We start from the raw sequence: 144,179 nt of genomic DNA, 5'->3' as shown, positions 1-144,179 counted from the left end.
TTGATCCTTGTCTTCTGATGCATCTTCAATAGTTCTCACTAAGCTATCCTTGGGTGCAATACGATGACTAGAAATATTATGACCTAAATAATCTACAGAATCTCTTTCAAACCTACATTTCTCTTTAGGTATTGTCAAACCGCTATTCACAAGAATGGTTAACATTTTTACCAAAGTTTCTGCATGCTTTTGTTTTGATTTTCCCACACCAAAATAACGTCTTAAAAGTACATAACATTATTAATATCTTTAAACAATTTGTGCATAATGCGTTGGAATACAGCTGATGCCACATTTAGACCAAACAGCATTCTCTATTTGCAAAAAGCACCCCCTGAAGTTATGAACGATGTATAAGGCTTGCTGAAGTTATGAACGATGTATAAGGCTTACTGAAGTTATGAACGATGTATAAGGCTTACTACCATCATGCAAAGCAATTATCTAGAGTTGTGAACACTGTAGCACCCTTTAGCTTTGCAAAAATGTCTCCAATATTGGGCAGAAATGGCGATCTACCCACACACAGTTGTTTAAATCCCTCAAAGTCACACATAATCTAATGTTCCCACTATATTTGTGTACAACGAAAACTGGAGACAACCAATCTTAGGACTCCATTTCTTCTATATCTAAATTACATAATCTTTCCAATTCTTTCTTCAGAGCTTTTTGCATTCATATGGGCACGTTTCAAACTTTATGAAATTTCGTTTCAGCACCCTCTTAAAGAATTATCATGTGAATTAAATCTTTCAATAATCCTAAATCGGTTAAAAATACCCTAGGGAACTGTTAGACGGGGACCCGGAGGGTCGGCCGAGTACAGGGGGAGAGGCCTCCGGTGGGGGCCCTCTCCGGGAATCGTACAGACAAGTAACTTCCCCCCCACAGATAGACACCACACAGAGATGAGTTCTGCACACTTTTATATATCTCTTTTAGGCAAGGTGACTGACGATACAGCAGGACCAGGATACGAGGGTCCTGTCAATTCTAGTCTCTTTGGGGAAAAGGGTAGCGGGACAGTCTGAGTACCGGTCCGGTACAGGGGCAGCAGAGGGAGAGCTCACAATCCTCGAGCTGTATGGTTCGCAAGGAGGGCCCGGCAGCGCCAGCAGGCCTTGAAGATGGTTTACGACGAGAAGGGCCGCGGCAGCGCCAGCAGGCCTTGAAGATGGTTCACGACGAGGAAGGCCGCGGCAGCGCCAGCTGGCCTTGAAGATAGTTTACGACGAGAAGGGCCGCGGCAGCGCCAGCAGGCCTTGAAGATGGTTCACGATGAGGAAGGCCGCGGCAGCGCCAGCAGGCCTTGAAGATGGTTTACGACGAGGAAGGCCGCGGCAGCGCCAGCAGGCCTTGAAGATGGTTTACGACGAGGAGGGCCGCGGCAGCGCCAGCAGGCCTTGAAGATGAGTTCGTCTCGGTGTCTCTCGACTCCAGGATACAACTGCCTTCCTGCTCTGGAGCTGCCCCAGTTATAGGTCTGGCGCCCTTTGATGTCCGGACCCTCGCACTTGGAGGTCGGAAGGTCCGGGATGAGGGAGTCCAGACACCCAGCAGGGGGGTGGAGCCAGCGCCCGGGGAGGCTGGGGGCGATCGACACCTGGTAGAGGGAAGCCATCGACACTCCTTCTCCCATTGACCTGCCAAGTGGTCTCTTCACCCCCTGGGTGGATGGTGGTGCCTCGATGTCGGGGCCTGGCTGGGCCCGAGGCCGGGGTCGACCCGAGGCCACGAGGCCTGGTCGTGTAGTGTCAAAAATGGCGGTTGGGCCGGAGACCGGGGTTCTGGAAGGGACCCGGGCCAGCCGATGCGGTGGTGTTCAGGAGACAGGGGTCCGTCGGGGAAGGGCCGGGGGTTGCCCCGGCGGGTTGCAGGGGTGGTTCTTGTCCGGGGAACAGGAGGAGCAGGGGTCCGTGCCCCGCCATGCGGGGAGGGGACGGGCCGGCCATGAGGCCTGTCCAACACGCGTCCCCCCCAGCTGAAGGCAGGGAGAGTCACCCATCCTCTTGGGTACTCTCCTCGCCGAGGCGGAAGAAGCGGGACAGGCCATCTGCGTTGGCGTGGTCTTGGCCGGGGCGATGCTCCACAGTAAAATCCATCCCCTGCAGGGAGATGGACCAGCGCAACAGCTTCGGGTTTTCGCCCCGCATCTGCATCAGCCATTGCAGGGGTTGGTGATCTGTTTGCACCCGGAAGTGGGTGCCAAAGAGATAGGGCCGGAGCTTCTTGAGGGCCCACACTACGGCGAAGGCCTCCCGCTCGATGGTGCTCCAGCGCTGTTCTCGGGCCAGCAGGCGTCGGCTGATGAAGGCCACGGGCTGATCGACTCCTTGGGTATTGAGTTGGGAGAGGACGGCCCCCACGCCATGATCTGAGGCGTCCGTCTGTACAATGAATTCCCGGCTGTCATCAGGGGCCTGGAGCACGGGGGCGGTGCACATGGCGGACTTCAGCTTCTCAAAGGCCGCCTGACATTCGGGAGTCCAGTTGACTTCTTTGTTTTTTTTTTGGGACATTAGTTCTGTGAGGGGCCCCACGATGCTGCCATAGTCTTTTACGAAGCGCCGGTAGTACCCGGTGAGCCCCAGGAATGCTCGGACCTCTGTGTGGGTGACCGGGGGCTCCCAGGCCTGGATGGCGGCAATCTTGAGCTGGAGGGGGGCCACCAGGCCACTTCCCACCTGGTGTCCCAGGTAGGTCACGGACCCTTGGCCGATCTGGCACTTGCTGGCCTTGACGGTTAGCCCGGCCTGCCGGAGAGCGTTCAGGACCTCCCGGAGGTGGTGGAGGTGTTCTGGCCAGTGGCGGCTGTACACAGCAATATCGTCCAGGTAGGCGGCGCTGAACTCTTCGAGCCCCGCCAGCACCTTGTTCACGAGTCTCTGGAAGGTGGCGGGTGCGTTTTTCATGCCAAATGGCATCACCTTGAAGTGGTAGTGGCCATCCGGGGTAGAGAAGGCGGATCGCTCCTGGGCACCTGGGGTGAGGCCGATCTGCCAATAGCCCGCCGTCAAATCGAAGATGCTCAGGTAGCGGGCGGCCCCCATGCGGTCGATCAGTTCATCCGCCCGGGGGATGGGATGAGCGTCGGTCCTGGTGACGACATTCAGACCTCGATAGTCTACACAGAACCTGAGCTCGGGGGCGACGCCCGGGGCGGCGGCCTTGGGGACCAGCACGACCGGGCTGGCCCAGGGGCTGTCGGACGGCTCGATCACTCCCAGAGCTGGCATCTTGGAGACTTCCGACTGGATGCAGGCGCGTACTCGATCAGGCACCCTGTACGCCCTGTTTCTGATAGGGGGGCTATCCCCGGTGTCAACGTAGTGGAGGCACCATGGGGTGACTCCAGGGATGAGGGAGAATAGGTCGGCAAATTGTGCTAGCAGTTCTTGGCAGTCTTGGCGTTGTGCTGGGGACAGAGCATCGGAGAGGTGGACTCCCTCCACGGAGCCGTCTTTCTCGAGCGTTTTCAGGAGATGGGGGAGGGGCTCGGAGTCTTCTTCAGCCCCACTGTCGGTAGCCATCAGGAGGCTAAGTTCCGAGCGCACAAAGTGGGGCTTGAGTCTGTTGGCGTGGAGGACACGTAGGGGGTTTCGGGGTGACTCCATGTCTACCAGGTAGGTGACGGGGCCCTTGCGCTCCACCACTTTGAAGGGTCCCGTCCATTTGTCCTGGAGGGCGCAAGGTTCAACTGGGGACATCACCCAGACCTGTTGTCCCGGCTCGAACTCGATGGACGAGGCATTTTGATCGTACCAGCGCTTCATGTCTTCTTGGCTGGCTTCGAGGTTGGCCTTGGCAAGTTCCCTGAACCGCCGGGTCTGGTTACGGAGGGTCAGGAGGTACTTGTATACATCAGGGGGAGTCTTCTGAGGGGCCACCTACCACCCTTCTTTGACCAGGCTGAGGGGGCCCCGGACGGGGTGTCCATACAAGAGTTCGAACGGACTGAAGCCCAGGGATTTCTGGGGGCCTCCCTGTAAGCGAACAGGAGGCACGGGAGCAGCACGTCCCATTGGCGGTGTAGGGGCTCGTCCAGGCCCATGATCATCCCCTTGAGGGTGCGGTTAAATCGTTCCACTAGTCCGTTCCCTTGCGGGTGATAGGGGGTCGAGAATTTGTAGGTGACCCCGCACTGTTGCCATAGGGACTTCATGTACCTGGAGATAAAGTTTGTGCCTCTGTCACTGACAACTTCTCGGGGGAAGCCCACCCGCGAGAAGATCCCCAACAGGGCTCGGCCCACCACGGGCGCCGTCACGGTCCGGAGTGGGATGGCTTCGGGATAGCGGGTGGCATGGTCCACCAGGACGAGGATGAACTGGTGTCCCTGCGCTGTCCGGGGCTCCAGGGGCCCCACAATGTCTATTCCCACCCGCTCAAAGGGAGTGGTGATGATGGGAAAGGGTTGCAGGGGGACTTTCAGTTTTCGGCCGCTTTTCCCGCTGGCCTGGCAGGTGGGGCAGGCCCGGCAATGGTTCGCTACATCGTTCCGCATCTTTGGCCAATAGAAGTGGGTCACCAGGCGGCTGTACGTTTTGTCCTGCCCCAGGTGCCCGGCAAGAGGCACATCGTGGGCCAGGTTCAATAGGAAGTCTCTGAAGCGGAGGGGGACCACCAGCACCCGGCTGGCCCCCAGCTCGGTAATCTTCTGTTCACTGTAGAGCAGCTCGTTATCCCAGTAGATCCAGTGGGCCCCCGAAGCATCCCCTGCGCTCTGGGCTAGGGCCTGTTGTCGGAGTCCCTCAAGGGAGGGACACGCTCTTTGCTCCTGGCGGAACTGCTCCTGAGTGGGGCCACCTTCCTGGCGCCAAGGGGCCAGCTCCGGGAGTTCTTGGAGTTGATCCTGTTCTTCGTTGCCGGCCCCCCGAGGGCCATGCTGGGGGGGGGCTTCTTCTGTGACGATCGGCGGAGGAGGTTCGGGCCACTCCTGTTCTTCTGGGCTGGGGATGGCGCGGGCGGCCATGGATCGGGTCGTTACACAGACCCACTCAGGGAGACCAAGCATCCCCAGGTGCTCCCTCCGTTCAACGGCGGCCCAGGGGGAGCTTTCGAGGTTGTTCCCCAGAAGGCAGTCTACCGGGGCATCGTCGCGGACAGTTACTTTCAGCATGCCGGACACCCCTCCCCACTCGAAGGGGACGCGTGCCATCTGGCACAGGCTTTCGGAGTTGTCTGCCGACCGTACTGGACAAAGTACATTGGGTAGGATCTGGTCAGGGGTCACCAGATGGCAGCGGACTGCGGTCACACTGGCCCCTGTGTCACGGAGGGCTTCAGCCCGGCGTCCATTGATGGTGACCCACTGGCTGTATTTCTGCGTGTTGGCGGGGATGGGCGCCCGCGGGACCATGTCCCTCTCCCCTAGACAGACCAGGGTCATGGCGGCAGGTTCCCACTCGGGCTGGTACTGCTCGTACTCTTCGGCGTCTTCTTGGCCCAGCTCTTCTCCCAGGGCGGCGGCGGTGATCTGGCGGTTCATGGGGCTCTGATTTTTCGGACAGTTCGGGTCATTGGCGTAGTGGCCGGGTCGCTGGCATTTGTGGCAGGTAACGTTGGAGCGGAACCCTGGTCGCGTTGGAGGGCTTCCTCTTCCGGCCGGGGTCGGGGGTTTGTTCGTGGAGGGCACCGTGACGGTGTCCCGGCCCCAACCATGGCCTCCTCCTCCCCCCCGTGGGCGGTGGAGCCCTTGGGAGGTTCTGTTCTGTTCGCTGGGCCAGCTCCGAGGGACTCGGGTGCTCTCCCATCGGTCTGCCTCGATGGCGAGTTTCCGAGGTTCGGTCAGCTTACTATCAAGGAGGTGCTGTCTTAATTCGACGAAGCAATTATTGGAGAGGTGCTCCCATACCATGAGGTCGAATAATTGCTCGTAGGTGGTGACCTGGCTGCCCTTGATCCACCCCTCGAAGGCTCTGCTGAAAAAGTTCACGTACTCCACCCAGGTTGTACCAGGGATTTGTTTGCAGTCTCGAAATCTCTGCCGGTACATTTCGGGCGTGAGCCCATAGCGAGTGAGGAGGGCGGCCTTCATGTGATCGTAGGATGTCATCTGGTGGTCGGGGAGTTGCAGCAGGGCGTCTCTTCCTTCGTTGACGAATTTTCCCCATAACCCGGCTCCCCAGTCGCTCCGCGGGATTCGGTGGGAGGTCATTGCTACCTCGTAGGCTTTAAACCATTGCTGGATATCATCGTTCCGGTAGTATTCCCTGACGACGTCCTTGGGGATGTGGACCTTAGAGTCGGCAGGGGCAGTGGGGTTCTGGGGCCCGGAGACGCCGAGGTCCTTGTTCTGTCATCGAATTTCTAGCTCCTTTAAGTTGCGCTCATGTTCGTATGCTAGTTTCTTTTCTTCCAGCTCCCTCTGGCTCTTTTTCTCCTCTCGCTCTTCCCTGAGCCGCAAGTGTTCGAGGGATATTTTTTGTTCGGCCAATTTGAGTTCTCCATCTAAGCGGAGTCGGGCCAGCTCCAGTTCGTGGAGCCGGCTTTTCTCTCGTTCTCGGGCCTCCTCGGACGAGAGGCCCGCTCTTTTTTCGTCCACAGGGGTGGTACTGGTTTCGGTGGTCTCGAGGCTTTCATTTTGGGGTGGGGATGTCTCCGTCTCTACCCAAGATTCTAAGGCGTGCTTGAGGTCATCTTTCGTGCTCAGTCCCGTAGTAGCAATGCCCAGTTCTATGCAGAATTGCTTTAGTTCTTTGTGGCTGTACTCTTCCAGCTTCTCTATCAGAAATTTTTCTGTTGCTCCACTCTCCTTTGTCGTCATGGTGGCTGTGTGTCGTGGGGTGAGCTACTCTCTGTACGATTATGCGTCGGCTCGGATCGCGCCGCTGGCCACCAATGTTAGACGGGGACCCGGAGGGTCGGCCGAGTACAAGGGGAGAGGCCTCCGGTGGGGGCCCTCTCCGGGAATCGTACAGACAAGTAACTTCCCCCCCACAGATCGACACCACACAGAGATGAGTTCTGCACACTTTTATATATCTCTTTTAGGCAAGGTGACTGACGATACAGCAGGACCAGGATACGAGGGTCCTGTCAATTCTAGTCTCTTTGGGGAAAAGGGTAGCGGGACAGTCTGAGTACCAGTCCGGTACAGGGGCAGCAGAGGGAGAGCTCACAATCCTCGAGCTGTATGGTTCGCAAGGAGGGCCGCGGCAGCTCCAGCAGGCCTTGAAGATGGTTTACGACGAGAAGGGCCGCGGCAGCGCCAGCAGGCCTTGAAAATGGTTCACGACGAGGAAGGCCGCGGCAGCGCCAGCAGGCCTTGAAGATGGTTTACGACGAGAAGGGCCGCGGCAGCGGAAGCAGGCCTTGAAGATGGTTCACGACGAGGAAGGCCGCGGCAGCGCCAGCAGGCCTTGAAGATGGTTTACGACGAGGAAGGCCGCGGCAGCGCCAGCAGGCCTTGAAGATGGTTTACGACGAGGAGGGCCGCGGCAGCACCAGCAGGCCTTGAAGATTAGTTCGTCTCGGTGTCTCTCGACTCCAGGATACAACTGCCTTCCTGCTCTGGAGCTGCCCCAGTTATAGGTCTGGCGCCCTTTGATGTCCGGACCCTCCCACTTGGAGGTCGGAAGGTCCGGGATGAGGGAGTCCAGACACCCAGCAGGGGGGTGGAGCCAGCGCCCGGGGAGGCTGGGGGCGATCGACACCTGGTGGAGGGAAGCCATCGACACTCCTTCTCCCATTGACCTGCCAAGTGGTCTCTTCACCCCCTGGGTGGATGGTGGTGCCTCGATGTCGGGGCCTGGCTGGGCCCGAGGCCGGGGTCGACCCGAGGCCACGAGGCCTGGTCGTGTAGTGTCAAAAATGGCGGTTGGGCCGGAGACCGGGGTTCTGGAAGGGACCCGGGCCAGCCGATGCGGTGGTGTTCAGGAGCCAGGGGTCCGTCGGGGAAGGCCCGGGGGTTGCCCCGGCGGGTTGCAGGGGTGGTTCTTATCCGGGGAACAGGAGGAGCAGGGGTCCGTGCCCCGCCATGCGGGGAGGGGACGGGCCGGCCATGAGGCCTGTCCAACAGGAACATATTTTCTAAGCCCTTGGCACTATCCTCCTTCACCTGAGCAATCAAATCTTCATACCCTAATAATTGCTCATGATTGTTGTCATCAAGCTTAAACATTAAATCCCTTTGTTGTGGCCACCCCAATAAACATGAACCTTCTTTGGCAACAAATATCTTAGCATCACTTGTTTCCCTTTGTAAGCTAAAGAAAACACTCAATCACATCAACCGGGTTTATTCCCTTAACCCACCAATAAAATATCTGGTGGAGACATATGTACATCAAGAAAACTGCGTAATACATCATCTCCAATAAAAGTATGTTCTCCTACTTCTGCCACACAAAATGGTGCATCCTTATTATTCTCTATCACTCCTTACACACCTAGTATATCTTCCTCCAAATTAGGCTCTTCATCTTGTCTAACCTCTCTAATCTGACATTGTTTACTGGCTCCACCATTAACATTGTGAATTCTATTTTTGCAAACCTTAGCAAAATGACCTTTAACTTTGCAGTTTCTACAAAAGTGTCCAATAGCCGGACATGTTCTGTCATTAGCATAATGGCCCACTTCACCACATTTAAAACATTCAATACACCTCATCTCCTCAGCCATATCATTACTTTCGATAATCTTGGGTTTTGTTTCCCCACTCTTGCTAGATTTGAATATCTTTATGAGGTAATTCTTTCATACCAATTTCATCTGGTGTTTAGACAAAATATCGAGATGCAATAATCGACAGGCAAGAATATCAAGTTTCAAATATCTTGACATGGAAATATCGGCGTCAAGAATATCAATGTTAAAAATAGCGATATGAACGTAAGTAATGTCAATTTTTTAAATATAGAAGTCATTTATCGTTTGCAATAATATAGTTGCTTAAAACATCGTTATTTAATCAGTGTTATGTATTTTAGTATTTATTTAAATGTATGTGATGTAACTTTTTTGTAATTGTTGTTTATGTTTTTTAATGTATGTGTTACATTTTTAGTAGTTATTACATTTAATTTAAATACATTTTGTGTTTTTTAGTTCTGTAGTGTATTTATGAATTTGATATTTAACTGTTAATTGTGATTTAAATTTTTTGGGGGTAAATTTTATGTGTGGGTTGTAGGGTTTATAGGGTGGAAAGTAATATAGTTTTAATCAATTAATAATTAGTTATTAATTAATATTAATTAATTAATTGATCATTAATTCTGGTAATTGCGTAATTGTTTTGGTCCGCGTTGTGGGGATATAATGGTAAAAGTGTGGGAAGTAATTCATTTGTATTTAATAATTAGTTGATAAAAAATATTAATTAATAATTATGTTAATTGTGTACAGACACCCGGTGTGGCCCTCTCTGAAGTGACACATTCACCTCACACAGGAGACGATGAGGTGAGTCACTGCAGACACCTGGTGTGACCCTCTGTACCGAGGCACACTCACCTCACATAGTAAGATGGTGAAGCGTGTCAGCACAGAACCCAGTTTGACCCTTTGTGCAATGACACATTCCACTCACAGAGGAAGATGGTCAAGAGAGTCAGTGCAGACACCTGGTGTGACCCTCTGCACCGTGGCACATTCACTTCTAACAGGAGATGGTGAGGCGAGTCAGCGCAGCCACCAGGTGTGTCTGTGCAGTGACTCATTCATCTCGCACAGGAAGTTGGTGAAGTGATTCAGTGCAGACACCTGGTGCGACCCTCTCTGAAGTGACACATTCACCTCACACAGGAGATGGTAAGGCGAGTCAGCTCAGACACCTGGTGTGATCCTCTGTAGCGTGGCACATTCACCTCACACAGGAGATGGTGAGGCGAGTCAGTGCAGACACCTGGTGTGACCCTCTGTACTGTGACACATTCACCTCACACAGGAGATGGTGAGGCGAGCCAGTGCAGACACCCGGTGTGTCTCTCTGTTCCGTTGCACATTCACCTCACACAGGAGATGGTGAGGCGAGTCAGAGCAGACACCCGGTGTGACCCTCTGTACCGTGACACATTCACCTCACACAGGAGATGGTGAGGCGAGTCAGTGCAGACACCCGGTGTGACCCTCTGTACCGTGACACATTCATTTCACACAGGAGACGGTGAGGTGTGTCAGTGCAGACACCCGGTGTGACCCTCTGTACCGTGACACATTCACCTCACACAGGAGACGGTGAGGCGAGTCAGAGCAGACACCTGGTGTGATCCTCTGTACCGTGGCACATTCACCTCACACAGGAGATGGTGAGGCGAGTCAGTGCAGACACCCAGTGTGACCCTCTGTACCGTGACACATTCACCTCACACAGGAGATGGTGAGGTGAGTCAGCTCAGACACCTGGTGTGATCCTCTGTACCGTGGCACATTCACCTCACACAGGAGATGGTGAGGCGAGTCAGTGCAGACACCCAGTGTGACCCTCTGTACCGTGACACATTCACCTCACACAGGAGATTTATTTATTTATTTAAACACTTGTTAAGCGCAACGAAGGCCCATGGGCATCTCGGCGCTAAGTATTTGCTGAAATCTGCCCTAGAGGAGGATGTGATTATTGGTCAAATAGCCACGTTTTAAGATGCTTTCGGAAGGACCACAGAGAAGGGCTGCTCTTTATAGATAGTGGCAAAGTATTCCAGAGCTTGGGTGCTGAAACGAGAAATCTTCTGTCGCCCCATGAAACCAGTTTGGTACGGGGTATTTCCAGCTGGAGGAGGTCAGAAGACCGCAGGGATCTAGTGGGCCGGTAGGGAACAAGTTGTTGCGTAAGAAAGGCTGGTCCCTGGTTGTGCAACGCCTTATAGACAATGCACAAAGCTTTGAATTTAGTTCTGTTCCTGATGGAAAGACAGTGAAGTTCTCTGATGGTTCCTGAGACTGATTGAAACTTGGGGATATCACCCAGCAGTCTGGCAGCCGCATTTTGAATGGTTTGCAGCTTATTGAGAACTTTTTCTTGGGAATTCAAGAATAGGGCATTACAGTAGTCCAAGGTGGACAGGACCAAGGACGTGATCAGGGTTTTACCAGCTGAGGCAGGAAGGAAAGGGAGAATTTTTTTAATGATTCGTAGCTTATAAAAAGCGGAGGAGGCAATCTGATTTGCATGGGGGAAAAAAGTGAGACGGTCGTCAAACATGACACCTAGATTCCTCACTTTGCTGACAGGAGTGGGGGGAGGACCCATAGACTGTGGCCACCAGCGGGAGGACCATTCTGGAGTTAAGCTTCCAAAGATGACCACCTCGGACTTATCCGAGTTCAATTTAAGGCAATTGGATGCCATCCAATTCCCTATGGCCTGCATCCCCAGATTGAAATTATCGGCGATTTTTTGGCCGTCATTTCTGATGGCCAAAACCAACTGAGTGTCGTCGGCGTAAGATGTAAGGCTCATCCCATGAGCACGAATGGTTTTGGCAAGGTCCGACACATATATGTTAAAGAGTGTCGGACTCAGGGATGAGCCTTGAGGTACACCGCACGGCAAGGACAGGGTGGTGGACTGAAAGGGCCCTATGGTGACCACCTGAGTTCTTTCCGCAAGGAAGGAAGCCAGGAGAGTCCTAGCCTTGTGTCTAATCCCCAGTGCTTCGACACGGTCGATCAAGATGGCATGATCGACCGTGTCGAATGCCGCTGACAGGTCCAGCAGTATCAAGACTGCTGTACCACCCGCGTCGCGAATGGTTCTGATGTCCTCTGTAGCCTTAATCAGGGCCTTCTCTGTCCCATGATTTAGGCGGAAACCAAACTGGGAGTCATCCAGTAGATTATGGGTTTCTATAAAGGCTGATAGTTGAGTGTTTAGGGCCTTCTCGACAACTTTAGCCAAAATAGGCAGATTGGCAATCGGTCGGTAATTTTTAAGCTCGTTCCTATCTAGGTTTTGTTTTTTCAGTAGCGGCTTTAGTAGCGTCTTTTTTAGATCAGAGGGGTAAACACCTGTGTTAATCATGGTGTTACAGATGGTAGTGATGGCTGGAAGCAGTACTTCTGAGACTGGGAGCAGTACTTTAAAAGGGCAGGGATCAAGGGCAGAGCCTGATTTGATAGATGCCAAAATGTCCCTGACCTGATTAATAGTGACCTCTTTAAACTGGGAAAGAGATGGGCCAGCCATGGAGGAGCTCACCATCTCAGGAGCAGTGTTTTGTTGTATTTCTACACAATTGGCAAAGACAGCATAAATATCATTGACTTTGTTGTAAAAATAGTTAGCCAATGCATCACAAAATGATTGGGAAGAGGGGGGTTGTAGGTTAGGCAAGCATCCGGCCAGCTGTTTAGTGGTCTCAAACAAAGCCTTGTTTGAGTTTTTAGAGAGTTCAATTTTCTCCGAAAAGAAGTTCTTCTTAGCATCTAAGAGCATGTTTTTATATATAATGACCGAGTGCTTGTATGTTGTTTTGACCTCTTCGGAATAGTGTCTGCGCCAGTTCCTTTCATTCCTCCGGCACAGCTGCTTTTGTGTCCTTAAAGTTTCCGAGTACCAGGGGGCAGACGGGGATGATCTGTTTCGGGAGCTTTGTTTTGACTGAACCAATAGAGTGGTCGCGGAAGCAACCCACTCATTGTATTGGGTAATTGCAGTTTTGGCATCATATGACAGAGAAGGACTAGTTTTAATCAAAAGTGATTGTAAGCTATTGCTGTCAATATTTTTCCAATCCAGGAAGGTCTGACGATGGTTGCCATTTTCCATAGCTGTTCCTGGGGCATAGTTGATTAGGGTGGCCATTATAACAAAATGATCTGACCAAATGATGGGGAAGATGGCTGAGATCTGTAGGTCATTTAGATTAGTAAAGATGCCATCCAATGTATGGCCTCCTTCATGGGTAGGGGCTTTCACTAGCTAGGAGAATCCGAATGTTGTTAGGCATGCCTGAAGGGCGGCTGTATCATTGTCTTCAATTTTGTCAAAATTAAAGTTAAAATCGCCTAATATAGTAAATGAACCATCCAGGGCAGCTATTTCCAGAATATGACCAATATCGGAGATAAATGCTGACCTTTGCCCTGGAGGACGGTAAAGAAGGATGCCTTTGAAATTTACCGAGGGAGTGAGTCTGATGGAGAATTGGAGAGCCTCACAAGAGAGAAGCGGCATCTCGTTAGTTCTGACTGCATAGATCTCCCGAGCAATTATGGCTATCCCTCCCCCTCTCTTGCGTTGTCTATCCAGTCTATGGATTGAAAACCCATGTGGAACAGCAATAACTAAATCCGGATCGGAAGCATTGTCCAACCAGGTCTCTGTTAAAAACAATAAATCTAGTTGTTTATCTTCCATAAGCTCTGCTATTTCATGACGATGCTTACCTAATGAGCGAACATTGATAAGGGCCATAGAGCAGGTACAGGGAGTTTTGATTGGCTTCCTGCGAGGGAGGTCATGGCCATTAGATATTATGGCGCCACAATTCGGGCAACATTGGCGGGCATTTCCCTCAAGGTGAAGTTGATCAAATATGGAACATAGAGGGTCTCGTGGGGGACGGCAGTTCCTGAGTTGGCTGGAAGTGTACGTCCCTCGTGGAGGTAGTGGAAAAAGGCCAGGGATCATGGCCCTGGGCCCGGTTCCGGCGCGGACGGGCGCAGACGGGCTTGCCTTTGGCGCGCCGCCGGCGCGCCCGCTGCGCGGACGGGAAGGTTGCTTGTTTATATCCATCCAGACGGGTGGAAGGAGGGCAGAGGGGCGGAGATCTGTCCCGCGATCCTTCCCCAGGCCAAGATGGCGCCTGAAGATTCTCGAATAGTGCCTGGCGCCTGGCAACAGTGGCGCTGCCGGACACGAGAGGGGGCCCTGGGGCGATGTGAGTCTCGCTCCAGGTGGGGGCTACTAAAAAAGCTCCTTTTTAAAATATATACAGTTTTTAAGATGGTGAGGCGAGTCAGTGCAGACACCTGGTGTGACCCTCTGTATCGTGACACATGCACCTCACACAGGAGATGGTGAGGCGAGTCATTGCAGACACCAGGTGTGACCCTCTGTATCGTGACACATTCACCTCACACAGGAGATGGTGAGGCGAGTCAGCTCAGACACCTGGTGTGATCCTCTGTACCGTGAGTCCGTGACACATTCACCTCACACAGGAGATGGTGAGGCGAGTCAGTGCAGACACCTGGTGTGACCCTCTGTATCGTGACACATTCACCTCACACAGGAGATGGTGCGGCGTGTCAGTGCAGATACCTGGTGTGACCCTCTGTACCGTGATACATTTACCTCACACAGGAGATGGTGAGGCGAGTCAGTGAAGACACCTGGTGTGACCCTCTGTACCGTGACACATTCACCTCACACAGGAGATGGTGAGGCGAGTCAGTGAAGATACCTGGTGTGACCCTCTGTACCGTGACACATTCACCTCACACAGGAGATGGTAAGGCAAGTCAGCTCAGACACCTGGTGTGACCCTCTGTACCGTGACACATTCACCTCACACAGGAGATGGTGAGGCGAGTCAGTGAAGATACCTGGTGTGACCCTCTGTACCATGACACATTCACCACAGACAGGAGATGGTAAGGCAAGTCAGCTCAGACACCTGGTGTGACCCTCTGTACCGTGACACATTCACTTCACACAGGGGATGGTGAGGCGAGTCAGCTCAGACACCTGGTGTGATCCTCTGTACCATGACACATTCACCTCACACAGGAGATGGTGAGGCGAGTCAGTGCAGACACCCAGTGTGACCCTCTGTACCGTGACACATTCACCTCACACAGGAGATGGTGAGGCGAGTCAGTGCAGACACCTGGTGTGACCCTCTGTACCGTGATACATTCACCTCACACAGGAGATGGTGAGGCGAGTCAGTGCAGACACCTGGTAGGACCCTCTGTACCGTGACACATTCACCTCACACAGGAGATGGTGAGGCGAGTCAGTGCAGACACCCAGTGTGACCCTCTGTACAGTGACACATTCACCTCACACAGGAGATGGTGAGGCGAGTCAGTGCAGACACCTGGTGTGACCCTCTGTATCGTGACACATTCACCTCACAAAGGAGATGACGAGGCGAGTCAGTGCAGATACCTGATGTGACCCTCTGTATCGTGACACATTCACCTCACACAGGAGATGGTGAGACGAGTCAGTGCAGACACCTGGTGTTACCCTCTGTATCGTGACACATTCACCTCACACAGGAGATGGTGAGGCGTGTCAGTGCAGACACCTGGTGTGACCCTCTGTACCATGACATATTCACTTCACACAGGGGATGGTGAGGCGAGTCAGTGCAGACACCTGGTGTGACCCTCTGTACCATGGCACATTCACCTCACACAGGAGATAGTGAGGCGAGTCAGTGCAGACACCTGGTGTGACCCTTTGTACCGTGGCACATTCACCTCACACAGGAGATGGTGAGGCGAGTCAGTGCAGACACCTGGTGTGACCCTCTGTACCATGACACATTCACCTCACACAGGAGATGGTGAGGCGAGTCAGAGCAGACACCTGGTGTGACCCTCTGTACTGTGGCACATTCACCTCACACAGGAAGATTAATGCAAACTCCCACCGACCCATAGCAGCAGTCACCAGCCGAATGAAGTCCATCAGTGAGACACGTTGGCGCCCTAGAGAGACACACAGCGGTGGAGGTCGGAGTCAAGGAGGTGGGGCGGGGCGGGGCGGGGGGTGCAGTGGAGGTGGGGGGGAGGGGTGGCTACTCCCTCACCAGTGCCGGACGGTCATGGCCCCCTCTCCCAGGGGTATCCTCTCTCTATGTCAGCAAATAGAAGCTGCTTCAAGGCGCTAGAGTGCAGAGCGCCTGGACACCACGGTGGTGAGGCTGGAGTGAAGCAGAGGGGGGGGGCTCTGCTCACCCACGAGGGCTGGGGGGGCCTCTGCTTTCAGCCGTTGAGGGGCCCGAACAGGTGCGGACCCTGAAACGGCCAATCAGAGAGCGGGGGAGTGAGTGTGGTATAACCCCCATGTTCCTCCCCAGCATATCCTCTCTAGACTGCATTAAACACAACCACACACTGAGCACAGCCACACACACTCGTGCACTACACACAACAACACGGAGCACAGCCACACACACTCATGCACTACACACAACCACACACTGAGCACAGCCACCACACACTCGTGCACTACACACAACCACACACTGAGCACTGCCACACACACCCATGCACTACACACAACCACACACTATTCACAGCCACACACACTCATGCACTACACACAACCACATACTGAGCACAGCCACACACACTCATGCACTACACACAACCACACACTGAACACAGCCACACACACTCGTGCACTACACACAACCACACTGAGCACAGCCACACACACTCATGCACTACACACAACCGCACACTGAGCACAGCCACCACACACTCGTGCACTACACACAACCACACACTGAGCACTGCCACACACACCCATGCACTACACACAACCACACACTAATCACAGCCACACACACTCATGCACTACACACAACCACACACTGAGCACAGCCACACACACTCATGCACTACACACAACCACACACTGAGCACCGCCACACACACTCGTGCACTACACACAACCACAGCCACACACACTCATGCACTACACACAACCGCACACTGAGCACAGCCACCACACACTTGTGCACTACACACAACCACACACTGAGCACTGCCACACACACCCATGCACTACACACAACCACACACTAATCACAGCCACACACACTCATGCACTACACACAACCACACACTGAGCACAGCCACACACACTCATGCACTACACACAACCACACACTGAACACAGCCACACACACTCGTGCACTACACACTACCACACACTGAGCACAGCCACACACACACTCGTGCACTACACACAACCACACTAAGCACATCCACACACACTCATGCACTACACACAACCACACTGAGCACAGCCACACACACTCGTGCACTACACACAGCCACAAACTGAACACAGCACCACACACTGAGCTAGATGTGGTGAAAGAGAGAAAGCTTGGCATTGGTGTGTGTTCCTTTGTGTGGTTTGAAAGGTGGGTGTAAGCTTGTATTTTGTGATGGTAAGTATTATGAGGTGTTGTGCTTGGAAGATCTTGCTGTGTTGGTGTGCGTGATAGGTTTTGTTTTTGAGGAGTAGTGAAAAGAGTTTCTGGTGTATTTGCTTCATGCAATGGATTTGTTTGTAGAGTATTGTTTGTGAGAGGAGATTGTAAGGTAGAGGGGGTGATCATGTGTTTATGAATAGAGTGTATGTTGTGTGTAGGAGGGAATGAAGTAAAGGTAAGAGTGTTTGTCTTAGACTGGTTTGTTGCAAGAGTTTAAAAGTGTGGTGCTGTGCAGTGTATGTGTTGTGTGTTTGTGTTAATATGGTAGAAGGAAGAGGAGGGTGTTGGTTAGATAAATGATGGATGGCTGATTATATGTTTTTTAGGGATGAAAAGTGGTCTGTTAGGAGTAATTAGAGCAAGGAGTGCATGTCTGAATGGGATGTAGTTAAGTATGGTGTGGAATGGGGTTGTGTTAGTGATGAGTGGATTGGTTGGTGATTTAGGATAGAGTTGTGTATTGTTTGTAGAAGATAGTGGAAATGTGTGGTAGCTGGGATAGAAGTGTGTATAGGTGTGGTTTGTGTGGATTTGTAGTGAGTGCTGAGACATGGATTTGTGCATAGTGTTGGTTTGTAGTAAGTGTGTGGTGTATATTTGGTGTGGTGAGTGTGTTGCTCTGTTTGTGAATGTGAATGGTGTAGGCTGGGTATTACTGAATGGAAAAATGGCCAGCATTTCTGGCCCTAGGCTCGACTAGTGGGCTCAAACATTCTTGACCAGGCTCAAACAAGCAATTGCCCTTGTCCTCTCTGCCTTTAGCCTCGACGCCCAGGCTGATATACCCTAAGCTTTACCTTTTATCACCCAATTAATCAGCTGACCCCCTTGAGTCAAAGGGAACCCTACCCCTAACACTATCCAATCACAACACTAGCCCTAAAATCTAAAACCAATAGGAGACCAGGACCTTACAGCCAATCGTAGCCCTAGTCCAAGCACCCAATAAGTTCAAAAATCCTGATCTCTACGTCCAATAGAGGCCCTAGCCATACCAATAGTCTCAACCCAAGCCCAAGCAAGCAATGGCACAGGAAGCCCTTGTCCCTACTTCCTATAAAAAGCCTAACTCTACTCTTAGTCCCATACCTAGCCCAGCAACCAATCACACCAGAAGCCCTAATCGCTACTTCCAATTAAAGCCCTAGCCCCAACCCTAGTCCCACCCTAGTCCCAACAACCAATCACACTTGAAGCCCTAGTCCCTACTTCCAATAGAAATCCTCACCCTAGCCATAGCCCTAGTACCAACAATACATTGATTGAGTCACAAACCCAGAACCCAAACAGAACCCTCAAATACCCAACCAATGAAGACACTAACCCTAATCCAATAGCAACACCAGATACAATCACCAATCAGTGCACACATGTACCAACCAATAGCAGACTATATAAGGTCGCAGCGACCTCAGACAAGGTTTGCTGGCCAGGGAGTTGGAAGCTGGTCCAAATATTCAGAAATCTCCTAGGAGACAAACAGGCTCAATCCAAACTTTGGACTTCTGCAGGTAAGGGCCTAACAAACTTGTCCTCTAACAATACTGTTTGTATAAAATTGTACTCCCTTTTCCTGGCCAAAAACGAAGTGCACAGTCCCTAATAAACACAGCTTAAACAGAGGATTACTGTTGTCTTAGAGCACCCTCTGAACTCTCTCTGATGTAGAAATATCCCAATTGCTTGGGGGGATGGCTGGTTTCACTCACTTGCTAACACAAAATGGGAGCTGGGGTGGACTGCTTCACATACAGGTCTTAGCACAGAGCAAGGGAAAGAAACAGATGAAGTCTGCCTCCCTACCACTTCCGGACTCTGCTGAGTCACTGCAATCTGGGGCACAGGTAGACTGCAACTCCCCAACATGGTGGCAAATGTTATCACAAACAATGCTTTTTTTAAAGTTGACTCAAAGTATAAACCTTGCTGTATGGCACACTGCCAATGTGACAAAGCAAGAAACACCTCTCTCTCCAATGTTCATAATTCACACATCAGGATATATTACTCCCAACATCAAAACACTTACTCAACATCCCCACTGATGTCAACTTTGGGTCAATAATTTTATCAGGTCATACTCCAATATCACTGGTATTTCACAACACTTCTGTCCCTGTATACAACTCCAGTTGACAGTTTTACAAATAATTGCTGAATAATCCAGATAAAGTAAATCTTTTCAGAAAATTCCTTAATGAATTCTCTAATATTAATGACACAGACAATTTAAAAAAAGACGATTGTGCTGTGCCCACAAAGCATGTCTTGGTAGAGAAAATATAGCGCAAGCCACCAAAACAAATCTAGAGACTACCAAAGGCTCTGTAGCCCTACGAAAGAGAAGTAAAACAAAACCTAGAAAATGTGTACATTAACAAGAAATGTACATATGTTGAAGACAACACCCTCCGCAGCATTACATTGTGATGAAATATTGGTGGAAATGGAGAAGGGAAACTCCTGGCCACCTACAGCAAAGTTAAGAAATAAAAAAGCTAAATAATATCACTTAAAAGATAAACCAGGGACTCAGGTCAAAAGATAAAAATATGATTATACTCTTAAATGATTTAGAAGTTTCTTTCACCTATCAGGAATCAACAACAAGAAGTCTAAGATAAAAGACTTCAGACCAGCTGGACTTGTCCCTCTCTGCAAGGTCACCACCAAACTTTTTGCTTTCACTGCTCCTGTGTTTTTTAACCAGTTTTAGATGGCTTTTAGGACTATGTTCACTGTGCCACTGCTAACCAAAGCAAACGTGCTTGGGCTACTCTTTTAAACAATGAAGTTGGCATGCATTCAACTGCCACATTTAATTTACTTGTTAGTCTCCAGTAATGTGGTACTATACATACCCAGGGACTGTAAATTAAATGCTATAAGTGGGCATGCAGCATCCATTATGCCAAGCACTAAAGTAGCCTTTTAAAACATGTCTTAGGCCTGCCACTGCAGCTGGGAACTGCAGCCTAAAACTTCCATTTCGACCTGGTAAAATGAACATTTTGTTAGACCCATACCGTCTTTTCAAAAACATATGTCGCCTCTAGGGTAGGCCCTAAACAACCCACAGGACAGGGTGCACTGTATGTAAAAGGTAGGACATGTGTTTTTAAATATTACATGTCTTGGTAGTGAAAAACCCCTACATTCGTTTTCACTACTTGAAGGCCCATCTTTCCTATTGGATAACATTGGGATGCATCATTACATTTTATAAGTGATACGTTTTGACTAGGAGCAGGTAGAAATAATGTGTTTACACTCTAATTAATTCAAGCACAGGTGCTGCCTCTCTTCACCCTGCACTGTATTTGCCCTCACAGTTTCACCACTGTCTTCAGTCCAGGGCACAAGCTTTCTCCTTCCTGGCTCTCTTTTGTTGAAGGATTGACACCTGTTGCCTACAGGCATCAACCAGCCTCAAAGGCCCTTTAAGATTGACACCGGTTGTCTACAGGCATCAACCAGCCTCACAGGCCCTTAAGGATTGACACTGGATGTCTACAGGTATCAACCAGCCTCACAGGCCCTTTAGGATTGACACCGGTTGTCTACAGGCATCAACCAGCCTCACAGGCCCTTAAGGATTGACACTGGTTGTCTACAGGCATCAACCAGCCTCACAGGCCCTTTAAGATTGACACCGGTTGTCTACAGGCATCAACCAGCCTCACAGGCCCTTAAGGATTGACACTGCTTACCTACAGGCATCAACCAGCCTCACAGGCCTTTTAAGATTGACACCGGTTGTGGGATGCTTAATTGCAAATCCCTGGTGAAACATTATCAGGAGGTGTCCGACGTGTTAGAAAACATGGATATGGACGTCCTCTTTTTAACAGAACCGTGGACTCGTACTGAGTCGTTGGTACAAATGAGCTTTGCTTGCCCGGATGGATATAAAAAGTTTCACAAACCAAGGACTGTTGGGAGAGGAGGAGGGGTTGGGGTGATTTTCAAGGAAAAATTGAACTTCTCACCTTTACAAGTAGACGATGTTACTGGGATTGAACGGTTGGGCTTCTCATTTCAAGAGGCTAAAGGTAGGCTACTCACAGGAGTGGTCTGTTACAGACCCCCGGGTGCAGACACCCAGTTTCAAGATCTGTTCAACTCCATCGCTGACCTGAGCCTCACCCATTCGAGAACGATCGTACCAGGGGATTTTAACTTATGGGATAACGGCAGCCTAGATAACCATTTGAGAGACTTAAGGTACACTTGTGAGAACGTTAATTTACATCAAATGGTCCTACCACCGACTCATCTAGGAGGACATGTCTTAGATCTCCTGTTTGCGAACCAGGCCGAGCCTGAGGTGGTTGATGGGCTGCCTCAAAGCTGGACCGACCATTCTTTAATTAATTTCCGTATCATGACACCCAGTTCAGAAGATAATAATAACCAGTCATCGACCTATCGAAAAGGAAGAGAATGGGTCAAGCTGGTGAAAAATAGAGCACTGCCGATCTTTCAGGATCAGAATCTCTTTACTCCCTCGGCCCCTGTAGGTGAAAATTATCAGACGTACTGTAATTATATTGCAGGAACCCTGGATTTAATAGCTCCAGTAAAACGTATCAAAAACAGGAAAAAATCTCTGCTTCCTGGTATAATGATGAATTAAAACAGCTACGGGTACATGCAAAAAGGCCGAGAGGAAATGGAGGAGGGCCTACCTAGAATCAGATAAGAAAGCCTTGAAATCGGTACAGGCCCAGTACAAGGAATCTATTGTCAGGGCCAAAGCAGACTTTTATGCTAAATCGGTTCTGCAAGCTCCAAATAGCACAAAAGTGCTTTTTAATATTTTTAGGGATTTATCTAGTCCTGCTTGCACGAGCAATGAGGTGGTCGCATCGCAGAAACTCTTCGATGAGATTGCCATTTTCTTCGAGGAAAAAATAACAAAAATTGTTGGAGAACTAAATCCTGATGGTCCGGATGATTTAGCCTGGACGTTAGATGCAGAATCTCAGATAGAAACCTCTTTGAATATCTTTCATGCCCCCACAGAGGATTCTTTTAACCAGCTGGCTCAAAGTATATCCTCTGGCTCCCCGTTAGATCCTCTTCCAAATAAAATCTGTAAAATGTTTGGTCAAGAAACCTTTCCCTGGCTATGGAAGATCCGTTGTCAGTCGCTGGAGGGGGAGGTACCAGAGGTATAGAAGCAGGCAGTAGTAACTCCTTTGCTTAAAAAAACATCCCTGTACCCTTCTAATCCAGCAAATTTTAGGCCAATCTCTCTACTGCCATATCCTGTTAAAATGTTAGAGAAGGTAGTTAGTAAAAGTCTATTGTGCTACCTTGAAGACAATCTCCTGCTGGACAGGGACCAATATGGCTTCTGCCCGGAACACGGTACCGAGACTGTTTTGGCAACCGTAATGAACAATCTACGAATGGGTGCTGACAATGGGAATTCCTCTCTCCTAGTGTTACTAGACATGTCAGCTACATTCGATACAGTGAGCCATACCGTGTTAGCGGAGAGACTGAAAGGTACAGGGGTTTTTTCCCTGTAGGGGAAACAAGCAGTATCTATGGACACCTTCCAGGAGTGTACGCGCCAGACTGCTGGTTGGCGTAGGAAAAATTCTCTACAGTTTAAAGGGGGGAAAACAGAGGTGGTGTACTGTCCTGCCACTAGAATGTCTTGTCATCGATCGGTGGAGTTTAAACTCATCCCCCGAGGATGAACCCCCGATTCCGGCTAAAGTGGTGGATGAAAATCTTCAAATGGACTCACAAGCCAAATAAACGGCCAGTGTTTGCTTCACCCTGCTACGCATGCTACGGAAGGTTCTTCCGCTACCTCCAAAAGACACTTTTAAATCTCTCTGCATTATATACAGGGCAGTACTTGGTCAGGGTCCTGTCCCCCTGCAGGAGATGTTTACCTGGTATAACCCTGGGAGGCAGCTCCGCTCTTCGAATGTAAATCTGATAACAACTGCCGGATTTAAGAGGTCGCGGATGGGGGCAGAGCCTGTGGTGTGACGGCCTCACGTGTATGGAATGAGTTACCTCTGGACCTTAGACAGGCCAGTTCCCTGACATGCTTTAGGAAGAGCCTGAAAACCACGCTATTTCCAAAGGGTGATCTTTAGATCCTCTCACTGACAACTGATTCTGCTTTGTGGTGTCTATTCGACAATCCAAGCGCCAGGATACCCGTAGGGCGGCAGTTTTGCGCTATATAAGTGTATATTTAATTCATTCATTCATACATGCATCAACCAGCCTCACAGGCCCTTAAGGATGGACACTGGTTCCCTACAGGCATCAACCAGCCTCACAGGCCCTGGAGGGTGGACACTGCTTGCCTGCTTGAGGGTGGGCACAGCCAGAGGAGCCCCCACAGCAGTGCCTCCTCAGAGGAGCCCCCCTTGCAGAGCCTGTTCAGAGGCGCCCCCCCTTGCAGTGCCTGCTCAGAGGAGCCCCCCCAGCAGTGCCTGCTCAGAGGAGCCCCTCCCCCGGCTGTGCCTGCTCAGAGGAGCCCCCCTTGCAGTGCCTGCTCAGAGGAGCCCCCCCTTGCAGTGCCTGCTCAGAGGAGCCCCCCCTTGCAGTGCCTGCTCAGAGGAGCCCCCCTGAAGGAGCCCCCCTTGCAGTGCCTGCTCAGAGGAGCCCCCCCTTGTAGTGGCTGCTCAGAGGAGCCCCTCCCCCGGCAGTGCCTGCTCAGAGGAGCCCCCCTTGCAGTGCCTGCTCAGAGGAGCCCCCCTTGCCGTCCCTGCTCCCCCCTTGCAGTGCCTGCTCAGAGGAGCCCCCCTTGCAGTTCCTGCTCAGAGGAGCCCCCCCTTGCTGTGCCTGCTCAGAGGAGCCCCCCTTGCAGTGCCTGCTCAGAGGAGCCCCCCTTGCAGTCCCTGCTCCCCCCTTGCAGTGCCTGCTCAGAGGAGCCCCCCCTTGCTGTGCCTGCTCAGAGGAGCCCCGCCCTTGCTGTGCCTGCTCAGAGGAGCCCCCCTTGCAGTGCCTGCTCAGAGGAGCCCCCTTGCTGTGCCTGCTCAGAGGAGCCCCCCCCTTGCTGTGCCTGCTCAGAGGAGCCCCCCTTGCAGTGCCTGCTCAGAGGAGCCGCCCCTTGCAGTGCCTGCTCAGAGGAGCCGCCCCTTGCAGTGCCTGCTCAGAGGAGCCCCCCCTTATAGTGGCTGCTCAGAGGAGCCCCCCCTGCAGTGCCTGCTCAGAGGAGCCCCCCCCAGCAGTGCCTGCTCAGAGGAGCCCCTCCCCCGGCTGTGCCTGCTCAGAGGAGCCCCCCTTGCAGTGCCTGCTCAGAGGAGCCCCCCCCTTGCAGTGCCTGCTCAGAGGAGCCCCCCTGGAGGAGCCCCCCTTGCAGTGCCTGCTCAGAGGAGCTCCCCTTGTATTGTCTGCTCAGAGGAGCCCCGCTTACAGTGCCTGCTCAGAGGAGCCCCCTTGCAGTCCCTGCTCCCCCCTTGCAGTGCCTGCTCAGAGGAGCCCCCCTTGCAGTGCCTGCTCAGAGGAGCCCCTCCTGGCTGTGCCTGCTCAGAGGAGACCCTTGCAGTGCCTGCTCAGAGGAGCGCACCCCTGGCTGTGCCTGCTCAGAGGAGCCCCCCCCCCACCCCCCCCTGGCTGTGCCTGCTCAGATTGCCCGGTTGTCCTCGTGCTCATGACTGTGCCCCCACCAGGCACTGGAGTCGGTCACACTGAGCCCTAAACACCCCCCAAGGCTGCTGCAGCCTCCGCCCAGGTTAATGGGATCAGAGTATCAGCAAAACCGACCCCCAGCGGGGCTGCGCCATAGACCCCTCAGGCCAGTGCAACCTGACTCCCAAAGACTAGCGCTTAGAGACCAAGCGCTCGACGGAGAGCGCTGCACAGGAGCTGAAGTCCTCAGTCACTCACTCACCCGTGCTCTGCGCCCTCTGCTGGACGGTCGGTCCCCGTCTCCAGGGGGCACCCTCTGTGCCACCCCTGGGTGCAGGTCGGTGCTCTGCGCCCTCTGCTGGACGGTCAGCCCCCCTCTCCAGGGGGGCTACCCCTGGGTGTAGGACGGCCGGCGGCAGCAGCTTCAAGGCGCTAGAGTGCAGTGCGCCTGGACGGGCAGGCTGGAGTGAGTGTGAGTGTGCGTTCTCTGCTCACTCCGCAGGATCCAGGGAGGGCTGAGGGGCCGGTCTCTGAAAGGGCCAATCATAGAGCGGGGGCCACACCCTGCCCTGCACAGCCTCCCCTCCTGTGCTGCTCGTGCACTCACACTTATTGATTGATTTATATTATCATAATCTGATGCGTTTTTATCTCGCGCGGACTTTACCCGAAGGCGTCAGAGGCTTCACAACAGGAACAGCAAAGAGACAAGAGCAGAAGAAGACAAGAGAACACGTTACAACAGCAGAGGACGAGTTACAGGAGGCAAAAGGGACAATTGTGAGCAAACAAAATACAAGAGGAGCAAACGGAGTGTTACTCACAGCCCCCCCCCTCCCCGCCCCCCACACGTCCTCGTGCAGGTGCTGCACCCTAATAAACTTCACCCAGTCTCACAAATAAGCTTCACACACGGGCTCTGATTGGCCAGGGGGCATCGGACATGGCACTGCCTGTGCACCCCAAACAAGGCTGCCTGTGCACCCCATAAAGGCTGCCTGTGCACCCCATACAAGACTGCCTGTCCACCCCATACAAGGCTGCCTGTGCACCCCATACAAGGCTCCCTGTGCACCCCATACAAGACTGCCTGTCCACCCCATACAAGGCTGCCTGTGCACCCCATACAAGGCTCCCTGTGCACCCCATACAAGGCTGCCTGTGCACCCCATACAAGGCTGCCAAGGCTGCCTGTGCACCCCATACAAGGCAGCCAAGTCTGCCTGTGCACCCCATACAAGGCTGCCTGTGCACCCCATAAAGGCTGCCTGTGCACCCCATACAAGGCTGCCTGTGCACCCCATAAAGGCTGCCTGTCCACCCCATACAAGGCTGCCTGTGCACCCCATACAAGACTGCCTGTCCACCCCATACAAGGCTGCCTGTGCACCCCATACAAGGCTCCCTGTGCACCCCATACAAGGCTGCCTGTGCACCCCATACAAGGCTGCCAAGGCTGCCTGTGCACCCCATACAAGGCAGCCAAGTCTGCCTGTGCACCCCATACAAGGCTGCCTGTGCACCCCATAAAGGCTGCCTGTGCACCCCATACAAGGCTGCCTGTGCACCCCATAAAGGCTGCCTGTGCACCTCATACAAGGCTGCCTGTGCACCCCATAAAGGCTGCCTGTGCACCCCATACAAGGCTGCCTGTGCACCCCATACAAGGCTGCCTGTGCACCCCATAAAGGCTGCCTGTGCAACCCATGCAAGGCTGCCTGTGCACCTCACATAAGGCTGCCAAGGCTGCCTGGGCACCCCATAAAGGCTGCCTGTGCACCCCATACAAGGCTACCTGTGCGCCCCATACAAGGCTGCCTGTGCACCCCATAAAGGCTGCCTGTCCACCCCATACAAGGCTGCCTGTGCACCCCACACAAGGCTGCCAAGGCTGCCTGTGCACCCCATAAAGGCTGCCTGTCCATCCCATACAAGGCTACCTGTGCGCCCCATACAAGGCTGCCTGTGCACCCCATAAAGGCTGCCTGTCCACCCCATACAAGGCTGCCTGTGCCCCCCATACAAGGCTGACTGTGCACCCCACACAAGGCTGCCTGTGCACCCCATAAAGGCTGCCTGTCCACCCCATACAAGGCTGCCTGTGCCCCCCATACAAGGCTGCCAAGGCTGCCTGTGCACCCCATAAAGGCTGCCTGTGCACCCCATACAAGGCTGCCTGTGCACCCCATACAGGCTGCCAAGGCTGCCTGTGCACCCCATAAAGGCTGCCTGTCCACCCCATACAAGGCTGCCTGTGCACCCCATACAAGGCTGCCTGTGCACCCCACACAAGGCTGCCAAGGCTGCCTGTGAACCCCATAAAGGCTGCCTGTCCACCCCATACAAGGCTGCCTGTGCACCCCATACAAGGCTGCCAAGGCTGCCTGTGCACCCCATAAAGGCTGCCTGTGCACCCCATACAAGGCTGCCTGTGCACCCCATACAAGGCTGCCTGTGCACCCCATAAAGGCTGCCTGTGCACCTCATACAAGGCTGCCTGTGCACCCCATAAAGGCTGCCTGTGCACCCCATACAAGGCTGCCTGTGCACCCCATACAAGGCTGCCTGTGCACCCCATAAAGGCTGCCTGTGCAACCCATACAAGGCTGCCTGTGCACCTCACACAAGGCTGCCAAGGCTGCCTGTGCACCCCATAAAGGCTGCCTGTCCACCCCATACAAGGCTACCTGTGCGCCCCATACAAGGCTGCCTGTGCACCTCACACAAGGCTGCCAAGGCTGCCTGTGCACCCCATAAAGGCTGCCTGTCCACCCCATACAAGGCTGCCTGTGCCCCCCATACAAGGCTGACTGTGCACCTCACACAAGGCTGCCTGTGCACCCCATAAAGGCTGCCTGTCCACCCCATACAAGGCTGCCTGTGCCCCCCATACAAAGCTGCCAAGGCTGCCTGTGCACCCCATAAAGGCTGCCTGTGCACCCCATACAAGGCTGCCTGTGCACCCCATACAGGCTGCCAAGGCTGCCTGTGCACCCCATAAAGCCTGCCTGTCCACCCCATACAAGGCTGCCTGTGCACCCCATACAAGGCTGCCTGTGCACCCCACACAAGGCTGCCAAGGCTGCCTGTGAACCCCATAAAGGCTGCCTGTCCACCCCATACAAGGCTGCCTGTGCACCCCATACAAGGCTGCCTGTGCACCTCATGCAAGGCTGCCAAGGCTGCCTGTGCACCCCATAAAGGCTGCCTGTCCACCCCATACAAGGCTGCCTGTACCCCCCATACAAGGCTGCCTGTGCACCCCATAAAGGCTGCCAAGGCTGCCTGTGCACCCCATAAAGGCTGCCAAGGCTGCCTGTGCCCCCCATACAAGGCTGCATGTGCACCCCATACAAGGCTGCCTGTGCACCCCATAAAGGCTGCCTGTGCACCCCATAAAGGCTGCCAAGGCTGCCTGTGCAGCCCATAAAGGCTGCCAAGGCTGCCTGTGAGGTTCCGTTTTAATCATTACGAAGGTTTGGGCATCACCGAATATGGACAAGTTTGGTGTCTATGAACCGTAAATGACGAGTTTAGTGGGTGTACGCGTTTTCGCTACGCTACTTAGAAGGGTTCGCCTTATTTACGGGTTTCTTCACCTGAACCCTCGGGTTCCATTTTAGATACGGCATCCATTTTGTATCTTGCCCTCACGTAGTCAGCGAGCAGGCAACTGCCCGCCTCATGACCCTTTAGTTCCTAAGCCTTATGGAGGACGCATATTCCTTTTGTGCATCCTTTATGACCAGGGGGATGACACTAAGCATGGGCGGATCTAGCGGATCTCGCGTACGCGAAATTGCGGATTTACGGATTCGCAATCCGCGAAGATACGCGAACTCTCGCAGATTTGCGGATTTTCCCGTTTTTTGTGTTGGCGCGCGTTTGCGACGATTTTGGGACAATTTTGCAATTGCGAACTTACTTTTCGGCACGCAACGGCCGCGACTATGTTGTTTCTACGTCTGGTTTATCATCACAGGTTCACAGCACCCTCTGCTTCACCACTGCCACCCTCTGGGACACCCATGCCACCCTCTGGTACATCCTCACTGCCACCCATTAGGTTTTTTTTATCACTGTAGTTTATGGGGGGTGAAAAAAGCAAGCACACCTCCCCTACTTCAACTGCCATGAATTAATTGGGGGTTGATTAATGTGTCAGTTATTTAGAAAGTTCCAGTCTGGCTGGCACCTGCTTCCTTCCTTATCTGTAATTTGCTTTCTGTTGCAGTGAAATTTTTTTTCACAGGACCTTTATGGTCTACTTGTAGCTATTCTATGAGCCTGCTGTTTGGGTCATAGCAGGGTCATAGAATAGTTGCAAACTCTGGAGGGGCCCCTCAGGAAGCACTACAGTGAATGTTACAAATGTTAAGTTTGAACTTTTGCACCTGCTCATTGCTTTCAGTTTAGCAAAAACCGTTTTTTCTGCAATTTCGCGCGTTTTTTGGGGCGCGAATCCGTGCGAGATCGATTTCGGGAGCCGCGAATGCTTGCGAATACACTTTTTTTTTGCGACATGTATGTTCGCGGGCTTTTGCGCGTGTTCGCGAGGCGCTTGTAGCTATACGTTTGCCAAGTTACCCTAGCGGTCGTATACGGGCGCGGCCATCTTGTTTGCGTGACGTAATTCCGTTTCCGGCCGCTATGTGTAATCTCGCAAACTGTGCTGCTCGCTAGTACAATTTCGCGCGTGCTCGCGAGGAAAATCTCGCGCGAACTTACCCACACGGTTGTGAACGGGCGCGGCCATCTTGTTTCTCATTCATTGCTATGGTTCTGGGCATGCTTTCTGTATCCTCTCTGAATCTCTGCCATCCTTTGCTTGTTTGAAGTTTATTTAATCTATTTTACTTATTATCTATCCCTCTATTTTTCTAGCTGTATATTTTTGTGTTTTCTGCTACTTTTAGTTACTTTTAAACTACTTTTTTAAACTCTTTTCTTTTCTTCTTCACTATTCCATTTCTTCTTTATCATTTAAGTTTATTTCTGCCCAGACCATGGTAAAGGGAGCCGGGAAGCACCCTGAGAAGGGGAAGGGTCCCGCACCCCGTGCCCGCGTTTGAGAGGGAGCAAGTGGTGCCGCGGGAGATCTTCAGCGCGGAGGAAGTGGCGGCACTCATCTTCCACGTCCAGCGCCGCCTCCCCAAGACGATCCTGGGAGGCGGCAAGATCGCGACTGGCTATGGCATCCGGGAGCGCCGGAAGCGGTGGGAGAAGGTGTGCCGGGCCATGTATAAGCTCTCTGGGGTCCGGCGCACATATAACCAGGCCACCCACCGCTGGACCGATGTCATGGACCGGGAACGGGACTTGCTGGACGCGCTCGGCGTAGAGGTCCCCGGGCTTGGTGAGTAGTAGTAGCTATTCATCACTACTCTGTTTTATCCGGCTCTGTTATTTGCAAATCTTTGTTCTTTACCAAGAGCAATAATGCTGCCGATTACATTGTAGGTAAATTATATTTCAAAATCTTCTATGCATTTCAGGTGCACTGCTCTCCTTCTCAGTAGCCTTGCTTGCTACTATGCATATTTGTTTTGTACATTGTGTTCATTTCATTGGCCTGAGAAATTATGTATGAGTGTAGTGTAAAGATAAGAACTGCGTAATGCTAGACACTAAGGGTCATATTTTCAATTACCGGCGCATCCCTGCAAAGTAGCAGGGATGCGGCAGTAATTGTGTGCCATGCCACCACCACCACCCATTGGCCACCACCCATTGGCCCAAAACGTCACAGAAGCCTTACGCATCTGTGCCGTAAAGGCGGCGCATTGCTGGAGTTGCGTGCCAACGATGGCGCAGCTCCAGCAATGCTCTGGGGTACCCTATCTCCCCAATGCTGCATCAAGCCGTACGTCGGCTTCAAGCGCGCAGGGTTTGACTCATGCATCATTGTCTTAAAAGTGACTGATTGACATCTTGTAGATTTCCCTCAGCCACTTTTAGGATTCGTCCCTGCGCAGGTACGCCCTCCCTTGCGCCGGAACGCCCCCTGATGGCGCAGGGCTTTACAACGTGATGCATCGCCCATAATTTCTTTTTTTTTAATATATACGCCGCACCAACACCATGGCGAGTCTTTTGTTCTGACGCAGCGTCACAAAAGTCACGCAACAATGGAGGAAAATGAGCCGCAAGGGACTTCTAAATCAGCCCCAACAGACTGAAGTCCACTCCTTCCTTTAGACACATGGCTATAAGAAGAAATAGTGGTGGTGGTGGGTGGATTGATAGTTTGAGTATTCACTGATCTGCAAGCAGGATGGACTTTGTCTGTCACTTCGCGTGCTGCGGACTGCTGCCTGCAGTGCCAGGCCTAGGCAAACCTCTTTAGTAGTCTGTTTATTGAGTTACATAGGAACTTTCTAAGTCAACGTTCCGCAAATCAGGCAATACGAATAACGTAGTATACCACATGAGATAGATCCCGTGGAATAGTTGTCTATCTATTTGCTATTTCTCCAAAAAATGTTGTTATTGTTCTTTTGAAATGGTTGATTTGGTTGACAAATCTCATCCATGTTTTCTGGTCTTTCTTTCTTTCATGTTGTACATCAGCTCCCCCCAAGGGCAAGAGGACACAGGAGGAGGAGGGTGCTCAGGATGCAGGCCAGGATCGGGCAGGCGAGGGCTCCTTTGCTGGCCCCAGTAAGTTTTAATTGTAATAAAGAGTACCTATTTTTTCCTAGCGTTCCTCATTCGATTTTTTCTAAATCGTCTTTGATCTTCTTGTAGACTGGATATAAATTCTTATCCTGGCTCTAATATGACTCCCTGTGGTATTACTAGATTATTCTTATTAGTCTGTCTGTGTAGCTAACTAAGATTGGACATTTGGCAATTCCATTGGACTCCCATTCTATTCAGCAATAGCTCTATGCACTGTCTCCTTACTGACTAGATAGTGTGGCAGAGTCATTCAGCTCCCGAAGTCACCGATTATTGATCCCCAATGATCTCTAGATTATCGTACGCAGGACAAGAGAGTACGGAGTCACAGCACAGTCAAGAAGTGTCAGAGGCACTCATGCTTGCAAAAATTCAAAAACCTTTAGCTCATCCACTCTAGTCCGGAGGACCAAAAACCACAGAGTCTATTTAAGTTTAAAAGCTTTATTAAAAGTAAACACATTTATTAAAATCTACTTTGTCATAAAACTATTTAACTGAAAACGGAAAAGTGGTTAGTGCTGACGATTAATTGGACACATTTCTTGTGGTCGAGCCGAGCTCTCACCTGGTTTGAACTTGATCCTGGTCGTGTTCTTAGGAGTCAAGCTTCTGTCTGTTAGGAGAAAAAGTGGTGCGTGTTAAAAATAAAAAGCAAGCATTCATCAGTTGTGCATAAAAGTGCAGCAAGACAACAGCCTTCCCTGGAAAAAGGGACATTTTTACTTTGGAGTAGACAGTCACAAATTATTACATTGTATTCAGTTATTTTTAACATTTCTCCTAGACCAAATATTATATAGTAGTGAGTGGTGTATTCTAACATTCTTAAATCTACTTTGTAGGTGTAACATCTGGTGACGGGGCCAGCGCGGAGGTGGCTGTGTTGGGCGAGGACTCGGAGGACTCTGGGGAGGAGGCGGTGCAAGAGCCGGCGGACAGTCCTGTGGGGGTTCAAACGGTGGTGGCGGAAACAGGTAAGCTATATATTCCTTACTTATTGAGATTGAAGACTGCATAGTGTGCTTTCTGCACGGGTGTATTACAAATCAACCAGGTAGTAGCCTCCTCGAAATGTACTTCGACTTAGCTGTGAAGTTTTTGGTGAGAAGAATCCCAATAAGTTCTTAGACGAACGTGATGGATGGGATGAACGAAAAGCGAAAGAAGGTTGTAAGTAAGTGGGACACGAAATTGTATGATGGCTGGCAAAGAAGAACGATATGTGTTTGCTTGGCCCCCGAGGTGGCTTGGAAGGAAAGAATATGGTATGGTGCATGGCTGGGTCAATGATGAAGCAAGGATGGGTGGAAGGACAGCAGCCTGGGTGGGTGAAACAGAAACTGTATGTGTGCGTATACTTTGACTGAATGGATGCCTGGAGCATGGTATTCTCTGACTCTTAGATAGCACATGTGTATCTAGAGAGAGTAGATGGTCGCCAGATGAACTAAGTGTTACCTTGAAGAGCATGTACCACCGCACCCGCACGTCCGTTCCAGTGCAGGGAAGGCAAGGAAAAGAAATTGTAAATGTGTCCAATACTACCATGAATAGTAGCAGTACTTTGTATTGCGTCTGCAATCACAGCATATATCTGGTTATTACGGTGGACACTCCGTACCTCTCTTAATAACTTTAGTTTGCTTGTAGTACGTCATTCATGTGTGGGTGTATCACTGTTCACTCAATATTAAGCAAAGCACCTAAAGTCATCCCATATGTCATCAAATACGTCCCATGTGAAGTGATAGATAATCAAATTAGTTAGCTTCTTCATTTTCCTTTTCTAGTACTCATTTGCACTGTAGGGTGAAAGGTAAATTAATTAGGCAGTAGCCCTTGTAACAGAGTATTCTCAGTGCCACCCGTAATAGAAAAGTAATAGCTTCACTACCTGCATGTACTGGACCGGTACAGTAACGCAAGTCTGTCTCACTCATCATGGTGTGCAACTTTTTTTCTCGGGTGCAAGTTCACTGTGCTGTCCATGTCATTCTGCCGGCTTGCATAAGATAACGTACCAATTTTCCTAAACAAGAGAGAAGAAGAAGAATAAGACTGGTGTACTGTCATAGTCGACTGTAATGGAAGTCCATAGTGGTCGTAGAATTTGTTCATTAAACTACCACTAATGTTAGAGCAAGGATGCAGAAGTGGGAGGTTACATAGATACTGTCCTCAATAGTTATGTACTGTGCTTTCAATTTGCTACTTGTACTGTGACCCAACTTTCGGCTCAATCACTTTGTGTTATTAATGCTAAGGAGCATTGGTTACAGACTATGTCTTTCTTTCTTCATATAGTTGCTCCTTCCAAATCAACAACACGGAGGGAGCAGGCTAGAATGGCCCGGCAACGGAGGCTGGAGGCCACTGTCGCCGAATATCGGCGGCTGGTGGCCCTGGAGGAGGAGGAGGACACGCAGTCGAGCGGTGCAACAACAACATCCTCGACTGGGACCGCTGCATCCTCCTCCGTGACCCCACGGGACGCTAGCATGCGCAGTGCTCCAGCGGGACCGAGCCGGGCTAACAAAGACAACCGCCACCGCCAAGCAACAGAAAGACCAGCTGCCCCCCACAGGAGCTGCAAGGAACGCCAACGCCGCCTACGAGTCCGAATGTCCAACCTGGAGCAGGAGGTCCAGAAGTATAAGAACTTGGTGAAGGGCCTCCGCTCCGAGCTTGCCACCCTCCGCAAGGAGTATGATGCCCATGCCGCAAAATGCACCAGCACCAGCACCCTCCAGTAGTGGAGTGTCCCTTGCCCTTTTTTTATAGACTTTTCGGGGGTGGGATTTGGGAGTTGGGATAGTTTTGGGACGTTTCAAAGACAATCGTTGGGGTTAGGGTGGGTCTTGAGGGAGATTATTTTGTTAGGGCTACATAAATATACATTTTTAAACTTTATCTGACCATACCTGTTTTTTACTGCTTTTCAGTCTGGTGGGTGGGGGGTGTAACAGTAACTTTGTTTTCCTGAACAGTCGTAGGACTTTAGTAGTACAACCGTCAATCTCTTGTCTACTCCGAAATAATACTCCATTATACTACCTCCCACCAAACGCTTATCTTACCTGTAATTTGTGTTAGAAATTAGGGCTAGGCCCAGGGCTGGCTCCACGTGAAATGGGGATTAACGTTGTCAATCCTGGGCGGGTGACATTTCCTCATTGCGGTGGTACTAGTGGTGTGACACAGTGGCAGTTGCATGCCTATGGAAAAAAAGAAAACTAAACCTTGTTTGTCCTTACTGTAGCATTACAACGGTTACGGTACGATCGAGAATATAGCAGGTGACAGTACACTAGAACAGTGCCATAATGTAGCCTAACAAATGGTAAAGTATTTGCTTGCAAGTATAACTAGTACTTGCGTTGAATTTATTTGACATTGGCTACTACTACTAGAAGATATAGTACTGAAGCTGAGTAAGTCTAGAAGATATCCTCGTATTCCTTCACCAGCCTGTTGCTATGACCTTATCCTCCCCAGCAAGTGTGTGGAATTATTGATGTCATTTTAGTCAGACATCAAGCAAAACAACACAGCCCGGGGGAAGAGGGTTAGGGTTTGTAAAATGGATGGGAATGGGGGTTTCTTTTTGGGTAGGTTTTGTTGAGAGAAGAAAAAAAAAGCAGAGCATGGACAAACAATAATTGAAGATAAAGACAATCTTTGGTTACAAACTAAAGCTAAGCACATGCAGTCACACTCATAGAATAAAACAATGGATACTGTATCTGTATTGCGTATGTTGTTGGAGTTGTCCTGTTGAATTTGGTAAGTAAGTTGCATGCAGCAAACAATTCCTCTTATTGGCGGCACTCCTCCATTCCAGCTGACGCTTTGTCCATCAATGTTGGTGACCACTGACAGAAGACACCCTGTCCACTGCCTGCCTGGCGGATGTTGACTGAAACCCGGCCTGTAATTATTGAACGGAAAACAGGAAGTGCTATTACAATACCACTGATAAATAAATAAAAGGTATGTACGCTGTGTGGTTCAAAAAGTGACACTTTGATTTCCCTAATAGACAGTACAATATTTTTGAAATTGCGTGCTCTGTCTGAGTCACCTTTTTAAGGATAAATAAGTATGGCCAAAATATTATAGCGGATCTTTCCCCTCAAGGTAGGTGTACTGTAAACTGTGTTTTAGAACACAATTTGACCTTCCCAGCAATGCTCCCACCAAGACCCTTACTAAAGCCAGTCGTAAAAATGTAGAAAAAACCCAATCAGATCTCCAAAAACGATGCCTAGCAGAAAAATGGTTACAAAACGTACTTTGAAAGTAACAGTAGGCCCAAATACAGACCGTGGATTGAATTCAAACCACTTGCAAGCAAGCAAAAGTATTCATAGCCAGCATCGCTCCAACAGTGCTCTACAACACCAGAACTGCGTTGCAATAGAACCCCCCGAAACACATGCAATCCTGCTGCTAGGGCTAACCCTAACGAACCCTAACTTACAAAAAGTGCCAAAACTGGTGTTTCCTTAAGGATTTTGTCCAAAACACTTCTAGCCGGTATTAGACCTTCCCAGGAATGCCCCAGGCAAGACCTGCCAACCCACCCGGAAAAAAACACCCGACAACACCCCCAAACAGCGAAAAAGCTAAATCTCTCGGCCTTCGGTCCAAACGCGGCGCTGTGCAGCTAGGTCATCATCATCAATCATCATAACTCCTGTTTTCCACCACGGATTTCCTGAAAAGCAAATGCAATCAAGATTAGATTGTCGCAGCAGTGCTTCGACAGAGACCCCGGCCGCAACCCACCCACGAACAGCAGGAAGCCCCCCAAAACGCTACATTGAGCAAGATGACAGAAGAAATAGCAAAAAAAAGGCTGTTCCTTAAGGATTTTGTCCAAAACACTTCTATCCGGTATTAGACCTTTCCAGGAATGCCCCAGGCAAGACCCGCCAACCCACCCGGAAAAAAACACCCGACAACACCCCCAAACAGCGAAAAAGCTAAATCTCATACTTACAATATCTCTCGGCCTTCGGTCCAAACGCGGCGCTGTGCAGCTAGGTCATCATCATCAATCATCATAACTCCTGTTTTCCACCACAGATTTCCTGAAAAGCAAATGCAATCAAGATTAGATTGTCGCAGCAGTGCTTCGACAGAGACCCCGGCCGCAACCCACCCACGAACAGCAGGAAGCCCCCCAAAACGCTACATTGAGCAAGATGACAGAAGAAATAGCAAAAAAAAGGCTGTTCCTTAAGGATTTTGTCCAAAACACTTCTATCCGGTATTAGATCTTCCCAGGAATGCCCCAGGCAAGACCCGCCAACCCACCCGGAAAAAACCACCCAACAACACCCCCAAACTTCGAAAAAGCTAAATCTCATTCTTACAATATCTCTCGGCCTTCGGTCCAAACGCGGCGCTGTGCAGCTAGGTCATCATCATCAATCATCATAACTCCTGTTTTCCACCACGGATTTCCTGAAAAGCAAATGCAATCAAGATTAGATTGTCGCAGCAGTGCTTCGACAGAGACCCCGGCCGCAACCCACCCACGAACAGCAGGAAGCCCCCCAAAACGCTACATTGAGCAAGATGACAGAAGAAATAGCAAAAAAAGGCTGTTCCTTAAGGATTTTGTCCAAAACACTTCTATCCGGTATTAGACCTTCCCAGGAATGCCCCAGGCAAGACCCGCCAACCCACCCGGAAAAAACCACCCGACAACACCCCCAAACAGTGAAAAAGCTAAATCTCATACTTACAATATCTCTCGGCCTTCGGTCCAAACGCGGCGCTGTGCAGCTAGGTCATCATCATCAATCATCATAACTCCTGTTTTCCACCACGGATTTCCTGAAAAGCAAATGCAATCAAGATTAGACTGTCGCAGCAGTGCTCCCAGACACCAAAAATCACCCACAAACACCCGGAACCCCGCCAAAGAACACCCCAAAGGCAAGCAAGTCAGCAAAAACGGCAAGAAATTTCCACCTCATATTTGGTCCAAAACACTTTTGTCCATTATTAGATCTTCACAGCAATGGGCCCAAATCCGTCAACTCACCCGCAAAGAAGTACAACACCCCCACAAGTGCTGAGTCTTTCTTCATTGGGCGTAATCCAGCACTCTGCTTTGAGGGAAATCGCAGTCTGGAGGAGGAGGATAGAGGAGCATGTTCTTCAGAACTTGTGAACCTGAGGAATGTAGACTGCGGCACCTTCAAATCAATAAGCAAACAAGTGAAGACAGTTCTGATGATGGTCTTGTTTTTGGGATTAGGTGATTAAAGTTTGAATTAAATTAACTGTGCAAAACAAAGAAAGAGAGACACAAAGCACACAGGAATAAAAGTGAATAAGGACGAAAAAGAAAGTTTTTGATTGATTGTCTCATTTTCAGGGCTCGGTGTCAGGGAATAAGAACAAGATTTCGTCATCGTACTCTGCGAATTCAGGCTGGATGAGGTCAGTGCCACCGAACAGAGAACAAATCCCCTCATCTACGTTGCCGTCCTCCTCGTCTTCATGCGGCGTGCTTTCTCGTACTTTGTAATCTGGTGGTATGAGGTGCTGATTCATCTTGATCATTGTCAGCCGCTCCACATTTTTGGGCGAGAGGCGGCTCCGTTTGGGAGTTACAATGCCACCAGCAGCACTGAAAACACGTTCAGAAGACACACTTGCGAGTGGGCAAGACAAATAGTTTATAGCTAGGTTGGAGAGCTGTGGCCACAATTGTTTTTTGCCATGCCAATACTGCAATGGCTCATCATTAAGAAAGACCTCTGTTGAGTCATTCAGATAGTCCTGCACCATCGACTCAAGGTCATCAACGGTTCCTCCACTTTGCTTACTTTTTGCTGTGCCTGTGACATTTTTTCGAGAACCATACCCAAGCAAACTTACCAATCCTCTACAGCAGCCACTGTTACTGTTGTGTGTGGTGCAGATGATCCAGTTGCCGGTGTCTTTAACGGCTGAGAGGTCACTTGTGCCCCAGCCACAGGTGCAGAAGTGGATTCTTGTGACTGGGGATGGCCTGCTGATGCTGATGCTGATGTACTGTCTTCTCCTTCAATAACCTGCCGTTCTTTTTCAAACCTCTTGGCTGACCAGGCTAACCAATGTTTGTACTTTTGAACATCTGCATCAGCAAAAGGAAAGAATGCTTCGTCTGCCAGCGCCTTTTTGTAGCGTGGATCCAGAATAGTAGCACAAATGTAATGCTGTTCTGACTTGATTTTTTGAAGACGTTCATCACCACGTAGGCGCTCTAATAATTTCTCAGACAAAATAAAATGGTCTTTTTTTTTTCATCTTTTTCAAACTCAGAAGACACCGCCATCAGTTGGTGCTCCAGCATGCACAACAATGGGATAGCTTTTCCCAAATTACAGTCCTCCTGGCTGACTGCACGCGTGAAGAACTCAAAAGGACGAAGCATGTCTGTCAGGCTTTTAACTATGTCCCATTGCGCCGCACCCAACCGCATGTCCTCCTTCTGAGATGTACCCTCTGTGAAGAAATAGTGATCGAGCACCGTATACTGCTCATACAGACGCTCAAGCATGTAGAAGGTTGAGTTCCAACGTGTTGCCACCTCCTGGATGAGTGCTTTCACTGGCATTTGACGTTCAAGTAGCAGTCTCCTCAGATGCTTCCGGGCCTTAAAAGAATGGCTGAAATGGTTGCACATTTTGCGGCAGGTGGCCATTACCTCGAACGCTGGACTGTGTTTATCACTCAAGAATTTTTGAACTACCAGGTTGATACAGTGCGCCAAACACGGCACTCTAAAATAGTGACCCTGCCACATGGCCTTAATTACATTGGCGCCATTATCCGTGGAAACATAACCAATCTTGCGTTTTTTGGGGGATAGCATTTTCAAGACCTTTGTGTCAAACTCTTCCAAAAGGTTTTCTGCTGTGTGACTTTTCTCCAAGCCAAACATGGCTAGTGTTGCATGTTTCCGAGCAGCTTTGAAAACTTTGTCCGGGTCAACACCTGCGTTTAGCTTTGCTTTAACACCTGAAAAAGAGACCCAGTGTGCAGTGATGCACATGTAATCAGCGCCTGCGCCACTGGTCCACATGTCTGTTGTCAGATGTATTGTGTGAACAGCACTCTTCTGCAAAGCTGCCCCAATCGCCTCCAGCACATCTTCATGTAGTGCTGGAACCGCAACTCTGGCAAAATAGAACCGGCTAGGAACCTTCCATTTAGGGCAGAGCGTTGCCACTAATTCTAGAAAACCTACCGCTTCTACAAAAGAAAAAGGGAGAAGGTCCACAGCTAGCATTTTAGCCAGCTTAGTGTTATACAGACGCGTCAGTGGGTGGTTGCGTTCATATGGCACGTCTGAAGTAAGCATTGTTCTAATGTTGGCCTGGACCAAGCATTTACGGGCTGATAATGACTTCGTTGACCCAATTTTGCTCGCTGGTGAACTTTTGTGCGTTGGTGTCTCACTCGCTCCAGCACTCTTAGTGTGCCTCACATTGGGTGTGCTGCTGACAGGGGTACTGAGTGTAAGGGAAGTGTTTGACACGTCTTCTTCCTCCTCGTCATCATCAGATGAAACATCAACGTTTCCTTGAATTTGGCCTTTCTTGATCTCATCTAGGTGCGCAAACCATTTGACAGTGTGCTGTCTCCTAAGATGACCTCTCTGGCCTCCGGTACCATAGTTGGTACCTGGCTTACCACGACTAACTGCAACCTTACAAAGGGTACAAATGGCAAACTTTGGATTTTTTTGACAAACAGTAAAGAAGTCCCAAACTGGGGACTTGAAGTGTCTGTGGGACCTGGAGGAGGCGGCGATACTGGTGGTGGTGGTCATGAAGCTAATGCCAGATGAAGTGGAGGATCTGGATTGCCCAACTTTTGTACGTTTTGCACTTTCACCGCCACTAATTAAGGTCGAGGTTGACGGAGGTCTCTTCTTGCCAGAAAGAAATATGGAAGCGGGACGAGTTGGTGTACTACTTAACTCCAATGATTGTGGTGTTTCCACTGCCTCCTCATCGACAACATCATCATCATCATCACGCTCAGCAGCTCTTCGGGCTAGGGTCAAAATGTCTGTTTGCTGCATGCCCGCTGGGGCTGCAGTGACCTTTATGATGACTGGGTCGTCGTTGGCAGAGTCTTCATCAGCAGCAGTATCCGCCACTTCTTGTTGAGCCTCATCACACTCCATAACTCTGAGACTTTGGACGAGCTTCCTTTTACGCTTAACTACCTTTGTTGGATCATGGTGTGCCTCACTCTCAGACGGCTGTGGTGCTGGTTCCCAAATTTTATCCGTATCATCAGAAGGAGGTGTGCTTGAAGCGGATGTAGACACCACCCTTGATCTCTTCCTTGCTAGGGGTGTGGAAGACAATGAAGGATCATCAGGAGGAGTGGCTTCCTCAAATGATACCTCGCCTTGATTGTCGATTTCCTGATGTGCCCCTACTTCGGGAGGAACAACTATTGTGGGCACTTGTGACCCTCCATGCACCTCTGCTTGCGCATCTCCTTGCGCTGCCTCTCCTTCCACATGTACTTGGGCTTGTACTTGCACATGTGATTGTTGTTGCGGCTGTGGTTGTTCAACACTCGTCAGATGAGCTACAACAACCTGTGTTGATTGAGGGACATTGCTGCTGCTTTCTTACGATGAGCCAACATCACTGGTCGATGGTGATTGAAGAACTATACTGGCTTCCTCTGCAGCACTCAAGGGCTTGGACTTAAGTTGGCGTGGTGGTGGTGGTGGCACTGAGCCCAATGGAGCGGGGGTGCTGCTGCCAGCTTGGTCCCCAGCAGATCCCGCTGCTGCAGGCACACTTTTTTTTTACTCCCAAAAAAAGGGGCGGGCGGCACACCAGTGTCCTTGGTAACTTGCTTCTTCTGCTCCTTACTGGCACCTTTCTTGCTAGAGGAGCTACGGGTTACTTTTTTTGGGGCCATCTTCTTCAGAGCAGGTCAGCAGGCAGCAGTTGCACGAGTTGCAGAGGGTTCTGTGTCCAGACGTGACTTCGCGTGACGTTATGCTGCACACACACACCGCTGCAGGACTTCTTCCTGGCACTGGTGGTTCTCTTGAGTCTTCTTGTGCACCTAAAAGCAATGGAAGACAGAGGAACATCAGTTCAGTTATACACCCCAAAAAATCGACAAAACACAGAAAAATGAGCACAATCCCATGCCATCCATGATGTTTACATTGAAGACACCCCACAGAAAGACTAGGGACATGCAAGTATGCAACACTCACTACCCCTGGGCATAATGGATGAAAAGTAGGCAAAATAAGTGCATGCCTCAGACACTGCCTCTCTTCAAAATGGCCCCTTACACCCCAAGCACATGTTGCCTGTACCAGCCATCACTCAAGATGGCCACCACCACCACCCACATGGCCAGTCCACGTCAACAGTACACCCCCAAAAAACAGAAAAACAGCCAGAAATCACCACAATCCAATGCAATCCATGATGTTTACATTAAAGAGAGTGAGACCAGACCACACCACAGGCACACTCAGTCCATGCACCACCACCCCTGGGCAAAAGGCCACACCAGCAGCCCCCAAAAAACGACAAAAAACAATAAAATAAGCACAATCCCAGCCCATCCATGGCCTCAATAATGTTTAAATTCAAGAAGACACCCCACAGAAAGACTAGGCCCATGCAACACTCACCACCCCTGGGCAAAGGGCCCCACCAGCAGGCCCAAAAAAACGACAAAAAACAATCAAATCAGCACAATCCCAGCCCATCCATGGCCTCAATGGTGTTTAAATTCAAGAAGACACCCCTCAGAAACACTAGGCCCATGCAACACTCACTACCCATGGGCATAATGGATGAAAAGTAGGCAAAATAAGTGCAGGCCTCAGACACTGCCTCTCCTCAAAATGGCCCCTTACACCCCAAGCACATGTTGCCTGTACCAGCCAGCACTCAAGATGGCCACCACCACCACCACCCACATGGCCAGTCCACATCAACAGTACACCCCCAAAAAACAGAAAAACAGCCAGAAATCACCACAATCTAATGCCATCCATGATGTTTACATTAAAGAAAGTGAGACCACACCACAGGCACACTCAGTCCATGCACCACCACCCCTGGGCAAAAGGCCACACCAGCAGCCCCCCAAAAACGACAAAAAACAATAAAATAAGCACAATCCCAGCCCATCCATGGCCTCAATTATGTTTAAATTCAAGAAGACACCCCACAGAAAGACTAGGCCCATGCAACACTCACCACCCCTGGGCAAAGGGCCACACCAGCAGGCCCAAAAAAAGAACAAAAATCAGCACAATCCCAGCCCATCCATGGCCTCAATGGTGTTTAAATTCAACAAAACAGTTGTATCATGCACCCCTAACCAACCCTGGTCCTACTGGATACTGTGGCTACCCACAATATAATTTATTTAATGTTCTGAAAAAGTTCCAAAATTTTACTTGCAGCAACTGTAATGCCCCAAACAAACTTACTTGTGAAAGTTGATTTCTAATCCAAAAGTGATCCAAAGACAGTCAAAAAGGCCTCAAATCCAAATATCCATCAGCACCCACAAAAAGTAATCCTTCCAGCTCCAGATCCAAATGAAAGTGACCAGGAGATGGACAAAGCACTGGGAGGAGCCTGCTGGACAGGAACAGGAAGTTGGGGACTGTGGGGCACTTCCTTCCTCCCCCCCCCAAAAATGGACTCCTTGCAAAAAAAAAGGCCATGCAAATGTCAACCTGAGGAGTGATTCTGATAAAAATCATAATTTTCTGAAGGTTTATCCTGTTTGCTGGTGATTTTCTTGTGCAGAATTGCAAAAGCTCTATTTCGCGAGTGCGAGATTGTTCCTTTCCGCCGCAACTACGTGTTCGCAATTGCGAACTCTCGCGAGGTGTGCTGTGCAAGGTGGCAAGCCGCGATTACGTATTCGCGGGCGCCAAACTCCCGCGGGATCACGCAGCAAGATCCAAAATGGCGCGGCACTCGCAAAGAAAAACAACTCGGCAAACGCTAAATGACGGAAAGTGAACGCCGTGCACCACGCCGCGTGCCGCAACCAAGCAAAAAATCCGCCGCGAGCGGATTCACGGATTTTCGACAAATTCGCGAGAGTTTGCGGATTGCGAATTTGCCGAAAATCCGAAAAATCCGCGATCGGAGCGGATTTTACGCCCATGCTTAGATGACACTGCAAAGGCAGCTGCCTCCGCTCGAGGGTGATCTTAACGTGCCGGTCTATTGTTTCAGCCTTGCACGTGCTGGGATCAAGCCCTTTGATCCTACGCTCACGCATCCGATATTACCCTCACACTTCTTTTCTCTATTACCGTCTGTCTTCCTTGCAGCTGTTCTTATCTCTTTCTCTTGCTCGTTTACAACTAGAGTGGAATGTGCCCAGCAGTGAGAAGATGTGCTTTTACAGTTGGGAACCGGCGATGTTACTGTAATTATGTTCCGGGGTTCTCAAAACATGAAAGCGATCCTTTTTGTAGTTTACTGTGGGAACTGAACTATAACCTTTTGTTCACATGTTGTGCAATGACCAAATCGTGTATAAAAGAGAGCGACTCACATATGCAATTTGAAGCAGACTCTCGGAACCTACACTCGGTTGTACTTCCCATGACTTTTGCATCCCTGCAGTAATAAACGCTGATCTTTGACGCCGAAGGAAGTGTCCCGTGTCTCTGTCACTTGTGCGAAGAACAGGTATCCCATGAAGGTTTCAGGTGTTGTTCCCTGGCACCGCTGGTTCTGAAAAAGTCCAGTCCTTCAGTTGGCGCCCAACGTGGGGCGACATCAGCGGTACCGGTCCAAAGCCTGACGATTGCGGGGAACTTCGTTTGAAATCTCCGAGGAAAAGGTGCACCCCGCTTCATCGATCCTGTTGTCGAAATAAGTGGTCCGAAGACTTTTCCCGTGAAGATTCCCGCCTCCTGACGGCTGCGAAGGACCAATATCCTGACTGTCGACCTGTTTTGGTGCCTGGCGTAGTCCTTTGTATGGCGAGACGATAGACGGGCCTTCCTGGTGACGCCATCGAGTTCTCAGTTAAGTATTTGTGGGTCGCTCCCAGTCCTTAGTTGATGGTGCTAAGTTGTTTCTTGGTGCTTAGTTGTTTGCATGGTTCCATTGCATTTGTGGTGCTTAGTTGTTGGTCCTTAGTTGTTATTTGACAGTTGCAATTGCCAAAAACCGAGGGTTTTGTCTTGCACGGAGATTTAGTACTTCGGTAACCCTTGAAGTTTGATACTTGGTTAGTGTGCACGATGCCTAGCCGTAGTGGTTTCCTTGGTTTCTTTAAATGTTGCAACAAGGATTCCCGGTTGGAGGACTCGTGTCCGATACCTCCAGTTGGAACTCCGATATATGAGCTCTATAGTCGACATGGTGTGGGTCCTATCATATATAATGACTGCTGGATCCGTTACACGAGAAAGGATGGTGCCCTTAGTTGGCCACCCCATGGAAGTTTTGATACTGGGATTTTAGATAATCTCGAAGTAAAATTGTTTAAAAAGAAAGCTAGGCCAGCTATGTTTGATTCTCTTCGGCTTTGGCGCAAAGAGGCCAAGCAGAGGGAAATCAGACAGTTTAAGAAAAATAAAAGAGAAGGTATCCTTACAATGATGCATGGCGCAGAACAGTATCAGCGAGATAAGGCAGAAAAAGAAAGTGAAGCTTCTATTAGACTGCATCACATGAAGGTGGAGAAATGTTATCCGGTCTTATCGAGTATGGATAAACAGGAAGAAGACCCGAAAGAAGATCCGTTATTAGCATATTTAATGAAATCACCACCTCCTTATGCACAGGATACTATGGCTCCTATAGTTCCCCATGCAGTTCCTCCCGTAGTTCCCCCTGTTGTTCCAGCGGCTGCTGCTCAACCTGTTGCTGGTCCTGTGTTTGTCCCTCCAACTACTTCTATTCCTACTGCTCCTTTACCTATACCCACTCAGCCTCTGATTTCCGCCACCCCGACTATTGTTACTGCTCCCGCTGTTCCTACGTTCACTTCTAATATTGTTGCTCCTGTTCTTTTTCCTTCTTCTCCTTCCGTTCGCACCCGTATTCCTAATACTGTTGCTACGCTCTATTCCCCACTTTCTGGATCGATACTACCATCCAGTGTTTCCGACACTCCCCAGAGACGAAGTCAAATCCCTGGTGGAAGGGAGAGTGCAACATTAGCGAATATGGCTCGTAGGTGGATAAGACACCCTGCTAACTACCCTCCACGCATGGTGGTCGACACATTTTCTCAGTTTAATGAGCCTACGCAGAGATTCGTGTTCGAAGAAATGTGTAACTTTTTGAGAGAACAATGGTATAATGACAATTTAGATAATGTACCGCCCGATATGATTGAACTTCAGAGTCAATTTTCGAACGGTATGATCGTGGGTGAAAAGGTACGACGTGCCTTAGAGCGATTGTTAGCCCATAGATCCACAGTGCCTCCTCAAGTATCGTATGATGACGACTCCGAAAATTGGAAAGCGATTCCTGGTCAGTATCCTATGAGAGAGGTACCGCCAGTATGGATGCCAGGTGATCCTACAGCTAACCCTGCGATTCTGCCACACTTCCAAAGAGTTTGGATCCATCTCCCATGGAAACGATCAGAGGTCTTACAGGTAAAGCAATCTTTGCCTAACCCACGCAAGAATCCGGCAGGTTACTATAAGGAGTTGTCTCAGTTAGTAGATGCTACTATTATGAACCTTGCCGACATCGACATGTTGTTCGGCAATGTTGTACCACAACCAATTTGGGCAAAAATACGCCAGCAGAATCATGCGAATGAGCTAGGCGGTGATTGGGCTGCAATAATAGCGGCTGATGGCCGACAAGTTGGTGGGGCTAAGCCTGAGCAGGTTATTTCGGATCTGCCCCAGAGAATAATTACGTTCATGAAAACACTTATGCCAGCGATGAAGGTAAACTGGGATAAATTAGCAGCCTGTAAGCAAAAGAAGGACGAGAGTGTCTCCGATTTCTTTACGAGATTCGAAGAAGCATTTGTCGACCATAGTGGTCAGGATATGGGTACCGAGGGAGGCCAACGGTAATTTGTTGATAAATTTGTAGTGAATTTGTTGCCTGAGCTATGCAACAAATTGAAGAATTCAGAAAGTGCCTGTGCTGTTTCAACTACTGCTCAAATATTAGCGACAGCTCAATATTATGAAAATAGGGAGAAAGAAGAAAGCGATCGTTCAGACAAGAAAACGAAGGAACTTAAAACTAAAGTTCTGTTGCAGCAAGCGTATCCTCCACGTTCAAATCAAAAAGATTCGCAACAGCAATATAGGCCGCAATCGCAATCCTCCAGAATGCAGTCACGTTCTGACTCCTCTGACTATAGATCTATGCTTGGGTACAATCAGTGCGCCTATTGTAGAAAAGAGGGACATATAAAATATGATTGTCCGGCTTTGCGTGACCGACTCAATGGTGTGTCGGCACGAGGGGGTCGTGGTGGTCCCCAACAAGCATCTCGAGGTAGAGGCCGCGGTACCCCTCAAAATCAGATTGAGCGCCCTAATACATCATCAGACGCGAATAATTATTTTGACAAACGAAATGTGAGGTCCGCACAGTATTATGCGGACGATTATTAAGTTGAACCTGAGATTGTTGCAAACGACCCTTACTAGGACAGCCACCGACAAAGAGAGGGAGTAGTGTCAGTTTCGGTTGATCAGAGTGGGCCTTACGTCACAGTTGCTACATCTGGCGTAGTTGAGCCTTTTCTGTTGGACACTGGTGCGACGAAAAGTTCTATCATGCATTCAAAACTCCCTGGCGCCCCTTTGTCCGGCGTAACAAATTTTTCCATTGGATTCTCTGGCGCCCCTGTTAGTAATCCTGTCTCTAGCCCTTTGTCCCTTGAAATTGGTCCTCGTAAGCTAGAGGCCCCATTGATTCTATCTACTGGTTGTGGTGAGAATCTTTTGGGCTTGGATTTGTTAAAAAGGTTATATGCGACTTTGTACTGCTCTCCTGAAGGTGTGGAACTTACGTTAGGTCAAAGAGTAATATCTCCCATGTATTTGTCGATTGATAAGCTCCCGCCCGAATTGAGTTCCCTTCCTGCGTCGTTATGGGCCACAGGTCCCAATGATGTAGGATTGCTGGACATTCCACCTTATGTGGTTCAGTTGAAATCAAATGTGCGATTACCACGTATACCTCAGTATCGTATCTCTCTTGAAAGTGAGCGAGCGCTGTTGGCGATCGTTCATGATCTGATCGAGAAGGGTGTCATTCAAGAAACTCATGGGAATGTGTGTAATAGTCCTGTGTTGCCTATTCTGAAACGAACTGACGCATCTAAACCTCCTGTGTATCGTTTTGTAATTGATTTAAGAGAAGTCAATAAAATTGTGATTCCCCAGTTTCCTGTGGTACCTGACATCACGGCCTTGTTGACTCTGATCCCAGCTTCCGCCTCTTGGTTCACAGTGATCGATCTAAAGAACGCTTTCTTTAGTATCCTGATCGCAGAGGAAAGCAGAGACCTATTCGGATTTTCATTAAGTGGTCGCAGTTTTAGATTTTATAGCGCACCACAGGGCTATTGTGAGAGTCCGTCGATCTATAGCCAAGCCCTTAAAAGTCAACTTGACGCCTTTGTGTTACCGACAGGCGCAGCCCTAATTCAATACGTTGACGACCTATTGGTGGCTGCTGATACGGAAGTTATTTGCAGAACCGCTACAGTATCATTGTTGCAATACCTATACGAATTACATCACAAGGTGTCACCTTCTAAACTGCAATATTGTTGTCAAGAAGTAACCTACTTAGGTCACTTATTCTCAAAGGATGGGAGAAGGTTGACCCCAGAAAGAATTGCGGCGATTGCTCGGATGACTGTGCCAAAAACTCAGAGAGATGTACATGCCTTTCTAGGTATTACGTCATACTGCAGACAATGGATTCCAAATTTTTCACTATTGGCAAAACCATTGATAGCCCTCACGTGCAAGGATGTTTCAACTCCTTTGCCATGGACTGAAGAGTGTTAGAAAGGTTTTTCTGAATTACGTGATGCGTTGTGTTCGGCTCCTGTGTTAGGCACTCCTGACTAAAGTAAGCCGTTTACACTATACGTTCACGAGAGGGATGGTTGTGCATTGAGCGTCTTGACGCGACAATTTGGCGACAAACAACGTCCATGTGCATATTTTTCTTCAACTTTAGACCCAGTAGCTAGAGCATTACTGAGTTGTTTAAGAGCAACAGCGGCAGCTGCGGCGTCCATTCGACAGTCCGCAGGTTTGGTCATGGATAATATGCTTACGGTGATGGTCCCTCATGCAGTTGACACTCTCGTGAACCGAACGAAAACTCAACATCTGACGAGCGCAAGGTTGTCCGGATATGAGTTGACGTTATTGGCGAGTCACATACGAATAAATCGGTGTAATGTGTTGAACCCAGCAACATTGCTGCCGATCGACACGGAATTGGACGATGTAGCATCGCATGATTGCTATTTGAAAACTGAAGAAGAAACGAAGGGTCGTATTGACCTAAAAGATACTCCATTGGTAGATCCCGATGGTACTTTGTCTGTTGATGGTTCCTGTTTTAAGTTACCGAACGGTGATGTGACGACTGCGTATGCGGTAGTGACGTTGAGAACGGTTGTGGAATCTACGAGATTGAGTCAGAATTCGGCCCAAGCAGCTGAGTTGATCGCCTTGACGAGAGCGTGTGTGTTGTCCAGAGGGAAGCGAGTGAATGTGTTTACCGATAGTCAGTATGCATTTGGTGTGGCACATAGTTTTGGGCGATTGTGGAGAGAAAGAGGATTCTTGACGTTGCATGGCACAAAGATTCAGCATGGACAGCTTGTGAATGACCTTTTGGATGCACTTACATTGCCTAAGCAGGTGGCAATAACCAAATGCAGTGCGCATTGGAAGGTGACAGATGATGTTGGTCGCGGAAATGCGTTTGCAGATGAGACTGCTAAAGAGACAGCTAGAGATCTGACAAACCGAATGTATGTTACGAGTTCAGTGAGATGGCCTGCAGAGACTAGTATGTGTGAAGACACAGTCGAGAGTGTGAAGGAAATACAGAATGAGGCCACTGAGATGGAAAGGATTAAGTGGAAAGAAAGCACGGGGAAGTTAGACGAGAATGGATGTTGGGTTGATTTGTCGCAGAAATAGAGATGGATGTTACCGGATGCATATGTGCTTGCTGTTGTTACTATGGCTCACGGCACAGCACATATTAGCGCAAAGGGCATATGCAAGTTGTTGTCGCCTGTATGGAAGAATGATGGGATTACTAAATGTGCGGAGAGAATGGATAAGAATTGTATGATATGCATGATGTACAATCCTGGTAAGGGCACCCCCACTCCACCTGGTCACTTTGCCCCTCCTACATGTCCTTTCGAAGTTATCCAATTGGACTTCATCCACATGGAGAGATGCAATAACTTGAAGTACGTTTTGGTTGTAGTATGCGCGTTCTCCAGATGGATTGAGGCCTATCCCCTTAAGGATAATACTGCCCTATCCACAGCTAAAGTTTTGCTCAAAGAGTATTTTCCCAGGTATGGCATGCCTCGAATTGTATGGTCAGACAACGGAAGTGAGTTCGTGGGGAGTGTGATGAAGAGTGTGTGTCGTGGTGTAGGCATATCCCAGAAGTTTCATAGTGCTAATCATCCTCAGTCAGCGGGTTTGGTGGAAGGATACAATGGCACCCTGAAACTAAAGCTTGCTAAAATCCAGGCAACGACTGGTTTATCATGGCCCAACGCTTTGCCTTTAGCTCTCCTATCGACCAGGGCAACTGTACACTCTCGAGTAGGGCTTAGCCCATATGAGATTGTGTTCGGTCGTCCTGCGAACATTTGGGGAGTTCCGAGGCCTAAAGAATTCAACAGACTTGAATATCCAATGTTGATTGATTATCTGTATGATCTGACTGCTAAATTGAGTTTGATTCATCAACAGGTCTTTGAGGCGCTACCGTCACAAACTGAGGGTCCTGGTCATCGGCTCCAACCAGGGGACTGGGTCCTCACCCGGAACTTCGGACGAAAACGGAATCTTGAGTCGAGGTTCGTGGGACCTTTCCAGGTGTTGTTAGCCACGAGGACTGCAGTTCGACTGGAAGGCAGGAAGCATTGGGTGCATGCCACCCACACCAAGAAGGTTCCGCTTCCTTTGCCAGCAGATACATGGGTGAGAAAAGGATTTGCTTCATCTGAGACCGACGCCCCTCAGCGCTTCATACCGTTTAGCGAAGCTCAGCCCATAAGAAACATTCCAGTTCTATCCGACACCCCTGTTGATTCCTTGCAAACAATATCGCTACCATTGACGTTGGAGAATTCAAGTTCTGAACAATTGCCTGAACAATCAAACACTCTTTTGCAATCCGATCCACTGTTTGAAGAGCAGACTCGCCCTGGAAGAAGCCGATATTTTCTCCGTCCACGCAATAAGGACTAATAAATTATTTTTATTATTTTTGGTTTCACCTTACCCCCTCACATTTGCCACGAATATTATGGACATTGTTATTATGTGTGTTTTTTTCCAGTACAGCTAGGAGACGTACATGAAACTGGTTATCTCAACTGATTAAAAGCTATCATCTGGGTTGGCCGTAGGGCCGCGCGGGTACTTCCTTCTGTTTAGCAGGTCTCTGACACTAGGTCGATTCTTTTGTCGATTTCTGGGAACTCCTGGGAATTGATAATCGCTACTCAGAACGAAGTGCGTCAAGAACGTTGCGGACGGTCGTTAGAGGATGGAGTTCTCTAAGCTGTCGAAAATGGAGAGAAAGGCGGTGCAAAGATCTGAATTGTACAAAACATTCCAAACAAAATGCTTTCTGTTACAGGTATTCATGCTGTTCCTAACTGTGTCTATGCTGCTGGTGGGTGGAATATATTTTGGTTCTCAATTATTGTTGCCTTCTATTTTACCCACTCCTCCTTCGCATGATCTAAATCTCGTTTCTACTGTGTCTCCACATTCTTTTCACCTATTGCCCCAACATGAACAAGTCAGACGTGCGGAATTTAGAAACAATTCCTTCATTCAACTTCTGCATCAGCATCAGTTGGTGGTAAACACTACCAATTGTTGGGTGTGCGGGTTAATGCCACATACCATGGATAGGGGTATTCCATATTTGGTTTTTCCGTACAGCCCCCAAGGGTCAGCTCGAGCGTTTCAGAGTATGTTTCGCAGTGCCTTAGATTCCTACCCCCACCGAGAGCCACGCTCAGCAGGTTTTGGTCCTGGCCCGTACCACAAGTCTTTGGCGATAGCTATTGCGGATCTAGATAGAGACATCTTTGACGTATCGCTTATCCCAGAGGAGGAAGTACGAGCATATAAGGATCTTAGTGAAGCTGAGTATAGTGTATCCGTGGGTGATAGGCAGCTTAAAAGCTCATCTCCAATCTGGATAGTACCTCACCTAGGCCACTTTTGTCTGCAAGGTCGTGGCCGAAATCCGAGAGCTCAGCTTGGGAGGAGTGCTTGTGTTGATACCTACGTTCTACCAATGCTCTCATCCCCTGTCTTTCTAACTGCCAAGGGTACCTATTTTGTATGTTATGATCGAGCATATACGTGGTTACCCCATGACTTCTCGGGTACCTGCTATATCGCGAATCTCTTGCCTCCAACTTTCACTGTTGCCTCAGACTACCACAAAACCAGAGTTGAGAGAGGTGTCATTAGTAAAGAAGATACTGCCGGTCAAGAAGCAGGAGACTTCTTTAAGGGTTTCCTACCGTTTTGGGGCCCTATGGTCAATAGCAGGAGTCTGAGACAGTTAACTCGCGTAGTAGAGTCAACTGCTAACATAACTGCAAGCGCCCTTGGTAATCTGACAGCCGAGCTCCAAGCGGATAGGCTTATGACGTTACAGAACCGTATGGTTCTAGATATTGTTCTAGCAGATAGAGGTGGTGTGTGTAAGGTCATCCATTCGAGCTGCTGCATTTTCATACCTGATAATGCTCCAACGGTTTATCAAGCCATCTCTAAGTTGCATAAAATCTCAGAGTCCATACACGTGGACGAGGGAGATTGGACGCTTCTAGGATGGTTTTGGGGTCTGATATCGACTTGGGGTTGGAAGATTCTGATGATTATAGGAGTTGTTGTGACGTTTCTGTTCACGTGTTGTCTTTGTGTGCAGTGTGGTCCCGCCTTATGTGGCCTATGTGCTACAACGTGTATAAGGAGGCCATCTGTTACCAAAGAGGCATTAATGGATAGAATAATGTTCCAGCAACATCTGACTGATCAGATGAATATCGAGATCGACTCTGACTTCGACTAGTTCTTGCCTACATGAGGGCAAAAGGAGCGTCTGAGGTTCCGTTTTAATCATTATGACGTTTTGGGCATCACCGAATATGGACAAGTTTGGTGTCTATGAACCGTAAATGACGAGTTTAGTGGGTGTACGCGTTTTCGCTACGCTACTTAGAAGGGTTCGCCTTATTTACGGGTTTCTTCACCTGAACCCTCGGGTTCCATTTTAGATACGGCATCCATTTTGTATCTTGCCCTCACGCAGTCAGCGAGCAGGCAACTGCCCGCCTCATGACCCTTTAGTTCCCAAGCCTTATGGAGGACGCATATTCCTTTTGTGCATCCTTTATGACCGGGGGATGACACTGCAAAGGCAGCTGCCTCCGCTCGAGGGTGATCTTAACGTGCCGGTCTATTGTTTCAGCCTTGCACGTGCTAGGATCAAGCCCTTTGATCCTACGCTCACGCATCCGATATTACCCTCACACTTCTTTTCTCTATTACCGTCTGTCTTCCTTGCAGCTGTTCTTGTCTCTTTCTCTTCTACATTTACAACTAGAGTGGAATGTGCCCAGCAGTGAGAAGATGTGCTTTTACAGTTGGGAACCGGCGATGTTACTGTAATTATGTTCCGGGGTTCTGAAAACATGAAAGCGATCCTTTTTGTAGTTTACTGTGGGAACTGAACTATAACCTTTTGTTCACATGTTGTGCAATGACCAAATCGTGTATAAAAGAGAGCGACTCACATATGCAATTTGAAGCAGACTCTCGGAACCTACACTCGGTTGTACTTCCCATGACTTTTGCATCCCTGCAGTAATAAACGCTGATCTTTGACGCCGAAGGAAGTGTCCCGTGTCTCTGTCACTTGTGCGCCGAACAGGTATCCCATGAAGGTTTCAGGTGTCGTTCCCTGGCACCGCTGGTTCTGAAAAAGTCCAGTCCTTCACCTGTGCACCCCATAAAGGCTGCCTGTCCACCCCATACAAGGCTACCTATGCACCCCATACAAGGCTGCCTGTGCACCCCACACAAGGCTGCCTGTGCACCCCATAAAGGCTGCCTGTCCACCCCATACAAGGCTGCCTGTACACCCCATACAAGGCTGCCTGTGCACCCCACACAAGGCTGCCAAGGCTGCCTGTGCACCCCATAAAGGCTGCCTGTCCATCCCATACAAGGCTGCCTGTGCACCCCACACAAGGCTGCCAAGGCTGCCTGTGCACCCCATAAAGGCTGCCTGTCCACCCCATACAAGGCTGACTGTGCACCCCATACAAGGCTGCCTGTGCACCTCACACAAGGCTGCCAAGGCTGCCTGTGCACCCCATAAAGGCTGCCTGTCCACCCCATACAAGGCTGCCTGTGCACCCCATACAAGGCTGCCTGTGCACCCCATACATGGCTGCCAAGGCTGCCTGTGCACCCCATAAAGGCTGCCTGTGCACCCCATACATGGCTGCCAAGGCTGCCTGTGCACCCCATAAAGGCTGCCTGTGCACCCCATAAAGGCTGCCTGGGCACCCCATACAAGGCTGCCTGTGCACCCCACACAAGGCTGCCAAGGCTGCCTGTGCACCCCATAAAGGCTGCCTGTCCACCCCATACAAGGCTGCCTGTGCACCCCATACAAGGCTGCCTGTGCACCTCACACAAGGCTGCCAAGGCTGCCTGTGCACCCCATAAAGGCTGCCTGTCCACCCCATACAAGGCTGCCTGTCCACCCCATACAAGGCTGCCTGTCCACCCCATACAAGGCTGCCTGTCCACCCCATACAAGGCTGCCTGTCCACCCCATACAAGGCTGCCTGTGCACCCCATACAAGGCTGCCAAGGCTGCATGTGCACCCCATAAAGGCTGCCTGTGCACCCCATAAAGGCTGCCTGTGCACCCCATACAAGGCTGCCTGTGCACCCCACACAAGGCTGCCAAGGCTGCCTGTGCACCCCATAAAGGCTGCCTGTCCACCCCATACAAGGCTGCCTGTGCACCCCATACAAGGCTGCCTGTGCACCTCACACAAGGCTGCCAAGGCTGCCTGTGCACCCCATAAAGGCTGCCTGTCCACCCCATACAAGGCTGACTGTGCACCCCATACAAGGCTGCCTGTGCACCTCACACAAGGCTGCCAAGGCTGCCTGTGCACCCCATAAAGGCTGCCTGTCCACCCCATACAAGGCTGCCTGTGCACCCCATCGAAGGCTGCCTGTGCACCCCATAAAGGCTGCCTGTGCACCCCATACAAGGCTGCCTGTGCACCCCATACAAGGCTGCCTGTGCACCCCATACAAGGCTGCCAAGGCTGCCTATGCACCCCATACAAGGCTGCCTGTGCACCCCATACAAGGCTGCCTGTGCACCCCATACAAGGCTGCCTGTGCCCCCCATACAAGGCTGCCTGTGAGTGCGCACCCATAAAGGCTGCCTGTGCACCCCATACAAGGCTGCCTGTGCACCCCATACAAGGCTGCCTGTGCACCCCATACAAGGCTGCCTGTGCACCCCATACAAGGCTGCCTGTGCACCCCATACAAGGCTGCCTGCGCACCCCATAAAGGCTGCCTTTGCACCCCATACAAGGCTGCCTGTGCACCCTTGGCACCCCACACAAGGCTGCCTGTGCACCCCATGCAAGGCTGCCTGTGCACCCCATACAAGGCTGCCTGTGCTCCCCATACAAGGCTGCCAAGGCTGCCTGTGCACCCCATACAAGGCTGCCTGTGCACCCCACACAAGGCTGCCTGTGCACCCCATACAAGGCTGCCTGCGCACCCCATAAAGGCTGCCTTTGCACCCCATACAAGGCTGCCTGTGCACCCTTGGCACCCCACACAAGGCTGCCTGTGCACCCCATACAAGGCTGCCTGTGCACCCCATACAAGGCTGCCTGTGCTCCCCATACAAGGCTGCCAAGGCTGCCTGTGCACCCCATACAAGGCTGCCTGTGCACCCCATACAAGGCTGCCTGTGCACCCCATACAAGCAGTGGTCGAAGTGGGGAATAAAAAGTAGGGGAACTGTGGGTGGAGAATCAGGGGGCGGGAATAACAGAAGATTGGATCAGTGGGCGGAGTCAGGGGTGTGGCTAGAAATCGCAAAACATACCAATTTTTAGTACGTTTAGCTTTTTTTACTGACCAGTTACAGCTTATAACGTTATTTAATTCAAACAATGGATAGAAATGTTTATTTGAGGTTTAATTCAGGAAAAAGCAAATACTCATAGGGAATATAGGTTTATGTAAAGCGTGTGAAATATAAGCAGGAACAATGGCATGGGCGCAAATTCAGGATGGTGAAAAATTCAGGACAAGGAGTCAAAATTCAGCACACAAATTCGGGACAACAGGTATGCTTTGCAGACACATCAGTGAATGTCATGCAATAGTATATAAATAAATAGGCAAGGAACATAAGTACAAGTCACTTCTACCCCGTCACCGCTCCTTCCCTGTCATTTCCCCTGCCCCGTCACCGCTCCTGTCCAGTCAGCACTCCTGCCCCATCACCACTCCTGCCCCATCACTTCTCCTGTCCCATCATTCTCCTGCCACTATCCGTTCACTGCCCCTATCCGTTCACTGCCCTATCTATTCACTGCCCCTATCCATTCACTGCCCTATCCATTCACTGTCCCTATCCGTTCACTGCCCCTATCCATTCACTGCCCCTATCCGCTCACTGCCCTATCTATTCACTGCCCCTATCCATTCACTGCCCTATCCATTCACTGCCCCTATCCGTTCACTGCCACTATCCGTTCACTGCCCCTATCCGTTCACTGCCCTATCTATTCACTGCCCCTATCCATTCACTGCCCTATCCATTCACTGCCCCTATCCGTTCACTGCCCCTATCCATTCACTGCCCCTATCCATTCACTGCCCCTATCCGTTCACTGCCCCTATCCATTCACTGCCCTATCCGTTCACTGCCCCTATCCGTTTACTGCCCCTATCCGTTCACTGCGCCTATCCATTCACTGCCCCTATCCGTTCACTGCCCCTATCCATTCACTGCCCCTATCCATTCACTGCCCCTATCCATTCACTACCCCTATCCATTCACTGCCCCTATCCGTTCACTGCCCCTATCCATTCACCTCCCCTATCCGTTCACTGCCCCTATCCATTCACCTCCCCTATCCGTTCACTGCCCCTATCCATTCACTGCCCCTATCCGTTCACTGCCCCTATCCATTCACTGCCCCTATCCGTTCACTGCCCCTATCTATTCACTGCCTCTATCCATTCACTGCCCTATCCATTCACTGCCCCTATCCATTCACTACCCCTATCCATTCACTGCCCCTATCCGTTCACTGCCCCTATCCGTTCACTGCCCCTATCCGTTCACTGCCCCTATCCATTCACTGCCCCTATCCGTTCACTGCCCCTATCCGTTCACTGCCCCTATCCGTTCACTGCCCCTATCCATTCACTGCCCCTATCAATTCACTGCCCCTATCCGTTCACTGCCGCTATCCATTCACAGCCCCTATCCGTTCACTTTCCCTATCCGTTCACTGCCCCTATCCATTCACTGCCCCTATCCATTCACTGCTCTATCCGTTCGCTGCCCCTATCCGTTTACTGCCCCTATCCATTCACTGCCCCTTTCCATTCACTGCCCCTATCCATTCACTGCCCCTATCCGTTCACTGCCCCTATCCGTTCACTGCCCCTATCCGTTCACTGCCCCTATCCATTCACTGCCCCTATCCATTCACTGCTCTATCCGTTCGCTGCCCCTATCCGTTCACTGCCCCTATCCATTCACTGCCCCTATCCGTTCACTGCCCCTATCCATTCACTGCCCCTTTCCATTCACTGCCCCTATCCATTCACTGCCCCTATCCGTTCACTGCCCCTATCCGTTCACTGCCCCTATCCGTTCACTGCCCCTATCCATTCACTGCCCCTATCCATTCACTGCCCCTATCCGTTCACTGCCCCTATCCGTTCACTGCCCCTATCCATTCACTGCCCCTATCCGTTCACTGCCCCTATCCATTCACTGCCCTATCCATTCACTGCCCCTATCCGTTCACTGCCCCTATCCGTTTACTGCCCCTATCCATTCACTGCCCTATCCGTTCGCTGCCCCTATCCGTTCACTGCCCCTATCCATTCACTGCCCTATCCATTCACTGCCCCTATCCGTTCACTGCCCCTATCCGTTCACTGCCCCAAACTGTTCACTGCCCCTATCCATTCACTGCCCCTATCCATTCACTGCCCCTATCCATTCACTGCCCTATCCGTTCGCTGCCCCTATCCGTTCACTCCCCCTATCCGTTCGCTGCCCCTATCCGTTCACTGCCCCTATCCGTTCACTGCCCCTATCCATTCATTGCCCTATCCATTCACTTCCCCTATCCGTTCACTGCCCCTATCCGTTCACTGCCCCTATCCGTTCACTGCCCCTATCCGTTCGCTGCCCCTATCCATTCACTGCCCTATCCGTTCGCTGCCCCTATCCGTTCACTCCCCCTATCCGTTCGCTGCCCCTATCCGTTCACTGCCCTATCCGTTCGCTGCCCCTATCCGTTCGCTGCCCCTATACGTTCACTCCCCCTATCCGTTCGCTGCCCCTATCCGTTCACTGCCCTATCCGTTCGCTGCCCCTATCCATTCACTGCCCCTATCAATTCACTGCCCCTATCCGTTCACTGCCCCTATCCGTTCACTGCCCCTATCCGTTCACTGCCCTATCCGTTCACTGCCCTATCCGTTCGCTGCCCCTATCCATTCACTGCCCCTATCAATTCACTGACCCTATCCGTTCACTGCCCCTATCCATTCACTGCCCTATCCGTTCGCTGCCCCTATCCGTTCACTGCCCCTATCCGTTCACTGCCCCTATCCATTCATTGCCCTATCCATTCACTTCCCCTATCCGTTCACTGCCCCTATCCGTTCACTGCCCCTATCCGTTCACTGCCCCTATCCGTTCGCTGCCCCTATCCATTCACTGCCCTATCCGTTCGCTGCCCCTATCCGTTCACTCCCCCTATCCGTTCGCTGCCCCTATCCGTTCACTGCCCTATCCGTTCGCTGCCCCTATCCGTTCGCTGCCCCTATACGTTCACTCCCCCTATCCGTTCGCTGCCCCTATCCGTTCACTGCCCTATCCGTTCGCTGCCCCTATCCATTCACTGCCCCTATCAATTCACTGCCCCTATCCGTTCACTGCCCCTATCCGTTCACTGCCCCTATCCGTTCACTGCCCCTATCCGTTCACTGCCCTATCCGTTCGCTGCCCCTATCCATTCACTGCCCCTATCAATTCACTGCCCCTATCCGTTCACTGCCCCTATCCATTCACTGCCCTATCCGTTCGCTGCCCCTATCCGTTCACTCCCCCTATCCGTTCGCTGCCCCTATCCGTTCACTGCCCCTATCCGTTCACTGCCCCTATCCATTCATTGCCCTATCCATTCACTTCCCCTATCCGTTCACTGCCCCTATCCGTTCACTGCCCCTATCCGTTCACTGCCCCTATCCGTTCGCTGCCCCTATCCATTCACTGCCCCTATCCGTTCACTGCCCCTATCCGTTCACTGCCCCTATCCGTTCACTGCCCCTATCCGTTCGCTGCCCCTATCCGTTCACTCCCCCTATCCGTTCGCTGCCCCTATCCGTTCACTGCCCTATCCGTTCGCTGCCCCTATCCGTTCGCTGCCCCTATCCGTTCACTCCCCCTATCCGTTCGCTGCCCCTATCCGTTCACTGCCCTATCCGTTCGCTGCCCCTATCCGTTCACGTCCCTATCCATTCACTGCCCCTATCCGTTCACTGCCCCTATCCGTTCACTGCTCCTGTCTGTTCACCGCTCCTGCCCGGTTACCGCTCCTGCACATGCCTAATTACCGCTCCTGCCCCGTCACTTCTGCTGCCCCATCACTTTTCTTGCCCCGTCACCTCTCCTGCCCCGTCACCTCTCCATCCCCGTTGCCTCTCCTGCCCGGTCACCTCTCCCGCCCCATCACTTCTACTAACGGGACAGCAAGTAAACAACCTTCATGTATGTAAGTAACTTGGTCAGCGCGCAAAGGATTCCCTTAGCACGGGTCTTTACAGGCAGGGGTTTCCACGAAAATTTATGCCTTTAAAGCACATTCACTCAAGAGAACATTCAAGCAAAATCACAATCGCTTCAAACCACCACAACTTGCTGTAAAAAACTGGGAACCTCCGAGATACTCGGTCAAAACGAGCTCTGGTCGCCTTTTCTGGTTCAGAGCAATACATGCCCAGTTCATTACAGACTAGAACATTCCCCAACACCCCAAACAATTTTGTCCTGCAAAATACGGGTATATCCACAAATGCCGCGTTCAGAGCTGTCTGTTAAAAATGACAGGCCCTGAATAAGCAAAAGTACACAAAGCATACAAGTCGATAAGCAAGTATCACGACAAAACACCAAGAGACTAACATCACATTACAGAACAGCCTGGATTGTTAAATTAGCCACAGTGCAGGAAAACCCCGAATTATTGTTCGGAAAAAACTATAGAGTATGCTGAAGCCACGGTGTGGCTGTGAATCTACAGTTTCTGGCCCTGGTTGCTTCATGACATTCGCAGGAATGGACATCGTCAAGGAGCTGGACAAAGGAGTATCAAGTTTAAACTAGATCAGTTGGCACGGACATTAAGGCCTAAAAACACAAGTCACAATTTTTCATGCGTTTGTTTTCCTCACAAACTTCTTACAAAGACATCTTGCCACCTTAACCAAAAAATAATCATGCAGGTTTCGCAGAGTTGGTGGCGAGTTCCCGACAGTACTCTCTGTCTGGGGAAAGCTCCTCTGTAATCACCAACTCAGCATGATATGCTAAAGGCAGAGGGCGGCGCATTGTCATTCGAAAGGATTAATCAGCCTCAATCGGAGTGACGATGGGCCGCCCTCGGTCTGTGTGAGCTCAGGGAGGGGCTGCTGCAGCCTCTCGAGTTCAACAGAGAAGTGCGAGCAGCCCCTGGAAGATGAAAGAATAATCGTTTTGTAAGTTGGACTATTCTTGCCGTCCCAGGACGATTTTTTGAATGACAGAAGTAGGGGAACGGACTGAAAGAATTTTTAAAAGTAGGGGCACGCCGTGCCCTTCCGATCCCGCCCACTTCTACCACTGCATACAAGGCTGCCAAGGCTGCCTGCGCACCCCATAAAGGCTGCCAAGGCTGCCTGCGCACCACATAAAGGCTGCCAAGTCTGCCTGCGCACCCCATACAAGGCTGCCAAGGCTGCCTGCGCACCCCATAAAGGCTGCCTGCAGACATGTCCTGAGCCTGCCCCCAGAGGCAGAGGCTCCTTGCAGGCGCGCCCCCGGCTTCGAGGCGCTGCACATGCTGGGTGAGCGGCCCAGAGGGCCGGGGTGGGGCTGGCAGTTTGTGCCCCTCCCCCCTCATTCGTGTCAGTTCCGATTTCACACTAAACACAAGGGCCACAAGGAACGATTCTGAAAGGAGACCACGCGCTCGGGCCTAATGGTGATCCCCGTCCGACACGACCCCCCGCCTCCTCCTCGGACCCCCCTCTCCTCGGACCCCCCCCCTTTCCTGCTCCTCTAACAGACTCCTGTCCGCGGTGGCGCTGGTGCTGCAGCGCTGCATGGAAACAGTGTGGGTAACGAGGCGCTGTGTGCCGGGTGTACCGCGGCAGGGTGTGTTTACCCAGGGTGCCCCCGCCTCCAGGCACATTGCTGATCACTCTGCCCCCCCTCCTGATGCTCACTCTGGGGCCCCCTCCTGTTCACTCTTTTATTTTATTTATTTATTTTATTTATGCGTTTTTATATAGCGCGGACCTTACCCGAAGGCGTCAGAGCGCTTCATAAAAGGAACAGAACTGATACATGAGGAGAACATTACACATGAACAGATTACAAAAGCAGACTTTAAGTTACAAGAGGTAAAAGTGAAAATTGTGAGCAAACATAATACTTGAGGTAGCAAAAAGTGCACAGGAGGAAAAAGTGACAAGTGTGCAGGTTACAAGAGAAAACAAAGTATAATACTGAAAAATATGCTAGACACTCAGGCACAAGAATAAACGTAACGTAGGCAATGGTGGCACTTGTGCAAGTATCAACAGCAAACAAAATGTGAGCGGTAGCATACTGTGTGTTACAAGAGAAAAGTGGTGTGTGCAAGTTACAAAAAAAGTACCAAACACAGGTGCAAGGATAAAACAGCAGTGAATGTTAAACACTCTGACCACAAGAACACACTGGAAAGACACTTCCATAGTCAAGGAGAATAGAATTTTCAGTAAAGGGAGGTCTTCCTTCAGATAATAGAGAGGGCGTGAATTACTTTTGGAGGTGTCTTTGGAGGAGGAGAACTTTGAGGTCCCTTTTGAAGGCCTGGGAGGAGGCGGTAGTCCGGAGCTCCAGATTGTCACCGCGTTGCCTGAAAAGGATTGTGCCATCGTTCTTTCCTTCTTGAAAGTGGGAGGTTCAAGCAGTAGATTTTCCTCATTACGTGATGGTCTAGAGCCTCCAGAGAGTTTCAGTTTATTCGGCAGGTAGCGACGACAGGAGGAGTGCAAGGCTTTGTGGGTGATGCAGGCAGTCTTGTAGATAGCTCAAGCCCCGATGGGAAGCCAGCGGAGGGTGGATAACATCGGTGTGATGTGGTCGCTTCTTTTGGCCCCATAAATGAAACGAGCTGCTGAATGGAAAACAGATTTAAGGGGGACAGGTGGGATTTGGGAGGCCAGTCAGAAGAGAATTGCAGTAGTCCAGTCAGGAGAGGACCAGCGATTGCACCAGGGTTATAAGGTCCTGCTCCGGGAAGAAGCGACGGATTCCCCAAAGAAGGCGCAGATGGTATCGAGCAGACTTTGCAATGGAATTGATGTGGGGGATTAGATTGAGTTTTTTGTCGAGTATGACACCCAGGGATTTTGCGCTGTCAGCAATGATGGGTTTAGTGTTCAGTAGATTCAACTGATCCATCCATGATTGCACCGGGGGAGGAGAGATTGAAGAGGAGAAGAGGAGGAATTCAGTTTTGGAGGGATTCAGAATCAGTTGATGAGTAAACATCCAGTTTTGAATGGAGTCGAGAGTAGAACTTAGGATAGAGAGATCGTGAGTGGAAGCAACCTTGAGGTAGATTTGAGTGTCGTCTGCATAGAGATGATAGTGGATCCCGGATTTACTTAGGAGATTTCCGAGTGGTTCTAAATAGAGATTGAACAATGTGGGTGCAAGTATAGAGCCTTGAGGAACCCCCTGACCTACCGCCACAGGAGATGAAAGACCCCCCTTTTCCTGCTCTTCTAACGGACTCATGTCCGCGGTGGCGCTGGTGCTGCTATAGGGTGACCAACCGTCCGTAAATTTCACGGACAGTCCGTAATTGGGACCTCATGTCCGTTGTCCGGGTGGATCCCTTTTACGGATGCCTTTTTTTTTATTTCAAAGTATTTTATTGAAGATTATATAGATACATACAGTACAGTAGTAGTGGTGCGTGAGGGTGAGTACAGACGCCTTCGGGGTTACATTAGGCGTAGTGGCTCGTATGGCTTAATTAAGTCAACACTTCTCGAATTGCTGGCCGGTGTAGATTGTTCTCGGTCACAATGTTGTACCCCCACTAAGAGGAAAGAAGAAAGAGAGGAGGTTGGGGGGGGGAGACAGAGCGTTAAGATGTTTGATGGTTCTCCGCGGTGATGATCCAGTGCTCTTTACTGGCTCTTTTTGGCTTCGGTGGGCCTAGTATGGGGGCTTCTATGGGGGTTTGTTTGTCTCCAAGTGTCTATCCAGCGAGGCCCACATTTCGCCCCTTGCTGTGTGGTTGGATGCATGTAGTGCCGTTATGTTGTCCGCCCCTCTGAGGAAGGTGACCCAGTTGACCCAGCCTTTGAAGGTCGCCTTCCCTGTGTCTTTCCAGTTCGCCAGTTTTTTCTTGACTGCTGTGGTGAGGAGAAGGTCTATCAGGTCCCTGTCCTCCTTGGAGTCTAAATCTGTGGCCATGAATGCAGTGGCTAGCCCCGCAAAGCCTGGTTGTATTTCCCTCCCTGCTATCTTAGTGATGAAGTCCCTGACCTTGCTCCAAAAATTCTTTACTTTGGTGCAGTAGAAAATCAGGTGGCTGAGGTCGCCTCTTTCTTTTTGGCAGTTCCAGCAGGTGTCGTTGTCTCTGACTCCGACCTCCGCTAGGCGGGCCGGTGTCCAGTAGACCCTGTGTAGTAGCCAATATTTAGTTTGTGCCACCTGGGGGGAGATCTTGTTCTGGGATGCTGAAAGCCACAGGCGGCACTTTTCCCTCTCGCTCAGTTGTCTCGCGAGCAATGTCTCCCAGAACCCTACTGCCTTGGTGTTGAGGTTCGATGTGGCTCAGGAGTTTGTATATGTGCGAGGTCTGGTGGCCTATCTTGTTCAGGTTGCGCATGTATTGTATAGTGGAGGGGATTTTTTTGTCAAGGTTTGCTTTTGTGATGGCTGCTCTAATTTTGAGAAATTCATAGAACTCAACCGTTGGTAGATTATGGGCTTGTTTTAGGGCTTCGAATGTTAGTGGTGTCTTGTTCACTTCGAGTTGTATTGGGGTTGAGATTCCTTTCCCGTACCAGGTGCTGTTCTCTAGAGTTTTCCCTTTGTATTGGACCTTAGAGTTAAACCAGATGGGTTCGCAGCTAGTGTTCCTGATTGTCTGTTCCATCTTTGTGTCTACTTTTAGTAGGGCGGCCTTTGTGTTCTTGAGGATAATGTTTTTGCTCTCTGGGTGCTTGTTTGCTGTGAGCATGGCTACGGGGTCTAATCCGCCAATGATCGCCCTCTCCAGTGTTAGCCACACCAGTGTGTATTCCTCGTTAGGGATGAGCCAGTGGGCTCGCTGTTTCGCTAAGCATGCTGTTTGGAATATTCTGAAGTTTGTAATGTTTAGCCCCCCTAGGCTTTTGTTCAGCCTTAGCTTCTGCAGGCTTATCCTGGGTCTTTTTTCTTTCCATAAAAATGTGTTTATCATGTTGTCCAGCTGTTTGTGGAACTCATCCGTCAGTGTTAGTGGTAGCATCCCTATCAAGTAGGTAATCAAGGGCGTGATCATCATCTCTTCTCGTACTGCGCGCAAAAAGGCTGTATGACAGACACAATGGCAGAGGCCAACATCATAGTAATACCCAAAGAAGGGAAAGACCCACAGTACCCCCAAAACTACAGGCCGATCTCACTAATCAACGTGGACTGCAAAGTCTACGCAAAAATACTAGCAACCAGACTCAATAACCACCTCCCCCACCTAATCGACAACTCGCAGGTAGGGTACATTAAGAACAGACTGGCCCAAGACAACACAAGGCTTCTTTGCCATCTTATTAACGCCACATCCAACAGTACTGACCGCACAGTCATGATCGCACTCGATGCAGAAAAAGCCTTCAACAGAGTCTCCTACCCTTACTTAGACCTATGTATGCAGAAGTTCGGGCTGGGGAAGAATTATTTTAAAATTACAGGAGTATGGTGATGGCCCTCTACAAGGAACCCAAAGCATGGGTCGTGGTTAACGGTAGCACATCCAAACAACTAACACTAGAGACAGGGGTGTCCGCTCTCCCCAGCCCTGTTCCTAATAGCACTAGAGCCGCTCCAAGGCATGATCAGGAACAATACTGATATCGCATAATACTGACATCTGCATAGGGGGGAATACGATGAAGTTGGCAGCATATGCCGATGATATTCTGATCATAACCAAGAACCCTACCGAATCAATAGCGGCACTAATGAACACCATTGGGATGTATGCGGAGGTCTCGGGGTACAAACTGAACAGGGATAAATCTGAGTGCAAACCCATGAATGTCCACACCACTAGCGCAGTCCTGGGCCTATCAGGGCTAGCATGGCAAAAGAAACACCTAAAATACCTTGGCCTCCACTTCGGTAGGGATCTCAGGGTAACGCTGGATCACAATGAGGAGGTCACCCTAAAAACGGTAAAAGAGAAACTGAACTCATGGTCACCCAAATACATTAGCTGGTGGGGCAGAGTAGAAACAATCAAGATGATGATCACATCCTTGATTAACTATGGACGCCTTTTGTCCGTAATTTTGCCCATCACAGGGAGCAGCGCTGCTCCCCTCTTGATGCTGGCACCTCGCACTCCTCCTGGAGCACAAGAGCAGCCCCACCTGTCCATTGCCATTCTGTATGCCGGCTAATTGCCACATACAGAATGTCAATGGGGCAGTCTGGGGTGTGACAGCATGTGGAGGCCTCCTCGAGCCTCGGTGTACAGCAGGGCAATCTGTTAGAAAATAGGTAAAACGCCAATGCTGCAACATGAAAAAACAGTTTATTTAATGAAGCCGAAAAATAAGTTAAAAAGAACAGGTTATCGTTCTTTCACTGTCTGGTCATTTTAGAACTGAAGTATTTTCAATATAATATTCAACAAAGCCATGGTCGCTGCTATTTTTATTTTAAGGAACTAGCAACCATTGACAAAGCCAATAGTCCTGGCTTGTTGTCGGTGTAATGATACTTGCTGTATTATATATATATATGAATGCAATGACAGAAATAACATAATACCAGTTAGGCGCAACACTATGCTAAGCGCAGATTTGTAGCCTAGGTGTTTTAAACCACACTCTTAATTACATTAAACACCCCCTTTGAAGAGACCCCCCAGTTTTTTTACACCACTTAAAGCCCTGGTAACAACACCATGTCATAGTCACCTCACACCCTGGCACTGTGCATCATGCATGACTCATGACTTCTACGTTTTCAGTCTGCCTATGTGTAGGGGCATAGTGAATTCTCCCCCACCGCAGCCACCCTGTGCTTTAGGAACTACAGCAAGGTGACGTTCTTGATGGGCCTCTTCTATCTGCAACTCTGCAGACAAAGGCTCACTTCCTAATGTGAAAAGGTGGGTGAGTAAATAAGTGAATGTGTGTATGGCTGGATGGATTACTGAAAGGCTGAATGGATGAATGAAAGGGTGAATGGATAGATAATGAAAGAAAGGATGAATGGATGAGTGAGTGGAAGGATGGATGAGAGAAAAGGTAAATAGATGGATGTATGGCTGGAAGGGTAGATGGATGGGTAAAAGGGTGGATGGGTGTGTGAAAGGATGGATGGATGAGTGAAAGGATGGATGGGTGAGTGAAAGGGTAGATGATGGGTGAGTGAATGGGTGGATGGATGAATTGATAAGTGAAAGGGTGAATGGATAGATGAGTGAAAGGGTGGATGTGAGGATTGGTGAGAGAGTGAAAGGGGGTAGATGGACAAAAGGATGGATAGATGAGTGAAGTGAAAGGGTGGATGGATGAGAGAACGGATGGCTGGATGAGTGAAAGGATGGATGAGTAATAGGATCAATGGATGGATTCATGAATGGATGAGTAGATGGATGGGTGGATAAGTGAAAGGGGATGGAGAGAGAAAGGGAGGATGAATGACTGATAGGGTGAATGGGTGGAAGGATAAGTGACTGGGTGGATGGATGAGTAAGTGGATGGGTGGCTGGATGGGTAAAAGGGTAAATGGCTGGATGGGTGAGTGAATAGATGGATGGGTGGAAGAGTGTATGGATGACTGTACGGATGGATGGGTAGGTGGGAAAGGGTGGGTAGATGAATAATGGATTGATGAGTGGAAGGGTGGATGGAGGGATGGATGAGTGAAATGATGGATGGAAGGATATATGGTGGATAGGTTTGAAAATGGTTGAATATGTTTGGATGTAGATGGGTACACAGATGGAAGGACAGAATGAATGGTGAAAGACTGAATGATGGATGAAAGTATGATTACACCTTGTAGCACCCATTATCTTAAGTAACATTTCCTATGCATTGACTTTCATGTTAATATGAATCATTGTCTCTATATAATGTGTGTGTGATGTAACACACTCCGACACCCTGCGCTACATACTTGGGATGAGCAGCACTATAAAAGAAATTAAATACATATGAGAGACCGTCTAAGTGAAGTTGAAGGGCACCATTGGAGGGTGGTAGCAAGGCCGGGCTGGCCGGACCGGGCATCGGATGTTTCCCTGGGAGGCTGGAAAGGGGGTAGAGGGTGGTTTTGTTACTGGGGGATGGCACTGCAAAGTTCCTTGTATATCCAGTAGTTTTCAATCAACAATAAAAGCGGCCTATTCAGGTGTGGTTCACCATTGTCTGGTGACTAATGTACCTGCTGGAGCGAGATGCGAATTTTGAATCGTCTAAGGTAGCAAGCTGCGGCCATACTGAAAAAACGTGAAGTGCATGATTGTCCCAACCTAATATAAACTTATTTAGATATGTACTTAGGTGGTTGTTTATGTACTTACTTATATACTATTGCACGACGACCTCTGACGTGTCTGTTAAACGTACATTTTGCCCCGAACTTTTGTCCTGAATTTTGACCTTTTGTCCTGAATTTTTGTCCTGAATTTAGTTCCTTTGTCCTTAATTTTTACACTCACCGTCCTGAATTTGCACCTATGTCAGTTGGTCACCCTACGCTGCTAGCGCTTCATGGAAAGAGCAAGTGTGGAGAACGAGGCGCTGTGTGCACGGGTGCACCGCTGGGGGGTATTTTCACCCAGGGGGCCCCCACCTCCAAGCACATTGATGCTCACTCTGGGGCCCCCTCCTGTTCACTCTGGGGCCCCCTCCTGTTCACTCTGCCCCCCCCCTAAAGACCCTGCCCTTTCCTGCTCTTCTAACGGACTTATGTCCGCGGTGGCGCTGGTGCTGCTAGCGCTGCATGGAAAGAGCAAGTGAGGGGAACGAGGCGCTGTGTGCCGGGTGCACCACGGCAGGGTGTGTTTACCCAGGGGGCCCCCGCCTCCAGGCACATTGATGCTCACTCTGCCCCCCCCATGCACACTCTGGGTCCCCCCTCCTCGGACCCCCCCATCTCCTCGGACCCCCCCTTTCCTGCTCTTCTAACGGACTCATTTCCCGTGGCGCTGGTGCTGCCAGCGCTGCATGGAAAGAGTGTGAGTAACGAGGCGCTGTGTGCACGGGGGCACCGCGGCAGGGTGTGTTTACCCAGGGTGCCCCCACCTCCAGGCACATTGCTGATCACTCTGGGGCAGGGGCGTAGAAGACACTAAAATTCTGGGGGGGACAGGGATGACCTGCTGGACTTTCCGTTGACCCTATACAAATCACCACCTGGTAAACAAATACAGTTGCATAGATTTGAAGTGAAATATTGAGAAAAGCAGGCATGTAGTCACAGTTTGCATGTTTGCTTTATTGTTATTTACATTCACATAGTAATCAGACCAAATGTTAAAAAAACATGGTCTTGCATCTTCATGCACCAAGCAAGCAAAGGTCGCTGACTTAGGGTGGCCCGTCGTGTTTGTAAGTGATATATTGTTTGAAAAGTAATTTTCAGGCAACAATAAAAATGTGAAGATAACTTCGGTGATTAATGATCTTTATTGAGAGAGATCAGAGGTCTGACTACTGGAAATCTTCATGGTCTGGGACTACCGGCCACCCCCCTCCTTAACATATTGACAGCATTACCTAATTCAACCATTCAACACATGGGTCTTTGGAAGTCAGGGGGTCAGGGCCCCCCCTGGCCGTATTTATTAAAATATAAAAACAAAATTAAAATTTTAATAAAATAAACATTTAGACAATTATTAAATGCACATTTCAGAACATTAGATTTACATCCATTTTTGCCATGGTATGATGGGCTAACCTTAACAAATATCTAGTACAGCGTGTTTCCTAACCGAATCTAACATCCTGAAAATAAAAATGCATTCTAATAATTTAAGTCGTACGGCAAGGTCGCTAGCCGGTGTCAGATCCTTTTACAGCTACGCTCTCACGTTCGAGATGCGCATGCGCAACCCAGGGCACGTTTCGCCCACGTGCGCGCGCAACCCAGGGCACGTTTCACCCATGTGCGCTCCCTGAACTCCATTTAACCATAACAGGAGGGCCCGTACACTCGCGCACCTTGATGACGTCATAGTGTCTGTGAGGGGTGGCTACCAGCCTGAGGAAAGCGTAACTCCCTCCCCCGCATCCTTCTAAGTAATGGATATCATATCCTGCCCCTGAAGTTCTGGGAGAGACCAATGGCCCCTCCCGCTGGGCGGCCCCTTTCGTGAATGGGACCGCCCCCCCCTAAGGACCTTAAATTGCTGCTCACCGATTATGACCTTACCGCCACAGGCCAGCATAGTTGACCGACTATCTGGCCCCCCCCAAACCGCCTACACTGAAAGGTCATATCTTCCTAATCCAACAAACCCTCTACCCCTGCTAGTTTGTTCCCTATCCATAGGGCATACCCTGACTCTGTCCACTGGACCCCCCACCCTGTGAGTAGAGACAACCCCTCTAATAAATGTCAACTCCTCATTATCAGCCGACTGTTAATCTACATGGTCCCTCTCAGATGACCCCCTGTGGGATATTCTGCAATTAAGGTGTATGAAATAATTTCTCAATCCAAGTGTTGATCCTCTTTACCGAGTGATTCTTCACCGAGTGACTCTGCGCACTCCCCAAGCCCACCCCCCCTTTTCCTGCAGTCTGGGAAACAACTGAGCCCCCCTATGGTGCAGTCTGTGTTTTATATTTTGCTAACTAGCTTGCTAGTGCGATTATCCCTTCCACCAGAACCCCTTTTGCCCAATTAAAAACCCCAATCGTTGTTACCCGCGTGTCAGATAATGACTGAGGGTGGGGGCGTGCCTATCGGGTACCTCTCCTTCCCCACTATGGACGGACAGACCCCATCTTTGGTGTCCCTGTAGTTACTGTGACCGGGGGTATCCTGGTACTATCAGTGTACACCTCCCACTGTCGTATCGCGAAGTCTGCTAACCCCCCACACCTGGCCACTCCGCTCCGGGAAATGTTAAGTGTATGTCTACTACTTTACTATGGAAATCCCCACTTCCCGACCAGGGGTGATGAGGCGTTGCATAGGCCTATTTATTCCTGGGGTTGCCAAGACTAGCAATGCACACCCTTGTGCACTGCCCCATCCCTATCGTTGGCCCTACCAATTGGTAACCGTATGCATATACCATGCTGACACTGGTGGCCCTGCGAGCGCAGGCGCCGTTACTGTAGAAAACCAATTTCCTGTTAAGGAAAACACTGCCATTTGTATGTGACGCAACATCCCGCAACATTACTGCGGCCAGCCCAATCCAGGGTTTACACACCAAAAAACAACCAACCCTGTGCTGGCACCTCCTGTGTCTTTGATCGCTCGCCCATCACACTTGCGTTGTTGCTTGCCATCCTCTACCTGACGTCAGCATCCCTTGGGCTGTCCACCTGCTGCAGCTGTTGTGATGTGGAGCACTCCAGGTATCCACCATGGACCCGGTCATACATAAATGGAAAAGATAAACACAAACCATTAGTGTTTCTGGCGATAACTGCTGTACACGTGCTAGTCTTACATTACCATCACTTGCTAAGTTTTAGATAAGATTAGCGCCAGATGACTACTCATTAACACTTCGACAGTAAATGTTAGGCATAGCCTCAGTTTGTGTCCCATGTATTGTGATTGAATTAGTGTTACGGAGAGTGCCCTGTAGAATGACCTTTATTAGAGAATAATATCCCGTGTGCAGTACAGTGACCCAGTGGCAGTGCCACGGCACATTTATGGCTACTAACATTCTGCTGTAGACCAGGACATCACCTCCTATTCCTGGTTTTCCACCCACGTCTTTAGGCCATAAGGTCTAGGTTTGAAAAGGGCAGTCTGTTTGCCGGTGCAGCATCTAGGTCGTTAAGCATAGGATCAGCACCGCCCTAACCATGCTAGGCTGTAAAATTGGCTTCCTATTTTCACATTCATTGTTATTACAAGAAAGTTGTGCTGCAGGCGAGGTCATCGCCTCTTAATCCTGATTTTCTACCCACGTTTTTATGCATAGGATCTATGTGTAAAAACAAGACAGACTACTTAACAGTGCAGCATCAAAGTCTTTAGCTAAAAGGATTAGCACAGCCCTAACTATGCCAGGCTGCAAGCTGGCACAAGAGCCTTTTTCGCTCGCCACTTTGGCTTCTGGTAAATATCATCCTAGCCAACTGGACATGATCACATGCATCCCCAGAACTATGTGATGCCGCAACTAGGCTCTTGGGCACCTTTTAGGTGTGACATCAGGGTGTGTAGGATTATCAGGACCCCAAGTAGTCGGTCGTTAGCGTGGGGAAGTTCCACGCTTGCTGAAACTATCAGATCGGTTGTATTCCCTGAGATGACCTGTGAGATAAAGGCTTTTCCTTCGCGTGGGTCCCCATGTGTCACTACCTTGAGTGCTTCCTGTTGGCCCCCACCGTTCTAAAGGCTGCAAGCCCCGTCAGCATGCCTACCGTGGTCCGTATACCATTTTCTTTATATATAAGGTTTGGTACGCCCCTAGGGCACAACGTATACTGTGCTAAGTTAATGCGTGTTAAAAAATTTACTGACTGTAATTCTTTGCCTCATAGCCTCCTAAAGGGACCAGAGGGATGTGTTTAGAATAAAATACCTATATATACATCCACCTGGTGTGGTTTAACTTTCATTTCCTCACTCGTGAGAATTTGACTGGTAAAACAAGCTGCTTTACCTCCCTACAAGCCTTCGCCTGACGTCTGCTCTCCACAGCTACCACTAGGATAGCTTTCTAATAAGGTTGCCTTTAACCTATCAACAATAAAGGTCGTTTAGAATGGTGCTCCCTGATCTGGCTAGATCAATGTTTAAGGCCTTTTGAACCACCTAAAAATCATCTCCAGGAGAAAGGCGGAACACTACAAACAAGACATAAGCAATGCCGACAACAAGAGTGGCAAACCCCTCGGACTCTCACTCAGGTTTCAATAAAAAATACACTTGAGGACTCCCTTTTTGGTCCCAGTGGCCAAACCCTGGAAGTCATAGTCACCTAAGATTAGCCGCATTCATTAATGCCTAAAGTTCAGAAGAGAAGATTTGTTTCTAAAATCCAACTAAACACACTCCACGGCAGAATGCTATTCCATACTGATGAGAAAGGAAGAGGGGGCCCTAAATGACCGTCCCTAACCCATATATCGAATTCATAGCATATATCTGCCCAACCTCCTTGCACCCGTATGAGAAAGGCGGGGAACTTAACATTTAAATGGTCTCCCTGACTCAATTTAATATAATCACGGTGGTATACCTACTAAAGCGCTACAGGATCTCAATATTTTAGCTTTCTGCCCTGAGTTGCAACAGAACGTAGTTGACGTCTGTGCTCAGCATAGTTGCCGCTGTTTATGGAAAATCTACTTCTCAGTCTCAATTCCCGTACTTTCAAAACAATGGCCTAAGATCAGCCCCCCCTTTTCTTACTTGAATCCCGACTGATGCAATGTGTAGTTATTGTGCTATTGGGTTCCATCCTATGACAGTAAGCACTGAGGACATATGTAATGTGTTAAAAATTGTATTACACGCAGCAAAGCATAGGCAATACAACTGTAATAAAATGTGTGGGTTACACACAGTATGAGATAAGCTTCTACAAAATGTGCAAAAAGGCAGACTACTAAACTTTTTACAGTTTGAGTCCCTAAATAAATTGGTCACCTGTCTGATTTGACTAATCGGGCAACGTCACAGTTGGTTTTCCTGTTATCAGTTAAGGAAACTGCTTTACTGGCACCAATAAGCAAGCGAAGGCCAGGTCATAATGACTTCACTAGTGGGTCTTTGCACCGACAACCCGGAAATTGCTAAAGGTGTGAGTGTGCATACCGCACATTCCACATCCAAACCCTTCTTGGACTAGGTCATGGTGGAATTCATACCTGCTCTTTCTTTCTCCTAACGCTGAACTAAGAAGCAAGATGCTTCGGATATTTACAGGACAGCTGCCTTGACCGTTGTAATCTGAAATATATATTGTGTGACATATCTTTGGTCAAAATTTTAGCCAATCTGCAGACCAGTTTCACTCGTGCAAGGGAAGAGTTTCCGCTTCTCAGTGCAAGCATGGGGTTCCTTACTCACGAGAATAGAGGTAGAGGCCTCGTGTCACCTGCGACACCTTGAGCCACTCCTGGCTTTGTCCCCAACATCAAATTGTATTCTGAGGAAACATTTCCAGCTAACCTGCACAAGCTAAAGGTCTAACAAGACTTATGGCCCACTCAGCACTTCCCAGTCATGCTGCCTATTATATCACCCCCGTGCTGATTGTCATTTACGAAACATGTGCAGACTGGCACCCTTTACAGTTTATTCAAAGAAAAAACTTCGCACAAAGCTGTTCTTGTCGGTATTCTCTGAAATACCCAGCCCTCCTCTGCGACCCACATGTGGACAAATAATCACCAACAAACACTTTGAGCTAAAAGTTAAACCGAGTGTGTCAGTACATTAAATAAGCAGAGGTTAAAAGTATGTAACACACTTCGAAAAAACCATTTTAAAAGTTTTACTCGCCACTGCAGTGGAATAATCGGGCTATTTTGGCAATAACGAGCGATCTGTGATCTCACCAGCCCGCCCCACATCATTAAGCTTCCTAGGGAGGGGAGGTGCCTTCAAATGAATGCAGCCTAATATCCCTATGTCAACCAAACGTGCAGTGCTTTTCCATGATATTTCGGGAGCTTTTCCATGAAAAGTGCATTTACTCTTAAAAACCCGAGCTATCTGCACGCTTCCAAGACTTGTAGATTGTAAACAAAACAGCTTCCTATTCAGAACAGAAAGAACAGTTTACCGCTGCAAATTGCTATTCCACCCTCCCACGGTTTCAATGTAGATAAGTGATGCTTCCTAGGCATAACTAAAGCATTATAGCCCATCACAAAAAGGGTTAATACGGGTCATTACAAGCCCCCTTCCAAGATACCTGCACAATGCCGTGCACACGGCAACAGCAGCAGCAACACAGCGGAGCTGCAGGGGGGAGGGGGGGGGGGAAGACTCGAGGTAAACAGCATAGTAGCCTTCCCTCTATCTTCCTGGCTCCAACCCCGCAAAGCGCCAAATTTATTATGCCAGTTCGAGGGGTTGGAATGACGCTCCCTCCATATGAAGGAAGCAGCCAGGACAAAGAGTAACCCCTATGATATTTTGGCGGGGTAACTATGCCCTGCGGACCGCAGTCACTCCCCACACCCATTTGTATTAACACCACACCACACACACGTGTAATAAACAGTTGTTGAGCTCACACTATGGCAGTAAGGGTTGGAACCCATTCCTGGCATGTGACACGTGTCACTCTGTCATGTGGCATATGCCACAGCTGATGTGACATATGCCAAAGATTTTTACATGGTCTTTTATGATTATCATTTGAGGATTTCCAAATGACTATCTTTCACTCTGCTAAAATAAATACATTCTTTAAAAAAAGAAAAAATATATAAAAATAGACTTTCCCCAGGTGGGGTTTGAACTCTTGTCTAAGTACTCACAGACCATGTAACTGCCCCTGTACCATCTGTTCTGCATACATTATCTCAGCCCAAAGCCTTTGTGTCTTTCAAAAAGGGTGATGTCCTTTTTCTCTTTCCAGGCTGGTTTTCTTACAGCATGCCACAAATGTACACTTGATTTTCGTTATTTATAAACAAAGAGCCCTTCCTACCTCCCATTCTGGCACTTGGCCCATGCATTTAGTTTTCTTACACAACCATTCCCAAAGTCTCATTCCACAAATTAAGGGATTTATTTCATAGCAAACCTGCCTCCCCTTCCACGTGCCAGTGCATGTCACAAATCTCTGACATGCACTGGCTTGACTTAAAAGGACACAAATCTCACAGACACTGCTAGGGGTGATTTACAAAAGGTAATCTTTCATTTGTGGAATTTAGAACATAAATTAAAAAAATAAATAAAAAACAATTTACCCTAGATGTGGATTGAACTCTGGTCTTAAGGCACTCATAGCTACTGTGAAGTTCTAGTGAGCCATCTAACTGGAATTTTCCCCTGTTAAAAGCTTAATTGTCATTGGAAAATGATGTCAGTCCCTTCTCTATTTCTATGGTGTTTGGTTTAGATGCTGGAAATGCACTAGGACTACGGGGGCCATAGTTCTCCAAAAAACTGCTAGGGGGTGATTTACAAAGCCACAGCTTTCATTTGTGGAATTTAGAAAAAAAAAAAAAAATGATTTTCCCCAGCTGGGAATTGTACCCTGGTCTAAAAGCACTCATAGCTACCGTGAAGTTCCAGTGAGCCATCTATGAAGCTACAGTTTCTCCAGTTAAAAGCTTACTTGTCATTGGAAAATGATGTCAGTCCCTTCTCTATTTCTATGGTGTTTGGATTAGATGCTGGAAATGCACTCGGACTACGGGGGCCATAGTTCTCCAAAATACTGCTAGGGGGTGATTTACAAAGCCACAGCTTTCATTTGTGGAATTTAGAAAATAAATAAAAATAAAAATAAAAAAACGATTTTCCCCAGCTGGGGATTTAACTGGTCGAATAGCTGCTGTGAACTGCCAGTGAGCCATCTGTGTTACTGGAATTTCTGTGAGCCAAAGGCCTATTCATCATGGAAAAATTATGGTGATCCCTCCTCTTGAGTTCAATGCTTTATAAACAGATAACCCTCCCTCTGTTTCACTCTGATACCAGCCCATAAATGTATGCTTCTCACAAACTCTTTCTTTATAAATTCTGCCAAAATGTTACTTGTATGTTTTTTTGTGGGTTTTTTTTGGGTGTTCAAACTGCTTTATTGAATAAAATAGACAGTACACTGCTTCGTGTGCCTACAACCCGGAGGCTGGCAGCGTGATGAGCAAGCACTATGATGAAGTTATAACAGGTATGACACAGCTGTGGAACCGGCATCCCGGGGGCCCGGTAGCATAACAGAGCAGCATACAGTGAGTGTCTAACATCCAGTGCAACGAGACATGAGTCTGAGAATGTGGTGCAGCAGAACAAGGTTTTTTTCCCTTTTCTAACAGTTTCCAACTTTAAACAACAATGTGAGGTCTCATGGACACACTCTGGAGTGGAATTCTGGAACAGCAGGGTAGCATTACATATCAAAAAGTCTTTCAATGCTATGCCTTGACACATTAATAATTACGGTGGAGTATAGTCATCTGGAGAAAAAGGGTGAAGTGTGGTGCCATTGTGTAATGACGAGTCTGATGTTAGGGGTGAGTGGATTTGTCAGAGCAGTAGGACGTACAGGACAAACGAGGGTCCGGCAGCAACATCTGCGTATGTAGTGTCAGTGGATAATATGCGAGGGAGGTGACATGCAGGTATATGGCCGACAGGGCAACGTGTAGGGCAGCGTGGTAGAGCGATAAGTGGGGAGTGGTGTAAGCGTTAGTGGGCAGTGGTCTGTGGGAGTAAGTGCTCTAAATGAAGCTAGTCACTAGTAGTTCCCTCCTCTGGAGGTTCGTCGTCATCCGACTGGGCAAGCAAATAGCCTACCAATGGACTCCATATATCATTGGGTCGGCTAGGGATCGGTAACAGATCAGCAAAAGTGGTGTGTTGTTCCTGACAATAAGTAATGTCTGCCAACCAATCCTTGAATTTAGGGGCTCTGCCTCTACCCCAGCGACAAGCTACCCGTCGTTTCGCCAAAAGCAGTGCAATATCTACGAATTTCCTGCAGGATTTAGGAATATGAGGCGTGTGCCCGAGTAGTGCAAGAAGCGGCTCCGCAGCGATGGTTTCCCCAGTCATGGCTGTAAGAGCGTCTGTTACCTGCTGCCAGTATAAATGAACAGGGGGGCATTCCCATGCCAGGTGTAGAAAACCTGCGCGTTCGACGTGGCAGCGCTCACACCTGTCGTTGTCGGCTAGGCGAAATCTGTGTTTTTTTACTGGGGTGTAATACAGTTGGTGCAAGAATTTGTAGTGTATTATTTTGAATCTACTACTGGCTGATATTCGAGCCGTTAAGGCACAGCAGTATTGCCACTGGTCGTCGGTAAGGTCCGCGGCCAGATCAGCATTCCAACAGGCCTGAGCTCTCGCATCCGGCACTGTGGCGACAGATCGGAGCCGGCGATAAAGGCCAGCAACTAGGTGAGCCCCGTCCTGTGAGAATAGCAGAAAGTGGAGTGGAAGAAAAATCTCGGGCTCCTCAGGGAACATAGGTAGGATGTCCCTCATCCCCTGGCGGAGGCGTAAATAGTAAAAAGCATCCAGCGGGGTGCGATCCTGGGAGGCGAAGAACGTCTCTGCAGGTTTGAATTCTCCGTTCGCAAATAGATCGCCCCACGAGGTGATCCGTAGTCGCTCACAGAGCATTCGGAACCATCGCTCCTGTAGTAGCGCGAGGGAAGGGTGAAACGTCAACGGCATTCTGGGGGAGTATGGTAGGCAGCAGGACATCCTCTTGGCTATGCGGCGCCATGCATCCAGCATGCAGGAGACCAAAGTGTTCGGTGTCTGTATTAGTGACGCCGCGCAAAAGAGCAGGCCATTAAGTGGAATGGGGTGCACGATCCAGTCCTCTACCGCCAGCTGAGGCATGAAGGGGGTCGGGACTAGCCAGTGATATGCATAATGCGCCTGTGCGCAGAGATTCCTTCCTCGCTGCCAAAGCATGGAACGTCCTTCCGCTGCACCTCAGACAGACAACATTGCTCCCCATCTTCGCGGAGAAACCTCAAAACCTGGCTCTTCAACAGACCCCCTCCTTGATGGAATGGAACCTGCACCCCCCCCACCCCTAGCGCCTTGAGACCCTTACAGGTGAGTAGTCGAGCTTTAACAAACCCCTGATTGATTGATTGATTGCAAGTAGTCAAATTCAAAGTGAAAATGCAGCTGTGCATGCCCATGCTCTGTTGGAGGTGGGAGAGGTGTGATTTGGAGGCAAGTCATGAAAAAAATTTAACATACAGGCGTCATTAATAAAATAACGGTGCACAATAGCGCTGCTCGATGTTGTGTATTAGGTAGGAGGGGTCTGCTTTTGAGCCAAAGAGCAGTTAAAAACAATGATGCTGGAGCTCAGACAGAGCTTGTCCTGTGTTTGTGGAGGATTGAGCACCATCCAGGTGCTGGTAGCGCGTGCAGCCACCTTGCTTTTAATAAACATCATGATAGTGGCTTACAGTGGAGAGCACACAAAGCGAACAGGGAGGCATTTGTTGCAGGCACACATCCATGACCGCAATCAATAAATAAAAGCGCACAGCAAGCACTGCTCAATGCTGTGTATAAAAAACATGTGGTTCCTGATAATAAATAAATGAAGATGCGTCATGAGCGCTGCTCGATGCTTTGTTGGGGGTTGGTTCTGCTTTTGAAGCAATGCAAGACAAGCCACGTTGCGAAAGTGAACTCGACCGTTCTATGTTTAATGACCAATGAAGAGGAATTCAGCTGGTACCCTGCGTGCCGCTGCTTGCTCCTGACAGATGAATGCCGTGGGAGTGAACATTTACATAAAAAGTTGGACATGCACCCGCCTTTGGCCAATTGCGTGCTTATATTTTTCAAAGCCACATGCAAGGACGTTATCTGAAGCTGCCTCGAGTTCGGCTGTCTTTGACAATAATATTGAGGAGATGTTCTTTAGTTTTTGGTCCTCTTCTGCAACCTTGGGCCATCTTCGACGCCTACCACAATTAGAGAGAATCAACTCCTTTGTGCAGATGAGGTAATTCCCAATGGTATTATATTTATTGTTGTGAGGGGCCCATTTATTCTTTAATTTTAACATTAGAGTGTTGTGGTCACTGTGAATAGTTAGGCCCACTTCCATGTCAATGACATCGGCCCAGAGGCGCAAGTCGACCAAGATATAATCATTGCGGTAAGGGCATGCAATTTTATTGTAAGTATTTTTCCCCCTGATGTCGGATAGGGTTCTGCCATTTGTTGCTTTTATGCCATATTCTAGTATTATAGCACTAACTTGGATTACAATCTCAGACCATCTTTTTACTGGTGGTAAAATGCAGTAGATCTTCAATGCTAAGTGGCTCGAATGTGCAGTTAAACTCGCTGGCCACAATGATTTTTGCAGATGGGGGCACTTGTTTATTTGATTTTCTAGCTGTGTTAAGATGGTCGAGGACTTGCCATTTACTGTCCCTCTTATATAGACATTAAAGAGCTCCAATAGATCTCCTTGTAAGCAACATAATGTCGGAACTTCCGGTGTCATGTAGGAGGGCTGAGCAGCCCAGATCTAATCTGATCCAAGCTGTTAGTCCTCCGGAAGGCCTGCCCTTTCCCGTAGACACTGCCGGGATATGGAATGTACTGTAGCCGGATTTATACAGTGCAGTTACACTCCAGGTCTCCTGGAATAAACATATACCATGAGTTTCTACAAACTTGTTCCACAAGGGAACTGTCATATTTTTCTTTAACCCAGCTATGTTCCAGGAGAGGATGTTTAAGTGGGTTTGATCAACGGAAGTGAGCCTTGAGGTTTCCTTATGTGTAACATTTTCTTGTGGAATAAGAATGGGAGGCGCCAAAGGTAGCCCTTGGTTGGTCAGAGAAGGGGTGCTGCGACAGAAAGATTTGCGACTCCTCTCCCCTTCTTCAGGTGGATTCTGATAGAGTCAATCATTAGCGTCCAAGTTTGACCTAGGACCTTCAGTTCCTACAGCATGTTCCTTTACCCCACCACTTACAGTTGCAGTTAGAATGGGACGGCGCCTTAATTGTATATGGGATGAATCAGGGGAGGACGTTCTATACTCTAATGCTACCATGTTTTCAGCCAGACTAGCATCTACCAGTGTTAATTCAATACCATCTAATGCCGTATTGGGGATTATACATCTTCTTCCTTTAGTTATGTCCTCCCTAATGATGGAACGACACCCTCGTACATGACGAATCTAGTGGATTGATTTATTAATCAGTGATTCGCCATTTTTAGGGCTTCTAGTCTCAGTGAGTTTGGGGACATTAACTATGAAAAATATATTTGTAGGTGTGTTTTGGTTCTCACAATTTCTACGGCCTGAGTTTGTTAGAGGAACTGACGGAGTATGAGTTCTATTGTGTATGCCCGGTGGTACTTGTTTGTTTACTAGGAGATAGGATCTATCTGCACTGTCTTTGGTATAAACGTGTCTATTAAGTATGTGCTGTAGTGAGCCTCCTTTCCCCCTGAGTGATTCGAACATAAACCTCGCAGCGTCTGTAATGTTTGAGCTTGGGCCCACTTGGCTGCATGTGCTTTCCTGAGCTGCATGGGGGACCAATCCGACTTGACTTATATTTGTTTTAAGGTTAAGTGTAGAGTTGACTGTTACACAGAGCTCGGTGAACATGCTTTTCATCTTTTCGATCTCCCCTCCAAGTACCTTTATAACTGCTACTGGGTCCCCAATATATTTATTACATGTGAAACTTTGCACCTTCTCGGGTGTATCAGGCAATAATGGTGTTAATATCGAGTGAGAGTGTACACTTATCGTATCAAGGGAGGCAAATCTGTTAGAACATTGGGCAATAAAGCCCACCTGATTTGGCAGCCTACTCTCTTCTTGGGCGATCAAAGACTCATGCTCAGGGGGATTCCCTTCAGGCTGGGACAGACTCAAAGCCTCCCTTTTTTCCCCGATTTGATGTATTAAAAATTGATGGAAATACCGCTTTTTGGGGGGGGACTACAGGGCTCTTAATGGGGGTGTTTATTGACAGGAGTACTAGGCTCATTAACTAGGATTTGTTCACATTCTCGTATTAAGTTGTGTATCCTATTCATCACACAGTTAGCACCAGCATTTATTAGGAGTTTCCTCTGTCTCTTTTTCTTCCTTTGTTCTATTGGCATCCCATTACATCCCCCAGCTCCCTCCATTGCTTTCCTTTTGCCCATTTTTGGTTTGGGTAGACCTTATAGGTTTTTTTTATCACACAATGTACTAAGAATAAAAGTCAAAGAGCACTGTGGCACAAGCGCAAGGTAGCATTTCGAATCAAATATAGATGGCAACCAAGGAACTTATATCAGTCACTAAATTGAAACAGACATTACCTCGTGGGTTGTGCTCCAAGGCAAACGAAAGATGAAAGGGACCAGGCCCAGCCCTGCCTCTACCTAGCTCGAATGGGCGCAGACAGGCCCGCCCTGCGGGAGAGCAACGTTGGCTTTCAGCCCCTTCGGCGCCCTCTGCTGACCCCCTCAAACAGCTACCAGCAGGGCACCCTGTGAGCAGTAGTCCTGGTGACGGCCGGCTCCCTTTTCGATGATGGCAACAGCGGGGGTCCGACGAGCAGGGCCGGGTGCAGTGAATGAAGCCGTTTCCCTCACGGCAGCGGCGACCTGGCTTGGTGAGTCCCCCATTCACATTCTTCGTGGAATCCCACAAAGCGTTGGTTTTTACTCCTAGCCCTGCCCTCCGTGTCTTTCACCCACGAGGGCAGAACCCTGGTGATCGTGACGCAACTTTTTTCTGCAAGGTAGCGATCAAATCCTCCACTCTCTGGACCCTGATCTCGGTCTCAGTAATGCGCTCCACTGCATTCCACAGATCCTGTCTTAGAAGCATGACATTGGAGCCCACGCAGTGAGTGCTAACCCGCCTGCTTCCGCAGATAGTTGTGTCCCCCCTACTCTGTTTCACCCTGCAAACTCAAGCGCTGCCTCCAGCCGACCTGGGGAGTATATCTCACACCCCGCATTGGGTTCCACATTGTGCATGAAGCCTAGGCCTGGCTCCTTGCTTGGTAAAAGTCAGTAGCATATATGGTGTCCAGCAATCACAAGCCGGCCTTCATGCCGTAGGTCCACTATTTGCCACTGCCACAAGAACCACAAATGTCCATGTAGGGCTGTTCACTGCTGCACAGGGCTCTTTTTACCTCACATCAGCTAAGGGCCCTGTGCTCGGCTCCGCTCCCCAGTGCTTCCAATGGCACTCTTCCCCTGCAGTCATGGGCAATACATACCAGGGCTCAAGCCGTAACACTATTGTACATAAAAAGGGTCACAGTGTCCCTCCACTGAGTATATATATATGCCTTGTGGATCCCAACACCTCCCGTGCCAGTACCTATGCTACAGGCCCCAATGCTACATCCGCCGGTAAGCAGAGTAACGTGAGCCGGCCCACAGCCCTACAATTGGGCCCGGCGCAGTCCCAATGGCCCCCCACAGGCTGTTCGGACCCCAGCAGGCAATTCACTTGACTCCGACCCCCGGTTAGTCTGCGGTACACCACATCCCTGCGTCCTGATCTGACCTCTAGAATCAATGTAGAAGCTGGGTGGAGGGGAGATGATCAACAACAATCATCGGGTCACCACTGGGGACCTCCTGGTCACATATACACCATTGCTGCCACAACACGCAAGCCAGGCCATCGACCAGGAGTCAGTTCTGCACTCGGCCAGCGCTTCCGCCCTCGGAGCACAGTGGCGGTGCCGCGCCCCTCGTTCTCTGCTCCGGCTGCCGTCCAGAAGGCTCCACTAGCATCTTGCCCACTAGGCCTCGGATGCCGCACACCACCTCAGCCACTGCAAACTCTCCTGTCATGGCTGTCTATGGGTGAGAAACACTGCAACAAGGTTCACAACATCTATGGTAGACTTGGAAATGTAGGTCATCCAATGAAACAGGATAAATCACATATTAGTATCTTTGTTATTGTAGTGCTCTGCTGAACACAGAATTTAGCTACCGTTCCTTAGTGGCTTTATTGACACCCACACCCATCTATCACATGCATCACCAGTTAGGTGACACTGCTATCAAAACGTTTTGGGTGCACAAGTTTGTGTCAAGTTCCACAATGTAATATGTGTCACTTTATTGACTAGCATATAGTCTGAGGGTCAACAACACCATAGTCATGACACTAGGGGGCACATTACGATATGGCTCGGAAGGCGAGCCGCATCATAATGGGTCGGTTCGATTTCTTTCCGATCGCCTCATTTTGATGGAGGAGTTCGGAATGCAATATTCCCGTTTAAAACACAACACACTAATAATCTAACTTCAATTTGAAAAAATAATTTAAAATTGAATAAATAGATTTACTTCAAAATAATTAAATACCAATAAGGGGAACCTGAGATATTATATTTTCAAAAGAAAGTGTGTCAAGAATAATTCACTGTTCTTGGAGGACCTGGACCTAGGTGTAATTTGAGGTTTACTGAGATAAAATGCAGTCAGATATATCAATAGGTTAAGTCAGGTTGAAGGTTTTACCTCACGACTTAGAAATGAAAGTGGAGATCCTTGTCTGTGCTAAGGTTGCAGACCATACCTGATAAAGTTTTCCTGAAGCCTGATTGTTTTTAGTACGCCGTCCTGCTGAAGCTCTTGGTTTTGGAGGGAAACGGCCCAGGTAGGAGCTGTTCGAATTTTGCGTGCAAGAAAGTAATTTTGTTAGGCGGTTCAAGATTTATAAGTTTGTACTTAGTGCCTGATTATGAGTTTGATGGTGTGAGAGCACGACACCACACCACCTCCCCCTCCCACACTGCCATACCTTACAGCCGGCCACACGCAAGATTAATAGTTATTGTGTATCTGGCAGGTGGTCCTTTGGCATTGCCACGGTGGTGCCAATCTAAAAACCATCCATAAGTCTTTTTTTTCTCAGAGGTCACAATTATCCATCTGACAAGGCTAAAGGTTCTATCTGATGATGAGTCTGAAAACATGGGGCGTGCATAACTTCTCACAGAGGACCAGCTGAAAAAGATTTGCTGCTGCAGAGAAGCTCCTTGCACAAGAAACCTTTTTCTTCAGCCCAGTCAAGACGCAACATTATGGCATTGGCTCGGATTGAATGGTCTTAGTTCTCCTATGGCAGGAAGTTCAAAGCCATTTTCTGTACACACTTTTCAGAGATTGCAGTAGAATTCATCCAAGTGTCTCATGATCTCGCGGACAGCATTTAGAAGTTTAGGTTCAGACTTCAAAATCCAATTTAGGATTGGAAAGCCACTTGAGGACCAATTTGCCTCACCTTGTGTGACTCTGTATATTAACACAAAAAAAATAACATTGGGTACACTGTGAAGGGTTGACCTTACAATGGGTGGACCATGAGCATTCCCATACACCCACCCTTGTATTTTAATGCATTCCTAAATTATTGAAGGTAGTGAACTTGTTTCAATGTGACAATCGTGCACCTGCCAGGTAGAGCAGTAATAGTGAGAAAAAGCTTAATTTTGCTGTGTGCCTACTCTGATTAAAAACATGTTTCATTGCCTAGTTTTAATTACCGGCAATTTCATCAGGGTTATGGGTCAGCGTGATCTCTGCACGTCTGGATTCTCCGTTTATTGTACCTGATTGCGACTATACCGTCTAGTGTCTCAAAAATACATTACCAGGTGGCTGGTGAGTTCTCGCCTACTGGTAGGCGAGGACTCAACAGCCACCTTGTAATGTATTTTTGAGCCACTAGACGATATAGTCGCAATTGCCGTTGGGAGTGTCCTAGCAAGACACAGTGAGTAAAGGTTTGTGTGTGCTTTTATTTTGTGTACAACCACAGGTACAATATACTATCTCGCCCACACCAAAAGTTCCAATTCTTACAGTGTCTCCTCCCGAGCGGCAGCCAAAGAGAGAGGTTCAGGTGGGGGGGTGGCACGCGACCCCGACCCAGTTGGCCCCAAAATGTCCCCTCTCAGGAAGGACAAGTGTGCACAGAGCCTTCCGCACACTCAGCCCTACAGTAGATCCCGGCGGTACCTGCTGCGTTGTGTGTGGGGGTGGGGGGGCGGAGGCAGACAGGCAATGCGTGCGTCCTGGACACGATCAGCGGGTCTTACCAATGCAGGTGCGGGACCTCCAGCCCCGGGTAGGGTGTTGTCCACTTCACTAGGGTAGCCCGGTATATCCAGACCTGCATGCGCTCTGCCCCCCAAACCAGACCAGGCGCAAGGCGACCTTCCGCCAGCAAGAGCGTCCAATGCTGATCCTTGTGCTCTCTAAGATATTGTGGGAATGGGGGGGCACACCAGACCAGCAGCAATCACTAGTCAGTTGGATCAGGAGAACTAAAGGGCCACAGGCATCGCTCCCACAGGCGATGTCTACCGTGCGGCTGCCGCGCTTCAGCTGAGTACGCCAGTGAGACACGTTAAGGACAGGCACCGGCTACGCATCCCAGGCCGCTAAAGTTCACAGGGCCGCCGGACCGGAAGGGAGACAGGGAAGCGGGACCCAAGAGTGGCGATAATCTGCTGGTATCGCCACACTCACCCGGCAGCACAGGCTAGCATAGTTTCTTTGGCAGATGCCCGTGGCTACATTCACAGCACCGCTCCTCCCAGACCAGCAACGGGATCCACAGCACGGCTGCCAGTGGCAGTACACACCACAGCACAGGGCTGCACACGCTCTCCAGGCAGCCAGAGGGTCCTCCGAGAGGAGGCTCGGCAGGGTAGCCTATTGCACAGGCATCAGCAGAATGCAGGCCCGTCCTGTCCTCAGCGCCGTCCACTCCTCCCCGGTCGCCCCCTCTTCCTCATTCCGGGGGGGTTCACAGCAACAGCGGGAGCGCAGGTTGTCACAGTAGCTCTAATCCTGGCCTCCGGCACTCCTTCTCGATCCCGGAGACAGGCCTCTGGCTCAGCAGCCCGCACCCAGAAGCCAAGCCCACCTCATTGTCCAGGCGGGACCGGCAGCACGCAGCGGCGATTTCACTGTGTAAGTGCCAGCCCGGTCCAAGGAGGCTCTCTTGTATTTAGAGTTGGAATCAGTCAGAAGCCAATACCACCAGGATTATCCAGGATTCTTCAAATCTGGGCGGGGAGCTTGCTCAAATTGCGGCAGCCATGCTTTGCAGTCAGCCACGCCCCCATCTACTAGGATGTTGTTAATAAAGAAAAATATGATGCCAATGTACGCCAGGATATATTTACGTATAACAACAAAGTCACATTGCTGTAGTCAAATCTACCCAATATGACCTACCCATCAACCCTGAGTCAGAAATACCAAGGTCTGGAGCAACTGAATAACAGATCACAAGTGGTGTGACACGTAGCCCATAGACAAATGATTGAACAGGGACAATCTAGATCAGTCTGCCAGAAGGTAGTAACACTGCAAAGGTCCGAGAAGATTGGCCCCAACAACATTTGTGTGGCCAGAGGGATGCACATTCCCAAAACAACCATAAAGATAAATGCCACATATATTTAGGAACACTCAGTCAATCAGAACACCATATTTACACTGCACACAGAAAACAGGCGCTCACCGTGACGGACATCTGGTCATGTTACCCATTGTCCCGCATTGTGTGCACGCAAGGTTGAGACCCAGCTGGACTCCTTATCAGGAGATCAAATATACAGTCCTGTGAATATTCCCGCAATTCCTGTTAAAAATTAATGTACAAATTGCTTCGTAACAAGTTGTAAAATGTATAAAATAAGAGCCAACACCAATTTACTTTGAGACTGCTTCAGACCCCAACTCTGCTGCTGTTCTCTTGTTGATGCGATTAATTAAAACAACTGTTCTAGTTTTGCAAAATGCCTCTTGTGTTTTATTTTTTATGTTAAATACACATTCTAGCTACAAGGCCATGCAGCTCTTAGTGTGCTAGTCAGTTAAGTAGCCTCCTTAAACCTGTCCCAGGCCTTCCATTGCAGCCTGATTGCAGTTTTATAAGCTGTGTCTACCCTTAAACTCCACTTTCATTGTATATAAGTAACCCATTAATTAGACCCTAGCTAGCACATAGGTAAGGGTTCATTATAATTGATAGTTTGGACATGTGCTTTTACATTTTACATGTCCTTGTCGTCAAAAACTCCTAAAATCAATTTTCATTACTGTGAGGCATACCTCTTGTAAAGGATAACATAGGGTTGCCTTATTACATGTAATAAATGCTAACTTTTAAATGGGAAGAATAATACTTTTCATGTTTTGTGTCTGAGAAATGTGTTTCACCTATCAGCCTTAGGCTGGTCTCCCACTAACTTTTGCCCACTTCCAACTTCAGACTATACCGTTTTGTTGGACTTAGGACTCTGTGCACCTTACAACTGCTAAGTTTCGGTTACTCTACCCTAAAATATGGTGATATTGGCAAACCTGCATCCTGCATCAGGCCTCTGCCATTGCAGTGGGGCGGACCCCTCCATAGTCCAGCCATAGAAATGCCCTTATATCCCTTAAAGTGATAAATCCTGCATAGTAAGGTGTAGATATATCATGTTTGGTATGGTTAGAATCATCATTAGAAATCCTCCCTGTTGGTGTATTGGGTTTTACCCTTACTGTCAAAAATGACACTTTCAGAAAGTGGACATTTCTCTGTCCTTCCATAAACTCTGTGTACCTGCTGCCTGCCCCAATACACGTCTGGCCCAGGGTAGCAGTCCTATACTTGCATACTACCTACACTCTCCCAAACACAGGAAGGGCTGCCACATCAACAATCTGATGGCCTTCTTGGGCTGAGAGGAGGGAGTAATGATTCACACTCACATCTGAATAGCCCGAGCCGGCCACCACACAATAGGCTTTACTACTTTGCTTTGTCAGGGCAGACAAGTCAGGTGAGACAGGGGAGCCCCAAAACCTCAAAGCCCTCTCCAATAGCTTCTGGTCTCTTCTAGTACCTGGGCACCAGGGTATAATAATAGGGCCCAAAACCCACATCTGTGTGAAAAAAAACTGGACCTGCATGAAACTCTGCTACACTAAAGGCTGCTGAGTGGGAAGGATTGCCTCTTTGCTGTGTCTGACTATTCACTGGAACTGTTGTCCTGCTTTGTGGAGCCGCCCTCATGCCAGCGGACATCTGCCCTGCAAGCAAGGCACAAAGGATTGCCTCCAGAGTGACTTATTGGGGCTTGTCAACTGCCCTTGTTAACCATACTGGGCTTGGGAACACAAATAGCCTTGCCAGTCTTGCACGCGATGTCAACTTCAGTGCTGTCCAGGCACACGGGGCCTAGTGTGCTGTGGATCGCCTCAAGACTGTGCCCTTGCCATGTGACAGCATCAACCCACATCCGAGAACGGAGTGCCTCCCTTTGCGCAGTTGTCAGGACCACACCAAAGCAGAGCACTTTGGCCACGGACGTGCCGCCCAAACCCGACAGGTTTCGAGGTCGTGGGCTCCTACCCGAGCCAATTTACCGTCAGTTCGCCATGATCTGTGTGTCTTTTGCCTCGCCCTAAGTGCACCAGCTATGCCCAGACATGGGTCCTGGGCTCACTGGGCCACTGGCTTCAAGCTAGCCTAGCTGATGAGGGGTGAAATCACGAAACTAGTACCAGGAGGCTTGTTCATGTTCCAAGGAGGACCTGCCTTGGCAGTTCATGTTGGACTGTTCACATGAAGCACAGGGTGAAGACTGATTTGCATTTGGATGTGTTCAAACTGTGGTGGCACAATAGATCTATTGAATGGGGTAGAATGTTTGAATCGCTCTGCATTCCGTCTGTCATCTCTGTGTCTTTAACTTTTAGAATAAACACATTTTTCTGCAGCATTTGATGCCTGCTGCCTGCTCTTGGGCCATGTGAATGGGTGTTGTTGGCAGCTGGATTTTGTTTATTCCTCCCAGATAAACACAGATTAGAGGGATTAGGTGAACCAGGATTGGCCACAGAATGGCAGGATGGGGACGACCTGGGCACAGACTCATTTGGAACTAAACATACAGTATTTTGAGGGTGGACTTGAAATATCACAAGTTGGAGGCAAGATGGTGCTCAAGAAACATCCTCGCAGCAATGCTCACCTGATTGCAAACCCCTATCACTGCTAAACCAGTCTTGAATACCTTCTACGCTCCTCAGATAACTATGCAGTATCATGGAAAGCAAATATAATGCACCTGAAAAATAAACGAAGGATGGTAAAACTTTCCATCGTTTTCATGCAGAGACTCATGCTCTAACCTCCTCCAAACCTCGAGGACGCCTGCACGGGTTGGGATTCTTGGATTACTCCTGACCTGCGTGATCTCCCATCGGTGCGATCGGAATGCAGGAGCTGTCTGCTGAACGTGAAGCCACAAAGATTACACAGTGCTTGGGACAGGTCTACAATCTTCTGAGAACTAAAATCGAAACAGTGGTACTTTGTTGCATTGTCTAAAACCACCACAGACAACTAAGGATGGCTGGCAGGGGGAGTAAAAACTTTAAAGGGAAAAATGTTTTTGCGCCCAGTGCTCAGTCACAAGCAGCCTCACATACCATTACAGCGCTGTCAGCTACCAGGCAAAAAAGGTTGGAAACAAGGGGTGCGAGAAGATAAGCAAGGGGAGGGAAAGGGGAGAAGGGTGAGTGCGTGGATAAAAACAGCACATTTGAAAACATGCCCGAAAATATCGAGACTGCTAAACCACACAGAGTGACTAGCTATTCTCAAATGCTGATTACAAGCACTTTTGGTACAACGGGGGGGCTGGAACTTTGCAAGAGTCTGTAGAAGAAGATCCAAACTTGACAACAGAAAAGCTGGGGCAGATTGAAGGAGCACTGACTGACTCAAATTTGCCAGCTGCGTTATATGTAATAGGGCCACCAGGTACTCCCCTCCCTAAAGGTCAGGGTGAGAAAAAATTCCCGGAGGTCGATTCTACACCTGTGAGACAGCCAGATGAGGGTTACATGGAGGTCAAAGTAGAAAGATCTGGCAGTAAAAGAAGTAGCTCAAATGATTGTGCAAATATCACTGGTGGAATTGTAGAACCCGCAGTAACTCCACAAGCTGCAAGCAGCTCTCTTCTAATCCACTCATTAAAAACACCGGAGAATAAAGACAAATACTATTCATTAACAGATGAATCAGAGCTGTCAGACACAAACATGTCTGTGTCAAGCAGAGAGAACGGTCCCAAATGGTACAGCAGCTCTTACAAGGATGGCCGAAAAAAGATACATGATATCCTAGACAAAGAAAGAGGTACAGATCTGAGGTAGGATCATTTTGATACTTAGCTTACAGTATTATCTGACTCTATGGTCACCTCAGGTGGTAATAGAACTATAACAGGTAGCCTAAATGGAGATAGTGGAGGACCAAAGCGCGACCCTGCGCTGGAGGTTGTTCTTCAATCTATCAAAAGCTTCCAGGAGGAAGCCAAGGATGACAGCCGTAGATCACGCCTGACCGCCAAGAAACTAAAAGGTGCTGTCAGAAGGGTTGGCAAAACCTGCGCTGAAATTGCAGATCGGACGGCTTCTGTGGAGGAAAATACAGAGCATTTAAAGAAAGATGTAGCCACCCTTAAAACCCAAAGAGAAGAACATGAGAGTGTGGTCAAAGATCTCATGTGGAAGATAAAGGAACAGGAAAATAGGCAGCGGTGCAACAATCTCGGCTTCCTAGGGATCCCGGAAGCAGTGGAAAAAGAGTACCCCAGAAGCTTCATGATCTCATTCCTTAAAGGGGCTTTTCAAGAGCTACATTCCTGGGATTGGGACAAAGAAGTTAAGAGAGTGCACAGATTTCCTCTTTCGCTTGGCAAGCGTACCCCATCAGCGCAGCAACATCCTCGTGCCATGCCACTGTTTTTTGTCAAATTTCTCCTCCGTCAAGCTCTTTATGATCTGGCAAGGCCCACGAATCCAAGATCCTGTGATGGAATAACTTTTTTCACTAGACCTGACTTTGCGCATGCCACAGTGGAACGCAGATGGAGGCTCAGGCAGCTCTTTGCTCCTTTTCAAAAGCTGAATGCCGATGTATAACTTCAGATTCCTGCCAGAATTAAAATTGTATATAAAGGGTCCACTCGTAGCTTTGTTTCGGGGATAATGGCTGAAAATTACTTAGAGGAAGTCTCTGGAAATAAATAATGGTAGCAGTAATAGGATGCTCTTAAAAACACTAAGGACATCTATCCTGGAAAGCCATGCAGTTGCATTTGCGCAGAAAGTAGTTCTTAACAATGTTTCTAATTTTTTTTTATTTGTTTAGCTTTTATCTTTTTTCTTTTCTTGTTTATGCACATTTAGGTCAAATTTGGCTTTTCTGGGGTTTTGATTATATAGGCTTGAAGGTGCTATTTATGAGGGGGAAGATCCAGCGAATACGCGGGGATATGTTGCCTCGGATGTCAAACACCTGGCCTCTGTAGTAAAGTACACTTTGTGTTTCCAGGACCTGTAAATTAAATGCTACCAGTGGGCCTGCAACAATGATAGTGCCACCAATATGTGTAAGCCTTCAGCCATGTCTCAGATCTCTCACTGCAGTGTCTGTGTGTGCCATTTAGAACTGCCATGTCAACCTGGCAATTACCCACTTGCCAGGGCCAAACCTTTGCTTTTACTACATGTAACATGCCCCTAAGGTAGGGCAGAGGTAGCCCAATGAGCAGGGTGCAGTGTAGATGAAAGGTAGGAAATGTATTTGAGTTTTTTACTTGTCGCAATAGTGAATACTGCTTATTTCTTTTTTCACTATTGCAAGGACTGTATGTGAAAGAAGTTACTATTGAAGATGCCTTCTGCCCACGTACAAGTGTAACTTCCCATTGGAAGTAGATCATGTTTTGGAGTTTGGGGTCAAGTTAAAAACACATCTTTTAGTGAACTTGGTTTTAAATTGTGTGTTTGAAAATGCCTCTTTTAGAACGTGGATATTTTCTTGCTTTAACATTGTGTGGCTCTTCCTGTGGGTGGAATCCACGTCTGAGGAAGGGTGACAGTTGGACTGTTTGCCCATTCACTCTAGACAGTCACAAAAAAGGGAGTTGAGGTGTGCCTGCATATGCATATGTTGATGGCCAATCACCAGCCTGATAGGTCTTCCTGAGCTATAGTGGTGGAAGGAGTTGTCAATGACACCTGAATAGGACTGTAAATGTTCTCATACAAAGCTGTCTCCAATGCCCTGTAGTGTGTCTGGAGCCAGGTCAGAGTAAGGTAGGGTCCTGTGCTCAACAAAGACTTTCCGTTGAAGTTTGCCTACTTCGCAGCTAGAAACTGGCATAAGAACTGGAGCTGTTACACCATAACTTCAAAACACTTCTTGACTAAGAGGACATTTTCTTTCTACATCCTACTTCCCAAGGTTATCCAAACGCTTATGCATGCTTGCCTCCTCTTAAGAAGTCTAAGGGTCATAAAAGACTTCATTTGTAGCCCCTGAGCTCCTCTGCTGGGAGTTCAGAGCTGACAAGAGGTGCCAATTCTCGTTTTGGGCCATTTGGAGGTGGTTTGGCTGCTAAGAAACTAGAAATTCCATGCATCGACTCTCAACAGCTGTTTTTCCACAGCAGCACCCCTCTGCGGTTGAAAAAGCAGTGTATCACTGATGTGTGGCCAAAGAATTGATGCAGTGCCTACTGTGCTACTAAAGGAACACCGCAAATCCGAATCCCGCGCACTGTATAACAAATGACTGTGGTGGGGGGCGTGGCTGCGGCCAAAATGAAGGCAGACATGTTTGGATAGAGCTCTGCGGAAGGCTCCCCTGGACAGGCTAATACCTCCGGATGCAGCCATTATTGGGGATACCAACCTAGAGGATCAAATGCAGGACACTATCCACATGCAGCAACGTAAATTTGAGATCGCCCAGGCTCTAGTGTGAAACCCCCGACCGGAGACGCTGCCTACTGCATGACCCTGGTGAGGCCGACATCAACTACGTGAGCCCGGGGCCTGGCCCCACCCAAAAGGCAGCGAGAAATGGTGCAGCTGCAGTGAACGGACGGCGGCTGGCTTGGACTGCGGCTGATGTCTCAGTGCCCGCCAATGGATGGTGAGAGTTGGGTGAGGCCCCCGCCGTGCTACCCGCCCGCCCCTCCTTCTGCAGACCTGATCTGCCTGCTGTTCGCCGCGCCGCAAGAAAGGAGGGCTGTGTGCGGTGGCGGATGCCTGCTCGTTTGTGTGGCCATTCACCCTGTGGTGGAGCTATGGTAGGCGGTTCTCGACCGCTGAAGCGGTGCTGCGGACACTCACCCCCCTACAGGATGCTCTTCTGATTACTTGACGCCAGCGGCCCGAGAATGGCTGGGGCCCCCGCGGTGCTGCCCACGAACATTCGGGCTCTGATATTGCACAACACGGTGACCAACTGAAAGGGTGGCCGAAGAGGCGCGACGTGAGCAGACCCTGCTTGGCCAACACGAGCTGCAGCTGTCCATGCAGTGTGATCGGGGATAGTGCCCCCCCCTCGCCGGCAGACTGGTGATGGACACTGCCTAAACGTTCCGGCCACGGAAACGTGGTTGAAGTGGTTGGCCCCCGCTGACGGATCAGGAGTCACGGTTGGCTGCTCCCTGCCATACCTGTATGCCCTTGAGGTGAGGAGTGCATTGCAGCTGAGGTCCCTGTGATATTAATGATGGCCTGTGGAGTTCTGTGATACCAGCAGCCTGCCACACACGCATCGTGGTAAAGGCGGAGAGGTATTACGAGGCGGCGCTGCATGCTCATAACCACTGTCATTGCATCTGTGGCATGGCTAGGTGGCGAGGGCTCCACTCCCAAGAAACTGCCTGCTTCACGACATTGCCCCGCGCCCGCACCCGGGGACATCAACATATTGAGTGTGTGGGCGGCACTGGCGGGTATCCTGATGTAGTGAGCCCCAGCTGCGATCGCCCAAGGTGAGATGCCCTGCTGTTGCCCCCCAGGAGCCAACGAGTTGCCATCCTGGACCCATCCGACCTTGTTGCACCTGCCACAGGAAGACTACGAGGCTGATAACCGTATGGAGCTATTATCGTGCAGGAGCCAAGGCACGATATTGAACCCGAGTCTGCTGCACCCTTGAGCAGCAGTAAGTTTGTTGTGTAGGATTTCAGGACCCTAGTGTAATTTTCTCGATTCATGCCCATATTTAGGTATAAATCACCCTATCCTTATATAGGCATAGAAATCATAACCATATTTAGATTTAGCCTATGCAGTCCAAATTCGGCAAGGCTACTTCCACTAGATCCGAGAATCCACAACGATTTCTTGGAGAAACCCGCCTTCAGCAGTCAGGGACTTCCCCCTGCTTGAATATTAATTTATACAAAAAATCCTGGAGTTTTCAAAGAACTGAGTCATTGATGATGTTATTATGGCCAACCTTAAGTCAAACTCGGCACCTTCAAGGTATAAATATGCCCACACTTGCCCAGACAAACACACGGTGGTTTGGAGAAGTTTGACTATCTACTTGCCCGACACGCCCTGTAGTAGCAAGTGCCGAAGGAAGCAGACTCTCCAGCTGACGCACTGAGAGACGCTGTCTTTTCTCCTGCAGAGAAATTCAGCTCCAGTCTTTCCACGCTACCCTTGAGGGTTGCTGGGAAATCGTGTCCTGAGAGAGAGATACAAGACCTCCTTCATTCTAAAACCAAGGTACGGAGCAGATTAGACCATTAGAGAATTCTTGGAATAGATTCTTGGCAAAAGAATACTAAACTTAAGGTACACCTCACTTACTTCTTCCCTTGTACTAGACCTAGGTTAGGTACACCGGTTCGGCGTATATTAGAAGCACCAGTCGAGTACTTTTAGTCATTATTTATTAATGTATGTATTATATGTTATTTTATATGGCTTACAAACCATACCATGCTTTTACAGTATTATTTCATAATAATCTTTGTACTTTATGGATTGTAGTTTATAACCAGTATTACGATTGTAGCAGTACATTTCTTATGCTTGAGAAAGAAGACTGTTCAATAAAATACCTTTTATTGAAAACTCCTGTCTCTCTATTTTCTCAGAACCTCTGGTGAAACGAAGCATGCACGATTGACTGAGTAAAATAGCTATGTATTGTTTCCGCAACTCTAGAGATTGATTTCTTATTCTTGGGAAACAAAGTTGTCATGTTTATGCGGTTGTCAGAAACTAATCCCTTCTTGTGAATTCAAGAACGTTTCTAGTGACCTCTGAGCTAACTAGCACTCACAATTAAGTTTAATATATTCGATAGAGACCTAGTCGACCTCAGTCCTACGTCTAAACTATAGTATATATTATTACAATGCGCAGAGCCTATTGGGAATATAGGAACTACACTACAAGTTCTCTGCCGTTGTCTTGGCATCCACTACAAAGTCAAAGCGTACACACTGCTGCCCAGCCAGGGCACGTCTGCACGCCCAGCATGCTCTACCTGAGTGGCCTTCTGAGGGGTGAGTTCGTTGATGTACACAGATAGATGCGTCACCAATCTTAGCCTGGCGTGGTCTCTCGCCAGGGAGCACACAATGGCGCCTCTACACGAATAGACGTGAGTGGCTGGGAGCAAATGGTTGACGACGGAGCTGCGGAAAGAATACAAGGAAGTAGTGAACGTCTTAGCTGGGAGACGTGGAGTGTCTGCTGGTTGCGACCGGTCGTAGCTGAGGAGGGGACGATAGCGATAACGGAGACCTGGTGGCGCCGTGCTGAGTTCTCCCTGAGCGAAAAGGCAATTTAGGTGAATAGGTCCTGCACCTGATTTCGGGGGGGGGGGATAGTAAGGCAAGCAAGTTGGATGTGGTACTTGCTGTAATGGACCGTCTGGAGGAAACAATCAATCAAACCCACATTTCCCTGGAATACAAAATACACAAGGTGGCCATCAACCTCACTGATCTACATGCAGACCATCAGAAATTAACGGACCGCACCACTGCATTGGAATCCACGCTTGCTGACACCAAACCACAGGTGACGCAAACGGATAAACATGTACAAGACTTGCTAAACCGTGTAGAATTCCTGGAAGACAGAGCCGAGGATGACGAAGGGAGGGAACGACGAAACAATGTCCACATAGTAGGTGTACCGGAATGGTGGGAAGGGGCACAGCATGCATTGAACATGGAGAATTTTTTTAAGAGATGTACTGCCAGAAGGGTCCCTATCACCACACTTCATAAGAGAGCATGCCCATCGGATCCCGACGAGGCCACCTACTATGGGATTGAATCCGCGGCCCTGGCTGCTTCGGATCCTTAACTCCAGAGATCGAGACTCCATCTTGAAGAAAACCAGGAAGCTCCAGGATATCGACATTGATAATAACAAGATAATGTTTTTCCTGGACTATACCATCCTGGTACAGCTCCAGAGGCTTGCGTTCATGGCAGTGAAGAAACGTCTTTGACAAAATAACCTGAAATATTCTCTGTTGTTACCTGTGCGGCTGTGTGTGGTTGCCAGCAAAAAAACACACTTCTTTAACACATTGGCGGAGGCGGAGGACTGGCTGGACACCTTCACCAATGTGGGGCCTCGGGACAGGGCCGCAACCGCAAGGCTACCGAAACTGAAAGGCCCTTTTCGACACCAGCAGAGGGCGTGCAGGTCTACGAGAATAGGGACACCGCCTTTGCCACTTGTGGGTCCACGCTCGGAGCTGATCCTGAGCGGACAGCAAGACACCATACAGGCAGTGGCAGAGATCAGCAGTTCCCCGAGGACGAAAATGCATCTAACTCCAGTCAACGAGACATGTCGAGTGATGACGAACAGATATATGGCCTACAGAATTTGCAGGACTCAAAAGGACAACAGGATGTCACCCCGCAGACGGTGCACTTGATTGCATAAACGCTGCAAGCTCCTGTATTTGTATGGACTACGAATTGAGGTATTGGGGTGTATGTGTGGGGGCATGCTGTTGCTGGACGCGTAGACACCTGGGATGTTGCTGGACGCGTAGACACCTGGGATGTACGTTGTTATGACTCTACAGTATTTGCTCCCTACTGTGTTCAATACTGAAATACACGAGGGAGGCGGTAGGACTCAAACGTATATTTTATTGCTGATTTGTGGAATGTTCCTGAGTTAACATATGCAGTTTGCTCCAACTATATTGCATGTTGCCTGCGCATGGGGAGCCCCTGTGACGCTAGGCACGAGGACTGTACTCTAAAGTATAGCAGTTTGCAGCGCAACCCCCAGGATTGTTTTGACTGTTATCTAGGATTGGGAGTTTGGACGATTGCTGGTAGCATTATCACCCTTTTGGTATTATTCATGCATATATCGTTTTCTGTGTTTTTTTGGGAGGCGTCATCTGTTACGAGTAGATTCATACAGCGTCCCACACTGCGAATCAGCGAGCTAGGTGGAGTATGTAATGATGAGCTGTGTTTAATGCACATGGTTGTTGGGCTGCCACGTACACATTTTTACCCGATGCGTTGGAGGGTTAATGTCTTCAGTTAAGATTGGTACATGGAATGTGAGGGGTATACATTCGCCGTCACTTAGGTATCAGATCTACTCATACCTCAAGCAACATCATATAGAAATCGCCCTACTGCAAGAGAACCACGTAACCAAAATAGAGATACAACGTTTACAACGTCGCTGGCGCAGCCAATTGTTTGCCACAGGGTATTCTGCTTTTGCACGGGGTGCGCTGATATGGATGAGGGCAGGTGTTCCGTTGACAATTACACAGTTGCTAGTAGACACAGAGGGGAGGTATGTGATAGCTAGGGGCACGCTGGATGGCCGACAAACCGTACTTGCATAGATATACACTTCTAACAGAGAGCAGGCTGCATTTGTCGACAAGATATCACACATTCTTGAGCCATGGCTCGACATACCCATGTCATTAGGGGGTGATTACAACAGCGTCCTTAACGTGTCATTGGACGGGTCCTTTCCAACACTTCTGGATACAAACACACACCATGTTATGAAGGCGTTGACGAATTGGGAAACAGAATGGCATTTGAAGGATGTCTGGAGACACCGTCATCCCAATGATAGAGTACACTCATATTATTCAGGGGCTCATGACCTGAATGTGTGGTTAGATCGCTATATGCTCTAAGACGCACTGCTCCCCCACATAGCGGCGGTTCATTATTTAGGTCGGACGCACTCTGACCACAACCTGCATGTCTTGGAAATGTTGTGGGCGCGCCCCTGTCCGACAATGCCCAACATGGCGGCTACAGCCGGATCTCCTATTGGACACACCCTTCCGTACCCTACTGGCTGCAAATGTCGCTCAGTATTTTAAAGATAATGTCGGGACGGCCACGACGCCTCAGGTGGAGTGTGACATGTTCAAGGTTGTGATGAGGGGTGCCTGCCTCGGTGCCCAGGTGGGCATGCGGTGACAGTTGGAGGCATATCTTACACACCTTGAAACTGAGCTGCTCCAAGGGGAGGGAGAGACGCTAGAGGGAGATACTGAGGATTTGGAACGCTCGGGGGAGGAACACTCTAGATTATTAGACCGACTCCATAATTTAAACTACGCCGCACACTCAGCGCGCACCAATCATATGGGATACAAGCCAGGTAGATTGTTGTCGTCGCTGATACGGCAAGACATGGATATTGTGCCAGTAACAGCAATAGAGAATACGCAGGCTGTCACAATGCATACCCAAAGCGATATACATCTTGCTTTTGTGGAATATTACTCTACAATATACAGATCTTATTTAATAGCCACGGTCACAGAAATACAGGACTTCCTCTCCACACTAACGCTGCTAACAGACTACCAGCAAGGGGAAGTGGGTGCTCCTCTGTTACCAGAAGACATAAGGGATGGTATCTACTCTCTGTCAAATGGAAAGACGACGGGTCCTGATGGATTACCGGCTGAATTTTACAAGGCATACTCAGAGGTTCTAGTGTCGGAACTGCTGTGAGTAAATGAGGCGACACTGGAGTATTCAACACTTCACCCCAACACAACACGAGTCAACGCTGGTCTCTCTTTTAAGCCGGGTAGGAACCCTGAACTCCTAGTCTCTTACCGTCCACTGGCCCTGTAGAACACAGACTATAAAATACTCGCCTCAGTCCTGGCCAAACGCATTGACCCATTTGTGCCGACTCTGGTCCATGCCGACTAGAACGGATTTGTGTCCACTAGAAGCACCTCGATCAATATTCAAAGGCTATTTAGAATCCAACAGTATGCAATGGAAAAATGGCACAGATATGGCTGTCTAGTGTTAAACCTGGAGAAGGCCTTTGATTCACTGGAGTGGCCTATCTTGCGGCGGTCTTACGTAAATATGAGCTGGGTTATGACTATCTAAAAATGGTGCAGTTGCTGTATCAACGTTCCACAGTTCGGGCTCGTACGGGCAAGCTCTTATCTGAAGAAATCAGGGTGATACAAGGAACTAGACAGGGTTGCCCCTTGTCCCCGTTACTCTTCTCCTTAGCTATGGAGCCACTGGCGGCTCTCCTCCGTGAGGGAGGAGCAGACTGGGGCATCGCCTTGAGCAATGGTCTACATACAGTGTCCCTATATGCGGACGTCCTGTTATTATACGTACGTGACCTTTATGCCGTGCCGCCAGAGATATCGCCACTGTTCTGTAGATTCTAGGCAATATTGGGACTCAGGGTAAACTGGGCTAAGTCTGGTGCTTACTCTTTTCGCAAAGATGTAGTTGCAACCGATATAAGCATCAATGTAATAGCACTTGATTGGTATCCAACCACGTTTAGGTACCTAGGAATAAATATTTACAGGTCTCATCAGATATACTGAAAGGCATCTGGTTCGCGCCATCTCCTCATTAAGAGCACAGATGCAGTTCTGGAGGGCCTTACCGCTCAATGTGATGGGCCCTGTCACCATGGCAAAATTGATAGTGCTGCCAAGGTTAATGTACTGTTTTGAGAATCTTCCGGTGTATGTCCCAATGAGGTTCTTTAGAGAATTGGAGGGTTGATACGTGGCATGATTTGGAATGCAGGCCGGCCCAGGATAGCGCTGCAGAATCTATATGCACCCCCGGAAAGTGAAGGCTTGGTGGTTCCTCATCTGGAACTGTATTATTTAGCTGCACAATTACAGAGGGTTGCACAGTGGCTAAGCAGCAGGAATCTGGCAGACACGGAGACCTAGAAGACAGCTTGGATGCAGATACAGATATGCAGATTGTTCCAACCGCTAGCGAAGCTTCCTCGCCAGACATCAAATACATGTTGAGCTGGTGCATAGGTGTTTTAGGAGAAGCCTTAACTTCACAAAAGACACAATTCCATATGCCCCGGTACTACCACTATTCAGGACACCCACAGCCGGAGACCCCATAACGGACATGGCATTAGCGCCCTGGGTTGAAGCGGAACTGGAGACTCTCAGAGAGCTGTACGTGGACGGCACTTTAATGCATTTTGCGACACTAACAGCAGATACTGGATTACCAGCGGGCCAGTTCCTTCTACACAGAACCATTACGCGAACATTTACGCTAGCATGGGGCGACATGACCAGCAAGCCGCCGACACACCAGTTATTGCAATACCTGCATGTGATGGGGGAGGGATTGCATGTGATACACTGGCTGGTCCAGGCCCTGCTCGTTTATGTATTGAAGCCTCTGCAGAGACTTTGCACATATTGGACTGAAGACAGAGGCCGTCCCTGGAATGATAAAGAGTGGGAACGCGTTTTAGCTAGTGCCAAGCACATACTGCGAAATTCGAAATTAAGATTCATACAAACATACATATTACACAGGGCGTATCTCTCAGCAGACAAGATCAATCAATACTTTAACATTAATAATTAGGAATGCCCAAGGTGCCGTCAACTAGGCGCTGGCCTGTTACACATGTTTTGGTCTTGTACCCTGCTTTTACATTATTGCCCCGTGATCTCAGAAACACTTACCAACTGCACTAACACTGAGGTACCTACTACATGGGAAGTCTGCATCCTGGGGTTTTATAGGAGGACCAAGTCCAACAAGGTGAACTCAATGTTTCTAGACCTGGGCATCATAACAGCAAAGTGGCTCATCAGTAAAAGATGGAAGCACAGGGACCCTCCAGAGGTATCACACTGGGCAAAGTCCTTTGGGGTCTGGATACAGGCAGAGAGTACAATCCCTAAACAGGGAAGAAGCGGCGGGGATGCGCAAGTATACCATTGCACAGACCTGGGAGAATATGCTCAGGACTCTCATACAATCTACGGCCACACTGCAAACATATCCTGCGCAAAGGGCGTGAACTAACACCCGATAAGTTACCTGGACACTAGCGATGCGTTGCGTCTGGGTGTCACCACCACTGCAGCTGTTAGACTAGGGAACGGCCTCACATTCCTTAAAATACATTATATGGTAGTAGCTCCTAAAAGGCAATGCCTTAATGACCATGCAACCGCATGGAAAACAGAAGCAGCAGCCCACATGCAACACTAGCATGCTAGCCTAGCTGTGACCGCACCCAGATAGCACACTAGATGCTGGGCACATACATCCTCAGTTATTTGAAGTCTCTTTTGTTTTGTTTTGATTGATTTATTATGTACTGTTGCTGAATATGGTTGACTTGTTATAAAAAAATAATATCTAATGTACGGATTCAACGTTTACATATGTATTGACCCAATTGCTTATGAAACATTATGTGAGGTACTCCAAGAGCAGTGTCCCAATATGATTAGCCATTATCTGTATGAATTGATGTTTTCAAGACGAATTGTTCACTGTCATGCAGAGAAATACTAAACACCTTCACTTTGACCATCAGTCGGAGATGACAGAATGTGCGGCCTGTGTAAGCCCACGGCGAATTATAAATGCTTGAGCAACCTTACATTGCAGACATGGACGACACTGAAAATGTGATAAAGAAATACTTAGATTTATATGCACATAGTTAAGGAACAAGGGATGATGTTGCCAAAACAGTATGTATCAATGCTTAATGATTAATGTAACAGAAAAGATAAAATGTAATAAAGATATTTCAAAAAATAAATAAATAACAGACGTCCGTGGTGCACGCTCAAAATCTGGCCCTGATGCGTGGCTACAGAAATGAACACATCACATGCTTCGCAGCTGTTATATCGATGCAATGCCTGCTCCTCCACATTGACACAGCGGGCATTGTTTTTCATTGCATCGTCTCTCTGAGCCAAGTTCTACATCAACATGGCACAGCAGTAAGGAACCGAGTAGGGAACCGAGGCCGTGTATCAAGTGTTCGACACATTTTTAAAAAAAAAATGTTAAACGTTTTATTCGTGACTGTAAAAATTATTACATGGTACATTCAATCATAGTAGATTCTATCAGTCTTTTCCTTTTTCTTCAACTTTGAACTTTGGCGTAACATTCTTCGTATTCAACTTTACGTTGTGTCTTCCATATCTGAATAACATTCCAGTACAGTTTTTAATATGTACATTCAAATTACAATATCGCCTGTATGTGAACTGCCCCTCAGCCCCTTCCCTCCACCTCCCTATCTCCCGGCTATTTCCTTGTACATACTCTGCATTTTGGATATATTAGCTTTTAGTCTTTCCAGAGAGTGTTACAGTCATTAGGCTTGGTTATCCGGTGCATCTTGCATAAGCATCCGCCCGCACCGGCATTCTACATATCATGTGTACGGTCAGATGGTATGTCCTTGTGGCATTTCTAGGTCTACATCTTCCAGCTCTATCAACATTCCGTCCCATTCTTGCGTTATAGGATATTTACACAGTTCTTTCTCTTCTTCTCTACGCAATGCCGTAGCTTCCGCTTTGCCCCATTTCAGCAGGTCAGATCGCCATATATCTACATTTGGGGGTCTGGGCGATTTCCACCTCAATCAATCAATCAATCAATCATAACACTTGTATAGCGCACTACTCACCCGGAAGGGTCTCAAGGCGCTTGGGGGAAGGGGTCCGCTACTGCTCGAACAGCCAGGTCTTGAGTTGTCTCCTGAAGGCGAGATGGTCCTGGGTTAGCCGAAGGTGGATGGGGAGGGAGTTCCATGTCTTGGCCGCCAGGTAGGAGAAGGATCTGCCTCCGGCGGTAGCTCTTCGGATGCGTGGTACAGCGGCGAGGGCGAGGCAAGTAGACCGTAGCTGGCGGGTGGGCGTGTAGAAGGTCAGGCGGTTGTTGAGGTACTTGGGGCCCAGGTCGTGGAGAGACTTGTGTGCGTGGGTGAGGAGCATGAACGTGATCCTCTTGTTGACGGGGAGCCAGTGCAGGTCCCTCCGGTGGCCGGAGATGTGGCTGCGTCGGGGGATGTCCAGGATGAGTCGGGCGGAGGCGTTCTGGATTCGTTGGAGTCTTTTCTGTAGCTTGGCTGTGGTTCCGGCATAGAGGGTGTTTCCGTAGTCCAGTCGGCTGGTGACGAGGGCCTGGGTGACCGTCTTCCTGGTTTCGGTCGGGATCCATCGGAAGATCTTGCGAAGCATGCGTAGGGTGTGAAAGCATGATGAGGAGACGGCGTTGACTTGTCTGGTCATCGAGAGGGAGGAGTCCAGGATGAAGCCCAGGTTGCGTGCGTGGTCTGTTGGCTTGGGAGTGGTGCCCAGGGCTGGGGGCCACCAGGAGTCGTCCCAGGCGGAGGGCGATGGTCCCAGGATGAGGACTTCCGTCTTGTCTGAGTTCAGTTTCAGGCGGCTGTTCTTCATCCACTCGGCGACGTCTTTCATCCCTTCGTGTAGGCTGGTTCTGGCGGTGTCGGGGTCTCTGGTGAGGGAGAGGATCAGCTGGGTGTCGTCGGCGTAGGAGATGATGTTGAGGTTGTGTTGGCGTGCGATGGCTGCGAGAGGTCTCATGTAGACGTTGAAGAGGGTGGGGCTGAGTGATGATCCTTGCGGTACGCCGCAGATGACTTCGGTGGCCTCGGATCGAAACGGGGGAGGCGGACTCTCTGTGTTCTTCCGGCGAGGAACGAGATGATCCACTCCAGTGCCTTCTCTTGGATGCCGATGTTGCTGAGGCGTTGAACTAGGGTGCGATGGCAGACAGTGTTGAACGCTGCAGAGAGGTCCAGGAGGATGAGTGCCGCTGTTTCCCCGTTGTCGAGCAGGTCTCGGATGTCGTCGGTGGCTGCGATGAGGGCGGTCTCGTGCTGTGGTTGGCTATGAAACCGGACTGCGAGGGGTCCAGGGATCCGTTCGTCTCAAGGAAGGCGGCAAGCTGTCTGTTGACGATCTTCTCGATGACTTTGGCAGGAAAAGGGAGGAGCGAGATGGGGCGGAAGTTTTTGAGGTCGGTGGGGTCCGCTGTTGGTTTCTTCAGTATGGCGCTGAGCTCGGCATGCTTCCAGCTCTCCGGGAAGGTGGCGGTGTTGAAGGAGGTGTTGATGATGTTCCTGAGTTGGGATGCGATGGCGGAGTCGGCCTTGTTGAAGATGTGGTGGGGGCAGGGGTCGGTTGGAGATCCGGAGTGGATGGTCCAGGTGCAGAGGGTGGCGGTGGGGGGCGTTGGTTCGATTGTTGGGTGCATGGATGGTGCGCCGAAGCTGTTGTGGATGTCGGCGATCTTGCGGTGGAAGAACGAGGTGAGAGAGTCGCAGAGATCTTGTGAGGGAGTGATGTCGTTGTTGCCAGTGCTGGGGTTGGAGAACTCCTTGACGATGCTGAAGAGTTCCTTGCTGTCGTGGGCGTTGTTGTCCAGTCGTTCCTTCAGTGATTTCTTCTTGGTGGTGCGGATGAGCTGGTGGTGCTTGCGGGTGGCGTGTTTGAGGGCGGTCATGTTGTCAGTGGTCTGGTCGAGGAGCCAAGCTTTCTCGAGGGTGCGGCAGGTCTTCTTGGAGTCCTTGAGTTCGTCGGCGAACCAGGAGGCTTTCTTGCTTCTGGGTCTGCTGGGAGGGTTTTTCAGTGGTGCGAGGTCATTGGCGCAGGTGGTCAGCCACTTTGTGAAGTTGCGGGCTGCTTCGTTGGGGTCCGTTGTGCTGGCGGGTGGGTTCTGGCTGAGGGAGGTGGTGAGCTGGTCGGTGGTGATCTTGCTCCAGCTCCTGTGAGGAACCTGTTGCGGGTGGTGGTGGGTTGTGGTTCTACTGAAGCTGAAGTGGACGCAGCTGTGGTCGGTCCAATGGAGTCCGGTGGAGTGGCCGAAGGGGATGTGCTTGCTGGATGAGAAGACGGGATCAAGCGTGTGGCCGGGGTAGTGGGTGGGGGTGTTGACCAGTTGCTTGAGTCCGAGGTTGGCGAGGTTGTCCAGCAGGGCGGCAGTGTTGCGGTCCTTGTTGTTCTCCAGGTGGAAGTTGAGGTCCCCAAGGAGGATGTAGTCTGCGGAGTGGAGGGCGTGTGGGCTGATGAAGTCCGTGATGTCTTCGCAGAATTGTGTGCGTGGTCCCGGGGGTCTGTAGATGAGGGTGCCTCTGAGGGTCGTCTTTGGGTCGGTGTGAATCTGGAAGTGGAGGTACTCTGCGGCGGCGAAGGTGTCGTTGGAGTCGGTCGTGATGCGGATGGTGTTCTTGTGGACGATGGCGATGCCTCCTCCGGTCTGATTGACGCGGTCCCTCCTGATGATCTTGTACCCGTCCGGGATGGCGATGGCGATGTCGGGCGCTGAGGAGGCGGTCATCCAGGTTTCCGCCAGGAAGGCGGCGTCTGGTGATGTTGTGTCGAGCAGGTTCCAGAGTTCGACGGCGTGTCTGTGGACAGAGCGGATGTTGAGCAGGATGCACTTGAGGTGGTTGCTGCTGGTGCTTGGCTTGGCGGGTGCGGTGCAGGTTCGGAGGCAGGTGAATTTGCAGGTTTTGCAGGTGAAGGGTACATGGATGCGTTTCGGGGCGGCCTGGTAGCAGGCGGGGTTCCGGCCGGCATTGAGTGCGTTGAGGGCGGCGGCGTCGTAGGTCTGTCGGGTCGTCTTGCATCGGTGGGGGCCAGGGGTCCTGGCACTGGGCGCGGTCCAGGCGCGGACGGGCGCAGACGGGCGCAGATGGGCTTGCCTTTGGCGCGCCTTCGGTGCACAATCGGCGCGCCCGCTGCGCGTCAATGCTGCGCATAGGCATGCACTCTGCCGTAAGTGAAGAGTGGGGAGGGGAGGGGCGAGGGAGGAGCAGCTGGGAGGCGGGAGCGGGGTGGCGAGAGGGGGGGAGCGGTGATGCTGGAGGGAGCGGGGGTGGGGCCACGGGGGAGCAACGGCAGGGAAAGGGGTGGGTCGGCGGTGGAGGCAGAGGGCAGGCGAACAATTACGGGAAAAACAATCAGGGCACAATCACGGCACAATAATACTCAGGGGTACAGGAGACAAGAATACAATCACGGCACAAGACTAATCAGGCAGAACGATACTTAGCAGGGGCACAGAGGACGAACTGGCAGCGGCAGTGGCGGCAGATACCGGGACCTTCGGGGTGGGCTACGCGGCGGGAGGAGCGACCGGCTCTGACCAGGTCAGGTCAGGTCGCTCATAGTGAGAACCCTGAGTGCCAACAAGAGGGCTAAGTCTATAAATTTCAGTTGTGCCTTACAGGTCTTGGATCTCTTCCTGTGTCCTATCAGGCAGGGTAGTGCCCCTTCAGGGATCTGCAGGGCTGTTACAGTGTGCAATATGTTCCTGATCGTCACCCAGTAATTGCATATTCTCGGGCATGTCCACAACATGTGCAGGATACTTGCCTCATCCTCCTGACATCTAGGGCAGTTGTGGGGGGTGGCAGGGAACATCCTGTGGAGCCTCTGGGGGGTGAGATATGCCCTATGTAAAATCATTGCCTGTATGAATTTGAATTTAACATTTCTGGACACCCTCCTATGGTGACCCAGAATGATCTTCCCTTCCCCGTCTGTTATGGCCTCCCCCGTGTCCGCAGCCCAAGCCTCCCTAAGTGTGGTGAGAGGCGTTGTGGAGCCCATGCATGTCGTATATAGTGGGTCACCGAGGTGTGCAGAAGGTACATTCGTGCCGGGGCACCTGTGGATTGTGCAAAGGAGGCGTGATCCAATAGGGTGTCGTCCCCGAACAGGTCCCCCACTCTGTCCACCCCAGCAACTGTCCAGGGTTGTAATCTGCGTCGTGTCAGGTTCCCTTGTGGCGTTGGGAGTCCCAGGAGGGGGATGTTGTCTGCGTAGGGAGTAGTCCCTGCTGTGTACGTCAGTGCCTTTTTCCAACATCTCAAAGCTACATGTAATAGGGGGTGGCAGTCTCTGGGGATCTTGGCAGCGGGCAGTAGAAGGGAGTGCAGGTCTCCGCGTGCCAGTTTGTCTGCTGTAAAAGCAATCTCATGTAGGCTTCTACCCTCCCCCCAACGTGTTAGCCATTGGAGTTGGCTTGCATAATAGTAGCTTCGTAGGTCTGGCACGCCTAAGCCTCCCTGTCCGGTGTTCAGCTGTAGTTTCTTGAGGCTTATTTGCCTTCTTCCCGATCCCCATATAAGGGTGATTAATAATGTATTTAGTGTGGAAAAAATTTGCTGTGGGAGTAGCACTGGCAAGTTTACAAATTAGTACAGTATCCAGGGAAGTAGGACCATCTTTGAGATCGCCACCCGGCCCATTACAGGTAGGGGCAGGGACGTCCAGAAGTTCACGCTACTCCGGAGGCCATTGATTGCCCGCCGTACATTACCCTCGATCTGGTCTTCCGGATCCCGGTACACGTTGATGCCAAGGTACTTGAATGTGGTCGGTGCTACCTGGATCTCATAGGTACCAAACTGTATGTGGGTAGGCCGCTGTCCTTCCCGGAAAAAGAAGCCTAGGGATTTTCCCGGGTTTATGGCCAGGCCAGCGATGTTCTCAAATCGTTCAAAGATGGTCGCTAGATGGGAATGATCAACCTGCAGATTCCGGAGGAACACCAATACATCGTCGGCATATATGGAGACCAAATCATGGATTTCTCCAACTGGTATGCCCGCCTCCGCTGCCCTAGCTCGGAGTGCAATCGCTAGGGGTTCCAGTGTAAGTACAAACAGCAATGGCGACAGTGGGCAGCCCTGACGGGTGCCCCTATGGACGTCATAACTGTCCGAGGTGTGCCTGCCTGTGCGTGCTCTAGCCGTTGGATTTGTGTACAGCAAACAAATCCATTTTATCAGGGCATCCGGGAAGCAGAAGCGTTTTAGGGCTTCAAACATGAAGTCCCACCTCAGGGAATCAAACGCTTGTCGGAGATCCAGGGCTATACAGCCAGCATGCGACAGATCTTGCGGGGTGGTCGCCATGAGGGCGTGGAGTCGCCTCCCTGGGAGAAAGCCACATTGGTCAGTATGAATCAGGCCAGGGAGATGGGTTTGTATTCGTAAGGCGATAGCTTTGCTAAGGATTTTATACTCCGTGGAAAGCATGGAGAGGGGTCTATAGTTGGTCACATCAAGGGTGTCTATGCCAGGTTTCGGAATGGATATTACCAAGGCCTGCATAGTCGTGACTGGTAGGTGGCCGGTCTCATAAGCAGTTTTGTATATTTTCTCCAAGACGGGTGCCAGTGTTTCAGAGTAAGTTTGGTAAAACTCCCCAGGCAGTCCATCCATACCCGGAGTCTTACCCCGGTTAAGTGTGTGTATAGCTACTTTTATTTCCTGCTGCGTTATGGGTCTGGCCAGGGCCGTCTGAACCTCTTGGGTCAGGGCTGGAATCGTCAGTTCTCCCAGGAAGTCTAGTATGTCATCCCTAACATCTGCGGGGGGAGGAGCATAGAGTCTCTCTAGGTGGGTCTTAAACACAGTGTTAATTTGTAGTTGTGTGTTTACCTGCCTGCCTGTTTCATCTCGGATACTCATAATTATTGGGATCTCAGGGGAATCTCGGATCAAACGAGCCAGCAGTGCACCGGATCTATCCGCCTCCGCCTGCTGGCGTCTCAGATATTCCCTATAGTCCATAATCCTCAAGGTTTCCAGGAGTTCTGCGTGCTCAATGTTACACAATTGTAAGTCGCCTTTGCGCTCAGGGTCTATTCCTGCCTCGGTCTCAAGCTCCTTCAGACGGTTCTCTACTCCGCAGAGTTTGTCCTGTAGTTCTTGTCTGGCCCCCACCAACCGACCAATCGCAGCTCCCCTTATCACAGCCAAGTGTTCGACACATGACCTCACCTGACAGTAAGTAATAGACACATCACCTTCCCTGACGGTGAGGAACAAATGCATTATCTCCCCTGCACTGCAGTTAGAAACAAACACATAACATCCCCTGCCAGTAAGGAACTGAGGCATTACCTTGCCTGGTAGTAAGGAAGCAATGCAATCCTTTGCTTTTACTGTGTCCACCTCAGCTGAGCCTGTTTTCGCCATTGATTGTAGCCCATGACAGGTACTTTGTGCTTAAAGTTCATGATTCCTATGGACTGAACAATTTAGAACCTTTTAAAAGTAATATCTTTACTTTATATGCAGGATTTTTGGTGCTTTATTCAGATAAATATTGGTTATTTTTGTCAACTGGTGTGGTGTCCTTTCGTAGTGTTTTCACTGTGTTACTGTGCTTGTATGTACAAATGCATTACACATTACCTCTTATATAAGTCTGACTGCTCGCACCAAACTACCAAGGAGGTGGGCAGGGGTTATGTTAGCAGTGTAATCCCCCTTCCCTGACTAGAGTGATGGTCTGTACTTGGACAGGTGCAAACTACTGCACACTAGATACCCAATTTCCAACACTTTCTTAATACCCCTGTCCCCTGTGAATTTCAGCTCAAATTCAATGTATTTTTTATATTGATAGTATTTCAACTCTAAACAAAGAAAACAACAATCTGTGAAATGTATGACAGGATTTGTGTGAATCTTTATGCGCTGGTTTAGTATTACAAGCTCCAATATGAATGTAGCTTGTAAACATGTAAACAAATAAATTAATATGTTGACAAGAATCGTAACTCATGGTATAAATAATCAGCCAAACTTGATTTAATGAGTCAAATAGGAAGTAGACTACAAATGGTAGTAAAATGCCAATGTGTGCAATCATTCCTATATTGTGTGTTATTTGCACACTTTATCATGAATGTGAATGATTAGCAAATCCGTGTACAACAGTACAAAGTGTGTCAACATAAGATACTAAACCTGCCTAACTTCTGTGTTGTGTCATCCTTAAAATGTAAGATTCCATCAAGTTATATGTATGGGCAGTATATTATAGACCGCTTGGTTTTGGCGAGCTGCTTTTCATAAATCATTCATTGCCCCATGATAGTTGTGTGATACCTAAAGGAAGACCAGCCTCCTACCAGTTAGTGCTTCAATTGATATGGTGGTTGCCGGTGTGAGCTACTAGCACTTATTTTTGGGGACCAGCACTTATTTTTCCACATCTATCATTTCAAGTGGGAAAAGAGGGAAAAAAGGGGAAAGATGGAGATAGAGAAAGATGAGAAAATCACAAAGGGGAAACGCAGGAGAGGCAAGAGTAAAATAAATGGGCAGATATATCTGTCAGTGAAATAAAGATGTATCATGAGTATTAAGACTATGAGAGTTAGTATTCGACGCACAAACTTTTAATTGGATGTCACATGGGATTCTCATAAAAGTAGCGGTTACCAGCTCTCAGTATTTTACAAATTATGCCCTGCTACTAGTTCTCTCCTCATGATTTTCTATACATCACCATGTATCATGACAATACAGCTGAACTGAACAACAATTTGATTTTTGCTTTCTCTCTTTCCCACTATTTCCTGTGTTTCTATTCCTTCCTTGGATTTTCAGATTCCTTCCTTGGTCAAAGCCCAATTAAAAATAGTTTCCCTTCAACCAAAAAGAAAGTGGCTTTATGCCCCACCTCATGCCATAAAGTTAAATGAAGCACTGACCTGTACATTTCATTTTCAGTTTCAGTTTTACAACCTGTGTATGATAGGATCACATTTAGGAATTACATATTACACAGAAAGTACTTGATGATTTGGAAGGTTTTGGACAGTAATCTTTAAGACCCACACAGCCCCAGATCAAGGCCCATGCTTCTGGAGTGGCTTTGTCAAAATCCTGTTTCTGTCAGCAGTTCTCCCAGGATGAGTGACAAAAACTGCAAATTTCAATGGTTAAGCTGGTAGAAATGGAGATTTTCTTACATAATTGAAAATGTTTAGAAACCATATTGTATACAATGCATAGAGAACAATTTTGGAGTTAAGAGACTTGAAAAGTAAAAACAAAAACATATTAAGACTGAAAAGGTGGGGACTGGTGGCACAGTGAAAAGAAGGACAGGAAAGGCAATTGTCCTTTAGGCATTTAACATACAAGGGGGGCGCTAGAGGGCGCGCAAACGGAATGGCTGCCTAGCTAAGCAGCTCCCGTTCCTTGGTTTATTATCCTGAAATTATTTGCTGCCAAAGGCGAGTAAACTCGCGAAACAAGCTACCATCCGATGCAGTGGACAGTCCCTGGCACTCGACCCGAAGCTCAGCCCTCTTGAGGTAGCGGGACCGCCGTGATCGGCGTCAGAAAATTAGCCGGTGGAGCCCTCGGAGCGTACTCCTCGAGGTGGCCGGCCGCAGGAGACTACGCAAGGCCGGGGCCTGCCATGAGGCGGCAGGCCTGATTGGTGCTCTCGGATGGGCGCCTGAGATGCGACTAATCCTGGCCTGCGGGGACACTTAGATTAGCGGATACTGCCAGCTGTGAACTGCCCGCCCCACCGGCTTGACCGCGAGTGCCTGCTCTGCCGCTCGCGGTCGCGGCGGCTGGCGGGCGCTGCCGCTCTCTCTGTGCGGCCCGTGAGCCAAGGAGGCCTGCGGAGGTACGCCGTGGCCGCTGTTGCGGCTCCCGCGAGCGCCGGGGGGTGCCGGACGGCCATCGCACCCACCGTCACCACATGCCGGGTGAGGAGCCTCTATAATTGAACTGGCTGTGCACTCCACTGATAGGCGTGCTGCTGGGGGCAACGTTTGGGTCAGATAGCAGAGCGCATTACAGGGGCCCTGAGCCTAGACACATACTGCTCCTGCACGTTGGCGATCGCCCTGCAACACAGGTGATACTACGGACATCGCGACGCTGGCGCGCATACGGAGGCCCGCTGCTACAGCATTTTGATAGGTTAATTGGCCGTCACATAAGTTGGGAGGCTCTGTCTGATACCTGTGGCGGCCATATTCCTGGATCGATGATTTGCAACAGCGCGATTTCCTGCCGACCATAAGCCTACCCACACACGGAGCGATTGCGGACCACGTCCTCCACCGCGGGACACCAGTGCCTTGCCTCTGCACGACTCTTTCTTTGCCTCTGCGACGCAGATCGGAGCTGGGGGATCATACCCCATTTGGCATAGCCCCCTGTCGGGGCTGGGTGAGTTGGCGCTAGGAGACCTGCTCCTGAGACTACCTGCCTCTGGTTGACGACTCACTCCGTGGCCTCAGGCTTACAGGAGGCGGGTGCGGTGATACGCGGGGTGGCGGCGAGGACACGATCAGTGGCCAAAATGGTACGCCCTAAAAATCGCCAAACCAAAATCAGCTTTGATGGCGCCAAGAAGGGTACAAAGTCAGCACCCTCTGAATCAGGGCTCAGTGACGCTACTTCATCGACTAATGCCTCCCCCGCCAAAGACATTGATCTGCCCCGCCTGTTCCAGGAGATGAGACAGGGGTTCGCCACGGTGGTGGAGAAGGTGGACGGCGTGACTTCTAGACTGGATGCCCTAGTCCATAAGGTTGATCGGCAAGAAGAACGAATTACGGCCACAAAACAGCGGATTTCAGACGACGATATCACCTCGTCCCATACCACACAATTAGCCCGTATGGACAACTTGCTCCGACTTATAGCGGCCAAGAACGAGGACTTGGAAGCCCGTAGCCGACGCAACAACATACGCGTCACGGGCATTCCGGAGTCCACAGACCCGGGCAGGATGGAAATATATATCGAAAAGATCCTCAAAAGCTCCATAGGGGAAGAAGCCTTCTCGCCGTAGTTTGTAGTTGAGAGGGCGCACCGATCATTGGCGCCTGCTCCCAAGCCCGGATTGCCGCCTAGGCCGATCATTGCCAAATTGCTGAACTATCGCGACCGTGATGTCGCGCTGCGGGCAGCCCGGACTCAACAGACCTTGCAATATAAAGGTGTGGCTTTCTCCATATATCCCGACTTCACCCCCTTAGTCCAAGAGGAGAGACGAAAGTTCCTTCCTGTCAAAAAGAAATTGCGTGAGGCTCAGCTGGAATACGCCCTCCTCTACCCAGCGAGACTGCGAGTCACCCACCGAGGGAAACATCGCTTCTTTACAAACCCTCAGAAAGTTGAGGACTTTCTGAAATCAATCAGCAAAGCTCGGCGGAGTGGCCGTGACGATGAGGCATATCCGGAGGTAGGCGACCCATCCTCAGCAGCGGAGGAGCAATGAATGTACGATCACGATGTGCCCTGACTGTTTATTGAACTGGGCAGCACCGTCGACCCTTGCTTCGGGAGGGTGGGAGACGTAGACCCTGCACTACTGAACTGGACTACTTAAACTCACCAATGGTAATGTATTCCAAGGACCACTCTCCCTGCCCCGACCTCCACCGAGGGCGGTACAGATTGGGAGGTTGTTAGGCGGGAGAAGTGGCTGTGCGCCCTTGTAGTTGTTTCCCTTTTGGGTGTTCCCCATGCACGATGTTGGGATGCTAAAGTTGCGGGAGGGGGGGACGGATGGGGGGAAGAGGGTGGGGACAGGTGGCTGCTGGCATGATTGGGATGCAGTAGTGGGAGGGGGGGCGGGAGGTGGCTGCTGGCATGATTGGGATGCAGTAGTGGGAGGGGGGTGGGCTGGTTCGGGGAGCCACGGATCACACATGGATGGATAAACGAGTTGCAAAATGCTATGGTCAAATGTCTCATCTGGATGGAACACTACCAGCTGTCTTACCACTCCTAGGGTGGTGTGAACTGATGCACGGCCACCTATGGCGACTTTAGGGTCTGACACACAATTAAATTGCATGTCATGGAATGTTAGGGGGCTCAACAATGCTAGAAAATGTCGTAATGTGATCGCTTATCTTAACAGACATAATGTTCATATTGCCATGTTGCAGGAAACTCATTTGTCGCCATTGGTCAGGGCTACCTTTGCAGGCAAGTGGGCTGGTCTCCGTATATTCTCCTCTTACTCCACATACGCTAGAGGTGTGACTATCCTTCTTAAACGCACAGTGCCCTTCCGCAAATATGGAGACTTACTAGACAGCGAGGGGCGCTATGCATTATTGTGGGGGCGAATGGGTCACGACACAATTACATTCGTTAATTGCTATGCACCCAACTTAGACGCGCCCTCCTTCTTTACCATGCTCTGGGGCAAGGTCATGAATGTAGGATCCCGCCACGTTATCTGGGGAGGGGACTTTAATCTGGCACTGATACCACATTTGGATAGATCAGACGGAGCACACCATTACAAACCAAGGGCCAGGGAGGCTCTGGAGGGTGTCATCATCGAGGGCAACCTCTTAGACACATGGCAACATCTACACCCGCTTCGCAGGGAGGGCACACACTTCACATCGCACATGGGCAAGTGGGCACGGTTAGACTATTTTCTTGTCACCAAAGAGGTTACTTCGGAGGTCCTGGGGGTTACACACTTGCCAAGGACATATGCTAACCACAGCCCTGTCCTACTACACACACGCATCCCTGGGTGGGACAACCCTAGGCCACGATGGAGATTGCAACCAACGGCGCTACTGGACAACCTGTTCCGAACCGAGCTAGGAGAGGAAATCGCTGCTTTCTTTCCCAGGAACAAGGGGTCGGTGGACTCAGTCGAATGCATCTGAGAGGCATTCAAGGTCACTATAAGGGGGTTCTGCATATCTAAAAGCTTCGGGGTCCTGCGAGATGTACAGAACACTATTCGTTCATTACACAGGGACCTCAGAGAGTTAGAAATCCACATGGTAGACGACGACAGTCCCGACATTCATGCAGAGTTTAGGGACAAGCTGTCAAAATATGAGGAGGAGGCCAATAGGGAAGCAAAATTCCGGGGGAAACATTGGCAGGCCAGAACATACTGCGAGGGGGACAGACCGGGGAGGGCACTGGCAGTGCTTACGCGAGCCCCCCGGGACCATAACATTATCCTGGAGCTCACTTACAACCAAGACCAAACAATTAGGGACTCTGATGCATTGCTCGATGCCTTTACGTCTCACTACCTCACACTTTACACCACTGATGCGACAGCTGATGCACCATATGCTGACTTCCTGGGAGATGTGGCGCTATGTTGGCTTAGTGATGGAGACAGGGCCTTCCTGGCCGCCCCCTTCGAACTAGACGAGATCCGCGAAGCCATCATGTCATTGCAGAATGGTAAGGCACCTGGCCTGGATGGCATTCCCGCTGAGTTCTATAAAGCTTACATAGACATTATGGCCCCTGTCCTCCGTGAGGTCTATGAGGAGTCGCTGGCTGATGGCATCCTCCCTTGCTCCATGCGAGAGGTAGTCATTACCTCGCTCTTGAAGCCTGGCAAAGACCCCGGCTCATGCAGTTCGTACCGCCCGCTTTCCCTATTGAACTGCGACGTCAAGATTCTCGCGAAAATCTTGGCCACTCGGCTATCCCTCCTTATGACCAGGATTGTTTTGCCTGATCAGGCTGGATTTGTTCCGGGTCGGTCTACCTCTCATAACCTACGCACCTTGTTCTCCCTGCTCCGCACTATTCACCCTGACCTACCAGTCGCTGCCGTCTTCCTAGACGCCACCAAGGCCTTCGACTCTGTCGAATGGCCCTACCTATTCTCGGTCCTAGCGAATATGGGCTTCCCGAAACTCTTTATTTCCTGGGTCCAATTACTTTATACACAACCCACCACCAGGGTCCTCATCAACGGCCGCCTTTCACACACCATCGCCATTACCAGGGGTGCCCCCTATCTCCCCTCCTTTTTGCAATTGCGGTCGAACCTTTGGCCTGTAGACTACGTCAACTACATCGAGAGGGCGCGGTACAGTGCCTTCAGCGCCAAATCGACGTTTCTCTATACGCCAATGACATTACCCTTTATGTCAAACACCCTGACCTCCACCTTAATCCCTTATTAAGAGAATTTGTAGTATTCGGCAGGATGTCGGGGATACACATAAATTGGTCCAAGTCGCAATTCTTTCCCCTTACTGATGCAGTGCCTGACTTTCCCCTTGACTATCCGCTTGAGTGGTGTCGGACGGATCTCCGATACCTCGGCATACAAGTCTCGCGTGACAGGGATGAAACTCTCCGCTCCAATTATGGAGTGGCAATCACGAAGCTTACAGCCACCGTAGATCGCTGGATCACACTGCCACTCTCCCTGGCGGGCAGGGCGTCCCTCATCAAAATGGTGGTTCTGCCCCGGTTTTTATATCTCTTTCTCAACATCCCGTAGTACCCGGGTGCGTTCTTCTTCAAAACCTTGAAATCGGAATTTTGCCGATTGTTCTGGGGAGGTAAAAGCCCGCGGTTGAAGTGGTCCACGCTAATCCAGCCTTACGAGATCGGCGGCTTCGATGTCCCTGACTTCGAAGCTTATTATCTCTGCGCACAGGCGCATTATGCATATTACTAGCTAGTCCCGACCCCCTTCATGCCGCAGCTGGCGGTAGAGGACTGGATCGTGCACCCCATTCCACTTAATGGCCTGCTCTTTTGCCCGGCGTCACTAATACAGACACCGAACACTTCTGTCTCCTGCACGCTGGATGCATGGCGCCGCATAGCCAAGAGGATGTCCTGCTGCCTACCATACTCCCCCAGAATGCCGTTGACGTTTCACCCTTCCCTCGCGCTACTACAGGAGCGAGGGTTCCGAATGCTCTGTTAGCGACAACGGATCACCTCGTGGGGCGATCTATTTGCGAACTGAGAATTCAAACCTGCAGAGACGTTCTTCGCCTCCCAGGATCGCACCCCGCTGGATGCTTTTTACTACTTACGCCTCCGCCAGGGGATGAGGGACATCCTACCTATGTTCCCTGAGGAGCCCGAGATTTTTCTTCCACTCCACTTTCTGCTATTCTCACAGGACGGGGCTCACCTAGTTGCTGGCCTTTATCGCCGGCTCCGATCTGTCGCCACATTGCCGGATGCGAGAGCTCAGGCGTGTTGGAATGCTGATCTGGCCGCGGACCTTACCGATGACCAGTGGCAATACTGCTGCGCCTTAACGGCTCGAATATCAGCCAGTAGTAGATTCAAAATAATACACTACAAATTCTTGCACCAACTGTATTACACCCCAGTAAAAAAACACAGATTTCGCCTAGCCGACAACGACAGGTGTGAGGTTTTCTACACCTGGCATGGGAATGCCCCCCTGTTCATTTATACTGGCAGCAGGTAACAGACGCTCTTACAGCCATGACTGGGGAAACCATCGCTGCGGAGCCGCTTCTTGCACTACTCGGGCACACGCCTCATATTCCTAAATCCTGCAGGAAATTCGTAGATATTGCACTGCTTTTGGCGAACCGACGGGTAGCTTGTCGCTGGGGTAGAGGCAGAGCCCCTAAATTCAAGGATTGGTTGGCAGACATTACTTATTGTCAGGAACAACACACCACTTTTGCTGAACTGTTACCGATCCCTAGCCGACCCAATGATATATGGAGTCCATTGGTAGGCTATTTGCTTGCCCAGTCGGATGACGACGAACCTCCAGAGGAGGGAACTACTAGTGACTAGCTTCATTTACAGCACTTACTCCGACAGACCACTGCCCACTAACGCTTACACCACTCCCCACTTATCGCTCTACCACGCTGCCCTACACGTTGCCCTGTCGGCCATATACCTGCGTGTCACCTCCCTCGCATATTATCCACTGACACTACATACGCAGATGTTGCTTCCGGACCCTCGTTTGTCCTGTACGTCCTACTGCTCTGACAAATCCACTCACCCCTAACATCAGACTCGTCATTACACAATGGCACCACACTTCACCCTTTTTCTCCAGATGACTATACTCCACCGTAATTATTAATGTGTCAAGGCATAGCATTGAAAGACTTTTTGATATGTAATGCTACCCTGCTGTTCCAGAATTCCACTCCAGAGTGTGTCCATGAGACCTCACATTGTTGTTTAAAGTTGGAAACTGTTAGAAAAGGGAAAAAAAACCTTGTTCTGCTGCACCACATTCTCAGACTCATGTCTCGTTGCACTGGATGTTAGACACTCACTGTATGCCGCTCTGTTACGCTACCGGGCCCCCGGGATGCCGGTTCCACAGCTGTGTCATACCTGTTATAACTTCATCATAATGCTTGCTCATCACGCTGCCAGCCTCCGGGTTGTAGGCACACGAAGCAGTGTACTGTCTATTTTATTCAATAAAGCAGTTTGAACACCCCAAAAAAAAACACAAAAAAACATACAAGTAAAATTTTGGCAGAATTTATAATGAAAGAGTTTGTGAGAAGCATACATTTATGGGCTGGTATCAGAGTGAAACAGAGGGAGGATTATCTGTTTATAAAGCATTGAACTCAAGAGGAGGGATCACCATAATTTTTCCATGATGAATATGTAAATGTAGTTGAGCTCATATAGCGCACAGCTACCCGCAGTGGGTTTCCTGGCGCTTGCTTAGGGAACCCTTCCTGGTATTCCACTGTGAGATAGCAGGGTATCCACAAGGTGAAAGTCAGGCATCCCGCCGCGAGGGGCTGTTGTGGAGATTAAGCAAGCTATTGCCCAGAGTCGCAGAGTGTGAACCTGTGAGTTGAGGAGGCACTGGGGCGAGAATTATCGAGTCTGTGGAATATTTTAGCCCAAGACCCGCTGAGGCAGGGAATTGAACCCTGGTCCAGGTCCGATCTCAGCTTCCGGGTCTGCTGCCTCTAACCCCTGAGCCACACTTCTAGGCCTTTGGCTCATAGAAATTCCAGTAACACAGATGGCTCACTGGCAGTTCACAGCAGCTGTGACAGCTATTTGACCAGGGTTAAAACCCCAGCTGGGTAAAATCGTTTTTTTATTTTTATTTATTTTCTAAATTCCACAAATGAAAGCTGTGGCTTTGTATATCACCCCCTAGCAGTATTTTGGAGAACTATGGCCCCCGTAGTCCTAGTGCATTTCCGCTCACCTCTCACCAGGCTGCGCCTCTCACCAGGCCGGGTCATCCCCTCCTGCCGCCTCCTGCTCCTGCCAGCCAGCCTTGCCGCATTTTTCCGCCGCCGACGCCCCCCTGGCCCCCCGAGCGCCCCAGCCACAGCAGAGCCGCCCGCTCGCCAGTTTCCCGCGCAGCTCGCCACAGGCCCCGCCCACCAACGGCCCATTGGCCGAGCCGCTCCCGCCGCCCACCTGACCCGCCCTCCCGTCCCCCTTCTTATGACGCCCCCAGAGCGACCGTGCAGCGGACACGCGCAGCGGGAGCGCCGACTGAGCGCCGAAGGTGCGCCAAAGGTAAGCCCGTCTGCGCCCGTCGTCGCCTGGACCGCGCCCAGCGCCAGGACCCCTGGCCCCCGCAGACCCCAGCCCACCCGCCGGACGTACGACGCCGCCACCCTCAACGCACTCAACGCCGGCCGAATCCCAGGATGCTACCGAGCAACTCCGAGACGCACCCACGGACCCTTCTGCTGCAACTCCTGCAAGTTCACCTGCATCCGGACCTGCACTACTCCAGCACCAACCAAGACCAAGACGAGCAACAGCAGCAGCCACCTGAAATGCATCCTGTTCAACACCCGCTCCGTCCACAGACACGCCGTCGAGCTCGACACAACTTCACCAGACGTCGCCTTCCTCACGGAAACCTGGATGAACGCCTCTTCAGCGGCCGACATTGCCATCGCCATCCCAGACGGCTACAAGATCATCCGAAGGGACCGCATCAACCAGACCGGAGGAGGCATTGCCATCATCCACAGGAACACCATCCGCATCACGACCAACACCGATGACACCCTCGCACCCGCCGAGCACCTGCACTTCCAGGTCCACATCAACCCCAATACCACCCTCAGAGGCACCCTCATCTACAGACACCCGGGACCACGCACACAATTCAGCGAAGAGATCGCCGACTTCATGAGCCCGCACGCCCTCCTCTCCGCTGACTACATCCTCCTCGGGGACCTCAACTTCCACCTGGAGAACAACAACGACCGAAACACCACCACCCTGCTGGACAACCTCGCAAACCTGGGACTCAAGCAGCTGGTCACCACCCCCACCCACTACGCCGGACACACACTCGACCCCGTGTTCTCATCCAGCAAGGACATCACCTTCAGCCACGCCACCAGACTCCACTGGACGGACCACAGCTGCGTCCACTTCAGCTTCAGAAGGACCACGATCCACCACCACCAGCAACAGGTTGCACGCAGAAGCTGGAACAAGATCACAGCAGACCAGCTCGCGACCTACCTGAGCATGAACCCTCCCACCAGCGCAACGAACCCAAGCCAGGCGGCCACCAACCTCGCGAAGTGGATCAGCAACTGCGCAGACGACCTCGCCCCTCTGAAGACCCCGCCTAGCAGACCCGGTAGCAAGAAAGCCCCATGGTTCACCGACGAACTCAAGAGCTCCAAGAAGAACTGCCGAGCCCTCGAGAGAACCTGGCGCAGAGACCCAACACCGGACAACATGACTGCCCTCAAGCTCGCCATCCGAAAACACCACCAACTCATCCACGCCACCAAGAAAACCGCATTCAAGGAATGACTGGACAACAACGCACACAACAGCAAGGAACTCTTCAACATCGTTAAAGAGCTCTCCAACCCCAACGCCGGAAACAACGACATCACCCCTTCACAAGACCTCTGCAACTCCCTCGCCTCCTACTTCCACAACAAGATCGCGGACATACACAACAGCTTCAGCACTCAACCGACGCACGCCACGACCGAACCACCGCCCCCCACCACCACCCTTCGCGCCTGGACCCCGATCAGCACCGAAGACACCGTCCGCACGATGAACTCCATCCACTCCGGATCTCCTACCGACCCCTGCCCTCACCACGTCTTCAACAAGGCCGACGCTGTCATCGCACCCCACCTGCGGGACATCATCAACACCTCCTTCGACACCGCTACCTTCCCGGAGAGCTGGAAGCACGCCGAACTCAGCGATCTAATAAAGAAGCCATCAGCCGACCCCACCGACCTCAAGAACTACCGCCCCATCTCGCTGCTCCCGTTTCCTGCAAAAGTCATCCAGAAGACCGTCAACAAGCAGCTGGCCGCCTTCCTCGAGACGAAAGGATCCCTCGACCTCTCGCAGTCTGGCTACCGGGCCAACCACAGCACCGAGACCGCCCTGATCGCAGCCACCGATGACATCCGAGCACTGGTTGACAACGGAGAAACAGCAGCCCTCATCCTCCTAAACCTCTCCGCGGCTTTCGACACTGTCTGCCACCGTACACTAGTGCAGCGACTCAGCAACGTCGGAATCCAGGAGAAGGCACTGGAGTGGATCATCTCCTTCCTCGCCGGAAGGACACAGAGAGTCCGCCTCCCCCGTTCAGATCTGAAGCCACCGAAGTCATCTGCGGTGTTCCTCAAGGCTCCTCGCTCAGTCCAACCCTCTTCAACGTCTACATGAGCCCCCTCACAGACATCGCACGCCAGCACAACCTCAACATCATCTCCTACGCCGACGACACCCAGCTGATCCTCTCCCTCACCAACGACCCCGCCACCGCCAGAGCCAACCTTCATGAAGGGATGAAAGAGGTAGCCGAATGGATGAAGAACAGCCGCCTGAAACTGAACTCGGACAAGACGGAAGTCCTCATCCTGGGATCCTCACCCTCCGCCTGGGACGACTCCTGGTGGCCCCCTGCCCAGGCAGCGCACCCAAACCAACAGACCACGCACGCAACCTGGGCTTCATCCTGGACTCCTCCCTCTCCATGATCAGACAAGTCAACGCCGTCTCCTCGTCGTGCTTCAACATCCTGCGCATGCTACGTAAGATCTTCCGGTGGATCCCCACCGAGACCAGGAAGACGGTCACCCAGGCCCTCGTCACCAGCCGTCTGGACTACGGCAACTCCCTCTACGCCGGAACCACCGCCAAACCCCAGAAGAGACTCCAGCGGATCCAGAACGCCTCAGCACGACTCATCCTGGACATCCCCCGTCGCAGCCACATCTCCGGACACCTGAGAGACCTGCACTGGCTCCCGGTCAACAAGAGAATCACCTTCCGACTCCTCACCCACGCACACAAAGCCCTACACAACCAAGGCCCAGGATACCTCAACAGCCGCCTCAACTTCTACGCTCCCAAATGCCAGCTTCGATCGACCGGCCACGCCCTCGCCGCCGTCCCCCGCATCCAAAGAGCCACCACAGGGGGACGGTCCTTCTCCTACATCGCCAGCAAGACATGGAACTCCCTCCCGACCCACCTCCGCCTGACCTAGGACCACCTCGCCTTCAGGAAGCAACTCAAGACCTTGCTGTTCGAGCAGTAGCGGACCACCCTACCCTAGCACCTTGAGACCCTCTGGGTGAGTAGTGCGCTATATAAATGCTTTGATTGATTGATTGATTTCCAGCATCTAATCCAAACACCAGGGTACAATTCCCAGCTGGGGAAAATCGTTTTTTTTTTTTTTTTTCTAAATTCCACAAATGAAAGCTGTGGCTTTGTAAATCACCCCCTAGCAGTATTTTGGAGAACTATGCCCCCTGTAGTCCTAGTGCATTTCCAGCATCTAAACCAAACACCATAGAAATAGAGAAGGGACTGACATCATTTTCCAATGACAATTAAGCTTTTAACTGGGGAAAATTCCAGCTTAATAGATGGATCACTGAAACTTCACAGTAGCTATGAGTTCCTTAAGACCAGGGTTCAATCCCCAGCTGGGGAAATTAGTTTTGTTTTTTTTCTAAATTCCACAAATGAAAGCTGTGGCTTTGTAAATCACCCCCTAGCAGTTTTTGGGAGAACTATGGCCCCCGTAGTCCTAGTGCATTTCCAGCATCTAAACCAAACACCATAGAAATAGAGAAGGGACTGATATCATTTTCCAATGACAATTAAGCTTTTAACAGGGGAAAATTCCAGTTTGATAGATGGCTCACTAGAACTTCACAGTAGCTATGAGTGCCTTAAGACCAGAGTTCAATCCACATCTAGGGAAAATTGTTTTTTATTTATTTTTTTAATTTATTTTCTAAATTCCACAAATGAAAGATTACCTTTTGTAAATCACCCCTAGCAGTGTCTGTGAGATTTGTGTCCTTTTTAGTCAAGCCAGTGCATGTCAGAGATTTGTGACATGCACTGGCACGTGGAAGGGGAGGCAGGTTTGCTATGAAATAAATCCCTTAATTTGTGGAATGAGACTTTGGGAATGGTTGTGTAAGAAAACTAAATGCATGGGCCAAGTGTCAGAATAGGAGGAAGGAAGGGCTCTTTGTTAATAAATAACGAAAATCAAGTGTACATTTGTGGCATGCTCTATAAAAACCAGCCTGGAAAGAGAAAAAGGACATCACCCTTTTTGAAAGACACAAAGGCTGTGGGCTGAGAAAAACTATGCAGAACAGTTGGTACAGGGGCAGTTCACAGCCTCTATGAGCGTTTTAGACCAGGTTTCAATCCCCAGCTGGGGAAAATCATTTTTTATTTATTTTTTTAATTTATTTTCTAAATTCCACAAATGAAAGATTACCTTTTGTAAATCACCCCTAGCAGTGTCTGTGAGATTTGTGTCCTTTTTAGTCAAGCCAGTGCATGTCAGAGATTTGTGACATGCACTGGCAGGTGGAAGGGGAGGCAGGTTTGCTATGAAATAAATCCCTTAATTTGTGAAATGAGACTTTGGGAATGGTTGTGTAAGAAAACTAAATGCATGGGCCAAGTGTCAGAATGGGAGTAAGGAAGGGCTCTTTGTTAATAAATAACGAAAATCAAGTGTACATTTGTGGCATGCACTGTAAAAACCAGCCTGGAAAGAGAAAAAGGACATCACCCTTTTTGAAAGACACAAAGGCTGTGGGCTGAGAAAAACTATGCAGAACAGTTGGTACAGGGGCAGTTCACAGCCTCTATGAGTGTTTTAGATCAGGGTTCAATCCTCAGCTGGGGAAAATCGTTTTTTATTTATTTATTTAATTTATTTTCTAAATTCCACAAATGAAAGATTACCTTTTGTAAATCACCCCTAGCAGTGTCTGTGAGATTTGTGTCCTTTTTAGTCAAGCCAGTGCATGTCAGAGATTTGTGACATGCACTGGCACGTGGAAGGGGAGGCAGGTTTGCTATGAAATAAATCCCTTAATTTGTGGAATGAGACTTTGGGAATGGTTGTGTAAGAAAACTAAATACATGGGCCAAGTGCCAGAATTGGAGGAAGGAAGGGCTCTTTGTTTATAAATAACAAAAATCAAGTGTACATTCATGGCATGCTCTAAGAAAACCAGCCTGGAAAGAGAAAAAGGACATCACCCTTTTTAAAAGACACAAAGGCTTTGGGCTGAGAAAAACCATGCAGAATAGTTGGTACAGGGGCAGTTCACAACCTCTATGAGTGCTTTTTAGACCAGGGTTCAATTCCCAGCTGGGGAAAATCGTTTTTTAAATTATGTTTTTTTTAATTTAATCCAGATGGAAGATATATCTTAAAAATATTCCACTAGCACTTAAGGGGGTTTATAACACAATTATACCTCAAACAACATAGACACAAAATGTGGCATACTGTGGCATATGTCATGGCATATGCCACATGCCAGACTTGGGCTCCAACCCCTTCTCCACTATGGCTCGAACACTGGTCCCCCGCTCTTAAGCCGGAAGCTCTTACCGCTGAACTACCATTCCTCCCTAACGTTTTATCAAAACCTTCAATGTCCGTGAAGTCCCAGGGCAAGGACACTAGCGTTATGGCTTTCCTCACGTTTTACGCAACCTGTGAGAAGCATGGCAATGCAATACTTTGTTCCAAGCAACTTAACTTTAGAAGTGGCGATGTCGTTCTTTTATCTGCGAAAACGGCTCCTCAACGACGACGCTGCTCCTCCTCTTTGAATCTTCGACGACACTGCTGCTTTCCCTCGGACCCCCCACGGTGGGGCGAGGAGCGAGCCTGGGAGCGCGGGCACAAAGAGGCTGCTTCCCGCGCTCCCCAGGCTCTTAACCCCTTCGAGGCCCCGCCCCCTCGCCCCGGAACTGCACAACTGCTTCTGGGGCGGGGGGGGGCAGGCCACAACAAAGGAACCGGGATATGGGAGGGGCCGGGCCCCGCCATGCCTGCGTGGGGGCCCCCCCTTTTCTGACTCATGGTAAGGTAGCCACAATGTGTTAATATGGCTGCTGCAAAGAACGTGTACCACGCAGATCACAAAATGCATATCATGGAAATAGGTCAGTGAGTTACTGCTTTTGTCTGAGATTCTTTTGCTATTTGCAGTTTATAAGTTAAAATCCTAACATTGAACAGTGCGCTATTAACCGTCATCAAAGCGCTGCATGAAAACTGCAAGGTATAGATTAGAACGTTATGATTTTTACCCAGTCTTTCATTATCCTTAGGTTGCAAAATGGGTTCATTAGGATGGAAATCAATTCTTATTATTAAAGAGACCCCCCAACCATGGTGTTATATTTTAAATTCTGGGTTTGTGCTTCTCTAGTGTTGCAAAGCAATCTGTCCTCTGGGCACTCATCAACTTTTTGCTGACTTGTACTGGTGGTACCTGACTCTGACTGACCCTGGCCTCTGACTAACCAGGCCCAGGGCCAGTGCTATGTTGAAAGAGACACTCACAAATACAGTAAAAACACCTACATACACTAGGGTTAGGATACCTCCATGATTGACATGACCTCTCCTATACGGCCCTGGTACATAATAGGGCATGAGGATTGAAACTACCTTTAAGTCCCTAGTATATATATTAGGGCACAGTGGTTTAGAGGCCAGCAGCCCTTCCTGCACTTGCATGTGTGCACTGCTGTAGCCTTAGGTCCGTTTAAACGCAGGCCCGTGTTGGAGGACTGCTTTCAAAATGCAAATTGTGCCCAATCTTGACGTTTGGGGCACCTACAAATTGATAAACGACAATGTTGGGGCATATTAGGTATCCCCAGGGGTTCCCCTAGGTGTCCCAGGGGTTAGAGGTCAGGTATCTACAAGGAGGACCCTTATAAAATGAGTGTTATATGCCCTGGGTTTAGTGAAATTGCACATTTCATTGCCTACATTGTAGTATAGTGCTTCCCACAATCGGCGTTTGTGCTAGGAGCACTGTGAAGTGAGGATCTGCAATATTTTGATAAAATCAGAACCCCTAAAGTCTTCCCTAAGTATTCTAGGGGTGGGGGGTCCTGTAGGTATAAGGAGGATCCTCATATAGGCCCTGGTATCGGACAAATTGGCCAGTTAATTTTTCCATTGCAGATCCCCGGCCCATAGGTTATCAATCAATCAATCAATCATATCATTTATAAAGCGCACTACTCACCCGTGAGGGTCTCAAGGCGCTAAGGGGAGGGGAATGCTGCTACTGCTCGAAAAGCCAGGTCTTGAGGAGTTTTCTGAAGGTCAGCAGGTCTTGGGTCTGCCGTAGGTGGATGGGGAGGGTGTTCCAGATCTTGGCGGCGAGGTGGGAGAACGATCTGCCACCTGAGGTTGCTCTTCGGAAGCGGGGGACTGTAGCGAGGGCGAGGTCGGCGGAGCGGAGCTGGCGGGTGGGGGTGTAGAAGCTGAGTCGCCTGTTGAGGTACGTTGGCCCGGTGTTGTGGAGTGCCTTGTGTGCGTGGGTGAGAAGCTTGAAGGTTACCCTCTTGTTGAACAGGAGCCAGTGCAGGTCTCTCAGGTGGGGTGTGATGTGGCTGCGGCAAGGGATGTCGAGGATCAGGCGTGCAGAGGCGTTCTGGATGCGTTCGAGCCGTCTCAGGAGTTTGGCCGAGGCTCCTGCGTAGAGGGCGTTTCCATAGTCCAACCTGCTGCTGAGAAGGGCCTGGGTGACTGTTCTTCTCGTTTTAGTGGGGATCCACTTGTAGATCCTACGGAGCATACAGAGGGTGTTGAAGCAGGAGGAGGAGACGGCGTTGACCTGTTTAGTAATGGAGAGGTTAGAGTCGAGGATGACCCCTAGGTTGCGTGCGTGGTCGGTGGGTGTTGGAGCGGTTCCCAGTGCGGTCGGCCACCAGGAGTTGTCCCAGGCCGAAGGGTTGGATCCGAGGATGAGGACCTCCATCTTGTCCGAGTTCAGCTTCAGTCGGCTGTTCCTCATACATTCAGCAACGGCCTTCATTCCTTCGTGAAGGTTGGTTTTGGTGGTGTGGGGGTCCTTGGTGAGGGAGAGTATCAGCTGGGTGTCATCGGCGTAGGAGAGGATGTTGAGGACGTGCCGATGGGTGACCTGGGCGAGCGGTGCCATGTAAATGTTAAACAGAGTTGGGCTGAGGGATGAGCCCTGGGGTACGCCGCAGATGATCTCGGTGGCTTTGGAGCGGAAGGGGGAAGGCGGACGCTCTGTGTTCTGCCGGAGAGGAAAGAGGTGTTCCAGTCCAGGGCCTTCTCTTGGATCCTAGCATTGTGGAGGCGTGTCCGTAGTGTGTGGTGACAGACCGTGTCGAAGGCGGCTGACAGGTCCAGGAGGATTAGGGCAGCTGTTTCTCCGTTGTCCAGCAGTGACTTGATGTCATCAGTGGCGGCGATGAGGGCAGTCTCGGTGCTGTGGTTGCTGCGGAACCCGGACTGGGAAGGGTCCAGGATGTTGTTCTCCTCGAGGTAGCGGGTCAGTTGTTCGTTGACGTCTTCTCGATGACCTTTGCTGGGAACGGGAACAGGGAGATGGGCCGGAAGTTCTTGAGGTAATTGGGGTCCGCCTTGGGTTTCTTGAGTAAGGCGTTGATCTCGGCGTGCTTCCAGCTCTCCGGGAAGGTTGCTGTCTCGAAGGAGGTGTTGATGACTTTCCGGAGATGGGGTGCGATGGATGTGCTGGCTTTGTTGAAGATGTGGTGTGGGCATGGATCTGACGGAGATCTAGAGTGGATGGTGTTCATGATCTTGATGGTGTCATCATCATTTATGTTGGTCCAGTAGAGCAGGAGGTTGGTGCGGATGGTGGTCGTGGGGGCGGAGGTCTCAGTGGTTGTCGGGGGTCGGTCGTGGCGTTGAAACAGTCGTGGATGTCTGTGATCTTGCGGTAGAAAAAGGTGGCCAGCGAGTCGCACAGGTCTTGCTGTGGTATATAAATAAATAATACCGGATCTAGGTTTGACTAGGCATAGTAATAACAGATAGCTCAATAAATAAGAGTCAAGATTCGAGGTAGTAGGAGTTTGCAGGTTTATTACAGCATAAAGGACAGGAACAGGACAACCTGCATAGGAATAGGATGGCAGAGCCTGGCAGGGGGGCCCCGACAGCTGCCGGGCAGGATCTGGGATGAGCGCGCTAACATTTAATAACAATACACGATCATATATACTAAAACAGTTGCATTACAATACATACAATAGGCGGAGCAGTGGGTGTGGTCAATAGCAGTCGCGAAAGATAAGGGTGAAAGTAGGTGTAACAGAGGCGTATACATAGACATGTGATGCAAACGTAACAGAATATGTCATGAATGGGGCGGAAACATGGAGGGGGCTACCTAAGGAGCCGGGACCTCTGACCTAATGGTGCGCGCAAACTGGCAATGACGTGTTACTAGAAGAAGCTGGGGGCTACGAACTTTGTGCTAGGAGCAGAGACTGAAGTCTGGAGAGTCAGGGCGACATGTACCTAAGCAGTATCTAGTATCTGATGTTTAGAGAACATGTTGATAGAGTCCAAAAGTTATCGGGGTAAAGGCGAACAGACTCTAAGACTGGAGCATGCATTATTCTACATGTAGTGCGTGATGAAGAATATTAAATGATCATTAATACAGAATTTCTCCAACATGGAGACGCAAAGGCTAGACTATGATGGTAACTATTGATGCAGTTCAGTAGCTTTAGGAATGCAGAGAAGGAGGACTAACTGATAACTGGAATCATAACATACTCTTGGCAGACTCAGAGGCAGAGCCAGGCTGAACCGGGCACTGCAAGGCAGGAAGTAAGTGAAGGGTCAGGAACACAGGTGGGGGCTGTATCGCTCCTCAGCGAGGCTCAGGAGACAGAAGCTGAATCTGGTGTCCGGGCCCTTTTGAGGCCTAGAAACGGGAACTTTACAATGAAATAACGTGCACACTGAGAAACGTGGCAATGTAGCTTTACATAGGCCTGATATTCGTAGTATTCACGAGAACTGGAAACTGGCATACTAGAAGTGGGCACAAATATAATTGCGTCTTTAATCGAACATGGGGAATACATATGCATATTAATCATGCACACATAACACATGATGGAGGACGCGTAGGGACACAGAACATGGCAAAATTTACTTTTCCACATTCCCTCCTAGTCACTACGTTTCCATCAGGAAACATCAATATTCATGATACCATCTATCATTTCATACAGTATCATTTGCTCGTCTCGAATTTTCTTGGAACGGGATTTAGAACGGGACTTGGGACTAGGAATACAAGAGGTAGCACAAATGCCGCAAATCGCAGGGCCACATTGTATACAGAGGCAGCAGCTGAATATGATCGCTACTGCAATACCTAGAAAGGACAAGACTTTCCATCCCCAAGCGGAAATTATATTCCAGAACCAACCGGACCATGTCCAGGTGCCTGGATCTTGGTGTAACAGATGGGCAATTTTATGGAGTCTGGTTATAGCTGAATAAACAGACGGTGCGTTATTTGGAATGAAAATGCAGCAACTAGATCCGATGACTCTACAGGCCCCGCCCCTATCGGCCAATATGACGTCAAGGACGAGACGATTCTGTAAAACGACAAATCTCATAGCAGATTGCTCTTCAGTTAAGTTACCTAGAGCAGAGGCAGTCTCATTGACTACTGCTTCAAGGGTTCTGGTTAACCTACGAATTAGCTTACTATTCTGGATAGGTCCTATAAAGAAGAAGAAACCTCTATTGAAATCTGTATACTGTTCTAGAGCAGTTTCAGTATAATCGACAATCGGGGACTCGATCTCCCTTTTATGTCTAATGTGTACTAGATGTGTGTTTCTGTGATAATCAGATGGGGCTAGGAAAACAGGTGGCAGTAGGAAGGCAATGTAACAGGTTCCCTCCCAATCGAGGGGCAGACGAACATATGCGGTCTGACCACAAATAAAATAAGAATGACGTGAAGCTTTGAAAATAGATTTCCCACTGTCACTATATTTGACAATAGTAGTACAATCGCTATGTCCTACATGTATGGAACCATTATTTCTAACACATAATTCGCCTTTGACTGGTAGTACTGAAATAGCAGGTAAGTCTGGAGTGGAATCAGACTGAACATTCAGGACCATGAAATTTGAAGAATAATTACCTAAATTGTAAACTTCGTTTTCTAGATCTAACCCTGTTCTGTGGGGAAGACCTTGCTTGTCTGGGAAACATGTACTGTTAAGAAAAGACATATCTGTTGAGGATGACGTTAACGTGGACCATGCTCCACACGAACCATTATGTGAAAATGGATAGGGAAAGAGTGGCAGAACTCCCTTCGGTGTCTGAAAAGGGGGGAGTCGACCACACACCCAACAATTAGTGGCATTGCTGGTCTGGTGTGAATAATGTAACATGCGGATAAAAGAATTGTTACGCATAGCGAGGCGATAAGAGAGTTCATGAGGAGGCAGATCACTAAACGTGTGCTCTACTGTAGCATTAGAGGACTTATTTACATGAGAAACTGGAAAATACAGATAAAACGCATAATTGGTGCAGGAAATCATAATACTGAGAAATAATATGAAACATAGAAAAACGATACATCGGATTGAGTTTTGACTAACTCTCTCACTATGGGGGTCTATTTTATACATGTCAGAAACCGGTCTAACCGTTTCACCTAGGGGAGGACTTAGACAATCAAACTGGCTGACTTATTTTACTAGACCTTAACTTTTTCTTATACTCCTGTTGCGGAGTTTTCTCTAACAGGGAGGGTGCAGTATCAGTGTCTTTTGCGGGACAGTCCTTAAGAATAGTACTTTGGCAGTCCTTTAAATCCTCGGAAATGTTCTTTGAAATTGGCTTCAATCCATAAAACCTTTTGATATGCGAAAGATGCACCCAGCCTTTGCGTCCCTCCAACTTCACGGCTGTACGGGTGGCCAAGAGGACCTGTCGGGGCTCCTTCCAGCGAGGCTCCAGCGGACTTGAACGATCGAAATTTCGCACTAGGACCATGGATCCGGGAACGATTTCATGCGGTGCCACCTCGGTATTGTCTGGAAATGCGGCGGCAACCTGTGAACGACAAGAGTTGAGGGCAGACATCAAGGAAGCTAGGTAATCTGTCAGCATATTACTTGAAACATCGGTAATACTTCGGGGTCTAGGAGTACCCCACATGTTAGGGGGGCGGCCGAAAACGACCTCATACGGGGACAGACCTGATCTGGAATGTGCGACCATGCGCATATAGAACAGGGCGACCGGCAGAGCTACTAGCCAGTCCACACCTTTCTCTTGACAAACTTTTGCAATTCGAATTTTCAGGGTCTGATTATGTCTCTCTACGAGACCGGCTGCTTCAGGATGGCGTACACAATGGAACTTCCACTGGTACCCTAACAAAAGGGACACGTGTTTCATGAGTTCAGATGAGAATGGCTGGCCGTTGTCAGAATACACGACCCTAGGGAGTCCGTAACGGGGGAAGAATTCACGAACCAACTGCTTGGCAGTGGTCGCGGCTGTGTAGTCTGGAACTGGATATGCCTCCGTCCACCTGGACAAAGCGCATACAACTACAAGGACATACTTGAAACCTCGACATCGCTCCATCTGAATGTAATCCATCTGGAGGACTTCAAAAGGGTGGTCAGGGGGCTGGAATCCACCTTGTTCCACCGGGACACTTTTACCTGGATTAAACTGACAACATATCATACAGGTACGGACTTTCTGCTTGGCTGCAGCTCGTAAATGCTTGTTGAACCAAATATTCTGGATACTGTCTAACATAGCTTTTTCTCCTAGATGTGCTGGACTATGTGCGGTATTGATAATGACTTGAACCATGGAGTCGGGGAGAAACCATGTGGCTTTACCCTTTGTTACCCATCCCTGTTCTGTCTGGACCCCTCCTTGTTCGGACCATTTCTTGATTTCATCGGGAGTAGCATGTAACTGGATATCTATGACATCTTGTGTAGGGTCTTTAACTGTCATACATGTAGTCGGATCTGGAGTGTGTGTCGGTGTCTTATTAACTGGAATGTCTGGTGTCTGAGCTGTAAGCTTGGCTGTGCGATCTGCTAGATCATTACCTTGAGAAATAGTGTCAGTAACTTTCGTATGTGCTTTGCACTTCATGATAGCAATGGATGTCGGTAAATGTATTGCATCTAACAGAGCTTGAATAAGGAGACCATGCTGAATCTTGGTTCCATGAGAAGTCATGAAACCTCTCTCCTGCCAGAGCACTCCGAAGTCGTGTACAACTCCAAATGCGTAACGTGAATCTGTATAAACATTAACTTTCAGGTTCTTGGCGTGTATGCAGGCTTGAGTCAGAGCAACTAGCTCTGCTGCTTGAGCAGACAGGGTGTCAATACGGTGTGTTTCAATAACTTCAGTGTCGGTAGTCACTGCATACGCGGCTACTAGTTCTCCTGTACTTGTTCTCATACATGAACCATCCACATAAAGTGTCAGGTCGGAATCTGGTAATGGAATATCTGTCAGATCTTGTCTTGGCTTTGTCATGATGTTAACTACTTCCACACAGTCGTGTGTGGCAGAATTCGAAGTAACTGATGGTAACAATGTAGCAGGATTTAAAACGTTGCAGCGTCTGATTTCTATGTGTGGCTGGAACAGTGTCAGTTCATAACCTGTCAATCGTGCAATAGTCAAGTGCTGAGTCTGTGTTCGGTTTAAAAGAACTTCCACGGAGTGTGGAACTTGTACTGTCAGGGAGTGTCCTAATACTATGGAATCACTTTGTCTGATAGCAAGTGCTGTGGCTGCAACTGACTTAAGGCACGCAGGCAGAGCCTGGGCTACAGGATCTAATGTGCTCGAAAAATAAGCACAAGGCTTGTATTGTCCTGCTTGATCTTGTGTGAGGACAGATAATGCTGTACCTTCGCGTTCTGTGACGAAAAGTGTAAAAGACTTATTGTAGTTCGGTGTTGCTAGAACTGGAGCTTGACATAGGGCTTTCTTTAACTCATTGAAACTAAGTGTATGTTCAGATGTCCAAGGGAGGACAGTCGATACGGCTGCCTCCTGTGTCGTTAACTGTATCAGTGGTTTAGCTAGAAATGCATACTGAGGAATCCATTGTCTGCAATAAGAAGTAAGGCCAATAAAAGCACGTACCTCCTTCTGGGTCCTTGGCTGAGGAAGACTCGCTATTAACTGGATACGGTCTGGTGTCAACTGCCTACCCCTCTTGGACAGTAAGTGTCCTAAGTAGACCACTTGCTGGACACAGAATTGAAGCTTCGAAGGGGACACCTTGTGTCCCATTTCGGCTAGGAAATACAAGACTGTAAGTGAGGCTCGCTCACAAGCACGTTCAGAACGGGCTGTGATCAGTAGATCATCGACATACTGGAGCAGGGCAGTGTCAGTTGGCATGTGAATGTTGTCTAGTTGTCTCTTGAGTGCTTGACTGTAAATACTAGGACTTTCTGTGAAACCTTGAGGAGCGCGTGTGAACATATAGCTCCTTCCATTTAAACAAAATCCGAAAAGAAACTGGCTGTCTGGATTAATGGGGACACTAAAAAATGCATTCTTGAGGTCTATGACAGTGAAAAATGAAGCTTCGGAATCAATGACTGTCAATAGGGAAGAGATATCTGGGACAACTGGGTACTGGGGAATAATACATTTATTAAGTTCTCGAAGGTCAATCACTAAACGATATACTGGAGGTGCATTTGGATCAGTACGTTTCATAACAGGAATGATCGGAGAATTGCATACATTGGAGTCAGTTTCTACAACTACTCCTTGAGCCATGAGCTCGTCAATAATTTTGGATAAGGCTGCTACAGCCTCAGGTGGCAATCTGTACTGCCTGATTCGTGGCAGGACTACACCTGGCTTGAGAGTCACACGATGGGGTGTGATTTGCATAAAGCCAACATCAGTTGGACCTTGCGCCCATAGATGCTGCGGAACATTGGACAATCTGGGATCAAAATCTCGTAATACATAGTGACCCTTGAAGTCGCGTAGGAACAATCGTATTCCCTCTGGGGAACAGCATATAACTGCACCTAACTCTTTCAGTGTCTTAATGCCTAATAGATTTTCTGGACATGACTTAGTAAGTAACAGATCAGTAGTGCGGGACAATGGACCTACTTCTAGAGTAACTGGCTTTGATATTTCATTTACAATAGGTTTTCCTGAAAATCCAAGGGAAACATTTCTAGAGCCTGAGAGCGGAGCCCCTGGAACTTCGGCGTGACTTATAGTGGTCCTACTTGCCCCTGTATCAATCAGAAACTTTCTATCTTTCCCTAATACTTGACTATGAACATAGGGACCTTCTTGATCTACAGGTATCTCGATGAGAGGCAAGCCTACCTCCCTCTCTAGTCTGTTTCATGAATATGGCTGATACTCTGGATACTCAGACTGTGCATACTGGTACATCTGCTGTGTAACATGCTGTGTTGCAGCGATAGGCTGCGGTGCTGGAACTGTCTGTTGTGCATTCTGTGGCTGAGAAGTCTGTGAAACTTGTTCTTGTCTAGGCGGACGTGGTCTTTCTTTAGTCTTACCGGTAGCTATGTTGTGTTTCAGAACTGCACACTCGTTTATAAAATGACCTGGCTGTTTACAATAATTGCAGTTTCCTTTAACGGGAGCTGCAGGATGACTGGCTTGATTCGGACCCCTTTTCTGACTGTCTTGAGGAACGGATTGTGCAACTAGTACTTTCATTTTCGTGTCTTTCATACGTTTCCTTTCATGTTCTTGTTCTTCTCTGATTCTATTCTGGTGATATTGAAGCATCTGTAACATTTGGGACGGGGTATTAGCTTGCCAGGTACTTTCGACTTTCAAAACTCGGTTTTTAATTTGTGGACTTGAATTCTCGACTAATTTAGTAACAAAAAGATGAGGGTATGACTCGCTACTTGTCTTGAGGCCACTGTTTATGGTAAAACATTTCTCAAATCTGGAATAATAATCACTAATATCTTCATCTTGTTTCTGTTTACAGGCTGAGATTGCATCCCAGTCTTCTTTTCTAGTTGTCAATAACCTAGGCAAAACTTGTATTAATAATTCTGGTAATTCTTTACATTTATCTCCAAGACCGGTACCTGGTACTCGTGCCTTATCTTCGGCTTCTAGAACTGCCCAATCGATCTTTTTCTCTCCCACCTCCCATTCTTTTTCTTTGAGTTTCTCATATACCCCTGCGGGCAACAAGACTTTTAACATTTTAATAATATCTGGATACGTGTATTCTCCCATACGGAGCATGTCTTTTAATTCTCGGTGGAACCCTGCTGGATCTTTATCATGACAGGGAATTAATTTTTTCATCTCTAAGAGTTCCATCTTTGTGATCGGGGTGTAAACAAACACTCGTTGCATCTCACCACCCTCTGTCTTAACTGGATGCACTTCTCGTAACGGATTCTGTCTGTCTATGTAAAACGGTTTACTTTCTGGGGGTGAGACATGAACAAAATGTGGGTTCAGAAACGTTCTGTATTTGTGGCGCTGTTCTAGAATGACACTAATCAAATCGGTACCTAAACCTTTCCATTTGTACTGTAGTAACTCGTTCAAGACATCGTGTAACGGACCTGGATCAGAATGTTGATCCTCATACAATGTAATGAGGTGCTGGATCATATACATACCCGCCAGTCGTTGCTCGGCTGGGGGCATTTTCAGAAACATTTGTGCCACTATTTCGTCTGGAAAAGTGGTAGAATCAGTAATCCATCGGACTGCTGATCGGACTAGTTCTTGTTCATGCATAGTACTTAACTCGCTATAACCGATTCGTGATTTCAGAATGTGATCGGTAGCTTGAAATACTTGTTCTAGAGAACCTTGTTCTGGTGCCGGATGATGGAAAGTTGACTTGTGTTCTAGGCGTAAATGGCGATCTGGAAATCTAGATTTTCCTACATACGCTATTCTGGCGGGATTCTCATCCTCTACCTCTTCTGTAGAAGAGTCATTTTCTTTCTCGCTTACTTGTGCTTCTTTGCGTTGTTCGTGTATCCTTATTATTTCTTTACGAATCTTCTTGTACATACTCTCTATACTACTGATGGTCTTATGCTTACCCTCGGCTATATTATCACTCCACCTTGTCAGGATTTTCATTTCGGCTCGATCTTTGGTCGGATAATCTTGTTCTCTTATTAGACAATTAATCAAGAACTTTAATAACATGAGCTGGATCTCAACTTTCCTTTGAGACATGACGTCACTAATACTTTCTGGATCATCCCCTGTACGGATGAAACGATATATTCTGTCTAGATCTTCTTTCATATGTGGTAGGGTGACTAGATACTCGGTCACCTTTCTCACGCGTAATAAATATAAAACCATATTATCCTCGCCTGGGACTGGATCATAGCCACATTCGGTAAGGGCTTTTCTTATTTCTGCAACAGACTGATATCTGGGCGTACGCTGTGACGCTTGTGCATGTAATTCGGCTAACGTTAAACGCTTGTGTGGCGGCGGGGTTCCTGGAGGACCTCCCCCTGCGGCCCCTAAACTAGAGTCGTCAACTGATGCTCTTCGTCCTGGCAGAGTGGGAAATGGAAATGCAGGCTGGACTTGTATGGCGGGCTGGACCGGGGGTACCGTAACAGGTACTCCGGTGTCTGGAGGAGCGGGAAGTGCCTGATTTACAGGGACTGGCGGAGCAGGAACAGGATTTGCATATTCTGGGACTGTGTCGTCCAAATAGGACGAAATGAAAATATCAGCTGCGGTCGGTTTGTGACGTAGCTTGGTCGGAACTAGTGGTGGCGGGAAACTACTGGATGCCTCTGGGGTCGCTTTTGGCAAGCCCTCGGCAAGAAGAGGATACATACCCTTAATAAGAGCATGCCTCTGTCTGTCTGACTGTTCGGTTTTAACTCGTTCACCAATCTCGATTAATTCCCTTTCTTGGGCTCGTTCCAAGGATTCTCTACTTAGTTCTGACTTTCTGATTTCTTTTTCGGTTCTTTTATGAGATTCTTTGCGCCATAACTCGATGGCATCTTTCTGTGACTGTCTGGCTTTCTTTTTCCATAATGCCTCTTCTACTCTCATGATGCACTCGGCATCCCATGTACCCGATACGGGCCATCTATACTTTTCCTCTAACTGTTTGGTATACTCTACCCATAAATCTAGATACAATATGGCGCTTATGCCATGCTTCTGATACATGAAATGACCTGGACTGTCCCTAGGCGGAACAGGAACTGCTGCTTCTAGCAGACCTTTTCTGGTTTTTAACTGACGCAGTTTTGAAAAGAGCGGCATGACTGAACTATAATCTGGACACAACACAATACACAATAAACACGATAATTACTTCACACTCATACCACGACATTAAAATACATGAATAACATTCAGAATAACAGTTCGAACAGAATACTACCTGGAATACGGAAAACAAAATACATGAATTTTCTCGAGAACAGAACTGACTAGAACAGAAACTAGATGCACTGCTGAAACAGTACGAAACTTACCGGTCTCATACAGAGACACGTCTGGACCCGCATCCACCGAAGTGGACACTTCGTTTTGTGGGTCTGTGTACCACCAACCCACAGACCAGAGTCAATTAGATTGACCCTGTCTAGGTACTACCCCAGCAACGGTACTCACCGGGCAGCAAGAACGGAAGGCCTCGGACTGGACTGGACTGCTTCGACGCCGGACGGACGAACTTCGAACTTCTGTTACGGGTGGGCCTCCGGATACCTCGGACCTTGGACTCTCGGCTTGGGCTCTGGTCGGGACTTGCCGCGTTCCTCCACCGCCTCGTCTGGATGCTGGACCGCCACCTCCGTCTCCTCCGTGGGCCTGAGGGATACTTGAAGCAGAAATATCTGCACGTGCACGGTATGGTTCCGTCACGGCTGCAGAGGGTCAGGGGGCCGGCGTGGCTTCACCGGCGCGTGGGGAAAGGGCAAGTCCCTGTTCGGGCGCCATTATGTGGTATATAAATAAATAATACCGGATCTAGGTTTGACTAGGCATAGTAATAACAGATAGCTCAATAAATAAGAGTCAAGATTCGAGGTAGTAGGAGTTTGCAGGTTTATTACAGCATAAAGGACAGGAACAGGACAACCTGCATAGGAATAGGATGGCAGAGCCCGGCAGGGGGGCCCCGACAGCTGCCGGGCAGGATCTGGGATGAGCGCGCTAACATTTAATAACAATACACGATCATATATACTAAAACAGTTGCATTACAATACATACGATAGGCGGAGCAGTGGGTGTGGTCAATAGCAGTCGCGAAAGATAAGGGTGAAAGTAGGTGTAACAGAGGCGTATACATAGACATGTGATGCAAACGTAACAGAATATGTCATGAATGGGGCGGAAACATGGAGGGGGCTACCTGAGGAGCCGGGACCTCTGACCTAATGGTGCGCGCAAACTGGCAATGACGTGTTACTAGAAGAAGCTGGGGGCTACGAACTTTGTGCTAGGAGCAGAGACTGAAGTCTGGAGAGTCAGGGCGACATGTACCTAAGCAGTATCTAGTATCTGATGTTTAGAGAACATGTTGATAGAGTCCAAAAGTTATCGGGGTAAAGGCGAACAGACTCTAAGACTGGAGCATGCATTATTCTACATGTAGTGCGTGATGAAGAATATTAAATGATCATTAATACAGAATTTCTCCAACATGGAGATGCAAAGGCTAGACTATGATGGTAACTATTGATGCAGTTCAGTAGCTTTAGGAATGCAGAGAAGTAGGACTAACTGATAACTGGAATCATAACATACTCTTGGCAGACTCAGAGGCAGAGCCAGGCTGAACCGGGCACTGCAAGGCAGGAAGTAAGTGAAGGGTCAGGAACACAGGTGGGGGCTGTATCGCTCCTCAGCGAGGCTCAGGAGACAGAAGCTGAATCTGGTGTCCGGGCCCTTTTGAGGCCTAGAAACGGGAACTTTACAATGAAATAACGTGCACACTGAGAAACGTGGCAATGTAGCTTTACATAGGCCTGATATTCGTAGTATTCACGAGAACTGGAAACTGGCATACTAGAAGTGGGCACAAATATAATTGCGTCTTTAATCGAACCTGGGGAATACATATGCATATTAATCATGCACACATAACACATGATGGAGGACGCGTAGGGACACAGAACATGGCAAAATTTACTTTTCCACATTGCGAGGGTGGGACGTCGTTGGTGTTGGAGCTGGGATTGGAGAGTTCCTTCATGATGTTGAAGAGCTCTTTGCTGTTGTGTCCGTTGTTGTCTAGGCGGTCTTTGAAGGAGGCCCTTTTGGCAGATCTGATGAGGTGACGGTGTCTGCGGGTGGCATTCTTGTGGGCGGCCTGGCTGTCCGATGTTCGTTCACGGAGCCAGATCTTCTCCAGCTTTCGGCAGGTTTGCTTGGAGGCCCGGAGGTCTTCAGTGAACCAGCTGGCTTTCTTGTTGGTATGATTGTTGGAGGGTTTCTTGATCGGGGCGAGGGTGTTGGCGCAGTCGTTGATCCACTGTCTGAGGTTGCCGGCGGTGGTGTCGGGTCGGTATGGTCGGCGGGTGGGCTCTGGGCGAGGGTGGTGGTTAGCTGGTCTTTGGTGACTTTGTTCCAGCAGCGGTGAGGCATCTGTTGGGTGCGGTGGTGCGTGGTGGGATTCTTGAAGGTGAAGTGGATGCAGTGGTGGTCGGTCCAGTGGAGTTCGGTGGTATGGTTGAAGGAGACGTGGGGGCTTGCGGAGAAGATGGGGTCAAGCGTGTGACCGGCGAAGTGGGTGGGTGTTGTGATGAGTTGTCTAAGTCTGAGGTTGGCTAGGTTGTTGATCAGGGTGGTGGAGTTGGTGTCGTCATTGTTCTCGAGGTGGAAGTTCAGGTCCCCGAGGAGGATGTAGTCCGTGGAGGCGAGGGCGTGTGTGCTGACGAAGTCGGCGATGGAGTCTCTGAACTGTGGTTGGGGTCCGGGCGGCCTGTAGATGAGGAATCCTCTGAGGGTGGTGTTGGGGTCGGTGTGGATCTGGAAGTGCAGGTGTTCGGCGGTGCTAAGCGTGTCGTCGGTGTTGGTCGAGACTCTAAGAGTGTTCCTGTGGATGATGGCGATTCCTCCTCCCGCTCTGTTGGTGCGGTCCTTGCTGGTGATCTTGTAGCCTTCCGGGACGGCTATGGCTATGTCGGGTGCCAAGGCGGGGTTCAGCCAGGTCTCCGTCAGGAAGGCGACGTCTGGGGAGGTTGAGTCAAGTAGGACCCAGAGTTCAACGGCATGTTTTCGGGCGGAGCAGGTGTTGAGAAGGATGCATCTGAGGTGGTTGGGTTCTTTCCTGGTTGGCAGCATGGTGGGGCGGATGCTTGTGAAGCTGCAGTTTCGGCAGATGAAAGCTCCGTGGGTGCGCTTCGGGGCGGCCAGGAAGCAGGTGTGTGATTGTCCGGTGTTGAGTGCGTGGAGGGTTCTGGCATCGTAGCGGTGTCGGGCGTCGTGGCGTTCGTGGTGTCCAGAGGTCCTGGTGCTGCGCGCGGTCCAGGCACGGACAGGCACAGATGTGCTTGCCATAGGTGCGCCAGCGGCGCGCCCGCTGACGGCTTCCATATGAGGGGATGTGGGAGAGTGGAGCAGCTGGGAAGCGGGAGCGGGGAGGTGAATGGGATTGCAGGTGGGCGGGCCACTGGGACGCAGCGGCGGGAAAAATGGGCGGGGGCCGCGGGAGAACTGGGCACAGGAAGGAAAAACAAGTTTAGGCAAGAAAACAAGTACAGGCACAGAGGAATAAAAACAAGTCTGGGCAAGAAAGCAAGTTGGGCACAGGGGAATAAAAACAAGTCTGGGCAAGAAAGCAAGTACAGGCACAGGGGAATAAAAACAAGTCTGGGCAAGAAAGCAAGTACAGGCACGGGGGAATAAAAACAAGTCTGGGCAAGAAAGCAAGTACAGGCACAGGGGAATAAAACAAGTCTGGGCAAGAAAGCAAGTTAGGCACAGGGGAAAAATACAAGATTAGGCAAAAACAATGCAGGCAGAGCAGTGCAGCAGTGTGGGGAGCGACCTGCCTGTGAGCAGGGTCATAGGTCGCTCCTTTCACCGCTGCACGGCTTCCATATGAGGGGATGTGGGAGGGAGGAGGAGCTGGGATGCCGGAGCAGGGCGGCGAATGGGATTGCAGGTGGGTGGGGCCGCTGGGACGCAGCAGCGGGAAAAATGGGCGGGGGCCGCGGGAGAACTGGGCACAGGAAGGAAAAACAAGTTTAGGCAAGAAAACAAGTACAGGCACAGAGGAATAAAAACAAGTCTGGGCAAGAAAGCAAGTTAGGCACAGGGGAATAAAAACAAGTCTGGGCTAGAAAGCAAGTACAGGCACAGGGGAATAAAAACAAGCCTGGGCAAGAAAGCAAGTTAGGCACAGGGGAAAAATACAAGATTAGGCAAAAACCATGCAGGCAGAGCCGTGCAGCAACGTGGGGAGCGACCTGCCTGCGAGCAGGGTCATAGGTCGCTCCTTTCACCACTGCGCGGCTTCCATATGAGGGGATGTGGGAGGGCGGAGCAGCTGGAAGGCGGGAGCGGGGCGGCAAATGGGATTGCAGGTGGGCGGGGCCGCAGGGACGCAGCGGTGGGAAAAATGAGCGGTGCCGTGGGAGAACTGGGCACAGGAAGGAAAAACAAGTTTAGGCAAGAAAACAAGTAACAGAGGAATAAAAAAAAATCTGGGCAAGAAAGCAAGTTAGGCACAGGGGAATAAAAACAAGTCTGGGCAAGAAAGCAAGCACAGGCACAAGGGAATAAAAACAAGTCTGGGCAAGAAAGCAAGTACAGGCACAGGGAATAAAAACAAGTCTGGGCAAGAAAGCAAGTACAGGCACAGGGAATAAAAACAAGTCTGGGCAAGAAAGCAAGTTAGGCACAGGGGAAAAATACAATATTAGGCAAAAACAATGCAGGCAGAGCCATGCAGCAGCGTGGGGAGTGACCTGCCTGCGAGCAGGGTCATAAGTTAATAACTAGTTATTAGTTAATAACTGGAGAAAGGAAAGCCATACAACTAAGATTAAAGGACTCAGAAGAATGTTAATGATAAATGCAACAATGTGGTATTGTTGAATTTATTCTAAAATGTAGAGACACGAAGTTATAAGACTTTCTTGTCTGCAAGCCACAATTCAGCCCTCTAGTGCCCTGCCTTGATTTGTCAGAGGTAAGTGGATGGGACTGGCTGTTTGAAGAGGTGATAAATGGCCCGTAGAGTTAGGAGGCCTGTCTGGGAGTAGAGGTTGCTGGGCATAGGAATTCCAGAGCCAGGGGAAGGGTAGTAAATAATGCTCTTCAAGAGAAGGAGACAAGCTGGAGAAATCACTTTCATTTACACCTCTCCCACAGCCAGATGGGGGGATTAAGGAGGAATTCCCAGATGCAAAGGGAGTGGACCTAGGTAGGTGAAGCCATCCAGTAGGCTGGTTTAGTTAGTTCTGCTCCCTCTGCTGGAAAATCAGTCATGATGAATTTTGGAGAAATTCTGCTCTCTTTGGGAAAATAATGCCACACTTTAGAGGATGCGGTCATACCCTGGAGCATTGCCCTGCACCTCATTGGACGGGAGTGTCCTCCTTTTTGACCCAGAGAACTTGGAATGAGTATCTGAAAGGGACAAAGCCTCTCAGATGATGCTGCTTCAAACTTGGGAGAAGAAGTGTCCCTGCTGAGGAGTTTGGTTTGAACCAACCGGGCCCTGTACTGAAGATTGTGCATGTTGCACAATCTGGAATTACAGTCCTATGGACTACCTTGCTTCAAAAGGACTAAAGAGTGGACTCCCTGCAAGCTGAAGGTTAACAGAGCACAACTGGACCACCAAGAATCCCCAGCCTGGAGAACTACCAGTGAATTTGAAAGGGTTTTTTCCAAGTGGATTGTGGCAACTGAAGTCCATTTCAGGGACCATCTTGGAGATTCCAGACCCTTGGAGTAAGTTCTGGACACTTTGAGACCCTTTGGAAAACTTCATGAAGAAGTTCCAGAGGTTTGGAGAAGTTTGGAGCAACTTTGGTAAAAAGCTCCATAAGTGGACCGACTCACTCTGGCCAGCCAAGTCGACAACCAGTGACCAGGATGGAACCAGGAAGGAAACAGGCGATGTCGGGGAGCAATCAGGTGATGTCGCGAAGCTTGTCTCTGCTGCCACGTGGATCAGGAGCTGGGCAAGGACTGTCCCACAAAGGCTCTCGCTGTCGGTCGTTTCAGCTTCCAGATTGGAGACAACAAGCCTTGGCAAAGGCAACCCACGCAGGATTCAAAGAGGGCTTGTTACTCAGGCCAGCAAGGACTGAGGGGCTTCTCCTTTGCAGGGAAACAAGGGCCATTCTGGAGCAACCAGACCAGTGGTGTAGATTTCGGGGTTCGTTGTCACAGAGGCCACTAGCCAATGGGCAAATGACCGGACAGACGTGTCGAGCAGGAAAATGCAAAAGGGCCCCACGCAGCACTCGGTGAGTGTGGAGAGGTGATCTTTGGTGCAGTGGATGCTCGGGGCTGGGGCTTCTCAATCCCCAGTGCACAACTTCGAGGGTACCTCAGAAGCTGCACGGAAAGCGTCTCGCTGGCTTTCCAAGATGGCCGGTCCCACATCTCTCGTCACCTCCACGGGTCTCAGCTTTGCT

Source organism: Lissotriton helveticus (genome assembly GCF_964261635.1).
Source record: "Lissotriton helveticus chromosome 1_1 unlocalized genomic scaffold, aLisHel1.1 SUPER_1_unloc_40, whole genome shotgun sequence".
In the NCBI taxonomy this organism is placed as follows: domain Eukaryota; kingdom Metazoa; phylum Chordata; class Amphibia; order Caudata; family Salamandridae; genus Lissotriton; species Lissotriton helveticus.
Note: the sequence above shows the minus strand (reverse complement) of the source record.